Source organism: Aulostomus chinensis, chromosome 6 (assembly GCF_037954235.1).
Source record: "Aulostomus chinensis isolate RoL2024-O1b breed Wild chromosome 6, RoL_Achi_v1.0, whole genome shotgun sequence".
In the NCBI taxonomy this organism is placed as follows: Eukaryota; Metazoa; Chordata; class Actinopteri; order Syngnathiformes; family Aulostomidae; genus Aulostomus; species Aulostomus chinensis.
In genome coordinates this window covers 6,468,059-6,590,000 of record NC_141325.1, presented here as the reverse complement: position 1 = coordinate 6,590,000, position 121,942 = coordinate 6,468,059, and the positions used below count along the sequence as shown (strand labels likewise).

The following is a 121,942-nucleotide window of genomic DNA, read 5'->3' as shown; positions in this document are numbered from 1 at the left end:
TCTATCTATCTATCTGTCTATCTGTCTATCTATCTATCTATCTATCTATCTATCTATCTATCTATCTATCTATCTATCTATCTGTCTGTCTGTCTGTCTGTCTGTCTGTCTGTCTGTCTGTCTATCTATCTATCTATCTATCTATCTATCTATCTGTCTATCTGTCTATCTATCTATCTATCTATCTATCTATCTATCTATCTATCTATCTATCTATCTATCTATCTATCTATCTATCTATCTGTCTGTCTGTTTGTCTATCTGTCTGTCTGTCTGTCTGTCTGTCTGTCTATCTATCTATCTATCTATCTGTCTGTCTGTCTATCTATCTATCTATTTATCTATTTATCTATCTATCTGTCTGTCTGTCTGTCTGTTTGTCTGTCTATCTATCTATCTATCTATCTATCTATCTATCTATCTATCTATCTATCTATCTATCTATCTGTCTGTCTGTCTGTCTATCTATCTATCTATCTATCTATCTATCTATCTATCTGTCTATCTATCTATCTATCTATCTATTTATCTATCTGTCTGTCTGTATGTCTGTCTATCTGTCTATCTATCTATCTGTCTGTCTGTCTGTCTGTCTGCCTGTCTATCTATCTATCTATCTATCTATCTATCTGTCTATCTATCTATCTGTCTGTCTGTCTGTCTGTCTATCTATCTATCTATCTATCTATCTGTCTGTCTGTCTGTCTGTCTATCTATCTATCTATCTATCTATCTGTCTATCTATCTATCTATCTATTTATCTATCTGTCTGTCTGTATGTATGTCTGTCTATCTGTCTATCTATCTATCTATCTGTCTGTCTGTCTGTCTGTCTGTCTGCCTGTCTATCTATCTATCTATCTATCTGTCTGTCTGTCTATCTGTCTATCTATCTATCTGTCTGTCTGTCTGTCTGTCTGCCTGTCTATCTATCTATCTATCTATCTATCTATCTATCTATCTATCTGTCTATCTATCTATCTGTCTGTCTGTCTGTCTGCCTGTCTATCTATCTATCTATCTATCTATCTATCTATCTATCTATCTGTCTGTCTGTCTATCTGTCTATCTATCTATCTGTCTGTCTGTCTGTCTGCCTGTCTATCTATCTATCTATCTATCTATCTATCTATCTATCTATCTATCTATCTATCTGTCTGTCTGTCTATCTCTTGATGATCGTGGTCATTTCCCATCAGTGGTCTTGACGATAAACTTAAAAATCTTTATTTGGCCGTTCTGCAAGACACGACCTGTTTTATTGAAACAGGATGAAACTGTATGTGCCAGATGGATCAACAATAATCAGTCTGAGAGCTGAATGATTGACGGTTACATAAACCCGCCCCCGGGTCTTTCAAACTGTCCGAACTTCTCAGAAACATGTGCCCTCCTTCTACTTTTACAGCTAGTGGCCGAAAAAAAATGAATAGTACCAGTTGAAAAATACCTGCAGTTTGTGTGAACTTGTGAACGAAGGATTATGTATTCTTCATTTTTTGAAAGGCGCACGCTAGACCGTGACCCAGATGAACGCCTCCGTAGGAATGTCTGCAGTCACGTGTGAATCTGCGTAGTTCTTCATCATCGCATCACAGGAAACGTTTACTCATCAGTTCCTTAATAACAGTAAATACGGTTACGTTCAAATCTCTCAATAAGTTTGTTAGAAATAGATTTTTATTCTTATTTCAATTGGGCCCAACTCTGTGCAAGACACAAAGTAAAAATAGTAAAACAATTCCGTGATCAAAACGTGCCTTACACACAAGTATATCCCTTACATATCTACCTTAAGGGGTAGTTTTTGATTTATCTGAATCATGAAAATACCTGGAAGGTGACAACAGGAACCACAGTCATGGTTCCTCCAAAGTGAGATTTGTACCAGAGCTGCAGGACGCCGCTGAGAAGGTGAGAACTTGTAGAGTGTGAGAAGTTGTTGCTGTTGTTTTTGGGTTTTTTTTAAAAATTTAAATAAACTACAGATTTTTCCAATTTTTGTATATTTTTTTGTGTGCCATGATTGTAATTTTAAGGTCAACTCTAACATTAAATGAAGACCAACACATGGCTAAACGAAAGACGCAGTCATCGTTGAAGCGTGCAGTACAGATCCGTTGTGATACACAAATTAGCATTATCAACCAAAGTCGGTGTGCTTGCATGCTACTGTAAGAGAGTCAATAATAAACAGAAGAAAGCTTTGCAAACAACAAACATTTGCAGGATTCCCAGTCAAAAGTCGGCAGAAAAATCACAGAAATCAGAAAACAATCAGCACCCGATTCTTCGCCAGCTTCTGACGACAGGGCGCGTGACGACAGGCCAGACAGTTTGGCTTCTGAGTGACAATTTCATGATGCCACTGGAAGTCTGGGGCCTTATCTCTGTGGCATATCCATTTCCCAAACTAACTTCATTTGATGCACTCTCTCTGCTCACTCAGCTGCGTGACTGCAGCTCTCTCAATATCCAGTTAGCGGCCTTTTCAAACAGCTCGGCGCTAAAAGCGGTGGATTTGATTAGAAAGTTATTTTATAAGGTTTTTTTAATGAGCTGCTGTGATTCTGTTCTGCTGTCTTCACCAAACTGTGTTATCATAGAAGCAGGAAGCCAAGATGCTGCGAGGTGTTATTTATAGCTGTCCATCAAACTTCTGACTGACCGGCAGCTTGCTGGTCTTTGGCCCACCTGCTTGGACTCCACTTTACTCCAGATTCCAACTTCAAATGGGAGCCATTTTGACAGGTGATAACGTCGTAAACTCAGGTGTCATTCATAAAACCGATAACGGCTCAATACCATTTTGTGTTTACTGTTTTTGCAGGCCAACATCACCACAGCTAAAAGCAGAAATATCATATTTGATTTCAATCATTATCCAAATCAATCTCTGCTCTCCGCTGCTTTTCATGTGATCATATCTGGGTTGTAATCTAGCCGCTTCTAGGATACACAAATGCTTCAAAATTCTTCTAGCATTTGATGTCGTAACTTATTTCGTCTTACTTTTTTCCCCCCCAGGCGTTTAACTAAACCTAATTCAAAAATCCTTCGACAAACTCTCCTACCGAGTTTTACCACTCATTTCTTGCAACGACGGATCAAAATGGCCGCAGTGAAAAAAGACCCTTCAGCTCCCAAATACACCTTGTCGAGAGGTTGTTTTCTTAACTTTTATTTTTGGGGTCAAGAATGAACCTGACCCTTGAACACGGAGGTTAGCACGCCTGAGAATAAAATTAAATGAAATACTGAATCTTACTTTAATACCAAACACAAGGGTTTTGTCCTTCTGATACAGTTTGTATCATCAAGCCCTCACAAAGGTTGTTACTAACCTTGGGTATTCTCAAGGGGGTCTCATTAGGAACAGCTGTGTGGTATGAATTGTAACATTATTGTTCTCTTTTTTCATCTGTTTCATTTGTCATAGTTTGATTTTAATTTATTTATTTTTTTGGGGTTTAAAAAGTTTTAATCTGATCATTGTTTTTACATCTGCACGATAAAAAAAAACTAAATTTTTTTTAAAGTACCTTTTTTTAAAAAAATGTAAACACAACCATATCAGTTTATCACATCAGTTTGTGTGTGCGAAATAAACTAATGGAACATTCAATTGCCCCCTTTTTTCTGGTCGTTTTTGTTTAATTTGAGTAAAAGATAAGAGAATGAGTTGCTGAAATGACATCCACCTGACGAAACTACAAATCCACCAAGTCGGTGTCCATGTTACCGACCGTCCGCTAAAGAATTGATTCCAGTCTTTAATTCTCACTTTAATCTGTAACAGAGTTAAAAGCTGCAGGAACCGGAGGAGCTCTCGGGTTTCTTCCTCACTAACAGGTACCCCCCAGTGTCCGCCTGCCAACTCCTCCCCCTCGGCCCTGTCATCATTATAGGAGAAGCATCCTCCCCTCCTGGAGCTGGTCCCTCTGACTGACTTTCCACAGTCCGATGCCCCGACAGGACTCAGCGGTCATGGCCGGCAGTCTGACCCACCACGGCTCTCCTAACCCCGGCTACAGCTCCAACAGCGCGGTGCCTGTCCCGGTCATCACCCAGACGGACTCCAGAGACAAATGGAGCAAAAAGATGGACTTTCTTCTGTCTGTCATTGGCTTTGCTGTGGACCTGGGAAATGTTTGGAGGTTTCCCTACATTTGTTATCAGAACGGTGGCGGTAAGGTTTCTGTCTTCCTGTGGGTTCGTTTAAGGCCCCTGAACATGACAACTCATGCAATTTGACAACTTCCATTCGGGAGCACTCTGCTAAACATTCATTTTAGAAGTCTTCAGAGGAATAATTGAGTTGAATGTGTGTTTTAAGTGAAACGGAAAATAAAGGCAGGCTGCACTCTCTGTCCATGGTGCTGGAGTGCGCGTCGGTCACTAGAACACCTTTAAAAAAACAAAACAAAACGAAACAAAACCTTCACACTTTCTCAATGAAACTAGATAACGTATCGAAATCAGCAATCAAATTTTAAAAAAAAGTGTGTTTCTTTTTTAATATTTTTACGAGCTGTTGATTTTCTGTACACCTGTTGCATGCAAAAGTCGTTTTTAAAAAAAGCACTGCAGCAGGATTTTTTTTTAAAAAAAGAGAAGCAAATAGGATATTTAAAGACATAAAGAAAGAGTTAATTTTGTTTTTAGGACTTTATAAGCAAAATGTAGGCTTTGGGTAAATCTAACGCTGTCAACTGACGCCTGTGATAAGTGGTGTTTTCTCTCATGTTGGCAGAGGGACGCCTTCATGAAAACGCTCCATGTAGCACGTAGCCTCATGCATGTGTGTTTTCAGGGGCTTTTCTAATTCCTTATATCTTGATGGCCATCTTTGGTGGAGTGCCGCTCTTCTACATGGAGCTGGCGCTGGGGCAGTTCCACAGAACCGGGGCCATATCCATATGGAAACACATCTGTCCCATTTTCAAAGGTACAGCACACACACACACACACACACACACACACACACACACACACACACACACACACACACACTGCGTTCCACTTAAATTTAGATTTAACACCTGTTGTGATGAAGTGATTCCCTCCGTGTGACTGACCTGACCTGTTAAGAGAGTGCTGATCTATGTCAGGTATAGGATACGCCATCTGCATCATCGCCCTCTACGTCTCTTTCTACTACAACACCATCATCGCCTGGGCCCTTTTCTACTTCTACTCCTCCTTCTCCACCATCTTACCGTGGACAAACTGTGACAACGTGTGGAATACCCCCGACTGCACCAATTACTTTGGCAAGGACAACGTCACTTGGACCAATTCCTCCAGATCTCCGGCAGAGGAATTTTACACGTAAGTGCATGTAAGTGTGAGTTACAGAGGCCACATATATAAATAGCTTTACAGTCATACACTGTACAAATATAGTCTGCTGGTGAGCTGGAACAAGGACTGTTTTCTTTTATGTCGGACGTGTGACGGCTGATGTGGTCGGTCCTAACAGGAGGAATGTTCTGGAGATCCACAAGTCATCAGGGCTGAGGAACGTCGGGGGTGTTCGCTGGCAGCTGATGCTCTGCCTTTTCCTTATTTTCACCATAGTTTACTTCAGCCTCTGGAAGGGGGTGAAGACTTCAGGGAAGGTAACACGTTGCTGTTGCTTCATCAGAAGAGTTTCCTGAAAAAGAACCAAAAGATGACGTTGAATCATCTTCATTTTTTTTTTTGTAATCATCCAGCGGCTCCTTTCTTTACATCACTTCCTGTTTTATACCGTCCTTCTGCACCAGGTAGTATGGGTGACCGCCACTCTGCCCTACATTGTGCTTTTCATCCTGTTAATCCGTGGAGCCACTCTGCCAGGAGCCTGGAGAGGAGTGGTGTTCTACCTCAACCCTCAGTGGGAGAAGCTGCTGGAGACCAACGTGAGTTGATTTGTCAGCATATTAAAAAAAAAGAAGAAAAAAAAAAGAATCATCTCTTTCAAAAGCACAATGTTTGTTCCTTTTGTTTTGGTGAAAGTTCAATTAAAATAAAGACAGAATTTTCCTCGGCTTGTTAAGACACTAAAAGTGCAAATCTCTCCTACAATATTAAGATAGAAGACATAAGACTGAGGCAAGCTTGGTCCATTTAAAAGTTAGTCAATCCTCCCTTTTTCATTCTAAAACATTTTATTTCCTCGCATCAGGTCCGTGTCATTACCACCAGCTTTGATGTGGACAAGCTTTTATTCTGCTGCCACTTCTCAGTAATGATTCCCCATTTTACAAATCACAAAATTATGGCTTATATGGAAGAATAAAATGTTCCGTTTCTTTGTGTGTAAAGGACTTCAAATTTAAAAAAGGATCCGAAGACTTCGATCAGAGCTTCTCTGCAGCCAACGGTTAGGAGTTGTCATGAAAAAGGCGTCTGGGTGGAGTGTTTTATATAAATCTTTGTATCTGCCCTCAAATGTTTCCTTCCTCATCTGATGTATGCCGTCTCTGGAGAGTCTGCCTGTGGGTTTTATTTATATCTGAAACCTCGTTTTTCCCTTGCTTGTTTACTGAACATGTGTGAGTGCTTTAGTTGGAGGGGAATATGGATGAGATGAAATGAGATGCATAAATAAGCTACAGAGCAGGATAATAAGATGCATAATTGGTTTAGATTTTCTGCCCATTAACAAAGGCCTCCCTTTCTGTCTCACTCACCAATACCCAACGCTGTCCTCTCCTTTTTAAAGCCGAGCACGTGCTCCTCTTCAGATCTCCCTGCGTACAGCTGTGCTGACACTATATGGCTGACACAACATCTCTCAGCCTGACAAACACAAATGAGGACAAGATTTTAGGACGCTGTAACTTTTTCCCACTGGGAGGTGTTTGAAATTACTGAAAAGAAACACTCAGAGAAGTTCTTTACCTGAAGCTGGTAACCGTTGGTTTCCATCTCTGTCTATCTAGGTGTGGGTGGATGCTGCCGCTCAGATCTTCTTCTCTCTGGGTCCTGGTTTTGGGGTCCTCCTGGCTCTCTCCAGCTATAACCCTTTCACTAACAACTGCTATCGGTAAGAACCGAGCCTTGCAAACCTGAGTCAGGGGGGGCCTGCAAGTTGGTGGAGGCGGCATGTTGAGGCTTTTTAATAATAATAATAACAATAATAATAATACTAATAATAATAAATTTTATTTACCAGACACCCAAGGAAACGTTCCAGAACGATTAAACCATTTTACACAAGAAAAAACATTAACGACATGACGTAGACACATATAAACGTACACGTGTGTGTGTGTGTGTGTGTGTGTGTGGGGGGGGGGGGTTAATGATTACCCTGCAGCAGACGAAACAGCGCCATATCAGAGTTGGCAAATACCACACGGTAAGTAAACAACGCGCCTGGATGTAAACAGAAGAAGGAATTAAAATGTCCTCCCTTCCAGTGTGACTAATGATGTATGTGGCTGATGTGTGTGTGTGTGTGTGTGTGTGTGTGTGTGTGTGTGTGTGTGTGTGTTTGAGTAAACTGTAGTAAACAGTTTGCCTGTCACCTCACAGCAAGAAGGTTCCAGGTTCGAGTCCTGGCTCCATCACGGGATCTTTCTGTGTGGAGTCTCCATGTTCTCCCTGTTCCTGTGTGGGTTCTCTCTGGTACTCCAGCTTCCTCCCACAGTCCAAAGACATCAAGAGGGGACGAGGCTGATTGATACTCTAAATTGACCGTAGGTGTGACTGTGAGTGTGAATGGTTGTCTGTCTCTATGTGTTGGTCCTGTGATGGACTGGTGACCCGTCCAGGGTGAACCCCACCTCTCTCCAGAAGGCAGCTGGGATGGGCTCCAGCCCCCCCCCCCCCGACCCTTAACAGGATAAGCAGTAGAAAAGTAGAAAATGGATGGATGATTGTTATCTGTGTTTCCTTGTGGAAATGTTCCTTTTCTCCATGTCAAGCGACGCCATTGTGACCAGTCTGGTGAACTGTCTGACCAGCATCGTGTCAGGGTTCGTCATCTTCACCGTTCTGGGCTACATGGCAGAGATGAGGAAGGTGAAGGTTGAGGATGTAGCCCGAGACAAAGGTCAGCGCTTCTACCTCATGAAAGAGTAAAACTACATAAAAAAACAAATATAATAATATATTCAGTTTTTTCATGCTTCCAGGACCGAGTTTACTCTTCATCACATACCCAGAAGCCATTGCAAACATGATGGGTTCAACCTTCTTCGCCATCATATTCTTTGTGATGATGATCACTCTGGGACTGGACAGCACGGTACAAACAGAAACTGGTCACATGATCAAAAGAAACTCATTAGAGCCACCAGCAGCTATGATCTACTGCTGAAACACATTTTGAAGTGGTACAATTACAGTGGCTTCTGTGTGTGCTTCAGTTTGGGGGGCTGGAAGCCATCATCACCGCCGTCTTGGATGAATACCCAGATCATTTCTCCCACAGACGGGAACTTTTTGTTCTGTGCTTGGTAGTCGTCTGCTTCTTGGGCTCTCTAAGCACCCTCACAAATGTAAGTTGTTGTTGTTGTTTTTTTTATTTGAAATTCCTGACTACGTAAACGAATAGAAGAATTGTTGAAATGAGGATCTCCCAGTTAGAAGGTCTGCAGCTCTCACAGGGTAAACAGAGTGATGATGGGTGATTGACAGGGTGGTGCCTACGTGGTGAAGTTGCTGGAGGAGTTTGGGGTTGGATGCTCCATCATCGCTGTTGGTTTCCTCGAGGCCATCGCTGTTTCCTGGTTCTACGGTAAATGTTTTTTCATCGGCTGGTATCCAGTTAACTGATAGCGTAAATTTGAGACAATGAATATCTGGTTTCTCTTTTTGGGAAAAATACATCGATATGTGTGATTGTGTCTCGTGTTTGTTGTGATGCCTTCAGGTATCAATAGATTTAGCAGTGATGTTCAAGCCATGCTGGGAAAAGCTCCAGGACTATTCTGGAAGGTGTGCTGGGTCGCCATCAGTCCAGCATTTCTGGCGGTAAGAGATAAAAATTCTACAAGTAGATCTAACATTTATGTTTTATTGTACAAAACCCTATTTTTCCCCTATTGATTCAGTGGGAATATATTAACATGTTGTCCATTAAAAAGGTTTAAGATACATTAAAGTCATCTGGAGATCAATGGGCAGCAGAGGCCTGAGACATGAGTGAAAACTGTAAGCGTGAGATCAAACTGCAGCAGAGCTCACTGAGGGCTCCTAAAACCTCCACTGAAGATTAAACCTCCTTCTGCATGAACTCTCTTATCCAAACATTTATATTGCAACACATTCTGCTAAATGTCAGTTTGCCTCCTCGTCTCTCATTTGCATTCATCTCTCTAGTCACCTTCCCGCTGACATTTCTACGCAATACCAGGTTCTTTCATATACTTCTTTGTACTGTATGAAGGTGAGACCGATATATCACCTGTCTATTTATGTTTGATTACGATGTGTACCTCTTCAGTACATCATCGTCAGCTCCCTGCTCAAGGTGCCGCCCCTCACGCTGTTTGACTATAAGTACCCAGACTGGAGCATCACTGTGGGATACATCATCGGCTTCTCCTCCTTCATGTGGATCCCCATCTACATGGTCTACAAGCTGGTGTGGACTCCCGGATCCCTCAAACAGGTCAGGGGATGGAAGAGCTCTGTGTTTTGGGCTGAAAACATCTTTACATTGTTTCCTTTACGCTAACATCCTCCCCTCTTGTCTCCCACAGAGGTTGGCCGTGTGTCTGAGACCAGAGAGGACCCTTCCAGACATCCACGCTGATAATCTCAACATGGCCACTGTCCCATAGCGAGAGAGAGAGAGAGAGAGAGAGAGAGAGAGAGAGAGAGACCTCCACACATGACACACGCGTTTTGTTCTCTGCTTGTAGTTTATCAAAGTTCTTAAATGATTGGTGACATCATGACTGTTACCAGCAGCCACGTTGACTATTCACCCCAAATGTTTGTCTGTAAAGATGGGAAATGTTACTTAATGTTAAGAGGAACAGAAATAGCAATAACCACACCTTAGGTGCAGATCTACCTGCATCACATGCCAACGTTGTGGGAAATACACATACTGGCCATCCTCCTTATAGCTAAACAAGAGAATAGATGCCTTTCTGTCCTCTGTGTGTGCATTAGGCAGCTGAGACCCACCAAGAAATGCAGATGCTAGTTAACTTAGCGCAAAGAATGGCAGTGGATGGGAAGTGTTAGCATATATTTGTCTCGCCTGCTCAGCTTCCAAAAGGAAGCTGTATATTCTGGATCAAACAGGTCAGGTTCCAGGTTTCTGGTGCGTCCAACAGTAATCATCCTCATCCTCTTCAACAAATGTGGGGTTTTGCTGGCTGAGGTTACAATGTGGCTGTTCAGTCGCCAGCGATGTGTCTCATGATATGCACATTATAAGAAAAGATCATTTTAGATAAAAGTGTACTTCCCTATCAATTTTAGGAGGGAAGTATGCTCTCATTTCCCATCCACTACAATTCATTGTGCTAAGCTAGCTAGCGGTCGGTCAGCTCATGTGGGTCTCAGCTCCCTGTCCACCTGTCTGTTTGACTTTGGGTAGTAAATGAGCGTATTTTCCAAAACATTAGCATGTGTCTTTAAACTCAATGTGTCCACCCTTGATCTGCTGTATTTACATCACAAGAATAATATGCCAAGGAATATGATAACATATATCTCTATGTATCATTCAGCACGTTCTTTCCATTGCATGAGGTCATTTTCTCATGTTCATTTTCAGCTCTGTATTTTCAGAACGTTGTGAGCGTTGCATGAAATCAGCTCTGCATGTCCAACTGAGGAAACAACAGCATTTTAATTGCAGCAACAAATCTTTATTTTTGCCACAATAATATTACGGGGGTGTGATAATGTGGATGGAAAAACCCATGGCCAGCACACTGTACAGTACGTCAGCTTACTATTGCCAGCTCTGCTATATTTATTCTTTTTTTTTGTGACAGTTTCAAGATATGTTGTGTATGGTTTGTATTGAGCTTTTTTATTTAACTCTTTGAAGAAAATGATTAGCAATGGTACCAAACCTAAAGCAGCTTAACAGTTACCTCCTCATTTTTGTCGATGCTGTTTTTTTTATTCATAGAAACATCTGTAATTATATCAGATTTTACGCCAGCTGCTATACTTTTAAAATCTTCTCCCCACAAGTGTTTGCAGTGAAGATGAATGAGGCGCGGATTTTGAAAGATTATGTTTTAAAATTCCTGTTGTTTTCTGTATTTCCTTGCTAAGGCGACGAGGCTGTAAACCGACATGAGACGTTACTTTCCAAGGCACTGAAATAGACGTTGTGGAACTAGATTCTTTAAATGCATTTAAAGGAACGTGGATCTTTGTTTGATTCACTTAACTCCAGATAGCCTGTTCTGCCTTAATCTGCCTAAATATTACACTACATGTACACAATGTGTAAAGCTTGTATTGATATTGTGCCTCTCCAATGTTTTCACTCTCTATTTGAAGACTGTTCAAACATTTTTGCAGATATACAGTGTCCTAGATGTACGTGTTAATATATCTTAAAGTGCTTTACATCTTCTTTTTATTCAGAGGTCAAAATGATGAGCAAGGTGATGGTTGCTGTGTGAATACTCCACTTCTACCTGGTGTCTCGACTCGTAGGATGTAAAATGACTAGAGTATCAATAACATATTCCATCTATGTGCTGTTTTTCACTCCATCAGTATAAAACCAGCAAATGAATAAAACATGCCACAGTGTTTTAATTATTGAGATTCCACTAGTCCTTTTAAAAGAGATTTCCTGAATTATAAACGCGCGGAACACGTGAGAGGCTTGTTCTCCACATTGTGATCATCCTGTTTTTATAACAGCTGATGGCTGTTGTTGCTCACCTCTGTTAGATATTCCAATTAACAAGCTAATTTGCAACATCCAGAATCCATCAGCGTACAGGGCAGTAGCATTTACCTTCAGATTCTCCCCTGATATACACACACACACACACACACACACACACACACACACACACACACACTCTCCCATCAACAGTCCCCTTGAAATATTTACTTATTCAACTGGGTTTTATTCCTGAGTGAACCCGGCCCGTCACTTCAAGGACGGCAGGTATGAACGTATACGAGAGTATAAAGTGCTTCGGAACATGAGATTCCCATTAGGCTGCTGGGTGATGGACGTGCAGATCAAAGGCCTTTTTGTGTCAGTGACTGCTATTGAAGTAGACAACACAACAAGCACAGCAGACATAAAAGAGACACTGGTAAATAGACGGTTCCTCCTCTGACACCAACAGCTCAACCAGGAGTGTATCAACCCCAATCTACGTAGACGCCGTGTACCGGGTGCACCCATCAATCCTGACAAACCGGAATTCGTAACAGGAAAATGCAAAGGATAAACAAGTTTTTCACTGATGATATAAGAAAAGGAGACTTCAGTGAGAGAGTTTTGATCAGTCAGACAGATGTGACTGTCTGACATCCATGTGACACCGAACAGTGAGTGTACGGATCAAACTGTTTGTTGTTATCTTATTCACAGTTGAGAGTTCACACGATTTTGCCATGTATAAATTCTATCCTATCTCTATGTATCAGGCAGTTCTGGTTGAGCTGTAAATCAGTGAATCGACTCATTTATAGCAAGACAGGATGTTTGTATAATTTCACAGTTTACATCAAATTATTGATTTATGTGCCGTATAATTTGCTGGACAAATCAGACAAACATATCCAGATAGATAATCCATAAACGGCCTAAGTCAAAGTAATAACTTTTAATCTATGAGATCATGATAGATTTTTATATAGTGATGCAGTAAAAAGTATTTTGTCCACACGCCCGCAGCCGTGGAACACCTGGAATACTCTCGACGATTTATACCTCATGAATTCAGCTTTATCACTTGCAACATTTTGAAAAAAATGCATTGTTTTTAACGGTTTCAAAATGATCATGAAATCATGTTTTGCTACACCAAACATGGACGGCAACTCCAGCACGTCTGACTACCTTTAATCATTTAAATCATCTTTAAACTGACACATCACCCCGAAATGTGATTTGACTTTCAAGTACTTACGAATAGTTGTTTTACCCTCGGGAAAATATTTCCCCTCAAGCATCACTTCTTCGCCCCAGAACGCAGAAAGAGCCAGTCACGCACATTAATGTGCCTGTCAAGCACAGTCACTCGTATTTGTGACAAATAAAAACTACAAAAAATGACCAGAGCTGATATGGCTGGAGTTGTTCTTTTTTTTTCTTTTTTTTTTTTGTTCTGTCCAAATTTAAGTGAATATTTCAGTTGTGTTGTCAATAAAGCGAAGAGAACCAGTCGTCTGAGTGATTTGATGTAAAATGACACATCACAAAGTTGCGGTGTGATTACGTGACGCTCCGGGATCTGCTGTCACGACCGCGTTCAAGCTCACCGGTTTAACAGAACCACCTCATTACTCAAAAGCGAGTGTGTTTTCTTACAAAGCTAATGAGGCTATCAGTGTCCAGTCGTGCTTTCATGTAACATTCAGCTGCAAAGCCTTCAGATATCCAATTAAAACAGGATATTTGACGCTGTGCTGTTATTAAACATGTCTTGTTGTGATTATACATATTTTTCATCCGGGAAGCTTCCAGTTTTAATTTAACCAATGTGAGTGACATTTCGTGTTGCTCATTAAGCTGATTTGGTCAGAAATGAAGCGCTACAAGTGCTGGTGATGGTGTGCACACACAAGTTCTATAGAGGATGAAGGTAAAGGCCATATACATCATTCATGCAGAGTAATTATATAAGGATATAACCCCAAGGAGCTTGACCTTTCTAGCTATTCTTCATTGCTCTTTGACATTTCAGAAACGAGAAATGTGATGGAGGCCTCGCTCTCGTTTGATGGTTACCAGTAAGAAACCAGATTTTATCCCCGTAGTAGAACCACAGCCAACCTACAGTAGGGCCAAGATTAATGCTACTGATCGGGCTTGTGTCAGCCCAGCCATAACTTAGTTGCCGTGAGAAGGAACTGAATAATAAATATATTGCTTGAATAAAAATGTGAACGCATTTTTTTCCAGAACCAAAAAAGCATATATGATATGTACATATATTTTGGGAATTTTACTACAAAATCCAAATCCTTGATCCTCAAAAAAAGACTTGAATAATTATTTGCTTATGAAAAAAATACCTTTTTTGTTGATTCGCTAAGAGTGGTGTTTACCAGGAGTGTATACTTTGAACATACTGAAAGATAATAAAGAAATACATTTTTTTTCCAATAAAATAAAAGTGCTTAAACATTACTTTTTTTAATGGACATTTAAAGTGCCTCCAGTTGCCAACAGGCTTTCACTGAATGAGATGAAGAAAAAAATATTAGATAAGTCAGATTTTGCAGACTTTACTTACAAGACTTTTAAAGTGTTGTTGTTGCTGTTGTCGCCCCCCCCCCCCCTTCTTCTGGTACATTACTGGAGGTATAAAAAAATAGGTAAAATATGCTGATATTGATAATAATGATAAATGACAAATATCTTAGCAGATATCAGCTAATCACTGATACCTACTTCTGACCGTTACTTTTCAGCAATCATTTCATTTGTTTTTTTTTGTGTGTGTGTGAAATAAATCTGCAATTTTTTCAACAAGCTTACTTGTACCCAAAATTCAATTAAAAAATCCGTTGGTTTTAATTCGGGGAACAACGCTAACCTGGACTTCAAAAATACGTCATGAGCGTGGCACTCAAAAACCGTCGGCTATAGGACCCTGATTCGGCAGCGGAAGGACTACCCTCCTCTCATCCTCCTCCTCCTCCTCCTCCTCCTCCTCCTCCTCCTCCGCCGCTACGATGCTTCATCTGTCGCCTCAGACGCTAATAATGGGGTTTATTGTGTCAGTTAGCGGGCAGACCGAGGACTCCCACCTGGGGGAGAGGGCGTACGAGGTCCTGCAGAAGCAGAATCTGGGTGAGTGAGCAAGAGGAGAGTTAAACTCGTCACCACAGTGAATGATTAGTGTGTGTGTGTGTGTGTGTGTGTGTGTGTGTGTGTGTTTGTTGTTGTTGTTGTTGTTGTTGTTTTTATCTGTGCAGTCACTCTGGGGAGTGTCCTGGGCGTCCTGCTGCTGATCATGATCATCATGGCAGTGTGTGTCTACAAACCTCTGCCCCGGCGGTGACGGTGTCCTGGTGGAGACAAAGAACCAGACACAAGCCTCCATCTCCCGCTAGAGAGACTTCTGTGCCCCGGGTCACCGTAACCACCCCCCTCAGCGTGTTTGGGCGGCTCCGGATGTTTGCACACTCACTGTCTAGTTTATCAGTTTCTGCTTGATAAAACGGGTGAATGCAATAATTGCCTGCAATAGCAAGCATTCACTTATTATTTATACATCTGATTGGATTCTGAGCTCTCGTCATATCTGCGTCACTTGCTGTCCATATTTGTCATGTTTTTGTAGACTGCATCAAAAAAGACAATTTTATCTTTGTGTGTGTGTGTGTGTGTGTCAGCACTGCCACTGTTGTGTGACTTTTAGACATGCAGGTTGAAATTAACTCATAGTTATGTGACGCATCATCTCTCGTAAATCCAGCCTCTCTTTTTTTGTACACAGCCCCAGGGACAATAAACACAACTGCTGCATTTTGTAGATAATACTTAAAAATAATGTGTGGCATAATATCGGGAAGCCTGAGTCCAAAGCCTTCAAATGATCATACACACCTGCTCTTGGAAGAGGGAATTCTACTGTCAGGGTGTATCTAGTGAACTGACAGGAGAGTGTTTGAGTGGCGCCACACACTTAAATGTTGCCCAGTCGTTACTTAATTTTACTGTGAATATCATGTAAACTACATGGGATTGCTGTGAATTTTTTTTTTTTTACTTTTGTTCTTCAATATCAATGGGAAATGCTGTCAGTTTATGTGGTGTTTTACTGCTGGATGTCTTGTTTCTGAATCAAGTGGCGAATGTTGAGTTCTGCAGCCACTCAGCTGACGACAGTTGAAACGCCTGCTGCATGTTCCAGTGTCGTGGGACCTTTTAGTTGGTGAAGGATGGGGGGCTCCTGATTGAGAGGATTAATATTTAAATTATTTAGATGTGTATTTGTATTTATATTAACAATACTTCTATGAACTGGATCAGGTATGAAGCTGCTGGGCTTGAGTTTGTTAGGTTTTTACTGTCAGCGTCTAGTTGAGTTGTTTTGATTGGAGAGATTGTCAACTTGGGAAATCTGAATACAAAAAAAATCTGCTCGGACCAAAAGCTGATTGATTTTTTTCCCTCTCCTGATCAAACTGTTGACACATTAGATTTTTTTTTAAATTTGAAGATCACATGACACTAGAAAGAAAGCAAGGATACAAACAGAGCTCAATTTGAGTCACTAACAGGCCTGAGTTTCTCTCACTAGCCAGACTGAGGGGACACATCGATTAATGCTGATTCTCACAAGCATTATATTGAATGAAATTAGATTATAAAAGTCAGGATGCTTAAATTACTACTGGGGAAATGTTGCTATACCCTAAGGAGCAAGGAGACATGCATTGTAAAAGTCTATTTAGACAAGACAATGCAATATCTTAGCCAATTATGGCGTATCCGGTACAATCCAGTAGTCAGGCAGTAAACTTTGATGATCTAATAAACCCAGATAGACTTTATGACCTGATGATCAGCAGCTATTTGACTACACAATCCTTACTTTAACCCAACAATGTAAACTCACTCTGTACAAACCAAATGCCTCATTACATGAAGGCAAGGGCACAAGGTTGCTTTTGTGTGTGCAAGCCGAGGTTTACAAGTCAAGCAAATGAACTAAGCCGTACTTTAGAGTCCTCGTGGAAATAAAGTGCTTTTATTTTATAAACAACATTTGAAACTCTTAAAATTTTAACACATTAAAAAAAAAAAACAACAAAAAAAACCCCAACTTGAATGGTATATTACAAAGCTCTCCATTAAATTAACCAAAGCTAACTTTTTAAAACTCGACTCTTCTGCAGTTTGGCAGCTTAAAGTTTACACGTAGTTCCTCGGAAGCTGCTAGACATCAGTCAGCGCGATGCAGGCAGACCTTTGATGAGTGGTTGGTTATCGGTGAGATAATAACAATAGTGGTTAATTTAGGTCACTCAGCGTCACCCCGGAGCAACCGATGCTTCATCTCGCTTCCCAAATGACAAACATTTTCCAACAATCTGTTGGGAAGTTTAGTGTGAGTGGCACAACGTAAAACCTCTTTCTTACAAGCGATGACACAGCAAAACTGTTGGCACATCCTGCATGTGGTGGGCAGGCGGGATGTTTGTGGCGTGTGTGTGTGTGTGTGTGCGTGTGCGTGTTAGTTCAGACTGCCTTTAGGAATCTAAGTAACACTGGTCATGTGCTTCACGACAGCATCCTGGTCTCTGCTGTTGCATGAACAAACTGAGCTGAGAATGCTTGAAGTGACAGTTGACAAATCAAGACAAAAGCATCTGTACTCATTAGGAAATCAAGGAAAATGTTTGTTGATTTGCAGCAAATATACACATTACAATGCTTAATTTCAGCCGTCTGTGGCAGCAACGCACTTTTGTTACCTCTCTGAAAAGTACAAGAAACCTGCATGTACACTTTGGACTCAACTGAACCCAGCGTTGTGAGATATTTGTATGGCAGAGTGATATGTTTATGAGCGGCACCGTCCTTCACCACAGAAATATTTACCAGGCAACAAATTCCAAATGCATAAAACTGGAACCCTGAGATTTCTGCTAATCAATGATCCAACCATTACTGGACCTCAACAAAGTGACTCTGAGGAGACTTGACTGTGGCGGTACCTAAATTCTGTCCCATCAGGCCCACGGCAGTGAGAGTTTCAATCCTGTTTTATAATCAAGGACTGAGGTGGGATGTGCAAGGAAGAGAAGAAACAGTGCTCTGGACCTGAAGTGTCAAATCTGAGCACCGACACGTCACCGAGTCGCCTCAAGCGGTCAAGTTGTTCCCGGATCCTTGATTACATTCATTGAGCCAACTGAAGAATGCGCTTTTTCTGAATTGGAAGAAAATAATTCATAAAAAAGGAAAAAATCCCTCTGTAAAGATGGAGACACAGTATGAGGAGATATAAATGTATAAAGGAGTTTGCTTGTACCAAAAATACATTTTTAAAATATTGGATAGAGCTTCATATTGCCTGTTGCAGAGAAAACTCTGCAGTTGCATAGTTGACTACAGTAGTTGGGAAGGATACTTGAGGTGTGGTGGTTGCTTCTGGATCTGGAAGTTGCATTATTATTACAATTATTATTATCATTGTCATTATTCCCTCTTGATCCCTTTACTTCTCAGTGAGCGAAAGCTGCAAAATCCTCTCCAGTTCCTCTTCCTCCTGCCTCCTCATCCTCTCCTCTTGCTCTTGAGCTCGTGCTGAGAGCTCCATGGCCAGGTGGAGGTCCGAGTCGGGGCTGGAGGTTGAGAAAGAGCTGGCAGGGCTGGAGGTGTCTCGGTATTCCACTAGCACCCCCTCTGGGATACTCCTAGAATAACAGATGTAACATACACGGAAGTGATGGTGGAATAGACGTCTGCGTCTCGCTGGTGAATCGGTCATTTCACCTCATCTAATCATGTGATAGTTAAGCCTGACGTGACCCACCTGTCACTCTGGCTGCTGGGCATGACATCAGTGAAGTCCCCGTCCGCATCCTCCCAGATCCCTTCCTATGACAAAATTGACACAAAGAATTAAAGCGACAGCTCTCAAAGGAGGGCTGCTCCTCGAGGGTCTTCAGGAAGAAAAATACAAAAAAACTCAATCTGGTCTTCGCCTGAAGTACCTTCTGGCTCAGGCCCGAAGAAACAAAAGGAATCTGATGGCAGTGCACTGACTCTACAGGCATATTAACAGCCTGATGCAACCTTAATATACAACATTTTAATAATTACAAATCTATACTTTTGGCATTTAAAAGAAATACTTTACTACTTTATTCTGTGTTTTGACAATTTCACAATCTGTTTCTTTCTAACGTAATAAAGGCCAGTTTCCTGAGATTGTGAAAGAAATGGAGAGAAGAACAAACAAGAAACCTCAAACATTTACAAAACAACACTCACTAATAACAAAAGCTAAATTATATTTGTAATGATTTGAGTGTCAGATGAATGCTGCCCCTCATAAAGACATCAACCATTAAGTTTGATCTTTCGGTATGAGGATCCTCACAAAGGCAGCGTCACTTCAAAAGAGGCTCTGCAGCCTTTTTAAATCTACTTAGTGTTCTAGAACGCGATGACAATCCACGATACAATGCACCAACACTTGTGTATTCAAGAGCACTGAGAGATATTTGCTGCCTTCCCACCTGGCCTGGGACCCCGCGGGACTCCAGGAGACTCTGATGGATGGCGTACTGCAGAAGCTCCTCATCGTTGTTGGACATGGGTGTGTGGCGGCTTCCTCCTCGACGGTGGTAGTGGGCAGGAACCTCAAACACTGACGGACACACCTGAAATAGCGGCGGTGCTGGATGGGTGAAAGGAAGCAGGGTTAGGAAATGATGAACGCGACATTTATATCGAGCAGCACGGTGGAGCAGTGGTCAGCACTGTCGCCTCACAGCAAGAAGGTTCTGGGTTCGAGCCCCGGCTCCGGCATGGGATCTTTCTGGGTGGAGTCTCCATGTTCTCCCTGTTCCTGTGTGGGTTCTCTCTGGTACTCCAGCTTCCTCCCACAGTCCAAAGACATCAAGAGGGGACGAGGCTGATTGATACTCTAAATTGACTGTAGGTGTGACTGTGAGTGTGAATGGTTGTCTGTCTCTATGTGTTGGCCCTGTGATGGACTGGTGACCTGTCCAGGGTGAACCCCCCCCTCCCCCCCCAAACCCTTAACAAGATAAGCGAAAGAAAATGTAGTGGATGGATGGGAGGATGGACATTTACACCTCAACACACAGATGCATTTGGTTGTGTTTCTACCTGCAGCTTCTTCGTCCTCTCCTGATGAGGTTGGTGTGGCTGCTGGTGTTGTGATCGCCGGCTCCTCAGTACTGCATTTATTAACGTTACCAAAAGTAATCCTGGCATTCAGGACATGAAACAGAGGAATCTCTGCCAGAGAAGGAAACACAACTGACATTAGATTTCATGGAGGGAAAAATAATCACAGTACTTGTATAAAACAACAACGACACCCACCAATTTTAACAGGAAATCCAGGAGGAAATTTCAAAGTGACAAAGTCCCGTAGCCGTGCAAAATGTGAACTGGTCCGAGCCATGAGGTCAATAATGGGCGTCACCTGCTCCACCAGGGACAGGGGATGTTCTTCGCTCATCCACAATGTACCTTTGAACCTGTGTGACATGAGGGGAAAGAAATTGTTGCTTAAACTTAAACACAACTTAATAACGCTGAGGGCTAAAGCACAAAGAGACGACAGACGTACTTCTGTGTTCGAATGCTCAGCTCGATAGGTCGCCCGATGTCTCTGTTCTCCAAGTTGAAGTCAGGATCAAAATATTCCGCTGGAGTTATTGCAGTGGGATTTGTGGCGGTTGCATACTCAAGAGTCAGGTCCTGTAAAAGCAAACACTCATCACGTCAGCTGCTAGGAATGAAAATTAGTAGTTTCATCTTATTATTCATTTCATTCGGTACCCCTTGTGCACTTATGTGCTGTTCCACAGTTCCCAGCAGAGACTCCAAGATGTTCCTCTCACCTACGAGCCGAGAAGTCCACATTCAGTACTCTAAATTAGTTTTACTGAATCAAATGTTGGTCACTTATTTGGAAAAAAATTGTATCATTTACGTCACAAGGTATCCTGAGATAAAAATTACTGTGTTATCTATACATGTGCTGAGGGACAGAAAAGATTTTCGTCCACATACTTTTTATCCTGGCTTTCTCCTCGTCAGTAAGATGCTCCGTCCTCGTCCTGATGACCACATTTACATTGTTGACACTGAAAACCTGGGAAAACATCCAAACCCAACTTTTACATATGAATATGAAAGTTTTCATCGGTTTTGGTGGTTATATAAAGTGGTAATAAATAAATGTAAAACTTATGCGAACCTTAGCTTCAAATCCGTTGACTACTTCAGTTTTGTCAGTCCTCCAGCCCCACATCCCTGACTTGTTCCTGTGAAAACACAGCTGTGTTAGTAAAATTACCAAGAAACAACTGCTTTGGGGTACTCCAGCTTCCTCCCACAGTCCAAAGACATCAAGGGGGGGCGAGGCTGATTGATACTCTAAATTGACCGTTGGTGTGGCTGTGAGTGTGAATGGTTGTCTGTCTCTATGTGTTGGTCCTGTGATGGACTGGTGACCTGTCCAGGGTGAACCCTGCCACTCGCCAAAAGGCTGCTGGGATAGGCTGCAGCCCTGCGACCCTTAACAGGATAAGTGGTAGAAAATGGATGGATGGATGGAAACTGCTTTTATAACTTACAATATACTAATTGCTTTAAAATGCCAATTGTCATTTTAGAGGTTTTACAGTGTAGAATTTCCATTGTTTAAACATATGTGCTTGAATGAACTGGTTCTTAGTAAGATATCCTCACTTCAGCCCCGGAGCCAAAGCAGCACTGCCAGGCTACAGCATGTAGCAACTAAAAGGCATCAACCCTTGTGATCAGTTACATCGGCTTGTGATTGGTGAACGTGCACTGTGAATGGCCTGTTACCTGGGAAAAGCATCTACATAGTTTGTTCAATATATCTGTGTTCCCGGATCTTACGTGAATGAAGATAAGAGTGATATAAGAGATAAGAGTGCTTTCTTATACTATTCTAATTGCCTTCTGAATGGGAAATAGTTTTTTTAAATAACCATTAAAGAACCAAATGGAGTCATTGTTGGGACAGCAGCCTCGCTCGGGGAACACCGGTATCAAAGGAGAGCTGTCACCTCAGATGAAACAACCTCACTGAGGAGTTCCTTCTTGGCATCAGAGGCAGTAGAATCAAAGAGCATGAGAAAGAGGAGACATTTACCTTTCAAAAGCAATATCCTTGGTGTCCAAATAGGTGTTGACGATCGGAGTTGTCAATCTTTTGGCAACTTCCTGTTCAGCTGGCTGCATCGACTCTAGTGTGACGTCCTCCATTTCTTGGGAAATATTGAAGCGCTCAGTGTCCACCACTTGATCATCGTGGTTCACCTCCATCAACTCTGCACAGGAATCTGTCAGAAAGCCTGTCAGCAATGCACCGCACTCAGTTGCTCAGAGATATACAACATTTTCAAGTAGTGAAACCACACACCATCTCCTCTGAAGATGTAGCTTCTACGCCCCCTGATCCAAGTCATGTTCTCGAAGCCCAGGAGAGTAGCGTCCACTCGTAGGCTTGCGCCACTTTTCCAAATGCGACAAACATCACTTGGACAAACCCGGGACAGAAGAGGGACTGTGAAACAACAGCATATGAATGTCCCAAAATAGAAACAAACAGGTTTGCACAAGAAAAACATGGCATAGTTCTAAACCACAACACCTACCAAGAGGCAAGTATGTGGTACTTCCTGTATAACCAGGTAAAACCTCTGAACAGGTCAAGATCGGGCAATTGTAGGATATTCAACACACAACTTTAGAGCTTAGAACTTACTCCAACTGGTGAATTCCCACTTCATTTCCATATAGAAGTCTGGAGACTGAGAATGAAATAAAGAAATTAGATCCTTTGAACAAACCTAGATGTGGATAACAGGAGTACAAAAAAATATGCAATGTAAAAACCTCTCGTATCTTTGAGAGCAGCTCAGGCACTCCTCCCAGAGCAGTGGAGGCTTTGAGGTAGTCTCTCCGTTGAAGCACTAACTGAACCATCTCCGGATCTCCAGTGCTGACGGCCTCCTGCAGAACTACACAGGGACATACCAGTGTAAACAAACCACTAAACCTTTTAAGGCAACAGCATCTCTTCCCCATGGGAAGCAACTATCCATTAAAGAACAGTATCAATGACGGTAATAACCAGTGAGAATAAAGCTGCTGCCAGTGGAGCGGATGTGCATTTTTACCAGAAACCTCACTAACAGCAGATGATGTGTTGATTTTAAGAGATGGACAGTAAAATATCCCGCAAAACCCTCCAAGTGAATCGATGAGACAAGTCCAGGAAACATTCATCAGTGTGTTGCCTGCTAACCTGTCCAATTGTGGGCATTTTCTTTAGTTACTTCAGCTCCGTGTCTCAGTAGGACCCTCACAGACTCCAGATGCCCCAGTGACACGGCCAGGTGCAGAGGTGTCCGACCTCTGGGATCCACAGTCTCGATATCAGTCTGACAAAATGACGGAGGAACACAAACAGAGAGCCCAAGTAAACACCTGGTTAGACTAAAACATGTGACATAAAATACTTGTTATGCTTGTTACCATTATTGTCAAAATTTTCTTCTTTCAACTGAGGCCAGCGTCATTGATAATACCGTGGGTTAAATGACAAAACTCAGCATCGTGTCTGGTCGTGACTCATGCCGTTGAGGTGAAGCTGCCACTTATCAGCATGGTTAGATCATAACACTGTGACTGCTTTCCTGTAACATCACTTTGAACAATGAACATGTTCTAAGCCGCTTTCTTGGAGCTTTTAAGAAAAACATATAAATTAGTTTGGATATTGAGAAATTCTATTCTCAGGAATATTGTGCAGGACAAAATACAGTCCACCAGGACTTGATTATCCACAAAGGCAAAATACTCTCTTGAATGTACTATTTCTTAAATGCAGCACCAAGCTGTGGCCGTCTGCATTGGGTGTATTAATCTTAGCAAATGTAAAGCTAGATGTAAGTGGTGAAAAAATCCTTACTTTATCAAATCCAGTCAGATCCTAACGTCACTGTGTTAGCTAATGAATTAGGTTGCATTCTCGTTATTAAACTGGAAGCACGACACTCATCTTTGTTGCAATATCATTAAAATGATCAACCAAACCTGTAGTTCTGTGAATAGTTTTGTCTTGGTAGAGAATTAAACGCAATCTGCAAGTGAAAACCCGAACATCTGTCAACACCCCTGGCCTACATGAACTGGATGCAGCTTCCAGGCTGCATCAAGCTAGCAAACATAAGGGTACAGACTTGCATCATATGTAATGTTTTACCAACCTGTGATAATGTTATTTGTTCTTCCAGTTTCCGGTAATCATTCTCCCACACCGCGGAATGCAGTGGGAACTCCACTCGGATGTCTTCGCTAACGTTAGCGGCTGTGGACATCTTCTTCTTTATGGAGCCTCTCAGTACAACGTTAGCCAGCTTTTTACAGATACAGCCATGGGAGACGGCGGTGGCTATGCGCTACTTCAGGGAAATTTTACAAGTAACATCAGTCATGACGTTAAGAATCTGACATACAAAAGTCAAAAATGACAAACTTTTCCTCAAGCCTTCCCCAAAATAAAACTTTTAAACAAGGAAGTGCCAGAGGTAGCGCACAATAATAACAGGGGTGTCAGACCACCGACCTAGAACCAGGCTCTTAATACAAAGATTACCTTAAAATTAGAAATAATCTTACCAACTTCCTCTAAAGTGTAAGTTTATTCATGCATTCAGCCGACTACTGATCTTTAGATCGCCGAAAGACTGAGTCTGAGTCGTAAAAATCCGCCCTCAGATAAGAAAATTGTCAGTTCCAATTCGGACGCAACCATTCGGCATTTAAGTAGAGGGGGTTGGGTTTCCACAATATTCTGTAAACTTTTTTTTTCAAATAACATTACGTTCGACATTTTACCCGATTAAATCGGATAAATGTATCGTGTAAATGTTGGCGTAAAATAAACGTGTCCAGGAAAAGAAATCTACTATCTTGCGCGTCCATTGGGACGCTTGCCGGGAGACGTTCAAGGACGGAAGTTAAAAATCACTCATTTCATTGTCGACATACTGGCGCGAGTTTGAGTTTAAAACGATGTTATTGCAGTGTAATACGTCATGACTTTAATGTTTCGATGTTTTTACAGCTGATTGATCGATGGAAACATACACATGAATACGCCCATGCTGTCTCGAGGTCCAGCTCATTTCTTTCTTGCCATATAAAAAGGAGACGGATGGCTCCGGGTGTGTGGTTTCAGAGCGGCGCAAGGTATGAGGTGTTCCGGTGAGAGAACAGGCAGCATGACTTCCCAGGTTTGGTCTTTATTGCAGGATATAAGTGGGAGCAGCTGGTAGGTATCTATGGCAGATAGTCCCAGCAACTAGCTGTGACAGATCGCCGTGGTTCTGGAATATTACAAACAGTAATCATCAGTAATGAACGTATCTTAAGCACAACCACTATTAAAAGCACTTATACTGAAGAAAAGTAACGTAAATAACATAACCGGACGTAAAAAATAATTAGTGACTTGAGGGGCTCATGGCTAAAGCTAATGTCCGTTACATGGGTACTTAACGATAATACGCCTGAAAAATCAACTGGTAACTATAAACAGTGAATAATCACACTCTATACTAAGTGAACACAAACCCACTCACCTTTGGTCATTTACACACAGCAATGAAAAAAATTACAGTTTAAACGGCTTTCGAAGGAAATATAATTAATATAATTATAATCTGCGCTACACAATACTGTAATGTTAAAATAGGTGCGTTCAGGGACTCTTCGGAAAAAACTAACAGTCAATTTACTCTTTAAATGGAAATACACATACTGAATGAACCGAACAACATTCAACTCAAACTATGAGGGCTTTCTAACACCATAGTTGTATGACTTAAATGTATTTGCAAGAATAACACTGATACTTATGTAATTAAACAAAGGGGGTATCATAACATTACTTCTTCATTCTACTAATCTTCTCCCCTTGTGAAACAAGGGGACTTAAATCAAACTTGTTCGACTAGTTAATTTGCCCTCTATTTTGTACACCAGATTCTTTCATTTACAACGTAACAAAAAGCTCCGACCACTTAAATGCATGGATTTACTGCTGAATTAGAGATCTTATATTGGGATCCGTGCTACATGTGATTTTTGTTTTTGTTTTGTTTTTTAGGAATTCTTCTTCATAGCGTGGCTTTCCTGTCAGCTTTGGCTCGGGGTATAATTAGCTCAGTGCATCAGCAGCCGCTGGGAACGCTCAAGCTCCGTATAGTCTTGCTGCTGTCTGTCTACCAGAGCCCGAGGAGAGATACCAAACGGGCGTAGGGACCTGAGCTAATCAGCTGCTAAGTCAGCTAACTTTCAGGCAAGCAACGCCGTACCATAGTCAAGTAGGGTAACGCTATAATGGTTGTAAAGCAACCGCTATATGAAGTAGCAGGTCGTTGTTTGGGATTGGCTTTAATTGGCTAGCTCGAGCTAACGCGGAAGGCATTCCCACAGAGTAACCAATGATTAGCTTAACGGGAATAACACTCTGCTAATTTCCAAAGGCATTTCTTCCTGGGTAAAGAATGTCTAAGCGCATGCGAAACACTGAAGTCTGCGCAGACTGCTGTGTCCCAGGTAAGTAAACACAAACCAACCTGGGGTGATGAAGTAATGCTAGCTGGTAGCCGTTATTTACCCACTGAGTGACGTGTGGTCCCTTCGTGCTCAGTAACCAAAACCTCGCACCCTCACGCTTCGGGGTTAAATCGGATTATAAGAGTTGAGCCAAGCTGCTGCTCTCTTCTTGACGGCAAAATATGCCGTACTGTATTTATGACGGGGCGAGTTGTGAGTGTTGTTAGGAGGCATCTAACTTAAGGGTGAGGATGCAATCAGACCCCAGGCAGCTGTCTATGTAAACTGTTTCCGTCCGCTGTTGCTTGAGACATTTACAGTAAGTGTCAATACACAATCAGACGGTTTATTTTACATGTGACAAACCATTTGTCTGTGTCCACCTTTGAACATCCTCCTGGATGAGATATTTATATATATAAAATACTAATGATATAGATGATAACATATATATCTAATTTCATTCAAGTTCAAGAAAGGTGGGTGGTTTCAGTCCCCCATCATCTAAATCAGAGCTTGCCAGTGTCGGGCATGTTGACTAATATCGGTCCATATGGTTTGATTTCACCTGCCAATACATTTTTTTCTAAACAAAGAAATAAAAACAGGCCCAATAACTTAAAAAAAAGACAACAACAAACAAACTGAGAATCATTGTTTAGGTCGTTTTCTTTGCTAAAAGGGCAAATTCTCTTTAAATATTTAAGATCCCCATTTTGGATGCAGCAATGAATTGGAAGCGCGTTAAAAAAATACCTAAAATTTTTATTTTCACAAAGCTTGAAATTACATTTAAGTAAAGGGACTTGGGACTATTTTGTCCTGCGGTCCATTAAGTTTCAGTTTTGGTCCTTTTTAAAGAATAAAAGGTTTGGAATGTAAGGAAATATTGAATGAATAAAGTGTTGAAGTATGATTGTTCTCCACTTTTTCAATTGGGGCGAACGTCTTCATGTTCTGGTGGTATTGGTATTATCTTAATCTTTCCAAACCCAGTGTTTGAGGACTCAGTAGTAGAAATGGTCTTGTTGTGTGTGAGAAGCTTTCAGAAGTCCCATTTATATAGACGTGACGTGATGTTTTTCAGCAAGCACAGGAAGCAAAACAGGATGCAGAGTGAATTGGCCGCATGCTTTCAATGCAGAATTTTTTTTTTTCTATGTGGTGCCTCAATGTATTGTTAATGTGATATACTGTGAAATATAAAGAAATGTTAACACTTCCTGTTACTTTTGCTCGTCCTTCACACGATCATTGAGCTATAAATGGTGTCCCTCACGTTTCAGCACCACCTTCAGCACTATTCTCTCACTCATCCTGCCATGCTAATTTGTCAAAGCCCCTAGGTCCCCACAGCAGCTGGCCTTTTGCCCCTCCATACTCCCTGTTACCAGTTGTTGGCTGGGAATATTTTTAGAGTTTCAAGATCTAGTATTAAATTTAGCAGCACTTGTTGAGGAAAGGGGTAAATCGGCATGGAAGGTCTCAATGGACAGTAGTTTGGAGAAGACTCTAAAACCAGGGACCAGGTGCCAGGGTCTGAGTAGCAACCCCTGCAGCTGTTCCTGCTGCCTCAGCTGCCATCACTCAATATCCTCAACACTTTATTGGCTATCGGAGGGACGAATGAATCCACTATATTTTTGTCCTATATCTTAGCTACTGGAGGACGTAGACAGCTCAACTATAATGTTGGACCAAGTGTTGAAAATAGGTCAGGGGGAAATAAACATTTAATATGGTGAGAGATAATTTAGCATTTTACAAAATTATTCGTAACAATATGCATTACCTGCGGCCCATTTCTGTACAGCAGCTGTCTCTCATTTTTCCACTGTTTTTAAGAGGAAGCAGCTCTGTTACACAACCATACTGCTACGGTGCTTCACTCAACAACCGCGAGTCTTCATTTCCCTTTTTATCATGGCTGACTTCACATCTATCTGGGGTCAGAAAGACTGTAAATGTTTGTTATTGCTGCCCTGTTTACTGCCATCAGACATATGGCTTTTTACTGTTCTGTCTTTCCCTCTTTCTTCTTGTTAGACTGCATGTAGTCCACTGTAAAAAGCCCATTTAGGCATGTTGTAACAGCACAACTAAAGTAACGTTTTCAGTCCATTCATTCATATGTTCTCTGTTGTGCTCATTGTGCGTGTCATGTCAGTTTAAGGCTCCCAGTTGTCTGAACTTGACACCTCCAACAAAAGCTTTGGGGGATGAAACTGGCACCATTCTGTATTTTCCTCTCTGTCAACCAAAAAAGACAAGAACCAAATACAACTCAGCCTGGAGCCTGTTTTGCCTAAATAGCGGTGGCTCAGTGGTTAGTCTAGCTCACTGCACCTCAACCATCTCAGTTCCTTTCTCTGCAGATTTTGCATCTTCCCAGAATCAGAATCACTTTTATTTGCTAACTGTATCGTGCATGAGTTTCACTTGACATAGTCAGCATTACACAAAATGAAACAAGGATAGGAAATAAAGAAAAAAGACAAGCAAGGCAGAGCGGTCCTGGGTTTGTGCATGCAAAAAGACAATACACTGTAAATAACATTGTTACAGGAAAAAAAGATGCAAAAATTGCAAAGTACATTTGTGACAAAAGCAGAAAGTCCAATAATAGATAGAGCCAATACAGTTAAAAGTCCTGGGACTCGGGTCCATGGAGTACCTCTGCCTGCTAAATTAAAACTCAAATATCAGCAAGCATTGCCAGAAAAGGCCATTGAAGGAAGTGATGTGGCAGGGTGATGTCACAGGTTTATGGCATTGAATCAGGTTTTGGTTACACAAATTTATGAGGTGAATTGCTTATGTTATGTTGATTCTGCTCTTAAGATTTGTTAACAAAAAGTAGATGCGCTTAATCCTTCAAGGGCTTGTTTGTAATACTGGTAGTTTCTTTTTTATACACATTTTGTGAACACCAGTGTGAAACAAGCCTTCAACCTAAGTCTGACTGTACTTAAATCAGTAAATGTGAGCGACAGTAAGGGAACTGAAAGCGCCATGATTCTCGCTGCATTTGTTTCCTTCCTCTCAGAGCCTCGCTGGGCCTCGGTGAACAGGGGTGTGTTGATATGTGACGAGTGCTGCAGTGTTCACCGCAGTCTGGGCAGACACAGCTCGCAAGTCCGACACCTGATGCACACTCCATGGCCTCCTACGCAGCTACAGGTAATAACTCCACACAGGACGACTGATTTAATCCCCCTCCATGTTCATATTCACCCCATTAAAGCTCTCATCACAAATTCTGTCGGGCAGTTTGAGCCACATCGTGGTGCTGTCACACAGTCTGTAATGTTGGGTTCTTGAAATCAGCACATATCAGATCAGACAGGTGTATTGATCTTGTCCAAATATAGAAAGTGCTGGTTTAGGAAGGGTCAGCATCTTTCTTTCTAAATCAGTAGGACACATTTGACAGGTTTTCTCTTTCATTTTACTCAGATGGTGCAGACATTGTACAGCAATGGTGCAAATTCAATCTGGGAGCACTCCCTTCTGGACCCTGCGTCTGTGATGAGTGGGAAACGCAAGGCCAACCCTCAGGACAAACTGCAGTGAGTTGTTATTGTATTAAATTCACTCTTGAGTCCCGTCACTAGATGTTGATTTAATGAACAACTTCCTGTGTTGATATGCACCACTGGCTCATTCACTGCCTTTCTGTTTCTGTGTGAATCCGCTCATGATGTCCTCAAAGCCCGAACAAATCAGAATTCATAAAAGCCAAATATCAAATGCTGGCATTTGTCCATCGCATGCCTTGCCGGGAGGATGACAGCTCAACGGCCAAGGATTTGAGCAAGGTGAGGAGAAATAGCTGCTCACATTAAAAAAAAAAAAAGAGGAAAAAAAAGATGTTTTGTTCTAAATCTTGAACCCTTAATAATAAGAATAATGTTTCTGTTAACAGCAACTTCACTCAAGTGTGCGCACTGGGAATCTGGAGACTTGTTTGAGGTTACTGTCTCTGGGAGCCCAAGCAAATTTTTTCCACCCAGTAAGACTCCCCCCTCTTAATGTAAAACCGTCACTTTCGTCTTTGTCTTGGCTTTTCTCTGGATTCTTGGTCTTATACAGTATGTTGCCTTTCTCCAGGAAAAAGGAAACACTCCCTTGCATGTAGCTGCAAAGGCAGGGCAAGTCTCTCAGGCTGAACTATTAACTGTTTACGGGGCAGATCCTGGAGCCCCTGACAGCAACGGCAAAGCTCCCATTGACTACGCCAGGTGAGCTATGGGATTATGTTAAGTAAAGTTTTTGTATGTTTTAAACTAAATGTTATTGCCCGTCAGTTTCAGATGTTTCAAGTGTTACGTTCTTGTACGTGTGTTGTTGTAGGGAAGCTGGCCATCACGACCTGGCAGACAGGCTGGTGGAGATCCAGTACGAACTCACCGACCGACTGGCCTTCTACCTGTGTGGGAGAAAGCCAGGTGGGTATGGAAGCCAAAACTGACTCAATAAAGCCATCAATATGCACCTAAATTTGATCAATAATAAAGGTAGACACATTCATAATTGAAATCTGATGTAAACAATGTAATAATTCTCTTTTCATTAGCCTTTGTATGCATTTTCCTACATATTTACTTCTCTATTTATCACTTTATTTTACCCTTGCATGAAAAAACTCTATCTATTCACTTCTACATTTAATTTTCCATTTTATTTATATAGTTGTTTTTAAATGTGCGTATTTATGTAAATACCATCTAGATTTTATTTTGTCTTTTCACCTTATTTAGTACTCCAAACATTTATGTTTGTATTTTCTCCTAAATATTTCCCCAAAAAATGAATAAAGTTTAAAAAAAAATGGACGTAAATAAACAAACCAGCAAAAGTCAAACTACATCACCCTTTGACAATAAATTGTTATATGTTAAATCAAATTTGGTGCATTAAATACCGCATTTATGTACTTATATATTGATTCGTTTTAATTATTTTTCATTGAAGCAGTTTTAGGTCCTCCGCAGTGAGAGAGAATTTGATTACATTGTATTAAAATAAAGTCAAAGGTAAAAAACATGCCTGTAAGTCACTGTTCTTTGTGCAAAGTTGCAGTGAAAAATAGTTCTGTTTTGATACTTTGTGAAGTGATCTGACACCTGACGTTTGATCTAGGAGGGAGTCAAAGCAAAGGAAACTCTCAAATTCAATTTGCTTTGCAAAACCTGATTAATCTTCAGTAAAGTTAAGTTCTACTTAATAGAAAGTGTAAAGTATCAGTGATACTGTTGGCAGTCATCCAGAGCATTTTTGTTCTTCCTTTCAGATCATAAAAATGGTCAACATTTCATTGTTCCACAAATGGCTGACAGGTAAGAGACGAAGATGAAGGCCAACAGCGCTTGTGGTTTGTCTTTGTATGAGTCGACATGAGGAATGAGTTTAACTTGATCTGAGCCAGCGAAATGAGGGAGTGTTGCAGTTGTTTATGGTTGTATTTTTGCTCCGAGGCCTGTTGTGACTCGCTGCTGGGCTGCTGCAGCATCTATTATCTGTTAGAGGAAACAGACCCAGTGGATCGTTCGCATACTCAATAGCTCTGTAATTACTGCAAATAATTAAAAATGATTCCTAACAGCTTTTTAACTCAATTCCAAACATCAGATCATTTTATCAGATCAATCTCTGTTTTTGTCTGTTTAAATGATGCGTTTGGTTTCTTTTATTGCTCTCTATTGACGAATAAGGAACATGTAAGTATTTATCCAAATGACGTGAGTTAATATTGACCAAACATCTTGGCACATGTGCATTAACGTGAGTTATTTTCTGTTCATAGCAGTTTAGATTTATCAGAACTGGCCAAGGCAGCAAAGAAAAAGCTCCAGTCTGTAAGTATTGCAGCGGTATGTCTTCAGCTCCGCCATTTGTTCCACAGATTAAGTCTGACTGTCCTGAAATCTGTCCTGCAGCTCAGTAATCATTTATTCGAAGAGCTGGCCATGGATGTGTATGATGAGGTGGACCGACGAGAGACTGACGCAGGTGAAGTTTTTATTTCCTGAAAGCACATTTCAAATTCTCAAATTTAAAAATGACAGCGTTGTGCTCTGACCTCTGACCCGCCATCTTCCTCCTATTATTTGTAGTGTGGTTGGCGACACAGAATCACAGCACCCTGGTGACAGAGACCACTGTGGTACCTTTCCTTCCTGTGAATCCAGAATATTCCTCAACTCGAAACCAGGCAAGTCAACTTGACACATATCCTAACAAACCAGCACTATTTCCCTCAGCAGCTATTTGAAGTTAGAATGAGAAAGTGATCTTTTGCTGTCCAGGGACGTCAGAAACTTGCCAGATTCAACGCACATGAATTTGCAACTCTTGTGATTGACATTCTAAGTGATGCCAAGCGCAGACAGCAAGGGAATTCAGGCGCCAGCCCCAAAGGTAAAGTGCCCAAGTGTTGTTGTTTTTTTTTAAATCTTGACGACATTCAACGTTTTGCACAAATGAAGATGTTTCCCCCTCTGTGTCCATTGATTCCAGACAATGTTGAACTTATTTTGAAAAGCATGGCTGTCAGGCATTGCAGTGATAGTCAGGACAATGATCAGCCTGATTATGACAGCGTGGCGTCGGATGAGGACACAGATCAAGAGCTCCCCTCCAGCAAAGGAGACAGGACCAAGGTAACAGGGTGTCACCTCATCATATATGTGGAGATATTGAGTGATTCTTCGAACCATGCAAGTTTTTCTTCATAAAGGTCCCCATAGACAGTAGACAAATTGATAATTATGACTGAAAATGTCATATTTGAGCAAAATAAATCTCTGGTAAAGATTTTTGTCAATCAATCCATAACTTTTTGCATATTTTTTGCAACAATGAAAATAACAAAACTAGAAATGATCTCTAAGACCCCCGAAAAGGCTATTTGCCTACTCTCCTCACGTGCTTATCTGAAAATGAAATATTACTGTATTTATTTCCAAAAAAATACAAATTTCCAAAGAAATAAAGTTAAAATATGTAGGATTTTTTCTCTGGTCCAAGATGAATCCCTGGTAAAGTTTTCATAAAAACCTTTTGCAATTCTTTGTGTGCAGTGCTGCTAACAGGCAGACAAAAATTAAAACCCTTGATAGATACGGTTTCTCTTGATTGAAATCCAAACAGATGTTTTTGCATGAATGTTAAACGTTAGGCTCAGTTCAGACCAAATCTAGCACTGCAGCAAAAACACAGTTTTTCTCGTTCATTCGAATGGGGTCTGCAGAGCTGGAGGCTGGAAAAGTTGAACGAGTCAAATTTGAAATGCATCTTGATGTCATGTTGCAGCATCCAATCACGTGAGCTGGAGGGCAAAGCAGGCGACGTCTTCTGCTGTTTCCTGAGTAACAGACACACACTGATCGCAGTAGTTGAAAAGGGTCCATGTTGGGGGTTGAGAACCTTCTTCATGTCATGGGTTGTTTATTGGCAGTTTGTGAACAGTTCACATCATAGGTCCCACAAAGTAGCCATGTAGTAAGGCGCCCACACCATCACGGTGCCTGATTTAATATTTTCCTCTTTTGCTCAAGCGGCCTGAGCATTCCCATACACACTTCTCTCCTGCAGAGCCTGGACTCAGATCTGTCTGATAGCCCGATTACTATGCAAGAGTACTTGGAGGTGAAGAATGCGCTCTCTGCCTCTGAAGCCAAGATTCAGCATCTCATGAAAGCCAACAGCAACCTGAGTGATGAGCTGAGGCTGATGCAGAAAAAGGTATCCACCGCGCTCCACCAATAAGATCACTAACACTGGGGCCGGACCGAGGGGGGGCCACAGTGGTCAGCAGTGTGATCCGTCTCTGGTGTGGAGGCCCCGTCAGCCTGTGGCTTGTAATGAGGGTTCAGCTACCTGTTGCAAGACACGGCTGCTGTGACACCCTGCTGGTCCGCCCTCTGTTTTGGCCAGCATGTTCACTTCACAAGCCTAAATATTTGTTTTCTGGATTTTTTTTTACTTTGCTCCAGTTCATATCACAACAGTTTAATCCATCTTTCTGTATAACAAGTCCAGTAGTGTCACATTTTACTAACAAGCATGTTTGAAGAAACTGCACGAGGTAACTGTTTAATCCCCTCGTAGTTGATAATGACTAACATAACTTGTATGTGTGTGCCTTGCTTCATCACATATACCATGTGCTTGTTGCATTGAATAGTTTTAGTACATGTGGATTTACTGTTAAACATGTTTGCCTAGTCACATTTCATCATAATTTTAGTGTAAATCACATAGAAGCCTCCTGTATGTGAATGTTTTCTGCTCAGATGTATGCAATATGCCTCAATTTAACGTATCTCATCAAACCAAAAGTGTTATGAAAAGGATTTTGGCCCCAGATTTCATATATTTGTTCAAACATCTGTCAGTTAGGTTAAATTTTGTTTCATTGCTTATTTTTTTTTCAAAGATAATTTGTTTTTATGTGACACTGTTTGAGATTCTATCCAGATGTATACAGTATGCCTCGATTTATTAATTTATTTCCCTCTGCACCTGCACTATTTTAAATCATTTTTCTTAAATACTTCCTCCCAGTAACTTGTTTCTTTTCTTATGTTAAAATGCTTTGATGTATCTGTTTTCAAGTAGTTTGCAGATCATTTACTTCTGCGAGCTCGGTTTGTGTTCATTGTGACTCGTGCAGTAGACGCGCAGCGCTGTAGCCTTCTTCAGTCGGTAATGATGGGACCGGCCTTGTCCCAGCTCGTGTTGATAGATAAAGATGTGATGTTTATATGTCAGCCACACAAAAATGACCATTTAAAAAAAACGAGCGTACACAATATCATGAATCCACATTTCTTACCGAATCATTCACTCACCACCGTTCCAAAGAAATTTTCAACATCTGTCAGAACTCCAATCAGTGCTTACACTCCGCTGCACCGTCTGATTTCTCTACGTTAGTTGCAGGTACCTCCTTGAAGCCAGCCAAACTTTGACACTCTCAAAAGAAATCATCTTTATTCTAGTTTAATTCTTGAATGCCTCTCATAATTCTTGAGTTCATCTTTCTGTACTGTAGCTACATCTTTGACTGCACCTGTGACGCTTACCTTCGCAACAATCTTTTGCTTGCTTAACACTTGCTTTTGCATTTGAAACCAAAGAATGAGAAGACCTCTCCTATGACGTTCACATGATTGTTAGTGGTTCAGTTGGTCCGTTAATAATCACAAGGGTGGTCCTGAAACACCTAATGTTCAATAAAATATTCCATCTCCTTTGAGGTCATTTAGATTTAAATTGCTCAACAGTTTTTTTGTAAATGAAGCAGCATCAGGTTTCATATATTGGTGCTAGAATTAGCTAGAAGGGCTGTGTGATGTGACCCCAAAACAGCACAACAGTTATTTCATACTTTTAGCTCTGTGACAATGTATGACATTATTACGTTGTTCTCTGACATTCTTTTGTACCGCTAAAGCAGGAAAAATCACAGGTGAACCATTTTTGGCTGTGGATTGAATGTTCGAAATCAAAGCACACAAATGTTGTTTGAAATGAGAGTTAGTTTCAAAAATTCTCATTGTAGTTGTGAACTCAACGTCGTACAAAGTAGTATATTGGATTTTTTGCCCGCAAAAAAAAAAAAATGCCTGCGAGAAGTAGTAAATTAACACACTGGCTAGGGGAAAGTTTTCCCCTTTCTTAGTAGAATTTGAGTGCATAGCTCAGCCCTACTAGCTATCAGGCTGTAATTTTCATGGTTTGGGTGGTGTGAGGGTATTTCAATCAGATCTTTCTATATCATGGAAATAACCGAAACAGGACGCTTTCTCTAATTGTGTTCGACTCCAGAAAGATGATTTTTTTTTTGTTTTGTTTCTCTCTGGCAGAATGAAACGATTGTTAGCATGCTGACAGCTAGCGGTCTGCCATTAACGGTACAGTAAAGATAAAGGAAGTGCTGTGAAGGTGAAAGAGAGCAGGGCAGGGGAAGCTTGCTTTGCTGACAGCGCCTCTTAGTGTTGCTGACTGTCTCTTCCAGCTGCAATCTCTGCAAAGCGAGAACACCTCTCTTAGGCGGCAGGTCACAACCAATATCTATCAGATCCCCAGCGGTTCAGACTACCCCGACCCCTCCAGCCCCTCAGCCCTGAAACGCCGGCAGTCTGCACGGGCCAGTCGGCCCATGTCTATGTATGAGACCGGCTCAGGCCTGAAGCCCTATCACCCTAAAGGGGAAAGTCCCTACCCAGAGGAGGCTCTCCCCACCCTACAACCCTTCCCACCTCATGTAAGTAAGACCTGTTCCCTGCACTCGTTTGCCACTTCCTCTCCACTGCCATTTCCACTCCTTTCCCTTGTGTCTTCACCCTGTCTGCAAGCCTGTCTCTCTACCTTTTCATCTTTTTTCCTTTAGTCCTTCCAAAATCTGGTTGTTTTTTCCTTCTTGAAACAGTGTCATTAAACTGCACATGCATCGAGCCACATCCAGTCACAACTCATCACGTCAACTTCTGATACACAGTCAAGGCCATTATCTGCATACATCTGTTGTTTACTGGTGTGCTGCTTGTTTGTCAGACATAAATTAGTTGTACTTGCTAGGAGATGCTGTTTTTGTGATATCCTTTGAAGGTTGTACTGTTGTTTTTATGTTGATGAAGCATTAAAACTACCATACAAATACTCTGTGTTTTGTACTGCATGAAAAACTCACAACATCTTCTTTTCTTATTGTTTTGGATTCTTTGGTTCCAGTGATGACACTAATACAGGTAGATTATTAGTTTTGATGAATGGATTAACACGCCGGCTCTTGGGTCATTTATCAAGGACACTGAGCTTGAGGATATGTTTCGGAAATGAATGCAGAATCAATAAAAACAACTGATCTTTTCTAAGTTTTCTACAGCCAGTAGCATTGATTGACTGAAAGTTACTCTCCAAAGAGACAGGACTATTGAATTCTCAAACCTTACTTTCACTGCTCAGGTTTGGAGTCATCTCTGCGTTCCACTATACAGCTGAGCTGCTTCTGAATCTCACATATTATTTTGTCAGAAACCTGTCTCCCTAAAATGTGATTTGAACCCTGTCTTTAGAGGGAAAGGGGCGCTTATGTGACCACCTCTTCATCCCTCCCCTCATTTCCATCCACCCTGTCTTGGTCAAAGGATGAAAGTACCCAGAAGGTTAAGTACATCCTCACTCGGTCCACACCTTGTGCCACTCAGCAGGTCTGCCGGGCACCTCCTCCTCTTCCTCCTCCTCCCTCATTCTGCTCTTCTCCAAATGCTATCTGCCTCACTGCATGAGCCACCCCTCCACCAGCTGCCCTCACCATCAGACACCTGCCTTCATCAGCATCATCCTCATTGCAGAGCTAAAATTGGAGCTCTCTTGCCTGACAAGTGAATAATGAAGAGAAAGCTATGCCTGTGATGAGCTACTATCAAAGTGATACTTCATCCAAAAGGTGTATTTTGCCTTTAATGTACTCACAAATGTGAGTCTTTAGCTCAGAAAGACAAATGTACCCATTTTTTAATATCATTTTGCAAACTGTGGAGTCCATCACCCAGTTTAACCCACATCTTTATCCAGCCGTATGCTCAGGGATCCAAAAACACTTCGATTTGAGCTAAAAACAAACCAGCCCCTGTGGTTCGGAACACGTTGACTGCAGAGCCGACTGGGACCAGGTAGCACATTCAGTTGAACCAACCTGCCCGTACTTGCCAAGGATAGTGCGGAACTGAAAGTGTTGTGATTTGTTTTTAGGCTCAAATCACGGCATTTGTGAATTACTGAGCTCACAGCTGGATGAAGAAGTGGACTGCACTGGACGATTCATTGACTTTGGACAGTTTTGCTGTTGTGCTGTCAGCTTCATGCTACTGTAGATATTTATGGTGGTTGGCTCTTCCTTCGTTCTAGCATCACAAAGATGTAAAGCAAGAAAGTTAAAAAAAAAAGCATCTTCATGAGCAAAGATGCCTAATGGTGAGTACTAGAACAGCAAAAAAACACTTTTGGGTGAAATATCACTTTAATGCTTTCTTTCTTTGTCTGCAGGAGATGATGTTTTAGAAAGTTAAATGATTGTTTGATGGTTATTAACAACTGTTTTACCCTTTAAAATATATAGGTGTGTGTGTGTGTGTGTATATGTATATATATATATATGTATGTATATGTATGTATATATGTATGTATGTATATGTGTGTATATATGTGTATATATGTATATATATGTGTATATATGTGTATATATATGTATATATGTGTATATATATGTATATATGTGTATATATATGTGTATATATATGTATATATGTGTATATATATGTATATATATGTGTATATATGTATGTGTATATATATATATGGAGGTAAATAAATATGTGTACATATACCCATTTTTTTAAATAAGAAAAGAATAGCTCCTTTGTTCCCCAGGGCAATATCCCCTTCATGACCTGAAAATGATTTAATGAGACATGTATGATTACACAGTGTGATTGATTACACGTTCAATTTTAAAGCTGATTTTAGTTTAAAATAAAAACTGACTTTGGTCTCCAACAACAGAGGAGACATTTCTGAACTTGGTGAACCTGGGCTGGGAAACTGGCCTGCTCCACTTCCTCCAGTTAAACCCTGGTGATGCAGGAGTTCCTACAGTTTTATTATGTGAAGGCAGAACAAAGACTTATCTAAACATGTACGGGCTCATCGCATTTCCTTCCAGATTCCTGTGTGCTGCATGTTGTGCTGCACGTGAGAAGAATATTCGATTTAGTCAGAGATGAACAGGTACGAGGCCTGTGTTGCTTGAATGTACTTGTTAGTAGCGTTTGGGACTGAACCAAAAACCTCTACCTCATCTTTGTTGTACTCTTGTGCTGTGTGTTATTGATTTATGAGGTCATCTGACTTCCCCTCCTCACACTTTCACCCTCAGGGGTGTATTTCTCTGAAGTGTGCAGGATGAGTCATGCTGGTGTGTCATGGCTCTGATGTCATCCAAACTGCTCATGGATGTTTCTGTCAAAGTGTCCCATCTGAGAAAGCTGCAGAGTTTTATCTTCAGCGATTCTGCCAAGTCTTGTCTTCTGCAGTTAGTTGAGAAGTTCAAAAGCTTCGATATGCATATCAACATACAATACCTTCATAATGACGTGTAGGTAATCTGAATCCTGCAGAAACCGATTTTACTAACCAATAATCTTAATGGCTGTGCTCTTGCTTCACAGCTTTACTGGCTTGAGTCAGCTGCATTGCTTTTACTTGTTTATGTTACACTTTTTATCCTGTCACATACTGTTGACTCCAACATTTTGTCTTTATTTGTTCTCTATGGAGGTGAGTTTGATTCTTAACACGCAGCGTTGAGTCTCTGCTTCCGCCACAGATGTTTCTGGTTTATGTTCTCAATGATGAGACATAATCACAAAAAAATCTCTTCCTTCCAGGCTTCGAAGTTAGAGAAGCAGAGCAGCATGCCTGAAAGTGACTATGACAATACTTTGAATGACTCTGAGGTGGATGATTCAGGGTAAGACCAGACTTTCCTGTCCCTAGAATCCAGTCAAGAGTCAGATTATGAGCTTGAAGAGTTTGGTTTGGCAGTAAAGTCCCCCTGAATCTCTCTGCAGGTTGGGCAGGAGAGGGAGGCTGAGGAGCAGCGGCTGGCTGGGGGAGGGCAGCTCTATCCCTGAGCTTGATGATCTAGAGGTGGAATCAGACCCCACTCTTCCCAGCACTGAGGACGTCATTCGCAAAACCGAGCAGATTACTAAGAATATCCAGGAGCTCCTGCGAGCGGCGCAGGAGAACAAACATGACAGGTAAAGAGTTATGAGACCAGGATTTGTCTTTAGCATTCCCACGCTTTCACTTCCCTCCTTAGCTCCTCTTCCTCATGTTTAGTTTCTGTAAATCTCGCTGTCTGTTCTCTTCACCATTCCCCTTCATTCATTCTACTTCCACTTTTCTCCGGTGTTCCGTTGTTGTCTTCACGGCTGTGAGCAGACCGTGCGAGCGTGAAGGCGTGCGCAGGCTCAGGCACAGTTTGGGATGCTTCAGCACTCTGGTGCCCTGGGCTGAGAAGGCCCCCACTCCCCTTCAGCCCCTCAACCTCCGCTCCCCTGATCCTGCCTCCTGGTACTCTGGCCTCTGTCCCTGCCTCCCAGGCACAGTTTGATTTTTCTGTCCCTCACCCAGTTTCTGACACCCCCCCCCCCCTTCTCTCTCACCCGCAAATAACTCCGTAACCTTTTTTGGTTGATGTTCTACTGACTCATTTTAACTTTTCTCTTCAAGCGCTGACTAATAATCTGCTTCAGTTGATGAAAAATGAAATTACATCAATGCAGTGACATGCTTTTGACACACGGTTTAGCGAATACTATCATACAGGTTCGGAGTGTTAACTGTAAAGGGTTTTTTTTTGTTTTTTTATTATGGAAGTGTGTTCTGGAATAAAAGGCCTTTCGACTTATGGTGCAAAAATGTGTAAACTCATTGTTGGAAATTGTTCCACGTCATGATGTTAAGGTTGATGCATGGTGTGTCGTGAATATTATGTTTTAGCAATGATTAATTCTTAATCTGGAATTCTGAGGCGTCCATTTGTATGACTCACGGATAGTCTTGCCTTGCTCTCACAGCTTCATACCCTGCTCAGAAAGAATACACGTGGCTGTAACAGAAATGGCTGCCCTCTTTCCCAAGGTGAGGTAACCTGTACACACTGCTGTTTTGAAGTTACAGGAATTATCATCTGATTAATTGTAATACTGTTCTGATATTTTCATTTGGTTCTCAACGCAAAGGGAAAAAAGCAGTCTTTTCCTTGAATATAGATGGATAAAATATATGCAAATATACTTGTTTCCCCTGCAGAGGCCACGCTCCGAAACTGTGAGAAGCTCTCTTCGTTTGTTGACCTCCAGTGCGTACAGGCTTCAGAGCGAGTGCAGGAAGGCGGTTCCTCCGGAGGGCTGCCAGGGCCCGGACATGCAGCTGGTCACCCAGCAGGTCATCCAATGTGCTTATGACATTGCCAAGGCAGCCAAGCAGCTCGTCACAATCACTACAAAAGAGAATACCAACTAACAGCACTTACAGGGCTACAAAGCCACTAACATCTCAGTTGTTTGTTTTTTTCTGATATATTTTTTTTAAATTATTTTGTTGTATTTGTGGTATATGCATGCATTCTTTTTTTTTTTTTTAATTTATGAATAAGTACTGACAACTTGTGACAAAATCTGATTGGAAGGGAAAGACTGTGCAGCTTACAGATACCGTGGCGGTCGTAATAGCTCAAGTTCTCTTATTTTACGAGATCATTTCCACAAGCAGCTAGCAGGCCTGGGAAGTTACTGGTTCCTATTTTACTTTAACAATTGGAGCAACTGTCTCTTCACAAGAATCAGCTCATAGTGTATATACTTTCATTGAGAGCAGGATTCAAGCACACTACAGTACATCCATATGACGCTATTGATTAATGTGGTGTAATCAGTGCAAAGCAGATGCTGAAAAGCCATAAATATATCATGAATCCATCAGCACTGAATGACTTAGCAAACACTTGTAGGTAAAGAACCCCCCCCCCCCCCCCCCCCATCGTGAAAACATCATACACTACGCGTAGGCTATTTAGTTCCTCCCATTAAATGTTGGCAAATTCATTTATGCACATTTGTAGCTCTGCAATACAGATGTTTGTTGCATAGAGAAGCTATATAAATGGCTTGTTCCTTGTCCAAGTGTAATCCAGTCTGCAGTGCACTGTTGCAGCTATTTATGTGCCCATTTGTTCAGTCAGTGAACGCATACACACTTTGTTCAGGGGCCAGGTAATATTCTTCACCAGCGGCAAGATGTTGCGTTAAGATTTGCTGTGTTTCTTAAGAGGCTCCACTCTGCACTGTACTCTGCGGTCTCGCGTGCCACTGCAGTGTTGTTCTTGTTACAAGTACTTAGAGCAGATAAACCATACGTACGTCCATGTGTTTTGTGCTCTGTTCTGTTGCTGATCGTTTTGTATTTAATGTGCAACATCATGGGATTTGAACTCTTCGGTGTCTCCTGTAGAATTGTGCAGCACAAGGTTCATCCTCACTGGGTGTTTCAGAGGTCATTTTCAGATCTGATCACGGATGACTGTCCTTGAACAGTGCGGGGATGTTTGTGACGCAGCTGTTAAGTTGCAATTTGGGAAAAGTAATTATTTTCTAAATAAACATAATTTATAACTAAAACCTGTGGAGTTCAATTTTTTAGTTTGACTCATTTTCTGTTGCCTCAACACAAAACACTGAATCTGTTTTATTGGAATAGATTTATTAATAACAGCCCAAAAATTGATAGAAAATATTCTTCTTTAACAACACTAAGATTGCATGAAAACAGAGCAACACTTGGCATTACAACTGGCATTAAGTTATTAAAATAAAGATGGCACACACAGTACATGGCCTCACAACTAGCATGAGCACTCTACAGGGCAATAAAGCTGATTCATGAATGCTGACGATGTCGGTCTTGCTGGCTGCTCACGTCCAGGCTGAGCGGGGTCTGCCACGAATCTGATCCAGAAACAGTTGTAAATGTTGCATGAGTGTTCTGCTACTCTGAACTTCAACACTCAGAGCCTCATGCACGTATTTGATATCTTACCTTCTCCTGGTACCCTCTCTCAGTCATCCTCTGCATCTCTTGATTCAGCTCTTCCTCCTGGATTCTGAGAGCCTCCCTGTCCTCCTCTTCCTCTTGCTCCACCCTGCGCTGCTCCTCCCACCTCTGCTGGAGCTGCTGCTCCATCTGCAGTACACACCCGCATACAGCATTACAACCCAAATAGTGAGATGCTCCATACCTCACAGGCGGTGCAGACTAGGTTTGTTAAAGCCTGGTCAGTGACCAGATCGAACCACTGAAGCGCGTGCAAACCTGAGCATTAATCTCTTGCATCCGATCTGTTCTCCGGCCCTCCTCCTGCTCTCTCTCCAGGTGTCTGAGTGCCCTCTCCTCCTCCAGCTCCTGGATCAACTCTTCTCTCCTCATCAGAGACTCCTCCTGAGCCTCTCGGTTCCTCTGTAGCTTCAGCTCCAGCTGTTGCTGTCTCCCCAAAAGCACCTAATGATGAAAAGTATTCTTATTATTGTTTACTTCAGTCATATTTTTAAATACTCAACAGTGGTTTTGTATTCATTATTGATTAGTTTACCTCCTGCATGAGGCGCTGTCTTGCTTTTCTTTCTTTCTCCCACTGTGCTTCTCGTTTCTCCCACACTTTTTGAGCATCTTCTCTAAAGTGGGTGACACATCGTTATATTTTAGCAGAAGAGGAGCTCTGTTTAGAAAAGCGAGATGCTGTTGAATTCTACTGCTCACCTGTGCAGGAATTCTAGCTCTGCCTCCCTTTCTCTCTCTAACTGAAGCTGCTCTTCTATCACAGCCTTCATCCAGGCAGCATCAGCAATGGCTCTCTCTCTTCTGGCCGTCTCATTCCTCCTGCTTTCATCCTCTCCTGCCATCAAGGCTGCCATGATCTTTCGGTCAGATTCCTGGTGGGCACAGCAGGTGTCAGGTTTACTGTGGCGTGGTCAAAAAAAACAGGAAGCAGACTCACCAGTTCCTCCTGCACTTGCTGGGCTCTCCTCTTCAGCTGAGCGCGATACTGACGGATGAGGAAATGTCTGGTGGAACACAAATCCCATGATCTTACTGTCTGGCCAGCTTCAAGCATCATCTCATGTCTGACCAGTTACCTGCTTTCCTTACCTCATCTCAGAATTCTTTCTTCTTTCCTCTACCTCTCTCCTCTCTTCCTCCACTTTCTCCAGCTCCAACTGCTGGAGCCGAAGACCTTCTTCAGCTTTCTTTAGACGAGTCGCCTTCACATAGAAATTAAAGATTAAAGAGATGAAAAAAACTTAACTGCAACCCCTTTTTTCTCCCTTAACAAAACGTCTTTGTCAAAGATGTGAATACCTCTTGTTCCCTCAGCTTCAGTTCTTCCATCTGTTTGCAAAGATCCTCTGCTCTCTGAAGCTGCTCTGCCTTTTTTCGTTCCTCTGCCTCTCTGATCCTCTCCAGAGCCAGTTTTCGTGTCTTCTCGTACTCATTTTCAAAGCGCTTCTTCTCCTCTTGCTCTGCTGCCTCTTGCTGTGTGTTTGGAGAGATTACATCAGGGGTCTAAAAAACTTTTCAGTTATGAAGCATGTGACTAACTACTGATAATGTGCATTCTGTTAATATCACAGTTTAATTAAAAATGGATTTTGTTGCATGCATAATTTGTCAGGTTAAAGGGTAATGAAAGTTTAATGTCTTGCGAATCCGGCGTCACCCTCCTGTGATCATTTTTATATAATGCTGATTGGATTTTTATAGTTCACCAGCTCACGTTAAGGATTAAAAAAAAACAAGAATGAGGAGAGCAAACAGCTTCCACTGACCTGTTTCTTTTCCGATACCTGCTCCTGCCAGCAGCTGACAACATGATCTTTATGTAACGTAAACTCCAGCTGTGGACAGATTAAAGACAACCAGAGATAGAAAAGCAGAGATAACAGGATATTGTAGGATCAAGTCCATTAACTAAGGTTCGAAGAAAGTTGTGAAATATCTTCATCACAAGCCTGGTGAGTTTCTAGATCAAGAAAAAACCTCAATAGATCTAGAAAATCACTAGATTTATCGATCATTTCGTCAACAGTCACACACTGAAGCGAGAGCATTGGAAATACGTCACTTTGACGTGAATAAGCTCAGCATTACTACCTGTCTCAGCTCTGGGTTGTTTAGCTTCCAGTGCTCCTTCAGCAGGTCTTGTGCCACCTTGGAGAAAAAAACCCCAGCAACTATAAGCATCAAAGACAGACAGGAAATACACAACTAATTCAATGCTACCACCTTTTTTCTCATCTCCTCTCTGGCTGAACGAAGTGCTTCAACTTGCTGGGCCATCTGACTCGCCAAAGTGCTCCTATCAGGGACCAACGCCTTAAGCTCCGCCTCAAAGCGGTTTAACTCCTCTTCTAGCATGATCCTGAGCCGATTCCTGCGCTGCTCGAGATTTGCTGTCTTTTCCTTCTCCTGTCTTTGGTGATGGTATGCAGACATACTGACAAAGCAAAGGGAAATAGATATTTGTTGTTTTTTCTCTCTGGTTCCATTGTCTGACTGACTGGGTGGGAGGAAACTACGAGACAATACAAGACTATTAATACTTTCATGCTGGCTTTATAACAGAGAGACATTCATATCAACACACATTGTATATCACAGCACTTACACAGATTTAAGGTTCAAACTGTTTTATTTATACCTAGACCATAAACATGCATTTGGTGGAAAATGAAGCAGGCATTTGCAGCCTATCATTTTAATATTAATAGTGTAACTATAGTCTTCTTTTATCATGATATAGGTATGAACAGATATGGTATATTACTTAATGAGGTTCTGATAAACACCTCTATTTTCCTGGTCTTACAACTTGCAATTACAGTGAGCCATTGGAGTCATTAGGGAGGTATTATTTTTTTAAAAGGTAATTAAAAAATTGTTAACTTTTAGATTGTAAATTTTTAAAAAATTGTTTTAATTGTATCTTATCTTATTTGTCAGTCTCGCACCACACCTGCTATATTCGTTCACGTTAACACCCTAAATATTATCCACTGATGTATGTTTACATTTTCTTTTCTCCCTTGGGAATCAGTTTGAAAAAAACAAAAAGGACTACTAATTACCGAATTGGTTAAAAAAAAAAAAATTCAAACAGCACAGAGAGCAGTACTTAATTCTTCAGATGGGTTTGCTTTCTGCTCTGAGGTACAGATACTACGTTAAGTACTGTTACCTCCTCTGCAGGGACTGATGGGAGCTCCAGGCGGCCTGCCTCTGGCTGCGCACATTCTGCTCCCTGAAGTAGTGAGCATGCAGCTCCCACTGCTGCCGCAACCGGGCCTCCTGCTCCCGCTGCCGGGCAAATTGTTCCACCAGCATCCGGGGCCGACTGGGCACACTGCTAGAGAGGGTCGGCAGAGCCATGGACCTAAAACCACGTAAAAAAAGGTGAAAAAACTACGAGTAGCATGTTTTTTTTTTAATTATTATTATTCAGAACGTCGCGTTGACACGTAATTGACAAAGAAACGTAAAAACAACCTCTGACCAACTAACATTTGCTCCTCAAAACAAGTGGCACCGACTGAAGGCTATTTCAGCTCACATAGTAGAAACACCCAACCACTTTTTTACAGCGTGTAAGTAAAATCCTCTGTAAATGAACGTTGAATTCAGTCAAAGTTTGGAAATGATAGAAAATCCATCTTCATTTACCCCCGTTATTCCTTGGTTACCGCGGCTTCACTGTTGTCCACTTCCTAGTTACTCCCACGCTACGGGGTGACGTAAGGGACAAACTGCCTTTCAACTCAAGAAGGCGATTCGTTTTGTTGAAAACTGACAGCAGGTTCTTTAACAAAGCACTTAACGCCGCACTGGGTCACCGATGGAGTACATGAATAATGCTGAAATGAAGGCCTATCGTTCTCATGTTTGAACAAATTAAACAAAAAATTAATTGTAAGTCCAAACCATTCTCATCAAGGACACATCTTTCATCAGTAATAGAAAATAAATATATAAATTAATCCTTTTTTTTGGAAAAACAAACAAAACATATATGAAACAAAAATACTGAATACTATGGATGCCCAATTCCACAGTAACAAAGAAAGACAGGAAAAGCAATTTAAAACTGTTGTCTTAATGATAATATAGCATTTTAAGTCGCAAAAAGAGTCATAATTGTGAAATTAAAAAGTCATTATTTCGAGAAAAATGTCCCAATTAGGAAATGAAAGAGTCATGTTGGAATTAGATGAGTTTTTTTGTACGCCTGCACATACACATATTCCTCAAGAAACCATTAGCTGGCAGTAAAGCCACATATTAAATGCAAGGGAAGATTGATGTCAGCTGATTTGAGCTCATCAGGTGTGTGTGTGTGCGTGTGTGTGTGTTTGGGCTGGGGTATATGGCTCACAGCTTCTGTTTGGTGCTGTCACTGTAAGTCTGTGGTTGACAGCCTGTTGCTCCTCTCCTCTCAGAAGTAAGAGTGTGTGTCCGGACTAAAGGCAATGGCTCTGCTGATGGAGCACCAGTTCAGACAGCTGCCTGCTGACAGGCAGGTGGAGACGAGACCGTTTCTGGAGGCGGTGTCATACCTTCCATCATTCTTTGGTAAGTGGAGTTTCTGAGGGGTGACATAATAGAGAGCAGAGGCAATCCTGGATATGAAATCCAGAGAACTCATAACAATGGTAACTTGTCACATGCTTACAGTTCCTGTTGGACTGAATGTGTGATGTGGATCAGTTTAAGAATTTAAGTTTGTATTTTATCATTTAGTGTTCAGAGGTGCCATAAAACTATGAGATAATCTGTCTACCTGTTTACCCACCAGTCTGATATGTTGCACATAGGATTTCTTTACTTTTGATCATCAAACAAAATTATGTATCAAGGGAAATATCGTGCATCAATCCAAATGATCATCTTTTTTGTGCCCTATTGTCTTCAAACTGTCTATAATCCTCCAGCATGCATAATTTAACTCGCTGCCCTGGATTTTTAGTTGTCAAAATTGATTAGCAGGGTGTTGAGTTGCCCTTGCCCATTCACTGGCGCCATGGTGCAGCAGGGCATCTTTGTGCTGCTTCATTCTGTATTAATATGCCAAAGGTCCTTTATGGAAATTGCCATGTGAAACCTTTGAGAGGAAGGCGACATTAACTTTATTCCTCTGTGTCACCATTCTTTTTTTCTGCCCTAGAAACAAACCATTGAACCACACAACCATCACTCAGCCACACAGATGTTTGAACTGACCTTCAGGACTTTGTGTGATTGGCAACTTACCTTTGCTAGTTAGTTTTTGCGTATCTTTCTGCTTTTACAGGTTAGACTCCTGTACAAGACATAACTTGTTCCCTCAATTTGATTAACCTGTGGCCAAGAGATCAAACGTATTTGGACAATTTAATCATTTTGTGGGAAGGAGAAATAACTTGCTCCCTCAATTTGATTATTTTATGGCCACGTGATATAACTGGTCTCCACAGTCTTATTTGTGGCCACAAGATATAACTTGTTCTTACAGACGAATCAAAGCATTGGATCAAGTTGTATCTTCTGGACTCACCCCCCCCCCCCCCCATCTTCTATGGCCTGTCAAGGAGTCTGTTTATGTGCTGTTTTTAATGACCTCCGCAAACTTCCAGCACGACTGTCCAACTTCACCCTGACAATAGGTCCAATGAGCCGTGTAATTAACACCTGTGTGGGTGTGCAGTGTCCTTAACAAGGAAGTAATTGAACCGGTGATGCAGTGAACTAATTGTTCTTGTTAGAAATTCATACACTCACTTTACCATTTAATTATGCAGGCCTAGATTAAACTATTCTGATATAGAATGGATGGACACAATATTGGGAACATCTGTCAGTATAATCCAGTTGGGTTCAATAGGTTCACAAATGACATCTCTCAGATTCATGGGGAAAGAAATCATACTAATGAGATTTCTCTAGATGTGCCAAAGACATTAGAAAGTATTAGTTAAGCAAATTTACTTGACATTTTTAAAATGGCCTTGCCTTCATTTTACAAATATAATCCACATTTGTTTGATATTAAACCTTTATCGTGTGATGAGAGTGGAAAACCTATAGGACATCTGAAGTGAGGCTCTGTCTGAAACCGGATATGTTACCATCAGCGATGTGGCGATGCATCACATCAGTATAAATGAGTTTACTTTGTCATTAGTGTTTCCACTAGCAACTCGGGGGCTGAAAGCTGTCTGGAGCCGTGTGTGGTCTGTACTGTTCACTGTCCTGTCACCAAATACTCTGGTAGCCTAATTAAAGGACACCTCATGATAATACTGTAATCATGTGAAAACAGATACTGATTTGGCTTCTATATGGTAAAGCAATAACGGTGTCGGGTATGCTCTCAGAATTAAAGTTCCTCTTATCGCGGATAGATTTTTGTATTGACACTGCTTCACTGAAGCTATATCCCACATTCTGTTGATTAAATATTCAAGTCCAGGATGGAAACTTCATCTGAAGGCTTGTGTGTGAATGTTCAGACAGGCTCCGAAAGTCCACTCAATTTCCACCACTTGGTATCCTTCCACAGGGTGCATTAATACAGGAGGAACTATTTAAACAGTCCAGCTGCTATTCATTTTGTTCAGTGAGCTAAAACACTACCAGCTCTTCCTCCGTATTGTTGTTTGTTCTTTTTATTTTCCATGACATCATTTTCAGTCAAATACATGTTGTTGTTGTTTTTTTTAATACAAAGCTCCACTAATAACTACCAAGTGTTTCGTAACTTTTTGAGTGTGAGGGCTAATGCACATGTTCAGACGGGTGCAGAGTAGGATGTATCCTGACATGCAAGAGAAGAGAAAATTCTTGCACACTGTCCTGTTGTCTTAAAATAAACTTTTTTTTTTAAAGATGAAGTGTGTTGGAGCTTCGGCACGGTGGTGCAGTGGTCAGCACTGTCGCCTCACAGCAAGAAGGTTCTGGGTTCAAGTCCCGGCTCCAGCATGGATCTTTCTGTGTGGTGTCTCCATGTTCTCTCTGTTCCTGTGTGGGTTCTCTCTGGTACTCCAGCTTCCTCCCACAGTCCAAAGACATCAAGAGGGGACGAGGCTGATTGATACTCTAAATTGACCGTAGGTGTGACTGTGAGTGTGAATGGTTGTCTGTCTCTATGTGTTGGCCCTGTGATGGACTGGTGACCCGTCCAGGGTGAAACCGCCTCTCACCTGAAGGCTGCTAGGTTAGGCTCCACCCCCCCTGCAACCCTTAACAGGATAAGCGGAAGAAAATGGATGGATGGATGGATGAATGTTCCAAACATACTCAGATATGTGGAAGATCAGTTTCTATTACCAAGACAGCAGTCACGATTGGGGCTGGTTTCGGCTTGGTTTGGCACTTCTGGCCCTGATGTTGGCCATGTTTGGTCAAATATTCAATGCTATCAAACTTGAATCTGTGTCAATATCTATGAATTTACACATTATAAGATGATTTAATCAATGACCCTGTTCACAGTTGGTACTAAAATGATTTTTTTGGCGTTCGGATCACAAGCTGACAGCTGGACACATAGCTGTTTACACCTAATATGCATCTCCAAAAGTGTCAAGCTGATTACATGCAAAGTATTCACTGTTGCCAGATGGTCAAAGGCCAGATTTCCTTTCATGGGCTTGCTTGTTAAAAAGAAAATGATTGAAGACCTGACATGTGTTCCTGGGCTTTTTCTGTGACACTTCAGGACACCATCCATCCATCCATCCATCCATCCATCCATCATCTTCAGCTTATTCCTGTTAAGGGTCGTGGGGGGGTGGAGCCTATCCCTGCGGCTACGGGCGAGAGGCGGGGTTCACCCTGGACAGGTCTCCAGTCCATCACAGGGCCATCACATATAGACAGACAACCATTCACACTCACAGTCACACCTACAGTCAATTTAGAGCATCAATCAGCCTCGTCCCCTCTTGATGTCTTTGGACTGTGGGAGGAAGCTGGAGTACCAGAGAGAACCCACACAGGAACAGGGAGAACATGCAGACTCCACACAGAAAGATCCTGTGCCCAAGCCGGGACTCCAACCTGGAACCTTCTTGCTGTGAGGCAACAGTGCTGACCACTGCACCACCGTGGCGCCTACTCCAGGACACATTAATATTTATCCTACAAAAAAGATATTTGGTCAAATGTGCCACCTCAGCAAGTGGTTTGAATGAGCGTGTCATTGTGTGTTTACCTCTAGCTCAAAGGTTTGTATACATACATACTTACAAGCAAGGCCATCTTCAGCTTCACGATATCGTAGTTTAGAATGTTTATCTCTTCACAAGTATTTTATTTATGTGTTTTGCGATTATTTCAGTGTTTTAACTTCTCCGATATGCTTGTTGAAATATTTCTCCTCAGACTGCCTTGGCTCAACTATCTTTGCGCCAATTAAATCGGACATATCGGGGAACATCCTGGTAACTACATTCACTCCCTGTTGCTGTTTAATTCTGCTGTTGTATTTTTCAGTTATGCGATAGTAAATGAAGACATATTCTGTCCCTGCTTAGAAAATCAAGGCAGTTTATGACACCAATCCACTACGTTTCAAGACTCTTCAGCAAATTTTGGAGGCAGAGAAGGAAATGCATCGAGCAGAATGGCCCAGAGTTGGAGCGACGTTGGCGCTCATGTGGCTGAAGAGGTTTGAGAGAGGTTATATTTTTTTTTACTGTTAATCATCTTTCAGGTAAAACCTTCATTCATAATCCCCATTCATGTCCTCCCTTTCATGGACCAAGGGCTCTACGGTTTATCCAGGTCTTTCTTCAAAGCCTGGCGGACGGCGAAAAGGATGAAAACAACCCAAACCTCATTCGAGTCAACATCACCAAAGCATATGAAGTAGCGCTGAAGAGGTACCACGGCTGGTTGCTCCAGCAGCTCTTCAAGGTGAGCCCACGTCTGTCCGTGTCACTCTGTTGGCTCCGTCTGTGTTATGAGTTACCTTCACATTTGGCACTTTTGTTTGCTTTCAGGCAGCTTCGTTTGCTGCTCCTTACAAGTCAGATTTCCTGAGGGCCCTCTCCAAGGGCCGGGACGTCAAGGAGGAGGAGTGCTTGGAGAAAGTGAAAAAGTTCCTGATCAACTTCTCTGCCACCATTGATGTTGTTTATGAGATGTATAATAAGATGAACGCTGATCTTGACTACACAGTGTGACTGCGGGGCAATCCCTTGCCCCCCACTGTTGCACTTTGTTTACACTGAGGCTCTGTCGTATCACGGTCGAGATATTAGTTGGTCCACGTACGATATTCTGTCACGATGAATCCATGTTTGTGCGCTGTTACTCATCTCTGTGCCTCTTCCCCGCACAATCTTATTTTGATGATGCGGGAAGTTTCCCAATGCAATTTGTGCTTGTTTTATCAAATACCTTTGTTCATCACAAGATGACGGGCACTATCACCTATGTGTTACAAAAGTGTTATTCTCACCAGCATTGTTTCAAAGTTAATTTGTTAAGGGAACTTAAAGTGTTGAATTACAACTTTGTGCCTTTGCTAATGTAATGAAAAACTTTAATACTGTACTTACTGTACTTTAATACTTCATTACTGTACTACTGTGCTTCATTACTTTTCCCACCTACATTTATCACAAATATCTGCACTTTCCACTCCTTACATTTCCAAAACAGATGTGTTACAACGTGTTTGAACAGAAATAATGATTTTTTTTGGTATCATCGTGCACCCTCCCGACATCGAGACCGCTGTCAATCAAAATGATGATGAATGACAGTCCTCATCTAAATTTCTTAAGGTTTATTTGACCTATCTTTGCACTAAAAGAGCTGGAAGAAATGTTATGTATTGATTTTTTGACCTTCAACAAGTCACTTTTTACTTTTGAGTACATTTTGAAGCCTGTACTTTTTCAAATTTTACTTGAGTAAGGAGGTTGAATCAGTACCTCTACTTTTACCTGAGGTGGGTTTTTTTGTGTTTTTTTTTACACAAGTACCTGTATTTCTGTGTAGGTAAAGACTGGGGATATTGAGCTTCTGATTTCTAACAATGCTAAGCATGATTACAGATGTGAAGTTTGAGAAACCATTGACTGTAGAGATCAGGTTCGTGGTTGGACAATAGTCTGCAGTGCACTTGTAGCTGAAACTAGGATGCAGTGTGTTCACAGTGCAAAATAACAAGTCATGTCTCTTACGTAAAGTGTACTTTAATGGGAAATAAACATACAGTATGCAACATATTTTGTGTTTTACTTCATTTACTCCTTAGATTACATTCTCAGATATTTGCATGAATATTACCATAATCCACCTCTTTATTTTTTTGTTTTTAGATATTTCATTTGTTACTGTCATAATCAAATTTTATTTTAACCACAATCCACCACAAAAAAAAAAAATAGATGGCATTATAATTGTATTATCCCTCAGTAATCAGCTGGCTGGCTCCCCACACATCATTGTCAATGCCATTGAAAACTCATATTGGTCCACCGCCAGGGTTGTCCTGTGTGAAGACAGTGGAAGGCAGAAAATCTTATGTTCAGCTGAAGGAGATGGGTGGATCAAGGTGACCTCATAGAAAAGTCCCTCATTTCACAAGCTGGAAGGAAACTGACCAAAAGTTGCCAAAGAAGGAGTCGAACCAACCAAATTTTGCAAACTTATCACATAGTCTGTCACTCCCCATTGTCAGAGAACAGCCAAACTTTTTTATTTTTTTTATTATTATTTTTTTTTACACTTTTTAAGCAGCACAAGTAGACTTTGTCATCAAGGCAGCCTTTGCCTTGACTCTGATGTATCCTGCCCCATTCACTGCTGGCCAAAATCATCAAAATTATTATTGTAAAATGTGATCATTGAATTAATCAGTGATTCTTTAATTAGATTTTAAATCTTTGTTACCAAAAAAAATTACAAAAACAGCAACAACAACAAAAACCCATCAAAAAACAGAGAACTGTCACAGTCGAACGCTTTTTACTGTAAATCACAGTAAAAGTTTTGTTCCAGTTTCGGATGTTGAGTGGCACCTGGCGGCCGCTAGTGGTACTGCATGCTTCACTTCCGCGTTGAATGTCGCCTGAGGAGTAACTTCGTCCTCGAAATCACAGTAAAAGCATCCATTGTTCGCTGGACTGACGGCGGTCAGACGAGGCAGCAGAGAGACGCTGAAAGAACTTTTATGTCATCTGGCTGAAGTTTTCTGAAAGCTGAAGCAGCAAAGGAGCGCTCAGCAACTCACACTGAACTTTTTAGCCTGTCAATTTGTGTAGAAGTGATGCGGAGTAAAATTTTAGCTCAAGAAATAAGACCAGCTAATTAGATCAAGGTAAGAACGATCTCTTCTTGGCATGTCTCTTCACATAATCTTAAAAAAAATTATACAAAACTTTTATCGACTTAATTAAGATTTTGTCCAAAACTTAAAGAACTGAAGGTCCTAACCTACTGACAGTGATAGATGAATGATAATCAGTTCTTCAATGTAACAAATAGAAGCTTTGAGTTTTTAGTTTTGCTTTACAAAAAAAAGATCGCCCCCCCCCCCCCCCACTTTGATACTTTTAGTTGAGGAAATAGTTGAAGCTGATGGGACGTTTATAACATTGATGTCACAAAAAAGATGAATGAATGAATTTTACTTACTCCTACTTGTTCTACACATCTATCATATTTTAGGAGATTAAAACGCTTCAGGTTTTTTTTTGTTTTCTTTTCTTTTGGGTTTTTTTTTTTCTCTATTTATTTTTTTTGTATTTTCCCAGCAAATGTTTTGGCTCCTGGCCGACCGCTGTCCCTCTGTCTCTCTCCTCCTGTGTGATGTCACATCATCAGTGACAGGACAGGAAGTCCCGTATCTCTGAGGGATGTGAAGTTGAAGTCATTCAGAGATGTTCACTGGTGTGTTTCCCCTCTGGCCCGGTGATTCATGTGTGGCTCTACTGGATATTTTATCAATCTGACACCCCACTTTTTGCCCTCAGAAACCTTTGTTATCATGAATCTCGTATGGAAGTTTACTGAGGGCATCCTCTCTTTGTCTCTCTGTGGTTTTGTCCGGTGAAGTGTAATGGAATGATAATCCCGAGTGTCAGACATGTGGGTGAGTCATGTCTGTCACTTATATGTACCCCAGCTTTCTGTTTGTCTTGCTCCTTTACACTCCAGCTTTAACAGAACTTCAGTGTGATGAACAAACTCAAAAAGAAGCTTGGAAAGAACTCATGTGAGGACGCCATGTACTCGCAATGAGCGGCGGGGAAGTTTAAGCGTTTATTTAGTCGACACAAGGCAGGTGGTGTGATTCTGCCCACCAGAGAAAAAAAAAAAAGTCCCTGTGACCAATGGAAGGCCAGACTCACAGACATGTTATTGGTTTTGGCATCAGTCATTTTTCCGTATATCCAAACCTCAAAGCTCTTTTCATGTTGTTCAGGAGCTCCAGACTGCCTGTAATTGGTCTCTTTGTTTTTTAGGGTGCCCACATGCTTCAGCAGCATTCCTACTTTCTCCTGAAGAGGAATTTGGCACAGTGCTGTGAGAAAAGGGATGAATGAGGTACAAATGACAAAATGGTATACTTTGAAATATATCTTTCTTCAGACAGCAAGTGGAAATTTTCCAGGTTCTGTTTGCTTACTGTGTTTTTGAAAACGATTCCTCACTCAGTAAATAGTTTTATTGTGTAAAATCCAATGACATTGTGACTTTGTAAGGAGGAAAACCACAAGACCTGAGTAAATACTTCCCTGTAGAGAAACCAGCAGGTGTTTATGAATCAGAATTTCAAGATCCAGACACTAGAGGAAGGATATTTTACTGTTGAGAAGTAAACAGTGGCTGTACGGTGGTGCAGGGGTCAGCACTGTCACCTCACAGCAAGAAGGTTCCGGGTTCCAGTCCCAGCTCCAGCACAGGATCTCTCTATGTGGAGTCTGCATGTTCTCCCTGTGCCTCTGTGGGTTCTCTCTGGTACTCCAGCTTCCTCCCACAGTCCAAAGACATCAAGAGGGGACGAGGCTGATTGATACTGTAAAGTGACTGTAGGTATGATTGTGAGTGTGAATGGTTGTCTGTCTCTATGTGTTGGCACTGCAATGGACTGGCGACCTGTCCAGGGTGAACCCCGCCTTTTGCCCAAAGGCTGCTGGGATAGGCTCCTGCAGACATCAGATGCACCTGTCAGTGTTCACGCTGTGTAAGAAGGTCCGGGGTTGCAATCCTGGATGTCCCATGTCCTTCCTGTGCGGGGTTTGCATGTTCTCCTCATGTCCGTGTGGGTTTCGTCTCTACAGTGACAAGAGTTACTTCTTTTGTGCATATCTCACAGCATCAGTGACATCTGGTTATATTTCAGCAGCTCCTTCAGTTGAATGCCGAAGGTCAGGCTTCTGACTCAGAACATTGTGTGGCTGTATTCATTCCAGGGCCGCTCTGCCACAACTCTCCTGAGAAGGTGCCATCTTGCCCTGTCCAGGGCCGACACCCTCAACTCTGACAGAGCTGCTCTCTCCGTGAATGCAGGCGATGGTGGCGCTGCTCTGCCGGACAACGATGGAGCTCCTGACCCCCTATCTGAGCTCTCAGACCTCTTTGAGAGTGTGGAAGGATCACCATCAGCTCAGGACACGAGTCAGGATACAACCCAGGAGCTGGTCCAGCCCGGCCAGCCTGCGGACAGCAGACAGAATCTGCGGATGAAGTTCCAGGGTGCTTTCAAAAAGGGCATTTCCAACCCGATGGACCTGCTGGAATCTACCATATATGAGTCAAATGTTGTTCCAGGTCCGAAGAAAGCACCCATGGACTCACTCTTTGACTACGGCACCTACAGAAACACCAGTAACCAGAAGCGACGCAGGAAGAAACTCCCGAGAGGGTGAGAAGGGGTCTCGCTATCTCTTCACCTCAAGTATGAGATCATCTCTCATGTTTGCAGGCTCTAATAAGCGCATGTTCCTTTAAGCTGCTTATTTTTCCATCTTACTAGTAGTGAACCTGAACTGGGTTTCCTATTCGGGGACAAAAGGGTTGGTTTGGAAAAATATTGTCATGAAAACCTCTCTGTGGACAGAGGTGTGTCACATGAGGAAGTTTATACATGCACACACACTATGGGCCCCTTACTCAGCCCATTCACTGATCTAACAGAGAGTGTGTTGTTGGGTCCTCGGCAGCCGTTGAGGTAATATTTAGGCTGCCGCCCTGCCTGTTCCATACTCACAGAGATCTATTTATGAGGTGGCTTGCGCATCAAGTAAAGTCAAATATCGCTTATATGGCCCAAATCTCAATTTACCTTTACAATCTGTACAAGGTGTGAAACCTTTTGTCCTTACATCCATAGATTGGATTCAGGTGAGGAAAAACTTCCTAAAAACCCTTTTAACGGGGCTGAAACCTCAGGTAGAACCTCAGAGGAGGGATCCCTCTCCCAGGACAGACAGACAAGTGACAGTATACCATATACATCACGTTTGTTAAAAGAATAAACATGTGATGCGTGTCAGTTATAGGATATATTTAATGGATACCAACACGGAGCAACTTCAGGTGTTGTCAGGCGGCCCCGAGCCACGATGCCTCCTCGCCATCAAGGCGACACCACTTGGAAGCGTGTGGGAAAAGAAACATCAGCCAGTAAATTCCTCACCGGTATCTGGTAACCTCATGTCATCTTTCTGTCTCCTTTTTTTTTTTTTTTTAGTAAAACGGAGACCTCCAGTGAGGACGGTCCAAGCACAGATCCACCCAAAGTTATGAAAGTGTTCAATCGCTCTCTCCTCTTTGAATGTGTGTCCCGGGGGGAACCTGAGGCCCTGGAGGGTCTGTTGGAGTACCTGCAGAGTAACCAGAAGAGGTTGACGGATGAAGAGTTTAGAGGTAGGAATGTGAGACCTAGCATCGGGCAACTGCGACGTCAACCTACAAGGAGATAAAAGACTGTGTGTTTGGATAAGAGAGGGAGAGAGGGGGGGGCGCTGAGGAGTAGATGGTATAAATGATCCCACGCTCTTTCCCTCATATTCTGTCCATTTCTAACCGTTATGTCTCGAGCATAACCCATCCTCATCTTCTGATGCTTTGACCTTTTGTGTTCCCCCTGCTCCTCTGCGTCTTTGTTTATTTTGGCTCAGATGGATGTGAAAGGGAAGAGGTGGGGCGATGTCTTTGTCCTCTAAGGGCAAGTTTCCTGTGTGTGTGGGTGTGTGGGTGTGTGTGGGTGTCTGAGCAGGGTTTTGAGGGCTTATAACAGGCAGCAGAGAGAAATCACAGCAAACTGTTGTCTCTTTGAAAGTTAAGCCAGTTCTGAAAGACTATTTAAAAACTGAGAGACTAAAAATAGAGAATCGACTAAACGTATGAACTTAAGAACCCTAAATCTCTTCCTTTCATCTGTGTTTTCATCTATCCACATTCTCTATAGAATCACAAGAATACAGCAGAAGGTCACTCTCCTCTTGATGCTTTTGTAGTCCCAGGCAATTACTCAGGTTTAATCTAAAAAATCTTATCTTAACCTGAAAACATATTTCTTTGTTTCTTTCTCCTTTTGTTTCTCCGGTCTTTTTCTATCAGAGCCATCCACAGGTAAGACATGTCTCCCTAAAGCCCTCTTGAACCTTTACAGTGGTCAGAATGACACCATCCCACTGCTGGTGGACATCGCGGAGAAGACCGGAAACCTCCGAGAGTTCATCAACACGCCCTTCAGGGATGTCTACTACAGAGGTATACATGAGATCTGTTTGGTTGGCTATAACCCAGGGGTGGGGGCCAGTTGTCCCCACAGGGCCATGCTGACTTCAATACGGTAGTAGCTTGTGTAGAAGCATGGAGCCAGCTGTGGTTGAAGATTTTTACATGGTCCCCCGCTTTGTGAAAAATATTCCACCTAGGAAATGCAGCAATATTTCTCCAGAAAAGTGTCTATTTCTTTCAAGTACCCACAAGAAGTTGCTGGAGCTCACAGAGGTTGTCCCCCCCCCCCCCCCCCCCCCCCTCCAGTCAGTTGTGACTCCAGAGAGCAGAAAGAGCCAGCCACGTACCGCATGTTTAGCTTGAAGCTAATGCAACTGACAGCTAACAGTAAAACTGCCAGTTTACCAACGCTCAAGTGGATCGTTTCGTACTCTTCATCCAGCCAAATGCTAAGTAATCCACAAACACTTAGATCTGAGCTAAAAACAAAGAAAGTAGAACGCCTCCGGTTCAGCGTTGGTGTGAACGAGCTCAGACGGTTGACCAGTCAGTTGGTTCAAGTTTGCTTTTAGCTCCGATTTAAGTGTTTGTGTATTACAGAGCATATGGCTGGATAAAGAAGACGTGGATTTTACCAGACGATGAGCTTGAGAGTTTGCAAGTGGATGTTTCCGGACAGTTAGTCCCCGTGAGCTTCGTGCTAAATAAATGTGGCTGGCTCTTTATGCGTTCTGGAGTCACAAAGAAATGGGGGAAAACATCTCTGTTTACTCAAGACCCTATTTTTGTGAGTACTTGAAAGGCAAAATACATTTTTTTAGGGTTAAGTATCACTTGAATTTGGAGAAATGTTCAGGGAATTTTCTTCTTATCTGTGGCGTAGTCAGCATGATTGGTCAAAAAATGTCTCTCAATGTTGGATTCTGTGACCACTGTCTCTGTGGCTGCATTCTCATGGAGATCCTTTCATATAATGCTGCCCTTTATTGATTTTTAGGGAGACGTTTTGTTTTCCTTCAAGGATGCTGAGATGGTCCTTGGTTGCCATGTTACAGTTTAAATGAGTTTGAAGGATTTACATCAAGAAACAACGTCATTTTTAATGTTCAATTTCGGACCCTTACAACTTGCACCAGATCAGAACTGGAAGTGTTTTGTTGAGCATTCTTGACAGTTGGTGTGGCTCTTTAGTGGGGAAAGGAATGTGTTCACAGGATGTGGGGACACAGTGACTATTTACAGCTCTGAGAGTGACAAGATCCAGATGCTCATTTGTTTGGCTTGACATGTGTGTGCTGATAACAGGGGAGGGCATTGACTCACCTCTGAAAAAAAATGTATTATTATGCAACTTGTAACCCAAAATATGTCACTGCCCTTAATTGTTACTCATTCTCTGCACTAAAAGTAACAAGTTTTATCCCGTGAGGGGTTTTATGACCAAATCCTGGACATTTACAGGCATAGTTTTCATGGAAACTTGCACATCAGCTTTGCAGCTTTCACTATTTTTTTTTCACGACCTCCAGCCTGAAGATTTTAAGCTGACATGCCATAGTTTCTTTACTTCTTCAGGAAGTTGGCTCACATTCTTCTCTTAACACCTTTCAAGTTACGTCCTCATAATTCATTTGTATGACAATTAATTTATCTTTTTGTTTTCTTTGTGTTATCAGGTCAGACGGCCCTGCACATCGCCATCGAGCGGCGCTGTAAGCAGTATGTGGAGCTGCTGGTGGAGATGGGAGCTGATGTTCATGCACAGGCGCGAGGACGCTTCTTCCAGCCCCGGGATGAGGGCGGCTACTTCTACTTTGGTGATAATTTTTGCCTGCGCAGTCATCTTGTTCAACAACAATTATCATAACACTTCTTTAGTTCCCAGACTCTTGGATGTTAGGTGAAAAAAAATACTTCAGGCGAGAAGGCAAAGAGTTCAGGAAATCTGTTACTGTATTTTCTGCTTCATTCAGTGGTAATGATGTGGTGCATCTGTGGCTGCTGTGACGTCACTGCCTCAGAGTTGATCCCAGATGGTTGCTCTGTTTTTTAGTTTTGGGATGCAGGAACTGCCAAGATAAAAAGTTAATTCATGCAACATTTTCCTGGCTACTATAGAGCAATGAAGTGACACTAGACTCCGCCCTGTCTTCTTTTTCACATGCCACATTTTCAGCCAGGACACTGTCGACGCGTCCACCTGAGCCCCGCCTTTATTTTCTTGAAGTATCGTACGAGACACCGTCATTAGAAATGCTCCAAAAACACATGAGACGGGAAGCATTATGTCATGCCTCAAGATGTCAAATGAAAAGTGTCTGTGTTCTGCAGTTAATAGTAAACATCCTGTGCTGGTGGGAAGGATCCCAACTAAGAGCTTATTAATTAACTCAAGGCTGCTCTCTGCTGGTCAGTGTTAAGCCTCTACCTACTTTATGGTCATAGTATTGAACCTTTACTTTTACCGCTCTCGTGACAATCAGAGCCAAAACGATTTTGGTTTTTACTCTCAACACTGGATTGTTGCTAACCCTTATTTTCCTGACCCAAACCGATTTCAAGAATTGTTTATTTGATGCCATTCAAGTGTTATACTCCCCTCTCATCACAGAGGAGATGATTTCTATTTGCACTTAGCATGGTTGTCATTCCCAAATCCCCAGCGTGTCCGGGCACAGTGTGAGTAATTTGCTGCGGAGCTTTGCATCGAGGTGAACAGGAACCTGGCAGGGCTGATGGCTAATGGGATTTAGACTCACGCTAACACTCTGCATGCACCCGTGCAAATCCATGAAGAGGAGCGTTTCTATGTGAGGTGACAAAGTAATCTGTCACCCATAGCAACGGCTCATTTTCAGCAGCTGCTTTTGGCACTGTGGCCCCATTGCGCCCCTCCCTCAAACAACTGCTAATTGTGCTGTTTTCATAGCGAGGATTTAAGTCAAATCTTTGATCCATGTTTAGTCTGCTTTGCAAAAGCATACAGGAGCCAGCCATGGTTCTTAATGAACCTGCCTGTTGATTAGTTTATTTTTGATCTGAAATGCAGTTTTCTTAATCTTCTGTTGATTCAGAGTGATGTGTACGCTGTTCTTGTGTTTCTTCAGGTGAGCTGCCTCTCTCGTTGGCTGCGTGCACCAACCAGCCCAACATAGTGCACTACCTGACTGAGAATCCACATAAGAAGGCCGACCTGCGGCGCCAGGATTCCCGTGGAAACACAGTCCTGCATGCCCTGGTGCACATCGCTGACAACACCAAGGACAACACCCGTTTCCTCACAAAGATGTATGACTTGCTGTTAATCAAGTGTGCCAAACTGTACCCAGACTGCAACCTGGAGACAATCCTCAACAACGATGGCATGTCACCTCTCATGATGGCGGCCAAGCTGGGAAAGATAGGGGTACGGTTGGGAAACAAGACAATTACAATCAAAGAAATATTCACCATCTAATCCCAGCATGTCATCATAATGGTCAGATTCATATTGTTCCAGGTTTTTCAGTACATAATACGACGTGAGATCAAAGATGAGGAAGCCCGTCATCTCTCACGTAAGTTCAAGGACTGGGCGTACGGGCCGGTGTACTCCTCCCTGTATGATCTGTCCTCACTGGACACCTGTGGAGAGGAACCGTCTGTGCTGGAGATCCTGGTCTACAACAGTCGCAATGAGGTGAAAAGAAAATATTCCTGATAGGTTTCAAATCTGAGTATCTTATAGATTACAAAAACCGCTGAAGTGCCACTTTATCTCTGTTAAGAGTACTAAAAAAAGACTGTTATATTTCAGAACCGCCATGAGATGCTGGCAGTGGAGCCCATCAATGAACTGTTGAGGGCAAAATGGCAGAAGTTTGCTGCCGTCACCTTCTATATCAGCGTAATTTCCTACCTCATCACCATGATTATCTTCACTCTGGTGGCCTATTACCATCCCACACAGGGAGCGGTGCGTATCAAACCTCTTCCCTTTGCACATCCAGATAAGGAGGGAACTGCTCGGTGATTTGTGACCTCAAATAGTAGAAAAATGGTCAAGACATCAAATGAAAGTTGTGGTGTTGAAAAGAGAGACTGAGGACAGCCTGTGGATGCGAGAGTTCATTTGCAAGTAATCCGACGTCAGTATGGAAACGTGACATTTAATAGATTAGCGGTCATGAATATCCAACACATTAAGATTACTAAAAAGTTCTTGTGTGCCCATGATGAAGGTACTTTCTGTGTTTGGCACAGTTTGGCCTCCACTTGCCTGAGGCTTGGCTGTGGTTAACAAGCTAAGCTAGCAACATCTAAATTTGGCCCCTACATCTTTTTTTTTTTCTTTTTCCACTTTGCGCTACAACACAGCTGAATGAGAAGTCAGTACAAATAAAGTTGGATTGATTGATCGATTGAAAGAGGAATGTTTGAGAGACCCTTTAACACATCGAGTATTTTAGAATCACCACAACAAATCTGCCCCCCATTTTGCCATCATTGCTCATTTGGCGCGTGGGCATTAGAAGAGACGTTGAGATTTGCCACTCATTGTTTTAAGCAACCAATTGGTCTCATCTACTGAGTTTTGTACATAATGTGTTTAGCGCTAAAACATTTATTTATTATTGCAGCTAGCATTGATTAGTATTAAGCTGATCATTGTTTTCTCAGTTAGTTGATCATTTGGTCAAATAAACATCTCAAAATTATGAAAATTGTAATTCTGTATCTCTGCGTAATTCAGGCGTTTTGTTTTTGTTTTTTTCATTTCCAAATAAACAAAAACAGAAACACCAGATTAAACATTTTTTCTTTCCAAAGCTCAAGGTGCCTTTTTTATACGACCAAAACCCACTAAATGATAGTCAGTTTGCGATGACACGAAACACAGTAAAGCAGAATATCCTTTATATTTGAGAAGTTGGAAACAGCGAACGGTCAGCACTTCTGCTAAACAAATGACTTATACGATTAATCCGGCGTCAGACTAAGCCATTTGAGTAACTGATAATCAACTGATGGGTTCAGCGCTACGTTGAACTGAGCTAAATTGAATTGAAGTGAATGTCACTACGTCTCCTCTTCCTCGTTTGCAGCCTCCGTACCCCTACACAACATCCACGGACTACCTGCGGATGGTGGGCGAGGTCATTACATTAGCATCAGGGATCTTCTTCCTCATCACTAATGTGAGTCAGCAGTGACTGTCTGATCAGTGGTTGCTCAGCCAATCTCTTACATCCAACGCAAGCCTGTCATGAATTTATGGAAACGTTTCTTCTGCTCTTCACAGATTAAGGACCTCTTCCTGAAGAAATGCCCTGGGGTGAAGTCTTTATTTATTGACGGTTCGTTTCAACTGCTGTAGTAAGTCTATAAACTGCCTCCTCGCTCCCCGCCACCCTCACCTCTGCCGCAGCTCTTGCTGACTTTTGCTCGAGGCAAATTTTGCATCCTCTTAATTGAATCATCTAATTAATTCCTCAACCTCCTCCCTGCCGTGTTTTATAGTTTACATGTTTAATTAAAACCACAATCCAAACAAAGAGCAGAGAATGTCGAGCACTTCTCGGGATGTGTTGATTTAAATCATCTGCAACATGACTGTAATGTCTACGTTCTGTTAAAATGCCAGCGATCACCTCCTCCTGCCTTCATGTATTAACTCACTATTACAGAGTGTAGCAGTGGAGCTTTACCCTTGACAAACATCATCTCTCTTCTAGCTTCATTTACTCCATCCTCATCATAGTCACAGCTGCTCTCTACCTGTCTGGCATTGAGGCATACGTGTCTGTGATGGTGTTTGCACTGGTCCTGGGCTGGATGAACACACTGTACTTCACCAGAGGCCTGAAACTCACAGGCACCTACAGCATCATGATACAGAAGGTGCATCCAATCCATCAAAAATCAGTCAACAAGCCTCCAATATATTACTAACTATCTCAATATTGTTTGGTTTCTCAGATTCTTCTCAAAGACCTTTTCAGATTTCTCCTGGTGTATGTGCTCTTCATGATTGGATATGCATCAGGTACGCCTTTGTGAATGAGGCATTAATTAAAAGGCTACACGTAGATTTTGATAAAGATCTGTCTAAATGCTCATGGTGGTTCATGTAGCTGATAGATTAGAAATTTCCCTCATTTCCCGGAGACAAATAAAAACTACAAACATGGTCGCCCCCCTTGAAAGTGTGCTCTTTTTCTGCTGTCAGAATACACAAAAACCCACATAACTTAATTGAAATGGAGCTCAGAAGGTGAATGTGTGAAGTATCTATTTGATCACAATAATGTGTACTAGTCGTTACAACATAATGAGAATGAAGAGATGAATTTAGAGTCAGAGCAAGTACACTGGTCATCTTTCACCGCACTGCCATGTTTTGGGACTTCAGACCTTGTCTCCGCTCTAGTCTGATCCCGATTCTCTCCTCCTCGGCTTGTTTCATGCTGCCCATTCACATTCATGAGGGCCCATACAGAGATTTCTTGCTTTGTTAGTTAGATGATAAGCTAACATAGCAAAGTCAGCCGCTTTATAAATAGAATCAGTTGACTTAAGTCTATTCAAGTAAATAAGCACATGTTTACAAATTCCTTCACGTACTCACTGAGATGTATTCCTTCCATCCTCAGCCCTGGTGTCCCTGCTCACCGTGTGTCCTTCCCCGGGCACAGTGTGTGACGGAGGCTGCCCCACCTACCCCAACTGCAGGGACCCAGACACCTTCAGTACCTTTTTATTGGACCTCTTTAAACTGACAATCGGGATGGGAGAACTGGACATGATCCACAGTGCCAAGTATCCTGGGGTTTTCCTCATTCTCTTAGTGACTTATATCATCCTCACCTTTGTGCTGCTGCTAAACATGTTGATCGCGTTGATGGGGGAGACGGTGGGACAGGTGTCCAAGGAAAGCAAGAAGATCTGGAAACTTCAGGTGAGCTGGGGACATTTGGATTTGTCTTTAAATAGGAGAAAACATATTCCCTCATTCCCTCAAGTCCTATTTAGTCATAAAGATTTAATTTGCCCGCAACTTCACGGCAACATTTGATAGATGCAGCTGTTTATGAGTGTGTGTGGATTTTAGATGTGACATTCAAAATAATTTCAGGTCTCCCCCAAACATATTGTCACAAATTTAGATTTGGAAAAAAATGTTTTTGAGGCCATCCTACTGACTATTCATCTCTGTTTTGTTTTGGTGGATGCAGATGTCTTGAACGATCTCAACCTGGACCAAAAATCTTAAAAATGTGCATGCCCCTGATGTTGGAGAGGAAATAAACATATCTTTGACATTTAGGTGAACCTAAATTACTCGTATTTTGCTCACAGTGTTATGTATAATGTCATTTAACATTAGATGGTGGGGAACCCACTGATCGCTTCAGTCTATAGAAAGCCTCATTACACTGAAACTTTTAAGCACCCTTCAGCTCTTTGCTTTGGCTTTTAACCCCACATTTAAAGTGTTCACATTGAAATAATTTCCAGACCCAACAAGCATCCGTGTTCAACCCCTAATGTCTGCGATTAGCTGGTGGTCATTGAAGCTGAATATAAATGTCTATCCCAGGAGTGGCTGGAGAACGAATCAGAGCTAAAACATTACCAGGTAGTTAGGAAGGGTGAATAAGCAGATTCATTTTCCACGTTACTCATAGATGTATAAATTATCTGTAAATGTTCATTTCTATGTTCCTCTGTTGTGGAGGTTGAACCTTTATGAATGTGTATTTTAAGTGGGCAACAACCATCTTGGACATCGAGCGCTCATTCCCAGTTTGCCTTCGCAAGTCGTTTCGAGCCGGAGAGATGGTGACTGTTGGGAAGAGCTTGGACGGAACACCTGACCGACGCTGGTGCTTCAGGTATTTTACGTGCCTCCTACTCACGGCTCTTTTACAACACCATCAGGAACACACACAGGAGCATTCAAATATGCAGCATTGTGTAGTATATTTCATTTCATATTAGGAAACAAAAAAAAGCCATGTGCAGGATATTCACTATGGACCTATAAACTCATGAGGATCCCAGTGTGATGAACAATAAAAGTATATGATTCCTTCAAAGTGGGAGCCCAATAATTCTTCAAATACATCATAGTTTTGTTTGTTGTTTTATTAACCTACTCACTACTACTGTTGCGTCAGGGTGGATGAGGTCAACTGGTGCCACTGGAATCAGAACCTGGCAATCATCAACGAGGACCCAGGAAAGAACGAGACCTGCATAGCTAACGGCTTGCAGCAGAGCGTCAGAGGCTTGAGGAGAGGTGAGACGGTCACTGTGATGCTATGAATACAGCACATATGGACTAATTCATACTGATTATAGAAAACTTCTTTTTATTCCTGTCCAGACCGATGGTCCACTGTGGTCCCGCGGGTGGTGGAGCTAAATAGGGGTCCACGGCCTCGGGATCTGGTGCTAGAGATGGAACCCCTGACGCCCAGGCACTGATGCCTTGCCTGGAGACAGCAGAGGTCTGTTAGCGTCAGGGAGTTCTCTCTGCTGGATGCTAATCATTTACTAATTTGCACAGATCTCCAGATGAAGTATAGAAATGATCAAATCCGGCAGTCAGAGCACACAGAAAGACGCTGAATGTACAACTCACCTGGAGATGAAGAAAAAAGCAAAAGGAAAATGACATGAGTCTAACTGTTATGTCTTTCTGCATATCACTCAGGAATTTGAAGTCTGAATATTTCAGCTTTGCCAGCATCATTCCAGCAAAGCTGAATCATAGATTGTCCTACAGAATCGTTGTTACTGTATTATGGCATTCGCAGTGCAAAAAAAAAAAAAAAAAAAAAAGCTTTAATGAAAAATTCTATCTACAAATATAATCATGAAAGAATTTATTCAAGAAAACATAGCGGTAAATATTTATAGAGTTAGTTAGAACTTGGCGTATAGTTGTTTGCTTCATATTTATAAGAGATGCCTATATGACATGTCCATAAAGCCTGCAGTATAGTTTCTATATTGTATTAATGAAATAGTTTCAAAACAAGTCTCAGGCTGCCAGCTCAGGCAGCGCAGCTTTCATTTGAACTGAAACAATGCTCCATGCCTATTTCTTATGTGTGTGTTATTGTATAAACACAAAGACATTGTTCAGAAAAAAAATGGGCATGATGAGCAAGGTTGTAGTTGTCAAGCAAATATGCAAATGCCAGACAATAGCCTTCCGTGTTATGGTTTGTCTTTGAATTTCCACAGTTATTGTTCCTTTGCAGCTGGTATATTTGCATAATCAACTCTCAGGCCTCCTATTATGTACTTCCCCCTATTTGCTGCAGTATTTTCATTGCAATTGGCTCTTTGCCCTATACTGTATGTATGCATGGATTTGCATTATTGTACTACATCCCAGAGTTTGATAAATTCTTCACGGTTGAAGGTCACAGGTCATTGTTCATGATGTTTACATGACTATAACAGAGATGCGTCTATGCATTTTATATTGTTTATATTTTGCTGCACAGAACAATAAACACTGAATTTATTTTATAAAGAATGCGGTAGTCAATAATTTTAATAGCTGTGTAGATAAGAGTTTCCCAGTAAATATAAAATGATTTATTGAATTTATTTTATTATACATGAATATTGCATATGCAATGAATCAGAAATGGACGGAATATTTTTTATCACCGCAGCAGAAAACGTATTTAAGGGGAGGTGTTGAAAACGAAACCCGCTGTTATTAAAGGCAAAAAGTGATTCAATGATTTTTATGCCCCCTTTTTTTCCTGTTGCGACTTTTATTATTTTTATTTTTTTTTTACAATGTGTGCTTTCAGTTGAATTTACTAGCATTTGCAGTTCCAGCTGTATCCTGCTGATGGCAGCAGAGGTCTATATTCCTGCAATAAGACAGGCAGTACCTGAGACAACTCCTGGAGTGTGTGTGTAAGGCAGAAATATTTTATAATTACAGCTGCAAATGTGACATTGTCGGTGCAAACTGTTATTAGTCTAATAGGTTATAGTTTGTAGAATGCAACAGACTTTTGAACTATTTTTTCCCCCGTGGATGCCGGCTTGACCTCCCTCTAACACCTGGCCAGTAATTACAGGCTTTTGCCTTCCTAATGAAACCACAAGCTGGAAACCATTTATGAAGTGCTTCATTGCCTTTCACCTTTCATTATTACACCTCACCTTTTCTTTAAACTGCTTCAGAGGTGATTCTCACTCATGATAACTGCTCTCCTCCTCCTCCTCCTCCTCCTCCTCCCCTTCATCTCATCTTTTTCTGAAGCCAGCAGCGATGAAGGACACAGGGAATCTCTCGCCACCTCAGAGAAGAGGCTAATCCTCTTTGCCCCAACTTTAACTGGGCCACTAATCCTCCAGGTTTATCTAAGCAGTGAGCACCTAGCGCTGCTGACAACTTGGCCTGCCCTCCTCTCTGCAGCCTGTTAAGTAGGGCAGGGCTCGGTCCTGCAAGTGTCACTGTCAGCAACTTGCACAGGAAGTGTGAGCTGTTAACAAAATGGCTCACTTGCTTGCAGCATTGTGTGCGCTCTCTGCCACAAATGTGTCTCAACAAATGAAGCAATGCCAAGTGGGATCATGTTGTAACGTCCCTCATTTAGTAACTGCACATAAGGGAAAGTTTGCATTCTCAGCCAAAGGCCTTAAGTAAACTAACAAGCCGAGGTATTGGCAGTACAAATTGTTCAGCTATTGTCCAGCCAGTTAAGCTTTAAGGTGTTTAGGCTGATGAGTCTCAAGCAGATACTGAGCTGGATGTTGGCCAACTCATTCTTTATTCACTAAACAAAGCTTCAGACTGTCTGATTGGCATCCGTTCAAGTACAAGATTCATTGTGAGAGGTCCAGAAACCTGACACAATGAAAGAAATCGCTGCACATATTGATTCCACTCCTAGTCATCATCTCACTGATATTGCAACGGATCTGAATAGAATCATTCCTACCTGCTTCTGTAAAGTAACAGCATTTCTCTCCCACAGGTGCAAGTTAGTGTTAATTTTCTCTTTGTTGAAATAATTGCTTGAAATTCCTCCCATGATCCCCAGTGCAATATTTCACCCAGGTGCAGTATTTCTGAATTGAATGAGCAATCACTCGAAGCTGTGGAAGATGGGGAGACATATTGGTTAAGTAGCATGTGAGACGACCTTTCAGTTCATCTCACATGAAACAAGGTTGCTGAACCCAAAATGATTCAGAGTGTCTAAAGTGACAGGCGAGGGCACGGCGGCGTCAGAGCGTCAGCCTGCTGCCCCGGCCTCCACAGTCATCTCTCATGATTTATTGTGAAATTGCCAGCGACTCAATGTGGCGTGCAGGTGAATGAGTTTTGCTAATAAGAGAAGCATTTCTGCTCCACAGAGCTCTTTTTCTGTTTGAGTGAGCGTGTATGAAATCAGTGTGCAGCCTCCTAGTACCACACGCTCTGGTGGAGGCGGCTGGCTCATCAGTCTATGGCTTATCTGATGTTTTAGGTGGGTGGAGAGGTTGTGAGTGAGGAGAGGAAAGAGGGAGAAAGCATCAATATTGAATTCCTGGAGATACCTCTGTTGTTTAACATTTAGATTGGGGGCTGTTGTCTTCAGGAAGTATGATTATTGATAGATTCGTGCATTAAAATGTACGCTGAACAAAAAATGGTAATGTGATGCAAAACTAGTGTACATACCAGTGTGGTTTGTTTTGTGTCAAATTTGGTGTGTTTTTAGGTCAGTGTGGGATCAATAAAGCATGAGCTGCAGCAAGAGATACAGATGCTATGATTTAGCATCAGTTCCTGCAATGGCAGCTTTCCTCGTGGCCTGAGAGGGAGACACCTCATCTCGCCCACATTACATGCAAAGACACTTACCTTGTCCCTGCTTGGGTGCAGTTTACCCAAATCCTGGTATGAGAAAAAAATCAATTGTGCACCCCACAAACCCTGACCTTCGCAGTCCCAAACACAAAAACAACAAAACCGTCATAATTTGAAGCTTTTGCAACGCCACTGCTTATACACTGCCCAAAAGGTCACAAAGGTCAAGTGAGCAACAGGATTGTGGAAGCCAGCATATGGTGGTGATGTGCAAGGACTAATATGCTTACCTTCATTACAGTACGGTCCATGTCTTCCAAATATGTCTAAGATGAGATTTAGAGGAGGTGAGGATACAGCAAGAGCACAAGCATAGAAGTCATCCGCTTTATTGATGTCAAACAATAATACATAAGAGAGGAGGAGAGGTCAAACAAAAACCATCCATCTACATTAAAATGAAATTTCAGTCCTGAGATTGACAAAAAGCAGGGATCAGACAAAATATCTAGTGTGGGATGGAAGGGAGGGGAGGGGACTGTGGCAGTTTCAGCAAATTGAAGATGATGGCTGTGGGGAGATTAGGAGGAAATTGCAGAAGAGGAGTAGAAGGTAAGCAATCACTGGGATGCTTGGCTGTAGGCACATTCAAAAGTTGAAAACCCCACGACTAAAGGATTTTACAGCTTCATTTTATATTCAGACTTCTTATTTCGAAATCTAAGACTTATATTACCTTTTTTTTTTTTTTTTTAAAAAGCAAGGTATTCTTTACATTTTTTCATCCTGAGGAGACAAAATCATTTCTCAAACATAAATACAACACTGCAGGGAGAACAATAAGAGAGATGCTTTATAGATGTCCCATTTCCATATATATTATTTTCTCAAGGTTGCGGCACCCTCAGACTTGGTCAGCGTCGGTGCATTTGAGATCGTTCAGGAAAAAAAAAACAAAAAAACAGCCCTGTTTGACGACAGAGGCACACAAACAGTAAAGGAAACAGGAGGAAAAAGCAAAATCCCCAGACTTTTGTGTTTAGATTGGATACACCAATATACATACCACATAAAGTAGATGAATATTTGGAGGTCATAAGCTTTGTCAGCTGAACATACATAGCTGAGAGGCTGAAGAAATAAAAGGCTGTAAGCTCCTGCTGGATTGGCTTTTAGAAAAGGACTCGAGGGCTGTGCCTTTGGAAAAACATCCTGATATAATCTGTGCTGATTTTTACCTTGTGTTGCACTTAATAAATCTCAAAAATAAAACATATTGGATGTTAAAATCTTTGTGCAATATAGTTACAACTCTGGCGGGTTAACTGTACAAGCCTCCTCAGGACCATGTGAATTATTGATTAAAGTATTTTCTGGCCAGGTAGGAGCCGAAGACTGGCCGCATGACTTTATCTTCTCCCGCCGGTAGACAACATTAAGAGGGGATGTTGGGAAGGAGTCTGAGATGAGAGCCCTGGGGGCTCAAGGGCAGCCAGGGGACATGACTGAGGTTGACCAAAGTAGTGTGGAGGGGACGTCAACCCCCCCCCCCCCCCCCCACACACACACACACACACACACCCCCACCCCTTGATCATCTGTAGAACAGAGAAGCAGCGCCAAGACTCTACAGAGCGAGCAGCTGCCTTTGTTTTTTCTAACCCTCCCTCCCCTCCCGTCCCCTCTGTTTGGAGAGTGACCCTGCTTTGAACGGGACTGTCCGCCCTCGCTCCCTCTCAGCAGTGTTTAACGTGCATAATATGCAACGAGGCCTTTGCACCGGGTAAAGGTCCTCATGGTCTTATTGGGATTTACTAAGGGATTTTTACAACCGACCTAAGTCACTTCCTCTCTACTTTGCCTTCAGGCTGTCCTCGTGAGTGTCTCATTGCCCTTGAAACCATGTTAATTGCCAATAGTTTTATACATCTAAATGTCCTCATTCTCAGAGTGTTCAAATCTGTCATTTCATACACATCACAGTTCACAGTATTGGTTTCAAGTATTACTACTTCATTAGATTTTAATACATTGAGGCGCAATATGTCTTTGAGTGAGAACATTGATTTCTTCTGAGCTTGAATCTGAATATGAGGCCACAGAGCCAAAGAGGGGAGGCTGATACCAGCACCAGGAACATGGCAATTATCCTGATTACTGATGCTTCGAGGCTTCTCTGACCCCAAAATCCCTCCCTCTATCTCTCTTCCTCTTTCTTTTTGCTGAGATCTGTCGCATTGCACTGGGCCCCTCAGCCAGGCAGGGAGCAACCATGTATAATCCAACAGAAAACAAATCCCCTCGATCAAACACAGCCCAGCTTTTAAAGCAGGCCTCTGAGCCCAGGCGCCATGGTGTGGTGCTGAGGCCCTCTGAGACGCTGTGGAGGCTGTGATTTAGCAACCCCTCTGCTGCCCCCACCCTCCACAAAACCCCGCTGTCCTCCCCTTCAACGCCAGCCAGTCCTAACCTTCAGTTTGTTTAAGTACTGTTGAACCCTGTTGGCCCTGGACAGGGGGAGGGTGGGCTTGGATAATGACATGCCATATGCCACTCTGCCTCTGCAGCTGAGTGAGCCGTGCACGGATCAGCTCAGGCACAAATCTATTTGAAATTTAATTCTATTATCCTAATATGGGCTAAGCGTCCATTGTCCAAATCGGGAATTATAATGGACCAGAGTTACAGGGGTAAGATGCATCCCATCAATAGGGGCTCATTAATGTGTGGAAAGGACCAGGGGGACAGACAGTTTGGAGCCTGCGTAAAAATGGCACAAAGTAAGAAAGTATCTAAACACAACCTCGTATTTAATAAAACTGTAAACTGGTTCAAATATTTCTTACTTTTTCATTTTCCATGTGGAACTTGGCCACTTTCCTCTCAGTGCCTGATAGGAAATCCCTTGCTGTTTGCAAAGGGTTTGATTTCAACCTTTTGCGTGAATGAATACTCTCCGCTGGCATTGTCCAGCAGCCAGGCGTCACCCAATATTCCCATTAGCAGAGAGAACTGGTGCCTCAGACCTCCACTGGTGGGAAAGGCCAGACAGCAGAAACTCCAGTGCCTCAAGTGTCTCCTCTTGACTCCAACGTCATGTGACAGGGTTTAATGCTCGGATGCAGAAGCCAAACGGAGGGGATTTAGGGATGGGATGTATCTGTAAATCTGTCAAAATATTTCTACAAGACAGAAAATATGGTGGAATCAGACCATGGCTGGGGTATTAAGCTGTTGAAACAACATGAAACATTTTTCACTGGAATGTTAAGGAGGCTTACTGTGCAAATTTAAGCCCAGGGGCTTGGTATTCTTTAGAAATCTTTGTCAGTGGCGGGCCTACAAATACCATTTACTCAAAATTTAAGGCTCAACAGTTAAAATTTGGGGATTGGAAAAGGTTATCATACGGGGAAAAACAGGTCTATCTACAGAGGGCAAAAGAAGAAACTTGAGAAAATCCATTACATCTTATTATTCCTTTTCATTATTATTCATCTATCATTTATCTTTGGATGGCTAAGGAGTAAAAGATCACTTAAACATATTGTGTTTTTTTTTTTTCTTCCTCTAAAAATAATCAAGGCTTCAGAGCAACAGTGCAGTGGAGGAGCTACATCACACATCATAGATCTCACAGGGCCCAATTTCCCACTGACTTGGAGAGGACATGCATTAAAAAAATAATGACAGACTTCAAAGCCAAGATATGGCCTTTGAATAAATTCTTAAAGAAATTTATTTTACACCTCAAAACCAAAAAAAAAAAAGAAAGAAAGAAAGAAAAAAGGATAGGGATTAGGGATGTGGTACATTGGGAATGTATTGACAACTGTAGTTTACATTTTTTGGTGTAAGCTCAGAGAAAAAATGTTAATACAGTCATAATAATTGCACTTCATTAATCTAGACTGATGCCAGTATTTCCCCACAACAAAGCTCCAGCTCTCTCTTGAGTTAATAAATTCAATTTACCATTGAAATTTGACTGACAAAAGAAATGCTAATTTAAGACCAGAGGTCTGCTGCACTGATCCAATTTTTTCTCTTTCACTTGAATCCCACAAGGCAATAAAACATTGCAGTAATTTAAGTGCAGTACATTCAAGGGAATCTCACAGTCATAATAAATATTTCACTGCTCTGAATCATCAAGGTAAGACTGGCCCGGGCTAAATGCATCGCAACCAGAGGTTAAAACCAACAAGGACCGGCAGTGACCCTTGTCTCATTTCATCCGATGCCGGAGGAGAGGGCATGATTGTTTTCATTTTGTAATAATGAGTGAATAGTACCCCGAAAATAGGACTTCCATGTATCCCCACCTGTTTCTGTCATTAAGATAATACGTGACAGAAGAGGGGGGATGTGGTACTGTAACATTTCTAAAAAGAGTCATGAGAGAACATGATCTTTACTAAAGCTCCTGGGAACGTCTAAAGCCTCCAATAAGATGGAGCGAGATCTCCTGTACATTACTCAGATATGATGTTTACGGGACTGGTGGATCAGCTCAGTGGTGGTAAATCTTGTAATGACGCCTTAAAAAAAAAAGTCTGAGGATTTTGAAGAACACAAACTAAAATGCACACACTCGCATGCACTCGGTCACATACACGCAAAGACATACATGTGAGGTTATGGAAATAACCTCCCAATCACATTCTTCATTGTAACATTTCTTTTTCTTGTATTTTTTTGCGACCTTTTCTTTTTAAATAAGTATTTCAAGATTTATTGTAGATTCCAGTGTTGGTTAGGAAAAAGAGCTCTCAGACCGGGTTCTTACAGAACCAAAGCAGCGACTATGCCTCACACCAGGACATAAGAAACTGCACATTAGCTTGAGGAGAAACATTGAAATCATAAAACCAAAATGGAAAAAAATTTGAAATAAAGAAGCATTTGAGACACTTTTCCCCATAGCAGCCAATGCATATAATACCTACAAATATACAAAACAACAAAAAATAGGTTCAAGTTTTTCAAGTTTCTTAAATATATCATATCCAAACTACCCAATTCCAAACTTCAAAGTTAACAAGATTCAAGCAGTGCAATTTATGTATCAATTATAACAGCAATAATAATTAATAATGTTCTATCCTTTTAATTCTGATTCTCATACATAACACCCGAGTACTGCCTATAATTCTATCCTTCTCATGTGTCAGCACATCTGTCTGTGTTCATCCATCTGTGTCTGCGTACCGTTACAGAGTTTTGGATCTTGTGAGCAGCCCTAGACGTCGGCCCGTTTAAGACCTTTTCAGTGACACCCTACACAGTAGCTTAATCCTTAGTATTTGTAAGGGGGAGATACAAGTGGCGTATGCACGTCATGTCAAGCTATGATTCTCAAAAAAGTTCAGGCAAAACAACAACAATAATAATAATAATAATAATAATAATAATAATAATAATAATAACAACAACAAAAAAACAAAACAGAAGAACAAATAAATCAATCCAAAAATTCCTATTGGCAAACCACACAATGGAACATCTGGAGAATCTTGAAATCCCTTTTTCTCTCCCACTGGCATCACTACCACCTTTCATATTTGGGATTCACACAGCCTGGCTTGACACCACCAAACCTTGGCTCGCACAGCATCACAACTGCTTTTCTCTAAGATTCCACACTGGTTAAAGCAGTGCCACTCTTGACAATTCCGTACCCCAACAACACCCCCCCCCTCCATCCCCTAACCACCCACCGCCCAACCCCCCAAAAAACATATCTGTTCTTGATTTTCTTCACAAATTCACAACTTGATTCTTTTCCTCCTCGTATTCCCCCTCTATCTGTAAACAGGGAGGCGGATGTGTGCATGCTGGTGGTCTAACAGACGTGGCACAGACACAGTCTCGTAGCCTTTGCCAAGCATCTGCTCCTTGATGCAGGGTGGGTGGATGTCGTTGATCAGGTACTCTAGAGACTGCAAGCTGCTGCTCAGCACAGATGTGTTGCACAAGCTCTTACTGGGCAGGCTGCAGCACAAACGTCCCCCGCTGTCTATAGCAGGGTGGTGATGATGGTGGTGGTAGTGGTGGTGGTGGTGGGGGTAGCCCATTTCTCTGTGCCCCGTGGCCGGCCCTCCTGTGGAGGTGCCCAAAAGCTCCTGGGGGTTGTAGCAGTCACTGTCAGGTGTCACCAGCACACTGTTCCACGGCGGTGCAAAGTATTGACCCACTGAGAAATTCCCGTGCATACCCACGCAGTTCAAAGGGGAAGAGCTGACTTTGTCCAGCCCGCCTCCGCCGCTGGCACTTGCTGTCAGGTGGTAAGGTCGGGAGGAAGAGGAGGAGACTTGTCCAGCCATAATTCCTCCACCTGGAATACACGTTTCAGGGGACTTGCTGATCGCGCCTCCTCCTCCACTGCCTCCGCTGTACATGCGGAGCACAGCCTGTTGTTGTTGTTGTTGTTGTTGCTGCTGCTGCTGTTGTTGTTGTTGCTGTTTCTGCCAGAGAATGTAGTCCATACCATCTGCATACACTCCGCTTTTCATTGCCTCTGCATTCTGAGCCGGCAGTCCAGGACCTGTGTACACCATGTTAGCCTGTGGACCCATTCCCACCACATAGCCTCCACCTGAGGAGCTTGAGGAGACCCCCATGACGGTCGTGCCCTGCTTGGAGGGGCTTGAATTTGATGGTGCAGTTGCTGCCCCCTGACACACCTGCTGCAGAGCCTGGGCCTGGCAATGCTGGTTGATCTGGTAAATGATGCTCTGGATAGATGGGAGGTTGGACTGTGCAGGGAGGGCCAGACCACGGCCTCCAGTTACAGGGATCACTGAGCCAGCTACAGTGACGTTCGGGGGCACCGACAGCCCAGGGCCTTCTGGAGGCTTTGAGGGCCCAGTTTGGTATACCATTTGGCCGTGGCCACTGGCTAAAGTGCTACTACTAGGAGGTGGATATGGGGCAACAGCTATGTGGGCTGGAGAGAGCTTAGTCCGTCTGCCTTCGGAGTTCTTGAGAACGCCTTTCGAAGGGACAAAAGAGGAGGTTGATGATGATGACGATGAGGAAGAGGCCTTGACGATGGCGAGCAGGCCCTGGTAGCCCCCTGTGTGGAGATGTGGGTAGGGACTATAACGCTGCCCTGTGGTGTCATATCCATTCACAGTCCGGTTAAGGTGCTTGTGCTGGGGAACCCTGATGTTAGTGGGGAAGATTTTGATGGACAGAGGGCTGTTGGCCGTCTTCTGAGCATACGCATCGAGCTCCGCTGCAGTGGGGTAGCGGGGGGAATGTGTAGGCACCACCAGCTCACCTGCAAGACAAAAAGAGACAAAAACATGCATGAGATTAAAATCACTGATAGCCACTAATGTATAAAACAAGAGCACCAGACCATGGCTTTAATCGCAAGAGCAGATCACACTGCCAGTCACATGATGTTCCAATAATCACTACAATGGTGGAACAGTAAGACACGGTAGCATTATATCACCAAAGTAAAGGATCAGGTGGATAGAAGCAGGTGTAAACAGTAGACGCTCTGCACAGTAAACCAAGCAGATTGAAAATTCACATTCATGTTCCATCACTCCCCTCCTCTGTCAGAGCTTTCTTTCTCTCCATCTTATTTTCACACCCTCCTGTGGAAGTTCATCCCTAGACAAATGGATCTTTTTAAAAACTCATTCTGTCAAAGCCTGGTACCTTAGGCGGTGTTAAATCAGTGCATTGTGAAATTAATTCGGACTCTCTTTAGCACTGAATTAGGTTAGCCTTGGATACCCGGCAAGGAAGGGCGAAGGGGAGGGGATAAAAGCTTGTTTAATTGCAGTGGCACATTTGAGATTTATAAGTGGCATCACTTACTGGGTCTAGCCACAGAATTTCCACATGTATTCAATCCAAGAGTACGTGGAGAGGCTCTCAATAGAACAATTAAACATGTATGGGGAGCTACTAGCCTGGTTAAGGTGAACTACATCAGAGCAGCAGTCAAGAGTGCCGCTGTGTGCAAACCTTGTCAAGGATAATATCTAAAAATGAACACACGCTGAAAATACAGCAAAGACTAATACTCGTCATTGCCAAGACATAAAAAAAATCTAATTTAGGACATGTCAACTCTCTGCCCTTGTGTGATTAAGAACTATTTATGTAATAATAAATGATTGAACAGGCAAAAGGAGGGACAGGCCTGCATTACAGAGATGGTGGTATAAATGCACATGTAAATGCTCGCTGCAGTTTGCAATATGAAACCACTCCAATCCCAAAATTCAATTCAGCAGCAAAGGCGGTGAGTGAGAATAGCAATAGCCCTCGATCAATGAGCCAAGGCTTGGCCATTGTGAATTGAGGTGGCAAACAGGAAAATGGCAATTTCTAAAAACCCCACCATGTGTCATTGTTTGGGGGTTGGGCACTGAGGTGAGGGGGCACGGTGAGATTGGATTTAAACGACATTATTCAGGCAATTTCATGGCTACTTACCTCAGTGCAACAAAACGTGTGGGGGGTTGGGAGAAGAACTCAATTTACAAGCAATATATCAGCTGCCACAAATGAGTTGCAACCCCCTCAAAAATGACATTTTTATGCAAAAGCTAACAAAAAGCACAAAAAAATTAAGTGCCATAACTGTGCCGTCAGCGAATGTCCTGGCAACCTACGGAGTCTGCAGGTTGCAGACTGTGACTAGGACTCACTCCATTTCCTTTCCGATTACAAAATCATTTTAAAGACTCCACAGCCAAATAGGCGCAATTCTCATTTCTTTGCTCCCCTTACAGATAGCATGGGGAGTTCATTTCAGCAACCCTATGGGTCTCCAACTGTGAAAGTGATTAAATCTACAAGATCCATATCATAAAGGAAATAAATTGGGAATTTAATAGCAGAGGGGAATGTGTGAGTGTGAATATCTCAAGCTAAATTTAGTCACTCATCCAGCAGACAAGAGACTTTCAAAATCAGCGACGCTATGATTTCAATTACAAATACAGTTGTAAAACCAGCCTGGCTTCTGTTTTCTTTTAATCAGAGTGATTAAAATTCTGAGGGTGAGTGCATTCGAAAATCTGGTGCCATCCTAATGGGCTGTGCTGCATGTGCCAGGCCAGCCTATCTAAGATCTACCCAACCTTACCGAGGCACAGCTCTGCCTCCCTGGCGACGGCAGTACCATTCGCTTTGATGTTCTGACTTGCAGTGGAAAACTGACAGAAGACTTATTTCATTTGCTCAGAAGAGAAAAAAAAAACATGCTCATTTCAAAGCACATTGCTGGTCCACATGCAAATGGACCGATGCAATTTTTTCTGATCTTCTTTACATGAGGGCAAAAAAACATCTTTGATCATCACATGGTCTAAATGAGGGAAGATACTTGGCTTTCAGGCATATCAAGGGCCTGTGCCCTGCCGCCCCTACAAGCCCCCAGCTGCAATATGCCCATCATTCCACCTAATTACTGCCACATGAGGGAAAAAAAACTATAAAAACAGCCAGGAAATTCATTAAAGGGTGGTTAATTCTATTCCTTTTCAGTGACTGAGTCCATATTTTCCATGCCTGAGCCTGCACTGCTTCTGAGAGAGGAGAAAGTCCTCTCTCTCTCTCCCTCTCTCTCTCCATCTTTCCCCGGCTTGGCCCTTGTTTGTCAATAGGCAGAGCCTTTGGCACACCAACCTGGCATCAAAGGGTTTCACACTTCACAGGCCACAGGGATTAGAGGCCTTTCAGGCCTACAAAACCCATCTCAGCTCCACAAAGGCTTCCGGTTATTAGAACTCACAGGCATAAAGGAAGAAGAGGAGGAGGAGGAGGCAAATGAGCATCTGGATGCTTCTGATTCCAGCTTCCTCTTATAAAAAAAGTTCCATGGTATACATTTTATAACAAAGTTGATTACAATAAGTATGGCCACAAACCGGGGTGCAATTTCACTCTCATACACACTGTGTGTTTGATGTGCAGGGCCTCCACATCTCTCTCCTCCAGACCAGTAAGTCTATAAGTGAAGACATGGGGGTTAAAGGAGAGAGTCTGTGTTTAGGCTGGCACTCTGTGACTTATTGGTTTAGGCTGCAGTAGATCATAGCTAAGAGCAGCAGCATACAGATGGTGCTTGCTGATAAACACCCTCTGAGGCAGCCAGCACTGCCTCTTTTGTGTGAGCCCTCACCTCCTCATAAGGTGGGGGGGGTTTCCTGCACCTGTGCACACTCACCAGCGTTGCTGTGCATGCAAACAGAATGCATGGAAACAAAAAAAATGAAGTGCAAAACATGCGCATGCACACAAACGTAGCAAAACACACACACACACACACACACACACACACACACACACACACACACAAACCTGCATCTGCAGTTGTGTGTCTCATCAGTGGAGCATGTTGTTATCCTCTGCTCAGCGCTCTCTTCTGAAATGTAGGGCAGGGACAACAACAGGTGCCTGTGCGGGCGACAGCCTGCAATGCCTCCTGGGCTAAATGCTTCACACTCGCTTCATTTCGACATGCGACAGCCTTGTAAGGATTAATTATTTCCCCTGGGGATGGAAGAGTATGCTTTTTCCCTTCTTGAGAGCAGGAAACTATGCATTCTCAAGCACATGAAGCAGCTTATAGTAAACGCACAGGGAAACCTGGGACAGCACAGACAATGAGGGGGAAAAAAAACTTTCACATGAAAGGACTATAAACAAACCAAGTATATGATTGAACTGCATAGGAGATGAGATAAAAACTCAGGCAAACACACGCATTAGTTCTGAGAGATCACGCGCCAGGGAGTGGAGATGGCAGGGAGGCAATTAATGGGCTGACCTTCGTCCTTAATAATCCAGTGCCTGGCACACAATGCCCATGTGTCAGAGCAGCACATCTCTAAATGCCACCCCTCATTAGCACGATGCACGCAGTGAGAGAGGCTATCTGAGCAGTGTTAGACTCTGGAGCGGTCAGACAGAGATAGTAAGGCTGGGATAGGATAACATGGCAGCCCCCAGCCGGACTGAACTATGGGCCATGATATGATCTAGAAATCCCATTCCACTCGGAAGATGGGCACTCTCCTTTCTCTCCATTTTTGATTGGCATGAAACTCCCCAAGCGCAACGTCCTTGGTGTACTCGGTGCTGTCACTGTGATTGCGTTTGTGCTTGTGTGTACGCCCTTGTGTGTGTGTGTGTGTGTGTGTGTGTGTGTGTGTGTGTGGCTGTGTGTGTGTGTGTTTGGTGAAGGGGCTACCCAATTCTGAACACTCAATTAACACTCCTTTAATTAGCCAGCAGTACATTTTGAATTCTGATGAACTAATTTTCTTGGTGTGAGCGCGGAGGAGGAGGTGGAGGCCTGGTAAAGATGAGGTCCACTGGGTACAAAACAGCAATAAAGAGGGAACTGGTTAGATTAGACTGTAAAAAATCCATTAAATTCTGTGCACTTCTTTCAAGTGAGAGGTCAAATTGTGTTGATCACAAGAAAGAGTGTGAGAGCAGGGAGTTAGGTGAGGTGGAGAGGAGGGGGCTGCAGGCGCGAGGAGATAGAGAGTCTGAGGCTGTGTGAAGAGTGCAGCACCAAATCCAGAGGACCATGAGAACGCTTTGCATTTTAATTAGAGTTTTAAATGAATAAGCAGAGGAAAACGTCGGAGACAACTGCCTGGAATGCCCTTGTTCTCATTTATTAGAGTTCCAAGTCTTGTGAAATTATGAGCAGGTTGGAGAAGTTTCTTCTTATTAGCGGAGAAAAACTATCCACCACATCAAAAAGAACAACTGCATTTTCTTACTCTCTGCCGTAAAGCTTGTATCGCTACCTAACACACGCTTTGATCCCGCCTGACCGTGTACACTGGTGAGCAGGGGAGGAATTGCTTGTTTAGATGAAGAGAGAGGAAGTGCAATTAAGATTTCACAGAACAACGAGTGCATAACACATTAACTTTGGTCAAACAAACAGAGCAGTCCGTGATGAGGTTAGGGCAAACAACAGGAGCAGGGATTACCCGAAAGATGAAAGAACACTCGCGGTCAGCTTCAGTCCAACAACACACTAACTGCTGCACTCATTATGTGTCCGTGTAATCTACAGCACATGCTACAGCTAAATAGGCTTCCTGCCTTCTTTCTTTCTTTATTTTTTTGGGAACATCATACAGGAATGATACTCTTGAGCCACATTCCATCTCTGATGAACACTTAACGTCACTGTGATGAAGTCATTTAGATTAATAATTCATGACTAAACCAGATCCCCGATAACATCAGACTCCCTAAACTTGGAAAAAATTTGACCTGCAGCCTGGCACGGTCATTGTTTCATGAGGGAACCCTTGACCTGTAGCTATTGTTTAGCTCTCTGCACATAGGATGAGGGTCCATGACATTCTCGCCCCACCTCCGTTAGTCTTCTGTAAGAGGAGGGGCAGGAGGGGGAAGCCAGAGGCAGCTTCACGTCCTGAACAATACCTGCCTTGTGCTAATGGAGGTGTCATCTGGCACAGGGCTGATTAGTCAGCGATTACAGCCAGGCCTCAATTGCTGTGACAACTGCTGCAAACACAATGGGGCCTGATAGAGCCAGCTGTTTGGTCCTCTGCAATTAACCCTGCATCCCACTCGTCTCCGGCAGTGCGCTGTCTCTAATTGACTATCGGGCACACAAAGAAGGGGCTGTCGGCCAGACCCCCTGGACATAGCCCCCCGCCCCTCTGTCGAGGTAGAGATGATAATAATAGAGGCGTCCCGTGGACTCGGCCGCCAGTCAATCAAAGCCTTAGTGCCCCACAGGAGCTTCCTGAGGAGCGAGAGAGCAGAGGAAGCACATGTATGAGCCAGTGATCAACAGGGTAGAGGCGCCTCGCAGGGGGGCAGACAAGTTGAATATGCCTTCAGTCAAAGTTCTAATCAATTCAAGTACACGTGAGAGAGAGGAACCCTGCTGCTTGCTTGATATCAGAAAAGCCATTTTTAGGAACACTCGTCTCCCTCTGTTCATCTCAAGGTTGATTTTCTGCGCAACAACACAGGGGAAAAAAAATCAAGGCAATTATTTGTCAGGCCTTTGCTATCTATAATTGCAAAGATAAAAATCAAACCGCAATGATTTCTCTGAGGATAGAGCTGTCTGAATACACAGCTGCATGTGTCATCATAATCTTCAAACAAATGCATATGCACGGTCTTCACCTAACTCCTGTCTGCCTTCGCTATCTCGGCTGCACATTTTTATTATTTAAGTTGAATTATCCGAGTCATTTTTCATCCGCGCATTCAGTCAAGTCTGAATGAAAGAAGCAGACACTAAACCATAATAAAATTAATACTTACAAGCAAGTCACGCAGTGAAGTGAAAGAATCGCCATATAAAATCAGTAGCTTGTTTTTCAAACTGCGCTGCCATACTGCAAGCACATATGGAGCTTTTAACCTGCCAACATGTTTCACAAATAGCAAAGAGGATAATGAGAATGTTAAAGCAATCTGCACACTGATCCTTCGCAGGCACGCAGACATGGCACAATGTCAAAAATGGATTTAATCATTAAAAGAGATTTAAAAAGAAAAAAAAAAAACTTGGACAAAACTCCCAAATCTAATCTTTCATTTCATTAAAGCCAATCTCATCTCAGATTTAATCTACCTATTTCCTGCACACGCAGATGGAAGAAATACCAAATTGAGAGTCTAATTTGGGCTTCCGCCTTACACGGACTTCAGCGTGCGGCCATTTAGTTTGCCTGCAGAGAGGCAGCCTGTGTTAATACAGTGCACTGACACAGATATAAAGGTCCAGAGGTTGCAGAAGACTCCAAGATTGAGCAGAAAAATACAAGACCAGTTTCCCCTGGAGGCTCCATTTCTGCACTAACTGTCTTTAACACCTTAATAACGTTGCATACAAAGTGGATGATGGTGGACAACGCATCCTGCTAATTAGGGTTACACAGATTTCCTCCCAAGAAATTTGAAATATTATTCCACTAGGGCACCGCCATGTTCACATTTCCTCAGTAGAATTTATCTCTAAAGCCAGATGTTACTGGATCAGCCAGTGAAAATTAATTAGCTGGTTTGATGTGGCAACCTCATGCTCCTTCCAGACAGACCTGGCTTTTATTGGCTGTGGGGGAAATTACCAAGAATTGATTGATCCTGAAGGACTCTTCTGTACACATGGTCTGGCAGACAGAACACACGCACACACACACACACACACACACACACACACACACACAACCCTCCAGCTGTATCTGACACCCATTCTCTTTCGTTGCCACAATATTGATAACCATTAATCATCAGAAAGACATAATACTTTATACATACTTTACTGCCTGTTTCATTTATCATGCGGTGACAAATTAAAAGGAGAATCAAAGGCAGAACCTGAGTAACCTCCAAAATACAACAGTGTACCACTGTGTTGCAACATCTGAACCATAAAGCAGCAAAATTCCTAATGGAGCAAATTCCCTCTTCATGTTTGGCCAATACATCCTTGTCCACTTAATATCAGCTAACACAACTGTGGATGTATTGACACAAAACTCTGTTGTCTAAAAAGAAGGAAAAAGTCTGTTTTACACTCATCTTTGAAATATCAAGTGATTACTTATTGATTAAGTTACACTTTCACACTCCTCATTAACATTCAGGACCGACACGGGACATGTGACTTTCAGCACGGTAGCAGATAGCGTGATAAGCCTGTGTTGCACACCTATCTCTGCTTTCTTTATACTGCGACGTATCATCAAGCCCCACCTCTTGTCTCTTCACCTCCTTTAGAATCTGGTCATTTGTACCTTTTATCCTTCTGGAGTAGTAAAAAAAAAAATGCTCTGGCTTGTTCATCATCCAGTCTCCTAAAAATTAGTTTTGTGTGTGTGTGTGTGTGTGTGTGTGTGTGTGTGTGTGTGTGTGTGTGTGTGTGCACGCATGTATGTGTGTGGTTGGGGGACAAATTCTTATATTAGTGCTACCCATTTTTATAACTGTGAAAAAGAAGAGGAAGATAAAATTGGGGATTTTGGGAATTCCAAATAAAAAGTTGCCATTTCAAGCATTTAGCTTGCTACTAGCTAGCTACCTCTGAGGCTATTGAGGTTCAACATGGGAAAGGGGTCTTTTAAAATGGCAGCACGGAGAAAACAGAAGGGGCAGAGACTGAAATATTTGACCACTGGCGAGCTCACACCTGCAGCGTTGTTCTGGTGAACTAGACTTCCTCCAGTCTGTGTTTTCTTTGAGCTCCTCTCTCTCTTCACCCCCGTTTCTTCAAGAGCCTCATGATACTGCGCTTCTGAAGCTGATACAGATATTTGAGAGGGAAAAACTGCAATATTGACGTATCACATGTTGTGTAAGTGAAGTACTGACATGAGAAAAGTATCAAAAGCATTTTAATAACGTAGTAGAACCAATTACGACGATGATAACTGAGATATTTACACCTATTCTACAACAACCAATCATATTTATATATACATATGAGGTACGATCTGATGTAGATACCAGTCCATCGGTGAAAGACTAACATGGCCGACCAATATATCAGTCAGGCTCTAGTCTCTTCACCCCCTCTCTGTCTTTTCCGTCTCCCTCTCTGAGTAAGTGAGTTTCATCTGGGGCGCTCGCCGGGCGAAATCACCTCAGGGTGAACACTTTATTATCTGTAGTCAAAGCGTCACCACAAATACCATTCTACACACACAAGTGTCACTTTCCATTTGTCTGCACTCTGGCTGCATTAGCAGAGCCTAGCCTGCCCAGAGCCTTGTCTCAAACGCGGCAGGCAGAAGAAAACTAACAGCGTGGGAAAGCACTCGTCCTGCATTCCTGCCCCATTAACACCACTGGCACCACCGTAGCAGACCTACTGCCTCTCTGGAATTAAAAACAACGTGATCAGCACTTTCCTTGGAATTATTAGTGACGATATCCGTTCAAGTGAGAAAAGGAGAAAGATATTTTGTCAGACACCTTATTAGCTCAGTCATTATGTTACATCCAATGCATGAAATCACAGCATGTGTGAAAGAGAGCCAAACAAAGGATCCCTGTGGATTCATGCTGCATGTGTTAATTACTGATGATCTAGCTGAGTGTCCCGCAAAAACAACAGCAGAGGGTAGTTCGTGTCCTCTCTGGACAGCTAAGGAATGCAGGCCAGCAGCAGCCATGTCAGGCCCTTTGTGGGACACCCGTGCACCAAACAAACAAAGGAAATGGAGCAACATGTTCAACTCGCACTACAAACCATACACAAAATGAGCAAACAAAAAAGAATTGGCTCCATGTTTTGCAGCCAAAAAAAGAGAAGTATTTCAATATTGCAGTGGGAATTTTTCACACTGAATTGAAACCCTCAACCTTGATGGTGTTTTAAATACAAACTGTCTCCATTCACAGGCCTGGTTGAAGAACAGAATAAGTTTAAACACGGAAAAATAACTATATCTAGCACAAAACAGCTCTGTTTAATAATCAAGTCTGGCCAAAGGGCTTGGCGGAGTGTATGGTTCTTTCTAGATACGGGGAGCTAGCCCCCAGTTTGTGGGCTGCCTGTGATGAGCCAGCCCTCGGGCCTGCCTGGGCCACCCTCATTGTGCATACAGCATGGTCTAGAAAGCAGAGCTTTATCAGCAAATACCCCGAGTCAGCACAAGCAGCAGGGTGGTTATGCGTTGCGACTGGCACACCAGCCGATATTGTCATGTGCGATTAGGCCTGTGCTCATGAGCCTGTGAAGTCATTCCTATGGCATCAAAGTCAACCCCACCCCCTACTCGCCTCCATTTATATCTCTGCCTCTCTGCTGCCCTCCACTCCCTCTCCAGCTTTCTTCATTTAACATCCACTCCTGCAATTTCTTGATATAACCTCGCTGAACCATGTGAAAAGCTGTGCTGGGCTCATACAGAACTAGCAACAGGTCAGACTGGTGTGATTTTAAAAAGCAAATCATCAGAGCCTAATTAAATTCATCCCATAGGGTCATCCACAAGTTAGAACTAGCCCCAGCATCAAGAAGAAGCTGCTGCCGTTATTTTGTCCTCTCAAGATGACGCAGCTGATGGAGAAGAGCAAAACTGAGAGGTAGGTTATGAGGATACATCAGCAAGAGGAAACTGAGATTAAACCAGCCTGTAGGGAAGCAGAGAGCAATGCAGAGCAGAGCCAAACGAGCTGAAATCCTCCATGTCAGGCCCCTCCTGTCCTGTGTTTAAGAAAAGATGCAAGACTGTGACACTATTTTCTCAAAGGGCTACATGTACAACCACAAGCCAGCAACATTCTCACACACACACACACACACACACACACACACACACACACACACACACACACACACACACACACACACACACACACACACACACACACACACACACACACACACACACACACACACACACACAGGTTTGGAGCAAAGGACCCCAGAGGTAGCAAATGTAAGCACATACAAAGATAAGAAAGGAAGCTGAGCAGAGAAGAAGGGAGAAAAAAAGGCAGTGGAGGAAGATGAGGAGAGAGGAGGGGAGGCTGGAGGCGCCTGGGCTGGCCTGTCAGACCCCAGGAAGTGCTGGTGCACAGGCCTGCAGGTAAATGGAAGAAGAAAGGCGCCTCCAGGCTGCCTGAGGCAAGCCTGGGCCCTTCTGTTCTATCATTTAAGAGACAAGTCGTTCACTGATTCCCAATTAATATTTAACACTGCACAGACAACAAGGCACTCGACGGCAGTACACATGGCGAGGAGAGAAGAGGAGAGGAGAGGAGAGGATAAAAGATGAATGTCAGTAGACTTTCAGAGGGAGAGGTTGAAGAAGCAATGCATTTTCTTTAAGGGGTTATTTAATTTCTTATTTTATAAACTGTCATTCCATGGATCTGTTAAATCAGTAAATTTACTGTGAAAAGCTCTTGAGGATTCTGTCATTGAGAAACACTGAAAAGATGAAAAAAAACACTTTGATGCTGTTAAACATACAGTTAGTGGATTTTCTACGAGGGTAAAAAGTGTGATTCAGAGTCTGACTCGGAGTCCGAGACGCCCTTCTTCTAAACCTATAGGAGGTGTGATTCATTATTTCTGTAAGCTAAAGTGACAATGCACCCCCATGCACGTGAGGATGGCCTTCATGAGATTAACCGGAAGAGCAAACCACATGAGCTGTAGTTAAAAATCCCACAGGAGCCAAGATTTCAACATTGTGCTGTGGTCAGTTGTGCGCTTGCATGCATGCTCCACCAAACTCCACACTGTTACCGTAGAACGGAGAAAAACCACAGTAAAGGTTGTTTAGCGCCACGTTACCATCGACTCGGCAAACTGTACCGCCGTCTGCTCTTTACCCTTAATGTGCTCGCTCTAACGTATCAGGCATTCTCGCTGCATAATTGAACTCTTTACAGCGAGACCCCTAGCAACAACATATTGATCAGTATTTACCCTCTGTGCATTTCAATCATGGCTGAGACGTTAAAACATGTGGACTTATTAAAGTGGAAATTAACAGATGATAGATATGGCAGGTAATTTCTACACCAATATGTGCCTGCTGCAACCCCCCAGGGTCACAAATAAAACCTTTCTGTGTGTTGTCGAACTAAACAAGGATTTTGTACACTTATAGAAATACCAAAAGAGAAATAAGATATTGATTAATTGCTGCAATGTGATGCTGAAATGAAAATAAACTCGCTAAAAGAAATTGAATAAAAGAAGCCAAAAGAGGCATGGATATCATTCTTCCTTTTCCACAAGTGCTAAAGCTGTTCCTTCTGGTTTTGTAATGAAGAGATCACGCAAAACCACCAAGACCGTTCAGACCTGCCATCAACGTCCATCTAAGGCACGTTAAGATCTGATCCCTCAAGCCACATTCTTAGACGGTCTGGGTAAAATATGGAAACATTCTCTGAGCCATGTCTGCATGACTGTGACTGAGGATAAATTAAAGGACATCTGAAAATTGCAAGAAAAAGCCCATAAAGGCATGAGATCATGACAAATCTTTTGCGAGTTGGTTTGCCTGTAACGCATCAAGATATAGACCCCGTTGTATTGTTATGATTTCTCTCTCTTTTATTTTCCATCAGCCTGGGTACAGGAAATATCTCTGCAAGCAGAAAATATGGGTTCATGCATCTTCTCTCAGAATGTAAATCAGAAACCTTGATATAATCCAGCATCAAGTCTTTCACCAAATGATACAAGGATTTTTGATGCCTCCAAAATGACTGCAATGCAATTTGGTTCATCACAGGAGTGTCAAACAATCTATTACGTTTCTATGAATGCGTCCGTGCGTGTTCTGTAATGAAGTTATCATTTCAAAGGGAAAATACAGCTGCTTGTCCACAACACAAGTAGGTAAAGTAAAATGAAAACCAGCACAAAAAAAAAAAATAGGCTTTAGTCGGCCTGCAACAAGCTAACGCTGTATGCTGCCACCTACAGAGTAAAAATGTTCATAACAGAAGATGCAGATAATGTTGGAACAGCAGTGAAAACATGCATCAATAGTTATGCATCATGTCAACGCATCGATCCATCGTCACATATGAATAGATTTTTATACTTGAAATACACTCGACTCCAGAGAAATGTGTGAATGCATTGTGACACCAGGTGTGAACTGACATGGTTAAAGCTGTCTGACTTGATGGGGTCATCAAGGATGCATGTTAATACAGGTCTGAACAGTACCCAAGTGTCCTCCCGGGAGAGTGTGGCAGCGCCTGAATGCCTCTCTCAGTCAGGCTGTGGGCTCAACTCTGAGATGGCACAAGCAGAGTGTCATTTCCTGTGGGACAGCAAAGGACTGCGGACGCTCTCTGTACCCCCGCTCACATCACCCAACCCACCCCCGCACTCTTTGGCAGGCGAAGACAGAGGGTGTCGATGCCTTGCACCTGGGATGCCCAAATGCCAGCTTGGAAGCTTTGGAGCCAGGAACCTGTTTTTCAACCCAAGTCATGCTGTGACCAAAACTAAAGCAGAGCCCCTCTTCCTCAAGCTCACCTCCCAAGGCAATAAGCTTGCTTCGCCCCCCGTGTTCACACCAGAAGGCAGAGGGCAGAGGGAAGGCATGGCACTGTGGGAAGCCACCAGCCGGAAATGATCCTCCGTGTGCCAGCACTGAGATGCCAACATGACAGGAGAAGCTGTAGAGTGCATGGGGGAAGACTACCAAACCACCTTAAACTCTGTATTTTGAAATATAGCAATATATGAATGACATATTTCATGTGCTTATGCAAAGCCAGTGATCCCCAAAATGAGATTATAAGTAGGTATCCAGAAGGAACAAGGCCACGGATGGCTGTCAATCACCTTTCCCCGTGAAAAATACTTCATGACCTCTGCTTCTCTGCTGCAGACTGTGGAATAATGACAGTCTCCGTGGGCACTCTGCAGAATTCCAAATGGGAGATAGAAGGGAGGTAGTTCAGTCGGTGGGAAAAGGTCAAGCACATGCAGATTCCCTTTCACTTTCTCTGCCTCCATTTCTTTTCCCCCTGTTCTACTCTATGCCCCTCACCTCTAGGGTACTGAGGTAATCGGGGTAAAGGTTGATATTTCAGCTTTTACTCTAAATATCCAGCCCTTCCCTTCCCCTTCCCTCCTCCATACACAAAACAGCAACAATGCTGCAATTTTATCCTGCCAGCTAATTCTACTCTTGTGTCTCTCGTAACTCCACAGACAGTGAGAGGTGACCGCAGGTCATTACGTGCATGAATTCCTTCACGGTGAAGGTGAAGCTTTCGGACGAGAAGCTGCTAAAAGCAAAGCGAACTCGTGGCACTTGCAACCCTGCCTGCAGAGGAACAGGGCTATTAGGAAAACTACAATCCCCAGGTGAATGTCCATGTCATGTCCTGAGGCTGTGTGTGACAAGGCCAGGTTGTCTCTGTCCATCAATCTAGTAGAGGTTTGAACCTTGCCTGACATAGCATGAACGTACGATATCAGGTCTTCTGGGAACTTCTCATCTACACCTGGCTGATTGGCACCTCAGGCCTCCTGGGTGGTGTCACAGAAGGTTACTGCTGCATGTTTACTCCATCTTTCTTTCTGTTCGGTGAATGTCTCCTTCAGAAGCTGAAAAAAAATTTGGATTTTACACTCGTTGTTAAGGTGCATCTACTTTTCCAAATCTGATTTCCCCTGTAGTTGAAAGCCGCACGATGTAAAATAGTGTTTCATCTTAATTAAGTTACATAAGTAACCCCTAAATGATTCTAAATCCTGTGTGTATGTGCGTGTACGAGCTGCAGCCAAGTTCAGCGATGGTTAGAGACACGAGGAAACACCCAGGTTTAGCCCGAAGCCTGATCCAATCACAGGACAAATATGGGAGCGGCAGTGAGCTGTGTGGTTGGCGAGGACAAAATCTGTAGCACGCCAGGATAAAGAACACAAATGAGCACGCCTGGAGTGACGATGACATTCCTGTTGTTGTAAAATGCCAGGCCTTTGCATTAACATTTTGATAATAGTGATAATTGAACAAACCAATGAAAATTTGCAGATGGCTGACTTTTGGAAAAAAATAAAGCCGAGCAGAAACGTCCCCATCAGCCAGTCAACTGAAGGATTCTGAACCTGTTATTCTTCAGCTGACATGTGACAGAGTAATTGCTGTCTGGGGCTGGGAGGAGGCAGGGTGGTGGTGGTGGTGGTGGTGGCGGCTGCTGCTGCCCAGCCATCTCAGTATTACTCATAGCTGGAATAGCGGGCTGTTACGCTTACCCCTGCTCCCTGGACCTTCAGACCCACAGAGGAGGATGACAATCAAGGAGAAGGATAGGTAGCGAGGGAAATCGCCACTGGCCGGGTTTGGCCGGGGTCAGTTGCATCTATTCGCTCGTCTCCCCCTGCAGGGCCTTTCTCTCTCATCTGTCTGGATGGGTGCCCTCTCTCAGGGGCACCGCACGATGAGAGGCCCTGGCTCCATCGCCGTCTCTGCCTTCTATGTCTCCATCTAGGGCAGCGGTAGAGAGACGTGGAGGGGAGGACGAAGGAGGGGGCAGGCTACAAATGTCACCCATAAGGGGGATTTAATTAAAAATGACAGGGGCTGGCGCTGGAGAGTGCAGCCACATATGCGTGGAATTTGGGAGCAGTGAAAGCAAGTGCCTATGATTTATAATTCAAGTAATGCTCTGCACTCCTTTTAATTCTACGGCCAAAGAAAAAAAATATCAAAAGGCCGCCCCTGTGAAGCTAATCCAATATGATATTTTTAAGGGCAGGCGGTCAATGGCTTTTTGAAAAGCCAGCTTCTCTGTCTACCTTTCCGCTGCTCTCTCCTCTCCACTTGTCTGTCTCTCCCCATCTCCCTCTGCTGCTGCTGGCTCCTCTCTCTCCCACCGCTCTACAGTACCTCACCCCACCCCCCTGAGCCCGGGCTGTGATAATGGAAACATCCTGCTCTCCGCCTCCCGTTTCTCCCACTAAGCTCTGTGCGCTTGGGGGAAATTGATTGTCTGGCGAGCCGATCTGAACGCTTCCAGCTGATGGCAGAGCCAGTTAAGTCCTTTTTTATTGAGGGTATGAGGGATTTTTAATGGGAGCCGCATCAATGAACTGTGCAGCCACTCGGCATCTGCATGCAGGGGCTTTTTCTAAACCCCTCCTCACCCTCTCATCCCAACAGTTCTGCCATCCCAGCCCACACACACACACACACACACACACACACCTCTTTTGTATAAAGGACAGCAGATGCAAATGACACAGCTCACCTCTGCCTCACAGCCAGGTAATCCCCCTCCTGTGCTCTCACTCACTCTGTCTCTTTGAGGGGTGTATTCTTCTCTACAACCTCCTGTGGAGAGCCCGTGTCACCTTACACCCACATACCCCTTCTATGCTGGCACAAACTGGTCCGCACACTATCAGTCAAGGGGACCAGCCCCACTGCCACGATCCCAGCGCGCCCACTACTGCAGCTAGACCCACCCTCTGTCCTTCCTCACCTTTTCTGGACCTGTATGAGCAACTGCCATGTGGAGAGCTATGCAGTCGTGGAAATCCGACCCTTGCTCTCCACTCCCCATGACACAGAAAGAGCCTATTATGTTCAAATACGCTCATTATGAACCTCAACTCAGCCACTGAAATAGTCTTTCAATCAAGGGGGTTAACAGGTGAGAAAGAGAAAAAGAGTTTGAGGGTCAGTAAGAAGGAGGGCAAAGGGAAAACTGCTCTTTTTCTCTATTGATTTGAGTCCTGACCTCCACTGGCTGCCCCTCCATAAAGAGCCCGATGAAGAAAAAGGCTAATCCAGCGAAATGGGGAAGGGATCGATCGAGATGACTTTTGAGGGCTCCTCCCCATTTCTCTCCATCTTCATCATCTCTGATTCTATTTTCTGCTGTCCCTCTCGGTCCACCCTTTAATTTCACCTCCCTGAAGCCTCATTAGGGAGTCCAGTTGACTTGACTAAAGAGCTGCCCCTTCAATATGCACTCATCCTTCTATTTCTGTCTTCTTTCATAGTATGAAAAATCTATACAGACCAGGAAAAAGAAAAAAAACAAAAGCAAAAAATGAAAAAAACGCTCAAGATCTGAAGATGGAGGTAGAACCCAGTCTCCTAAAACACAGGCTGAGCTCCGTTCTTCCCTCAGATCCTGCCGAGCCTCTTTACAGGCCTGGTACAATGTTCCACTGATGGAGAAGCACAGAACCTGTTATTCCTCATAAGCCTTTCTAAGCTGAGGTAAAAACTCTTGGGTTAGTGCTCCCCTGCTCCCCATCCGCCAGTCCTTTTAATCTGCTTGAGGTAGCTTGTAGGCCTGCCATGTAAACAAAGACCACTAAAGACGAGGGAGCGCTCAATAAGGAGGCAAGACCTTTCTTTGTCTCATCAGAAAACAGCCTCTCACTGTAAAAGGCTTATCCAACGGCTTCAACTAAACTATGATGCAATTCACCTTCCAGAGATGCCTGAGTGCCACAGCTCACTAATCCTGAACTAGTTAGAACTAGTTTGCCGGTTCTGTAACACTTTTCAAGCCTGGCTCATCTTTGTCCCTTTACACCATTTTGTGAGTGGACAGAGGGAGGTGCTTGGGGAGCAAACAGAGCAGCTGTCATGCTTTACAGGCGGCCGGCACGGCCAGGGCCAGACACTGTAAATGTTTACAGACCCTCAGGGTCACCCAGGGCCAGTGAGGCACGTTAAACACTGTCTGTTCAGCGCTGTTGCCACGACTGCACAATCAGCACAGCTAAACAGCCTCCCTCACAATGAGCAGCCAAACAACATGGCAATCCGGGGTGTAAGTGCAGAGCCAGTGAAACTGTTTAGAATTCCTCCAAGTAGTGAGGGAACACAGTGACAAACAGAAACCGGAAAGTCTATTTTCCTTCACTTATTTACAGTCAGGGTTAATTACCCGTTTCTATCATTAACCGTGACTGATAAATGACAGAGATTAAACACAAATGACAAACACAAGACTCTTTCATTCCTCGGCTTCAAGCGAGCTGAACTCCTGACCTCCATCACTCCCTGCCACTGTGTTAACTCACATTTCCGTCCGAGGGTTTGCGGTGGCTCCAGGGTCTTGCTGGCACACACTGGGTGCTGGGGTGGAGGGTTTTGCCTCCTCTGCAGACAGGCCAGCATGGCGAGGTGGGCACAGTACGACAGCCGGGGGAGTTCTGCGGCCAACCTGGAGCAGAGACAAAGAAAGAGGAATGTTGAGTGATTTAAGCAGGATGATTCGAGGTCAAAGCTCTGCGGCCATGTCCGGTAAGCCGGCAGGAGCTAAAAAGGCTAGCAATTTCACCCAGGATGTAATTGGGAAAGCATGCCTACAATTTCCTGATTCTCAGCTCTGTGTGCTGAATGATAAACACACACCTGCGCTGGGGCAGGCTGGGTGACATGGGTTCAGAGCACAGTCCAGGTCAGTCACTCTGCAGCTTCAAAACAGCACACACACAACCACTCAACCGCATCTCCTGTCTATGAAACCCAGCTCAAAACAAACACAGAGACACACTCGGAAAATAGCAACGCTTCAGCACATTCGGGCACATTCCTTTCAGTGCAGTGTGTATGTGGTGATTGATGGCGTTATCTATGGACAGGAAAAAAAATGGTAATGCTGAGAAAACAGCAGTCTGTCTGCTACAACTTAACATGCAACAGCTCTGGGGGACTGTCAGCAAGGGCCTGGGGGACTCAGTGGTGTCTGGATGCATGTGTAGCTGTGTTCTGTACCTTATGGTTGCATGAGTGTGTGTGTGAACAAATGCAATGGGTAGGGAGGGGGAAACTGCCAACCGTACATCAGGGCTAGTGACGGCACTAATCAATCTCCCTCTAGGCCATAAATCTCCAGCTCTACTCTCCCCCTTTTCCCCACAGCCACCTTCACTCAGGAACAGGGAGGCAGTTGCTGCTTGTTTCCTCTAAAAAAGCCCATCACAGCCCCAGTGGAAACACAGAGGACACGGTTTTATTTATATATTTATATATAAAAAATAGAAAGCTACAGCTCCCTCCGTAAGAACCCTCAACAATCCAGCCGCATGGAGGGTATCATTCATCTGCAGCATACCAGTGTCACAGAGCACAATGATGACTGATACCTTCTACCTGGATAACGTGGCAGATGAGAAGAGCCGAAACAAGCCTTTTAGGTCCTGAAAGTGTTTCGATATGATAAGGGTCAAGTTTCTCTCCTCTTTAGTTCGGACATTGTTTGGTTTCCAGGAAGCGTTCGCTCTCACTGTACAGACACTAGAGAAGTCCACTCACACCTGGACACGGCCTTTATTTTAAACCCAGCAAGCATTTGAGTCTGTCGTCCAGGACGCGTCGATATGAAACACTATCGTTGCCATCTGGGCCGGTCTCCTCTCATATTAAAACAAAGAACAGAGGCGAGTATTTCATCTATGCTGTCAGCGCCAGCGTCTCCTGCTACGATGCGTGGCAGATTATTGAAAAATGATTTCTCATGCGCCTGTCACAGGCTTGTCCCCTGTTATTTATTTTCTCAGCGAATCACTAAATGAACATTTAGCCACCTGCCATCGGTCCATTACTTAGTTTTATAGATTATCATTTTATTATGAAAGAAAGCAATCACAATGATTACGAGATAAATTAATGGCAGTTCATAAAGGACCAGCACGTGTGCTCTCTCTCATCGTGATAGCAAGAATAATGTGAATCACCGGTGAAAAACAACACAATTAAAAAAGTACTAATCGTCAAATTCAATTGCACAAGTTTGTTACAAGCTTTCCATGCAATATTTGATATCAATACAACAATTAAAGCTGCTGTGCACATCCTCTGTGTCTGTTTAACACAACCAAAGAACATTGAATTCAACAAATGTATCACGTGTGGTTTCTGAGGTGTATAGTTAACCAGAGGCTGGTTTTACACAAAACTACTGTTAAGAATTCTGAAAATGAACACACACACACACACACACACACACACTACACAATTTTTCATTAAATTAGATGACAGACAAAACCCCCCCCCCAAAAACCCAAAACTTCTCCCAAACAAATGTAAGTAAATTACACCTTTATACTCTGACTGTCTGGGTAATTTCACAGTTCACCCTTTTCCTCTCTCTCACACTTACGCAGACATATACACACAAACACACACACACACACACACACACACACACACACACACACACACACACACACACACACACACTGCAGATGGAAGAGAGGGGCCACTCTATTTCTCGCCAGGTGCTTGAGCAAAAAAGGTCGCTTGCCGTGCCATTTCCTCTCACACACAGGCAGGCCTGGCCCAAACACACTGGCACTTTCAGCTCATTACTGGCTATTCACATAATCCGTTCTGTGTGTTCTCTCTGTGAGGATACTAATTTCACCATGAGCCCATCCTCACAGCCCATTTGTTAAAGGATAGTGGTTGAGAGAGAGGAAGGGTGCACATGGTGTAGATTGAGACTAAAAGCTAGTCTTAGGGGGGAGATACTTCCACAGTTTTCCCTCTCTGAAATGAAAGACAATCGTGTAACTACCGTCCATTTTTCTCCATTTGCTGCGCACCAAATGTATTCAGAGGCATTATGCTTTGCTGAAAGAGACCCGCTTTTTTTCAATTCAATTTCAAGAACCAATTTTCTCCCATTATTGCCTTTAAGAGCGAGGCAGAAGGAGCAAGTCTTTGGCTTGTTTGTCATGTCCCCTTTTCACCTCATCTCCTCCTATTAGGTCATTGTACTACTTAGCAGATGTCTATCAGTGGTAGGAAATTATGTCCAAACCCAAAACCCTCTGACCCATCAGCCAGCTGCCCTAAAATAGCCTGTCATACTTAGGTCAATGCCTTTGAATGTGCTGAAGAATGCGTGCACGTACACACTCTCAGCCGCTTGAAAACCCACCTGCACTTCACTGGCCCATCAAATCCACTCACGGGTCTCCTATTACACCAGTGTGGGGATATCTCGAAAGCCAGGATGTCTATCGGCTCTTTCCCGTTCTGATAAGGCGGCTGCTGGGTTTGCAATGGGGGTGGAAGATCAGTCCCATGAGATGAGGGAATAAGCCGGAATCAAGAGGCGGTGGGCTTGGCAGAGGGCTATTTCTTAGTTAAAAGGTTCTTAAACTGCAGAGGAGATCAGAGGAGATGGCTCCCCGTGCCCAAAGCTGTCTGTCCAGATAAGCATCCTGCCAAGTGCGGGGTGTAACAGGGTGGTCATGGGTGAATAAACGGAGTGCATGTGTGCGTTTTGAGCAAGACATGCTCAGGTGAAAGGAAGAGCGAGGCTCTGATAATAGAGCTGGGTTTTGTAAAATATATATATAAAAAAAGGCAAAAATTGTGTCAGATTCCTAATCTAGCTTGCTTTTTCTTTGACAAGACCCTGATACAAATCAGCTCATTGCTTATTATTTAGGAGAACTTCTTTCAGGGCTGCTTGTGCTTCATCAAATATAATTCACAACTTGTAAATGACTTTGTTTTCGAGGAACCGCATCCATGTTGGACTGAACGGCATGTCTTTTAGGCAGCAAGGCCACTGGCAGTCACGAGGACGAGTGTTACTGACATGACAACCTCCACCGTCCTGTACATGTCATCACTAATGTTGGCACTGTTGCTACAGTTGTAAAAATATGCTTTCATTTCTCAGACTGGTATTGAAATATTATAGCACCAGCACTAAACCTACGATTTCCCCACAAACCTTCGCTCATAGTGTCCTGCAGTTATTTTATGGTAAACCAATCATCCAGCTTTTATAGAGGTTACGCTGTCTTCATCTCAGTTAAAGCGTCTCCGGTGAACTCCCAGTTCCCTACAGTATGTAGGACCAGTTGCGGTCTGGGAGCCTGGCAGACAGCCTCCACAATGAGCAGGGGGCGGGGCTTCAACCTAATTGAATGGTGACCCTGCCGTCTCACTGTGGGACGCCCCATGCAGTGCTTTTAACAAGCTGCTGTGTCTCCCCTCTTAATAAGCCCAAACAAGTTAATCCAATCGACACACTCAAACCCTTTCCTTTTCTTTAACAAGGCACTGCCTCTACCCCCTTAATCCCTGCACCCCCCCCCCCCCCCCCCCCCGTCACCATACCGTCACATGAATGGAGGGAGAGTGAAAGGCTCCATTAGGAGGGACTGGCAGTAAACCCCTTCAGCTCGGCACTTTCCACACATCCGCACTAAATAATTTGCACTCATACTGTATATTCAAAATGCGCGCGCACACACACACACACTAATGCTCACATGTGCCTGATATAAAATCGTCTATTTGGACGGGGCACACAATGTGAGGGTTATGCTTGCTGACCCTGATCCACACACAAACAACAAGGGCACACAAACAAAAATTCTGAGGGGACATTTGTCGACAGGCACGCACTCTGGGACATAAAAAAAGGCATTGTTAACAAACCCTCCCAGCTCCACAAATACAAGCCACTGATTCTCTAACAATACAAGCCCCTGGATGCACTCACCCACCAGCTCTGCACAACCTCACACCAGCACAATAAATAACCTGCACAACAAAAGGCCATTGTGTGTAAAAGCCTACAGTTTAGGCATTATTGCCATGATATACAGTGTTGGAATAACGTATTGGCAGCTCAGTCTTATATATACGACACAGCATGCAGCAGTTATTGGGGCTTATACAGCCTTGTATTCCTTGCAGCCATATTTATACAAGGTTTCTCTGCAGATGAAGGGCATCTTGGCAAAAACACTGAGCTGTTAGGTTTCCATATTCCAGTCAGCTTCAATAGCTTCATCCATGGGATGAAGGCTGAGGAATGTCTGGCAGTCCAATAGCAGCGAGTCGTCTGTCATCTCTCATCAAAACACGCCTGCCTAGACTAATGTCAAGCCTGTAATAGCAATGAGGACTAATTGACTTCACAGCCAACTGCTGCATCTTTGTGCTGGGCTTGGTTTCATTAACGGTAAATAACAGGCAAAGAAGACAGTGATCCATTGAAGCGATGTGGCAACCGTGTTCAAAGTGTAGAGGAAGCAAATAGAAATTGAAGGTTTTTAAAAGGTGCATTTTGAGCTCTAAATGCTGGGATGACGACAACTGAAGAGACAGAGACTATGACGCTAAATTAAACAGGCTGCGCACCATCAAAATAAAGGTTCATCTTACGGATGCTGTGTAAAATGACCGCCTGCAGATCTGTCAGAGACACTGGAGTAACCCAGAGGTCATTTAAGCGCCGGGATTCATAATTTGCTCTGCACCCGTGTCGAATGTTGAAATTAAAAGAAAAAAAAAAGTCCGATACAACTTGGAAAAGTTTGTTCTCGTAACGCTACTGACACAATCGAGCTCCGGCTTCCAATTTAATAAACAACTTGAGACAATCCTCAGTCACGCAGGTCGCGGTATATCTGAGGGATGCGTGAAGGTAGCTGGAAATATTTGAGTTTCTTCAAACTTTTTTCTTCAAAAAACCCCCCCCCCCCCCAAAAAAGACAAAGAAAAGTAAAAATAACTGAAACAAGTCCAGTTCTTCAAGAAATGAAAACAAGAACAGCAGCGTTCATATGCAGGAGCTCTTAGGAATACCAGAGACACCAACATGCGCAGCTTTTGTTACGAGAGCCTTTGTTCTTCTCATACCTTCAACATAGAGTCTCACTTTAAAATCAGGTATTTGGGAGAGAAATACCAGTACCTGAGTTAATAGAAATTTCAGCTCATTTAGAACATTTTCCCACGACACATTTCGCTACGTATCAGATCGCGGTCAGAGGAACAAAGAACCCCGATTCTAAGGAAGATAGAGGAGCTTCCAGTAAGGCTGTGATAAGGCAGCAATGGAAGCAACCGCGTTCATGTTGTCGTGCGCAAAAACAAGCATAGGATTTTTGTCAACCCTCAATTTAGTCTCACAGACAGGGCGTAAAGGCTAAAGGCTATTTCTAACAACTTGCAATACAAAAAAAGTCTTTTCAAGTCTGTTCCAGTTATAGAGGTGCGTGATAGAACATTTCATGAATGCAGCCAAATGTTTGACTGACATCAGAGAGCGGCACTCCACAAAAAGACAACGATGCGACAAGTATTTGAATACTTCATGCAGTAAAACATGTTCAGGGGCGGGACGATATCTCAGTACTCAAATAGATCAGGACACCTCCTTAAGTGAATCGATACTGATTCACTGCAACACATGTCAAGATTTTTTTGCTGGAAACATAAAAATAATGTATCAATGTAAACAGCCGTTTATGGTGGGCATGTTGAACAGGAAATGTGCAAAAAGCCCAATTATCATACATCTTTTCATCTCAACGGACAGTTTGTGACACTATCATAAGCTGTTCCTGCTTGTTGCCTCTTCGGGGTATTTTCCTTCTTTGTTTAGACAGATACTATGATGTCTCATAGAAGTGAATCATCTCGCGCTGTGCTGAGGTTCGTAGAATTGCTGTATCGTGATATTACCATTATCACTTACTGAATATTGTGATAAGTGTGGTAACGTGAATACCTCTGCAATCCCCGCCTCTAAAAAAAAAAAGGTGTTCATTTACAGCTTTCAAAAAACAAAAACAAAAAAGAATTATTTCAATCAAGTGAAAATATTACGTAAGAGATGTATGTTGGGTTTTAAAAAGGTATGTATGCGGTACTGCAATCACCAGAAACCCAAGAAATGCTTGTGATCCCTGCTGGGTGAATCAGTCCGTTTCCAGCACAGAACAACCTAAGTGCTCTTCCAGCATGACTGAGCCTCTGCGCTCCTGCTGATGCCAGCGAGGGACTTTGAGCAATGAGAGTGAGGCTTAAGATTGTCAGACAAACCACGGGGGAAGCACATAGTCTTCTCCTCTTATTGCCTCAGCCTTTGTTGTATTGTTTTGCCGAGCAGAAGCATCAGTTGTCATCTAATAGCGCCGAATGTTGAACAGATGTGGAGCTGAAGCTAAACTGTTGATCACAGCTATAAACGTGAGCTCTCCTGCTGACACAAGACCTCTGCAAAGGCCAATTTATATCGATTAGACAAAAAAACAAATCCGTCTGCATTAAAAACATTAAGGGGATCCTTTTATACATTTTCCTGCAAATCCAACCTCACGACACAGGATTTTCGAAACATAAATCAAACAACATCAAAATGAGAAAAACGAGCTTCGCTTTCTTGGTTTTCATGCTAGGATTTATATATTCGCAGTAAACCTTATTACACACCATTTGTAAAGCATTGTTGATATTGCAAAATTTCTTATCCCAGTGTGACACAATCTTTTATTGTCCCAGACAGGTCCATTCACAGCTTAACACAACAGCAATAAAACAAGGCTTCTCTCTCTCTTTTTTTTTTTTTTTTCCTGTAGCCATCCTACGGTGGCTCACTTGAATATTCAAACAGTTTTCATTGTCTTTCTGTGTTTTGTTCATTGTTTGTTGTGCTGTCATTCCTCTGCGTGGCTCCTGAACTTCAAAGAAAGGCTTATGTCAGTTTATGATGAAATGGAGTGAGCAAGCAAGGGGAAAAAAAAACAAGCAGAGAGAAAACCCTTCACGCAAAATGGCCCTGCCTCGAAATGTATGCTTATTAATGGGTGTTCAATAAATCAATAGAATATAATTAAATTCAAACAATGTGATTTCTTCTCCCACTTGCCGAAGCCTGGCTCCACTCACTGCTCTCCGCAGTGCCTAAGGTGACCCCAATTCCCTCAGTCCAAAGGACAACTCCGCCGTCTTTCACTGGAGGGTGTCACAGATCCAGTATTCAGTCATGCATAACATTAGTGTGTTGTGAAGCCCACAAGGCAATCAAATAGTGCACCGGCAAAATGTTGACACTGATCCCGTTTGATATATTTGAAGTGTGACAAAGCCATTTTTGCTCTGCTGGATATTAAGGACTATAGAAGAGAGGATGACACAACTGCTCACAGATAAGCTAGCTGGGATGGAAGCAGGCTTTTTACTGCACAAACTCTAGTTTCCATCGCCGAGACTCAGCGGCCTTTATTCCATATTGTGCTCTATCCAGCTGTTGTCTTCCTGAGGCTGGCTGTGACCGTGCACAGAGAATCCAGTTGGACAGAGAGGGAGGTGAGGCTGCGGTTGGTAATCACCTGCTGGCTGAAAGGCACAGATGGCACAAACACCACCAAGATATTCATGCAGCAGCGATCCAAGAAGCCTACCTGACACCCAGTGAAACCTGAGCGAGCTGAGGAATTACCACATGTAGATTTGATGCAGAAATCTGGCAGCGACGTAGGAGTTAAAGCATTGATCTCTTGTTTTCACAGGCAAGGTCTCAGTGTCACTGCTCAATGATTGGGGAGAGTGAAAAAGTAGGCAGGTTGTAATGATTTAAAATAGTAGAGGCTTCCCTTGACAAAAGCAGTCTGATAAGGGCAGCTGTTATCAGCCAGTTTGACCAGCCATGGAGAGAATTGAGAAGCGAGGTCATCGCTGAGATAACAGCACATGTGCAGACTGATTATCTCTTCCTGCTCAAGGATTTTGGATACATTTTGTTGCTTGTGTGATTTACTTAGCAAACCAAAGACTTTGCACTCTGTTTCAGGTTTCACTTCAAGGAGTACACGACTGGTGGACACCTGTTTAGATTTACTCTCATGCTGCCATGACTTTAAATCTTCAGGCATGCTGGAGACAGTCAATTGAAGTTTCCAGCAGGATAAACAGAAGATATATTCTGCTAGAACAGTTTGAGTGAATGAAATCAGCTTCAAAGCCTGTTAGCTTTTCTCTGAGCTCTAGATGAAGGGAGTTGGTCGAAGTCGTTTAGTTTATTGATGTCGCTAGCAAGGATTTTTTATGGTAGTCAAGGCTCCAAACACATCAAACATATCAGAGTAAAAAATGCCCTGGAGACATCCCTCTTCCTGAAGACTCCCCAGCAGATGAGCTCCTTCTGCTCTGTGTGTTACTGCTCGCTGCCTTGGTTTGTCCTTCACAAGAGACAGGTAACACTGCCAAGACCCAGTAATTAGTGCAGATGGAGACTGTAATACTCTCTTCCCCTCCCTGCAGAAATGCCAAGGGAGGCAATCTATAAATTCCTGCATATTAATGCAATTTAAAACCACTCCAGACACCTTGCTGGAGGCAGGTGATAAAAAAAGCGAAGGCAGACTACCTGGCACACAGCTGCTGATATGCCAGTGACATCAGTCCTGTCTCAGCAACTTCCTGACCTAACAGCCCCCCAACACTCACGCACCAAAATAACTCGATAATTTATCTCCTTTCTCTGAAAACGCTCTCAAAATCCTGACCTTAAGGCTTTACAACTGGGTCTCTATCAATAATTAAATGGTAATCTAAAAACCCATTTTAGTTGGGTCATCTTTCTGCGCCATTGTCCCTGCTTCTCTTCTTCTTCCATCTATTTTTTTCTTCTTTCTCTAAGATCTAGTTAGAGATTCCATTAGCATGAGAAAGCAGGCTGGTAATTGTCTTCACCCTACTGAGTGATCCCTGGATAGAGGATTAGGCTGAGAGAAAGCCCTATTTCAACTCAGAGCACAGATGCTGCCCACAGCCACCCACTCCAGATTAGATTAGACTACAGAGGGATGAAACCGAACAGTAACTTCAAGCAACATTACCCATAAAGCGTGGACAGGAGGTTAAAATCAATAAATGTTTGTTCACCTTGCACCACCAGCTATGCCCCCCCCCCCCCCATCGTTCAGGAAGAAAATATATTTTTAAATCTACTAATATGCTTTTCTCCTAAAAAAAAAAAAAGGGGGGGGGGGTTGGGGGAAGGCAGTGTAGAATTTTCTCTCTTTCTCTCTGATACAGGCAGAGTATTTAGAGCTGAATCTCCCTAAATCATCCCCCTGGGCCACCCTGTCCGTCACTAATCTGCCCGCCACCGCCCACTCATAAGGAGGTGTCACATTTCTGGCACTCTTCCATAGTATAAGCGCTTCTAACACCAGAGCTTCTCCTCTTGACCTTTCCACGGAGATGATCGATTAAGCCTATTGGATTTATTCCATAAACAGACAACCATTACATCAAAAAGGCAAGGAATTTACCTCAGAGGCAGAACTTAAATCCACATAAGCTTCATGAGGGTTCCAATTTTTTATTGGCTTTTCAATCCACTTCTTGCAGCACATTAATAAGCACAGAGGCTGCTGGGTATCTGAATCACTGCACTTCTCTACCTGTAATTATTGAAGCAAATCACAGCGACAACAGAGTGAAATTCTATTGCTATCTGCAGTTTATAGAAGCTGTGAAGCAGAAAAATGAACTCCTGCCTGAGTAGGATAAGTCAAAACGATTTAAAAGCAAAACAGCACAAACATGATTGCGCTGTTAAATACAGCACATCTACTGTTGGAAGTCAGACGGGGGCTTCTTTACTCTGTCTTCCACCTGTCCAGGAAGCTCTGTGGGGTGAAACAAGGAGTGCCGAGGCCAGTAAAAGGTCTATCGCTCCGTTGCTGCATGAGCCATTAAGTTACAACACTGCAGGCTTCCTGTTTTCACGCTTGAACACCTTCTACATGCTTTTAGAGAGGACAAAACGAGACCATCAAAAGAACAAAGAAGACAGAGTATTTCCACGGCACTACACTTTAAACCACAACAAATAACACAGACTTGTTTGTGAAAGTTAAGGCAGGAAATTGAAAAAAAAAAAAAACTGTTTCACTTCAGCAGAAAAGGGAGATTTCCTCCCAAGGAGCCCCACGAGTTATTGATCACAGTAGCCATTTAGCTCGGCTTCATCTCCGAGGGACTCCTGCTCTATGCTAATCTCACGCTATTTGAATAATGAGGCAGTAGCAGCGCTCCTGCTGCCCGTTCCCGCTGCATCCTTGACTGGAGACTTTGATAGACACAAATTCTAGCTCCATCTATAAAGCTCCTCTCATGCATTTTTAATAGAATCTATTACTTTAGGATTAAATTATAAAAGACTGTCCTCCTTAAATTTTTAATAGTTTGCATAATTGGTATCAGGGCCTGAATGCGAACCATAAAAACCCAGTTTGTACAGGACTGAGCAGCGGAACGAGCCGGACAAAACTGCACGGCACCGTTGGAATGATGCGATCACAGAGACTCACACACTCCAACGGGCACATGCCAGCGGGGCCGTTACAAGCTTGAGGTTCACTGCCCCAGACAATAAGGTGGTGTGAATGAAGGCGACAATAAGGTCAGGGACCATGAGAGCTGCTGAGCTCCTGAAGGAGTCTGAGGAAGGAGGAGAGTCACCTGATGGAAACTGAAGACATCGACCAGGTGGTCTTTGGACACCTGCTGCCACTGATGTCATCTCCACAGCACTCGCTGAGGCGAGCAGCAACAACCACTTAGCAGCTTTACAGCTTCGCTCCGTCCCCACAGTCACTGATAATTGTGCGCCGTCATCTCCGATGGAAATTTATTTCTCCGCTCTGTTCTCAGTTCTAGGAAGACCAGTTTAATGTCAAGTGTCTGTCTACATCTTTGCAGGAACAGGCGGAACATACAGGCGAGCAAATGTGTCTAAGCCATCTCCTCTAGACCAGAGCCCCCCCTTAGAAATTTATGCACGTCACCATCCCCCAAATTAGCACCACAGGGACACCCCCCTCACCGCCCCTGCCTGCTGGCGGCAGCTCTTTGGCATATCTGTACCGGAGAAAATATTTCACACTGTATGAATTATTAAGTGCGGGGCCAGTGCTAAGCAGTGTGGAGATAGACCAGTTATTCACAGCTCTATTGGGATGGATGCATCGGAAACCCGGCCGCTCGCCTATCAGATCATTTGTCACCAGCGATAGACAATTTACAATGAGAGAATTTTCAATTTATTCATTCTGCTGTCACTGCAGTTTTCTACCTCCACTCATTCCTCTCAGCCCCCCCACCCCCCACTCCTCCTTTAAGTCTGTCTCGTCTTGTGAGGGGGCCTGAACCAACCGCCTGCTTCTCTTTCTATTGCTCACTTTGTCTCTTTTCAGCTGGAGGAAGAAAAGTAGAGTTGAAACATATGTGCCAAAGACACGAGGAGAGAAGACCCACTCAGTTTAATCATCTTAAGTGAAGCAAAGGTGTGTTTGGGACACAAGGTGACAGCTGAGGGATTTGGGGCCCTGTGGTGACGCTGGAGTTGACTGAGGCGCTGCGATAAAGGAGAGGAACAGGAAGCAGGGGGGACAAGGAGGCTCGACTCTGCCTCTTCAGGATGAAGCTCCTGGCAAGTACAGAGACCAAGAGGACCAAACCCTCCTGATTCAAATCAGACAAAGAGCTTAAGTAAATCACAGTTGATGAATTTACACTGAAAAATGTTACAGGTTGAGAGAGAAGATACAAAATACATAAATACAATAATTTGAACTTATTTATTTAAATAATAGAAGCCATTTCCAATAACAAAGGCATCCCAAACACAGGGTTTTTCTTTTAGTTGATGGAAAATAATCCCACAGGGCAGGATCCTGCTTATTTTCACTTAAGAGGAAATGCCAAATAACAACTCCCACACAGAGAGACAGTGGACCTCAGCACAAACGCCTGGCAGAATACAATTTAAACATTAATCAGTGAAGGTGAACCAGCTGTCAAAACAGCCACATATTTTGCTTTTATTCAAATAACACCCCCCTGTTAAAGCGGACGCATCACAGAGCAGACCAGACTCAAACGCCATGAGCCTTCTTCCTCCACTGTTCGGAAAGACAGGAACTTGGAAGACAAAATAAGGATAATGTTTGTCTTTCTAAGCTGAAAGTACAAGAGGAATAGCGAATGAGCAGCTTTGTTGGTCTAAATGCTCACTGAGAGCAGTTTGACCTGTGAAGCAGCCCCGAGTGTTTCTCTGTCTGTGATGTCCTTTCAAAGCCTGACGCAGACGGTTTGCACTGAATAGGCCTTGATGTGAAAGGCAGAGATTTTAGATAAATGTCCTCACAGCCAAGGCCTCTGCCCTCTTCCTGATGATGCATTCTTATACTCAAATACCCACTCCCCCTTCACACACACACACACACACACACACACACACACACACACACACACACACACACACACACACACACACACACACACACACACACTGTGCCAACAAGGGACTGAGGGCAGCCATTTGTTTGGGGACAAGGTGACCCTGTTGCCTAGGGGCCTGTGAACAGGCACAATGAAGGCCTCTCATCCTGCACACACCCAGCCGGCTGTGTTGGACTGATGATGGGTGGGGGTGGGTGGCTGGGGGCATCACAACACCCTGCAACTGCAGTGTTAAAACCCTATTCAGGAAGCCCCCTGAGATAGCTCCTTTCACACCCTGCACAGACGGAGCAAAATCCCTGGTTGTAACCCAGAGTCACGCAGTCAACAGATGGAGCAGCTATTGAGTGAAGGATTGCGCCGGCTCCCCATCTATCCCCGCTGGAAACAATGGGGCAGCAGGTCAAGAGTGCTGTCTCCAGGAGGAGGGGTCAGGGAGGAGGGGCATGCTTCAACACAGTCGAGCTATGCGAGCGCTTTGAAAGCGGAGGAACAGAGAGAATCTTTTTGGGATGACGGGCGGAGGGGAGGAGGCTCGTGGCAGCATGTGAAGCTTTCTGGCTGGTTGCTGGGGATCACAGACAGGTGGAGGGGGCTTGAGTGTGAATCTGGGACAGCAGTCAGGAAAAAGACATCCCTGCATTTGCATGTTCAGAAGAAACACAGACTCCCAGTTTAATGCACCCTGCAACGACCAACTGTTACAGACACGCGTGTCACAAAAAGCTCGGAAAAGCTCATTGTTGATTTTTTTTTTTTTTTTTTTTTTTAAAAGGTACTGCAGAGATGCTGGAAGGTGGGGAAACCTTAACACAGATGCAGCCCCCTGCAGGCCTTTTTTCATAAAAATACACAAGTGGATTGACTTAAAACTGAGGTTAAACATTGCACAACTGGACTGTGATTCTCTGTAACTATTAGCCCATGCTTGGAAACAAACACTTCACTTCAATTATTCCTTTAAACTCTCTGTAGAATCATGGGCGATTAGAGCAAAGTGACAGACTTACGCCCGTATAAATAGGAGTTTTATACTGTACTGAAACCACCATTAATGGATTGATTTCCCGTGTTTTCAGAGTAGAAGATTAAAAGGAGAGCCTCAGAGGACCAACAGCCACCAGCAGCTGCATGACCAAACACACACACACACACACACACGCGCACACACACACACGCGCACACGCGCCACTTCATTATCTATCAATGTGATCTGATGCGGCAGCTCAGCCAAGTGTGTCTTTACAACCATAATAATAATCTAATAATCAGTAAAGGAGGCATTAATATTACTGAGGTTGTACTTTCCAGTGACGATTTCAGTACCATTACTCTCTTCCTAGTATCAAATCTGATACACAATTCTACATATCTGCTGATACGGTGTACTGATCCAATACCAGTGTGTTAAACACTTTTTTTTTTAACAGTCCTACTAACCCTGTATATGATGTCATCATTACTGTACAACCTGACTCAGGTTCAACTCTTGTAAAACATGAACAAATACATCCAAAGAATAAAGCCAAAGAAACTATATCATCAACTTTGACAGCTGCCCTCCAAACTGCAGCCTTGATACTGAACGTATCAATGTTTTATGAGTGGGACTTGAAAGCGTAAAATATTGACACATTGCTGATATTTTGCAGTCTCTGACCAACTGAGCTGCGCAGGCTTCAGTAACTATTTTACAACAGCCAAAGAAGAACTGAATCCCTGTATCAAATATTAGCCTGAGATAACTAAACTAACTGCAAAGGGAACTGTGCTTGGACTTGCATTGATCCTACGTTTCTAGTCGCTGTGTGAGGCATTTCTGATATCAGAATATGAACAACTCTACAGGTGGCCAGTGAGTGTATGTGCACACACACACACACACACACACACACACACGAACACAAAGCAGTCGTATCTCTCTGTAAAGAGGAATGTATATCCTTTTCCATTGACCAGCAGTCTTGCTATCATGTGGCTCTGACCTGAGAGTCAATTCATCAGTGTGCTGCCTCGCTGGGTTCCCATAGCCAGAGAGTATACAAAGACACAAAGAAGGTGCACAGTGATGCTATAATTTCAGTATCTTTATATGGCTAAACTACTGAGAAAGCAAATACTGCTGCCACATGTTCCACACCCTTGAGAAGTTTGGTTTATGGGGCAATTTTGCACAGGAAGACATCAATTACATAGCAGAAGGTGTCACCAGCATTGCAGCAATTCTCCATTAACAACCACTTGACAAGAAAGTACAGAGACCCCCAAAAAAGACTTCCTACACTTGTGAAATGTTCACAAATCACACCTAATTAAACACAAAAGCCTACTCCATGAAATTCGACTTCAGAGAGCCTTTTCAAGATTGAGGCAAGATAGGTTTCTCAAGGTTGTAAAAAAATAAACATACATTTGGGCAGGGACACAGCTGTGTCTCCTTCAGACAAATTGTTGTTTAAGTTCGGAGGGACAAAGGGTTGAGCTGTTTTTCTTCCATCCCTCGGTCACATCACAATACACCACTGGTTTGCCATTTCAGAATATGCTGCTGTTATACAGTTTGAGCTCAGAATGGAAAAGAATAAAGTATATTCCAACCACACTGAAAGGGATCAATAAGTGCATAGAAAACGAAAATGGCAATAAACACAGGGGCTTTTATTCAGAGTGCCACGACGCAGATGAAAGCCCAGAATGCACCTGGAGAGCAGAGGCTGAGAGCGACACAAGACAAGGGAGCCCACAGAGTTATCAGGTGGGGCCAGAGAGCACTGGCTGCATTCAGACCCCAGCACCATCCATCTCCACAGCCACTATTAGATTTCTAATATTGTTCGTTTTGAGGAGGCTCGGCTTTCCTGCCACAATGAGACGGATTTAGCCCCAGTTGCCCCCTTTAGCTTTTCACTGTGGTCTCATGAGGTCCTCTCGGTTTTCTGCAAACAATAGTGCAGGGCTCTGGCCCTTATTTAAAAGATTAATAGGATGCTGCCTTGGCAGAGAGGCAATCAGCGAGGTTTCTGTGACAGCAGAAAAAGTGTGAAAACAAGGCAAAGAGGAGAGACCATTGTCACAGTTACCAACTGGCTGCCACAGTTCAATTGAAATAGCTGTGGCTTTCAAGCCGGGCTGTCAATCACAGCCGCCGGAATCAATAGAGTACATTTGAATGATAAAACGATAAGTCATGAGCAGGCGATTTCCCTGTCATCAGCTGTTTGAGTGTAACTCACGGTGGGTGGAGAGATTTCACTGCAGCCATATGGAATCTGGTTCTGCCTGAAGTTGCTGGCTTCAGCCCTCAATCATGAGAGAATGTCTTCCTCTCCATCCCTGCCACAATTGGCAGCGAAGTGCTGTCACTAGAGATGGGGGGGGGGGGGGGACAAAACGGAGAGCTAACCAAAAGACAAGCTTTAAGTGACACTTAATTTGAGATACTCAGACATTCTCTCAGCTCCAGTAAACAGGATCCATCAAACTTTGCCTGGAGTTGCTATGAGTCTGTGGGGACAGGCACACAAAGCCCGAGAGGCCCTTAGTTATCAGGAGGACTGATGAACAAATGAAGTCCTTTAATAGCTCTAAAAAACATCCAAAAAGAAGCCTTGGACAATTATGAGAGTGCACATTTCATCTCATCCATGTGTACACTAACACTCAAGGCACTTCCTATTCTAAAGGCAAAAAAACAGTGTGACAGAAGCTAATGACAGCCTCAGAGAAGACGACTGAGAGGGTAAAAAAAAAAAGAGGCTGGTGAAGGAGTCAAAGAAAAACTCGGAACAGCTGCTTCCTCCCTCTTTCCCTTTGCTCATCCCAGGAGAGTCCCATCCAAGCTCCCTGATCCTAGTTTGTGGCTGACAGAGGGGACTGGAGCTCTGTTCATCTCCCCACTCACATGGCTACACCCCCCCCCCCCCCCCCACACACACACACACACACTCACCGTCCGCCCGCCCGCCTGCCTCACCATCGCTCCGCTGCCAGGAGGAAAAGATGGTGGGGAGGGGGAGTGGGGGGACTACATCAAGGAGAGACTCTCCCAGTGGGTTCTCGTCAGTTCCAGGCCATTGCACTTTGCTCGCTGGGATTGTGTTCAGACACACACACAGGTGCGCACGCACACACATATCCATGCTCAGGCAAATGACTATTAATGGAGACGATAATGTGGCGTGTTTTCTGGTCACATGTTCTGTTTTTAAGAACAGTTGCGCTAATATGAATCTCTGATGTAACTGCGAAGCCCGATGCCTCGCAGAGTTGATTTCAGTGGCAAAAGAGCAGATAACGTTCAATCAAACCCAGTCACACGCTTGATGTGGCCAGTGGTAATGTTAAGCCAAAAGGCCTGACACATTTTTTACGGTCTTTGGGGCCGTGCAGAGAACGTCGAGCTGCCCTTGTGCGTTCAGACTCTACAGATGTTGCCTCAGAGAGCGGCTGACTGACTGGTTGCGGTGACAGCTGGACAGCTGTTCGTATAGACGCAGCCACGGAAGCATGCCATGGAGATGGGGGCGGGGGACAGTGCTGTACGTGTAGTCTGTATGAAGTTCCCAGGACGTGCAAAGCTGTCACTTTTACCAACAGTGCATGAGCCTGGATAAGAAACGATGGCACTGAACAGGATGAGAGAGCACAGATGGGTAAGTATCAGACACTATTTAAAGAAGCTCCAATAACAAAACAGATTTTTTTGTAAATTGTAATTTGTCTTTCCAAAAATGAACAGTCTAATGCAGCACCAGCTGGCTACACTGGCATAAGTCAAAACATTTAATTTGATCCATGAGGTCTGTTTGAGCAGCCGTGACTTTTTATCATCATAAACAAGTAAAACTTTAATACGACTTCAAAGGAAATTTTTAAATTAATTTTTTACTTCCTCATAAAAGACGAGAGGAAAAAAATCTATTTTCAAAAGCAAAGAGGGTAATTGGCTGAGCATTAAAACCACTGTGGACGACTGAGCCAACATCAGTGACTGCCAGTGATGAAAGGCAGATTAAATTGAGGTCACGTTCAGATATTATACCTTTATCCTGCCACTTAAAAACACAGTTCCCTAAATTGAAATGTTCGAAAACACTCAGCAGTATTAAACGTTGTCACCTGCTGAACAAACACACTGCAAATCATGAGTTAAACAGCTTGGATTTACGCCCGTCCCCTTCTGCCAAAAGTCTCATTTTTCCTAAGCAGGCCGGGCTATTCATTATGCTACAAAAGGTCAGCAATTTGTTCAACTCAATAAAAATGTTAATAAAACTAAGAGCTCACAAGAGGAAGCACTCATAGCCTCTGGTCACCCATCAAAACGTGAATATGTGCTGTGTGCGCCAGTGTGGCTGGATGCAGTGTTGCCACTGCAGCATTGCGTAGGTCAAAGGTTGTAAAGCAGCAGCTATCTAGCGGGAAATATTACTGTAGCCCAGTCGTAATCGGTCAAACTCCGCCAACTGCTCAACACGATGCAGATATAAACACGCAATGAAAAGCAAAGACACATATCTGCAATATGCACCCCCCCCCCCCAAAAAAAAACCTAAGACTCCAGATCTCCTTCTCAACCCACTCAGACTGAATAAATGAAAAGCCCCATTAGGCAGATTTTAAACTACGGCAGCAGGCTGATAATTATATACGAGTTCTTTTAGAGGAAAAAAGTGATTACTCTGGATGCAAGTCTGGAAGTGGGTGGGGGTGGGTTATTGCTAAGCAACCAGTCATTATCCTCCAGAGTGGAGTGAGGTGACCGGCCATCCGTCTAACTCTGGTGGCTCGCCTGGCTCCTGTGCAAACCCCCCCTCCCTCCCACCGCCACTCTCGCTCTCGCTCTCTCTCCCCCTTCCTCACTCTCTCTGCCGTCTCCCCGTCCGAATACAAACAGAGATAAAGAACGCTGCAATCGCTCTTGACACACAAATAGGTTAACACAATAAAGCCGGCTTTGCCTGGCTCACTCGAGGGAGGAAAGCAATTCCAGCAGCAGGCAGGAGGTAATAAAACAGGGCTAGGAGTGTGTGTGTGTGAGAGAGAGAGAGGGAGAGAGAGGGAGTGAGCGCATGTGTGAGTGTGTGTGTCCATACATGTTCTCATGTCAATGTTCCTATGTTTTTCTATGTGAGTGGAAGCAGGCACACAGACGCTCTCTGGCCTCAGGGCCTAATATCCTATGGATTTTCAACCTTTTTCTTTTTATTTATTATTTTCACAAATAATATGACAAGAGAAAATGACGGAAATTCCAGGCGGCTCCTCCGTTTAGATTAAGGAAACGGCGGCTTTATATTAACAAAGCAGCTGACCTCCACCCGCCCTATCCAAATACATAAACGTGTCCCTGTGGCTCATATTCTGTTCTCCAGCTTGGTTAAAATTCAACAAGTAAATTGAATGAGTTTTATCTGTGCAAGCCTCAGCTTACTCTCCCTGATGTGGCTGCCAGGCCTGGCAATAAATGATAAAAATCTCCAGAGTTTTATTAAATCGTGTTGCATTCACGCTGAACTCAGGAAAATGATGAGGTGGCTTCTGCAATTACACTCCAGACCAGACAACATTGTTTTCTCCAGTCAGTGGAAATTTCATTACCTTACAGCCAGCGCCTTACAATTGGGTAATAGCCTCTTTTTGTCACAGACACAAACCACACGGAGGTGTGACACCAAATAAGTGTTCTACATTTATAACAATATGCATCCAGCTAGCCACAGTCCGCATGCAGGCCGGCATAATGTGCTCCGTTATTCAGTGATATGCAGGAACAGAATGGAGAAAATGGAAGTCAATATCTAATTCCTGGATTGACTGTAGTATAATCAAACGCATTGAACCTTGATACATCCATGCAGCTGATGTATACCTCCTCAGGCTATTATAGACAGATGACGTAGGTCTCACATGGCCCCATCTCTTGCATGTCAATAAACACAAAAGCCTAGCACGTTTCCTGTGGAAGGACTGAACTGTAAAGAAATCCCAATTAAAGCTTGTGGAAAAGTTTCACACATTTAGGTCGAACACCATAGCCGCTTGTAAGTGTCAGTCAATTCGCCGCTTTCACCCACAACCAGGTAATCAAACAGCCGAGATGTAAAGTAGTGGCTATTGTCAACGGGGAATAAATTACCAAAGCATGAAGAGAAAACATCTTATCAGTCTGATGTATTTCCTGCTTCTGCAGAAAGCTACAAAGCCTGGGGGAGAGCAGTCAACCAAAATGCAGGGAGATGGAGATTAGGATGATGTGCAGTTCCTTGTTCCATTAAAGTTTGATCTTCCTCAATAGCCGAGGAGAATCAGATATCTCCCATTCAAGATTAAAGTACACCAGCATAGAGGGAGAGATTAATCAGAGGCCTGCATGAGATAAAAACAGCCTTGCTTCTGGCATGGAAAACAGTGGCAATAAAGAGTTCAGCTGATAATGTGAAACATGGTGAGGCACAATGGCAAATCAAACAGCATGTATGGGCCTCCAAAACAAATCAAAGCCCAGACTCAACTGCGATACAGCAGCTGAAGAAGTACAGCAGGGGCTGATCTGATAGTAGCCAAGGCCTTCATTTTATTACTGGTTAAGGTTGTAGAGGGCACACTGAGGATTTTCCCATGTTGCTCACTGTCGCCAGACTCTCAGTCCCTCTCCTCCTCCTCCTCCTCTCCTTGAGATCAATGGCGCTGGGGTGATTTCACAGCAGCCTGCACTGTCACCCAGAACAAATCAATGTGACCATGAGGAAGGCAAGAGCGGCATTGTTTTTAAGGAGAGCAAATTCGCTGTTGGAGAGCTTGTCAGATTTGCTTTATTCTTCACCCAAGAACACTTTGGAAGGAGCACGCCTGCCCTCACTTCTCTGGCTGGGTTATAGAGCAAACTATAAACCCAACAGCGCTCAGGCTGGTGTACTCATTAACCACATATGAAAAGCCTGGTTCCTGCCGACTGTTTCACACGCACATGAGCATTTTTCTAACAAAATAAATGCACTAACTACCTTAACCTTTCCAAATTAAAGGCTACACATTAACCTCCGGGGCCTGGTGGGACGTGACTTCCATTCAGTCTGACAGAGGGAGACGGGGGGTGGGGGGGGGGAGCAGAGGTGGGTGGGAGGATCATCATTGTCCGTCATGTGCTAAGTGGTAGAAGACTGGCTGATGAAGAGCTGCCAACATTTACCATCACAGCGGATCAGATCACATGAGCACAGCAGCGGTCAGGTAAGCCTTATTTAGCCGAAATATCAGGAAGACACCGGCGGAGCGGAGAACCCCGCGGCGTCTGGTGAACGTGTTCGTCCAATCAGAAACACGACAGGTGGATACATGCAATCACATGTGTGTTGAAGCCAAGCCGCTCCAAATCAAAGACAAAACATCTATTATGTAAATGATGCATCGCTTTTTTTTCTACGTCCGCATGATGTCTCGAAAAATGCAATGTCTTGAAAAGAATGATTATAGGGATGCACCAATATATCAGCCGTGTACTGATACTGGCTGATGTTCATGTGCTGAGGTCAAAGACTTTAAAATAGTTCTTATTCATTAGTATCTTATTTCACCAAAGGGGGGCTTAAAATAAACAAAAACAACAACAATCCCCTCCCCTCAAAAAAACCATGTAATTAAATTAAAACCCCATGAGTATCAAGATCCACTGCTGGCCTTTAAACATCGATATCAGGCCGGTATTACACAAACGGTGCCTTCTTAATCCTGTCATTACAAAAAAGGTCTCAGTATTTCTAGACAAACAATCTAGAAGCATCAACAGATCGAGCTCGGCTGATTGCTCGCGTTCAGCTCATAGGACCCTTGTGCTAACATAGATATAAGACTGACTTTGACATATCGCTGCAAACGACTCAGCCAGGCAACAATGTCACGTCAGGCTACCTCGAACCACACAGCTGAGCAGACAAGAGCTTTTATACAACCATCCTGGTGACCCAGCTTGTACATGTAATGTCAGATCCCATCAACGCCACCATCCTCTCTGCTGCTGGGAAACAACACAGCTTCCCCCTCTGTTCATTCACACCGACTGACTGTGGGCTGTGTTGGCTGCACTGATTTGTGCTTTTGTTTTATGTGCCACACAAATCTCACTACAGGGACAATGAAATTTATATGAAACCATGTAGAACGGTAACGTAGAAGAAGGGACATGTCTGTTTTGTTTGCCTGCACATGAGAACTGATCTGAGAACCGTAAAAGACTTTTCGTGAACTGAACCACTTTGATCAGATATCTAATGAGCCGATGTTGGCGTGGCTTTGAGACGAACCGTCCGATGATATTTAGTTCGAAGCTTCAGCTTGTCTTTTCTTTCCTGTGACAGGTGGAGAAAATATTTGTTATGTTTTTTTTTTTTCCACATCTAAAGTATGTTATTCTATAAATGGATTGTATGGACAGTAAATCAGCTCTTAAAATGCTTAATTTGTGTCAATAAAAAGAAGCTTTTATTAATAGACTCCGCACTAAAGTGGACACGCAAAGCTGCTTCAGGGGAAGATCATTAGACACATACCCAATCTCTCTCTCTCTCTCTCTCTCTCTCTCTCACACACACACACACACTCACTTCCATATCTACTATTTTAGTCCTCTTAAGTGCTCAAATGAGTTTTGCTGCCTCTGGGTAGTAGGTGTTGAGACAATCAAACCATGCAGGGATTAAAAAAGATTAATACACAGAGCAGGAAATTAAACTTCAGCAACTTAAACGATATTCATGAGTGCAGCTCACTTCTTCACTTCAGACAGCCACTTTAATAATAGCTTAGAATATAGGGAGGAAATGCTATCAATCATTCAAATTGATAGGCAATTTAAATAGGAATTTGGTAAGATGTCTGGCTCCTTTCAGTGTTAATTTTGTTAATATGTTGTTCCACCTTCCTGGTAGATTAGAAAAATATATAAACATATCTCATGGGTAATGTTTTCGGCAAAAATTCAAGCTTTCGACATAAACATTTCCACCTTTTCTTAGGATTTTAGTTAATAGCAGTGGAGGCCAGGGCATGCTGCAAGACATCCGAAGGTCCAAGATGAGTTCAAATGAAAATAAAAAAAACAAACTAACCAAAAAACAAAAAAAGATTTCTGCAGCAAGCCAGAAAATAAAGAGGCAAAACAAGAACTACAAACACCAAAAGGTAATTCAGTGACCTAGATATTAAAGCCTCTCTGCCATTCTTCCCCCTGCCTTGTCCAACCATCATGTTGAGTTAAGGCAAGCATTATGCTGGGAAGACTATTTGTTTAGGTGAGGAGCAGCCGCAGAGCTAATATGAGCACAATTTGCTCAGCAGGTCATAGGCGCAGAGTGGAGGAAGTAAATGAGGCAGTTCTGCCCCCTCGGGTGCAGCCCCTGCCTAATACATCACTGGATGTTTTATTCAATACAGCCAGGAAGGCTCTACGGCAGGTGCCCTGACTGGGGGGCGCCTGCCCTGCTCCACCAGCCCATATTACATTCAGCAAGCTGCTGTCTGCTGGAGAGAGAAAGACCGGATCCAGCCAGGAAGATAAATTCGGAGGGTACTTGTAGCCTAATGATAAAACATACTGCGCCTTTTCACTGCACACTCAGCATTATGTGCAGGCTCATTTATGTGCAGTGTGATCAATGAAGCTAAATATTGCAGAGCAACCTCAGCAACCCACCAGGCTCAAAGTTCACAAGAGCTGCAACAAACTCAACTTTATCAGAAAACATTCGCAATCTAATGAAAAAACAACAATAACAAACAAACAAACAAAAAAAGCGGTTCACTTTGCATTGGGGCTCATCAGACTCCTCTGTTTGCGTCCGAGCTTTAGACTGCAGAGGACAAATTTGCTGAAGAATTCGCAAGACAATGACAAATCGGCTCCAGACCTCAGTGCGGCACAGAGCATCATCCATGTCGCTGAGCACAAAAGTGAAAAGTTTTACAGCCATCGCCATGAATTTTATGAGTTCTGTGATAAAAAAAAAAAATCCTGTCATAATATGCTAAGACACTATAAAAAGACAGTGTATATCATTAACACTCCGGGGTGAAAAATCTCTAATTGCAGCAGAGATTATATTCACCCTCCCCACACGCAGTGACGCACGGGGGCGTACAGATGAGAAATTCGCACCTTTTGCTCAGAGTCGCAACTCCTCTAGTGCCACATATCCCTGCTCGCGGTGCCTGCGGTGCAATACCCTCGACAATACACTTAATTGCCAGCCATACTTGAAAAGACCAATATTCCACATCAAAGCGGCTCCTAAAGCCATTCGGGAGCGGCTCTCTAACTACGATTTTTTTTTTTTTTTTTTACAACACTTCCTTTTTATTGTGGGTCACGCATGAAACAAAGGCTCGAAAACCTGAGACATCATTATGCACTAGCATCCAGTGAGAAGTGAGCATTTACAAACATCCATTATTTTCTCCTGCTCCTCTATTTACCATCCCAAAAGGCTTTCAGCGAGACTCTTGACAGTTCCTCCGTTAATGGTTACACACAAGAATCCAGACGATTCACGCTCGGAACGACTGGAAGAATTACAACACCCACAACAACAAAAAACAAATAAATGAATAACATATGACAGAAATGTATTTACCATAAATTGCTCCGTAGTGCAGACTAGAACTCCATGCAGATGCACCGATCGACCTGCTTCATATTTCTGTGCTCCAAATCAAAAAGGATTCATTCCAGCGGCCGCTTTAGTCAGATGTTAAAGTTGATCCTCCTCTTCTGATGGTATGCAAATATACCGGTAACCCTGTGAATTAGATTCCACACTCTAGCCTCTGGCATGCAAAGTTAATAAGCTTTGCCTTTTTTCTCGACTCGACTGCCAATTTTTGTCGAGGTCGATAGCGCAGGTCGGCGATCAGGAGTGTCCTCGGAAGAATTGCGCACCAAGTGCGCTTTTGGTTTTCAACGTTTTGCCTCCGGAACAAAGTAAAAGGTCCTGGTTTGTCTTCGCTTCGCTTGCCCGATACCTCCAGAAAGATGAAATATCAATCGAAGGACTGGGTGGTTGAACTGCTACGCAGTACTCCAAAATCCACAGCTGTTACGCGCTGGTTTAAAGTGGTCCGCCTGCTCACTGTCGTCGACCTGATGCGAAATGTATCACGCAAATGTTATGACATTATCTAGGCAATACTGTGTGAAGGTACCCTGAAACAAATCAAGACGGGGCCAGAGCGGCTGCCTGAAATATCCTAAACTGCTGCGATGCGATGTAAAATCCCGGCGATCAGGCTCTGCTCCGTCCGTCACTTTCTCCGTGGTGTCGGCAGCCTCTCGCCTCCCGAATCAGACTCAGATTTCCAGCTGAGGCTGTGCTGTAGCCTCGATAGCGATGCCCCGAGATGCTCTCTTTGGTGTCGGGCCTATTAACCACATAAAAGATGGTTAATTCTGATTAAAGAGCTCGCTGCTTCAGGCAGCGCAGGGATGCGGTCCTGCCCTTGTGCCGAGCTGCCGAGACTGACAATAACCCGGAACGCTGCAGACTGTCAGGCTGCGCAGACCGCCCACCGACCAATCACTGCACTGAGGGAATAGAAACATTCCCACGGGTTGGCCAATCATCGCTAATTGAGGACTGTTACCATAGAGATGCTCGGCGTCCAAGCGTCTGAAACCACGTTGTTTATTCGTGGAAAAAGAAAAAAAAAAGCGTCTGATATAAATTGCCGTGGCAGAACGCAGATTTAGATCTTTAATCAAACATTTATCCGTCACAGCTCTTCATCCGTCTCTCAGCAGCCTAGTTGAAGGTGAAAGTCACCGTCCCTTGCTGGGATCAAACCCGCAGGCATCCAGCCTGCAGAAGTGCCCTGGAGCTACAATCACCTCAAGCTGCAGGACTGCTGCTCTGTTAGCTGCTCTACAGGGGGGAACAAAGTATTATTACGCAACCAGAATAAAAAGAAATGTGATTAGAATGCAAATGAAGCGACTGTTTATGAATTGGTGAAATGATATTTGGGCTAAATTGATTTAAAACCCTAATGGGCAGAATACAGACTTCATTTAAAAGAGTGACTTTACTCTCAAGTGGCTAACGTTCCCGCACATGAGCCTGGAGAGGGTTTGTTTGATTTTTGTGCATCACATCCATCCACCTGGGATGGTAAATGACACGAACATATTCTAATATGATTTGGACAGCATGACATATTTTAATGTCTGCTTAACTTTGCAGAATTCCATCACTGACACTTTCAGCTTACATGAGTCACAGGAAACCTTGCAAAACACCTTTTTTTTCCCTTTTTTTTTTTTTGCGAAATGTCATAACAACGGTGGGGTGGTAGAGATTTATTCTTCTTCGTCGTCCTCTTCTCACCAACTATGTCCAGCGCTCACAAACCACGGGGCACACAAAGGCAGTACAAGCAATCACACATCATGGACTCTCATAATAAGCTGACGCTGGGAAGTGGGTGATGCAGCACTCAGCTTATGCCAGTGCTGATAAGAGCCTGAAAGTATTACCTCGGTCTGGCAGCCCGCTCCAAGAAATCCATCCTGAGCCAGGTCATCAATTCTGCCCTATCTGATTGCTCACCAATCCCTGGCAGTTCCATGTCACTGTCCTGGCGTCTGCCTTTGAAATTCTCTCTATGACTTGCACTTTCATGCTAGTTCTCTCACAGAAACACCCCTCAGGAAAATGGGTACATATTGTATATACATAGAGGGTCTTTTAT

The 121,942-nt window shown here is 43.2% G+C and overlaps 7 protein-coding genes across 19 annotated transcripts; 4 read left to right on the top strand and 3 right to left on the bottom strand.

Moving 5' to 3' along the window:
- The first annotated feature begins 3,963 nt into the window (after positions 1-3,963).
- On the top strand, positions 3,964-10,075 carry slc6a4b (solute carrier family 6 member 4b). Its single transcript, XM_086205297.1, has 13 exons — positions 3,964-4,189; positions 4,814-4,948; positions 5,112-5,331; positions 5,483-5,621; positions 5,769-5,903; positions 6,930-7,033; positions 7,917-8,044; positions 8,127-8,239; positions 8,361-8,492; positions 8,632-8,731; positions 8,867-8,967; positions 9,440-9,607; positions 9,699-10,075. Exons 1-13 carry the CDS (start codon positions 3,964-3,966, stop codon positions 9,777-9,779), a joined length of 1,782 nt encoding a protein of 593 aa, XP_086061423.1. The 3' UTR covers positions 9,780-10,075.
- A 6,757-nt stretch (positions 10,076-16,832) lies between these two features.
- ankrd13a (ankyrin repeat domain 13A) lies at positions 16,833-25,702 on the bottom strand. Of its 2 annotated transcripts, none has more exons than XM_086206099.1 (16): positions 25,513-25,702; positions 24,136-24,330; positions 23,172-23,307; positions 22,760-22,884; positions 22,629-22,674; positions 22,284-22,427; positions 22,014-22,203; positions 21,087-21,153; positions 20,900-20,981; positions 20,666-20,727; positions 20,454-20,584; positions 20,204-20,361; positions 19,985-20,116; positions 19,369-19,529; positions 18,660-18,724; positions 16,833-18,540 (listed from the first exon to the last, which is right to left on the bottom strand). In XM_086206099.1, exons 2-16 carry the CDS (start codon positions 24,244-24,246, stop codon positions 18,342-18,344), a joined length of 1,809 nt encoding a protein of 602 aa, XP_086062225.1. In that variant the 5' UTR covers positions 24,247-24,330; positions 25,513-25,702; the 3' UTR covers positions 16,833-18,341. The 2 variants fall into 2 exon arrangements, with proteins under 2 accessions (XP_086062225.1, XP_086062224.1); XM_086206098.1 differs by lacking the exon at positions 25,513-25,702 and adding an exon at positions 24,548-25,428.
- On the top strand, positions 24,933-42,724 carry git2a (G protein-coupled receptor kinase interacting ArfGAP 2a). Of its 7 annotated transcripts, XM_086206097.1 has the most exons (21): positions 26,108-26,491; positions 29,538-29,671; positions 29,948-30,060; positions 30,204-30,309; positions 30,417-30,503; positions 30,602-30,732; positions 30,845-30,939; positions 31,785-31,830; positions 32,298-32,349; positions 32,431-32,503; positions 32,608-32,705; positions 32,800-32,911; positions 33,011-33,153; positions 34,088-34,237; positions 36,516-36,764; positions 37,576-37,665; positions 39,949-40,031; positions 40,132-40,323; positions 40,505-40,639; positions 41,146-41,209; positions 41,381-42,724. In XM_086206097.1, the coding sequence occupies exons 1-21, from the start codon at positions 26,440-26,442 to the stop codon at positions 41,591-41,593; spliced, it is 2,418 nt and encodes an 805-aa protein (XP_086062223.1). In that variant the 5' UTR covers positions 26,108-26,439; the 3' UTR covers positions 41,594-42,724. The 7 variants fall into 7 exon arrangements, with proteins under 7 accessions (XP_086062220.1, XP_086062223.1, XP_086062218.1 ...); XM_086206094.1 differs by lacking the exons at positions 26,108-26,491; positions 40,505-40,639 and adding an exon at positions 24,933-25,120; XM_086206092.1 differs by lacking the exon at positions 40,505-40,639 and having other exon boundaries at positions 26,110-26,491; positions 32,301-32,349.
- Positions 42,725-42,817: 93 nt separating this feature from the next.
- tchp (trichoplein, keratin filament binding) lies at positions 42,818-46,924 on the bottom strand. Of its 3 annotated transcripts, none has more exons than XM_086205294.1 (13): positions 46,841-46,924; positions 46,359-46,553; positions 45,407-45,617; positions 45,275-45,331; positions 44,950-45,018; positions 44,483-44,656; positions 44,273-44,385; positions 44,121-44,187; positions 43,883-44,055; positions 43,716-43,797; positions 43,439-43,624; positions 43,166-43,309; positions 42,818-43,074 (listed from the first exon to the last, which is right to left on the bottom strand). In XM_086205294.1, the coding sequence occupies exons 2-13, from the start codon at positions 46,547-46,549 to the stop codon at positions 43,042-43,044; spliced, it is 1,500 nt and encodes a 499-aa protein (XP_086061420.1). In that variant the 5' UTR covers positions 46,550-46,553; positions 46,841-46,924; the 3' UTR covers positions 42,818-43,041. The 3 variants fall into 3 exon arrangements, with proteins under 3 accessions (XP_086061420.1, XP_086061421.1, XP_086061419.1); XM_086205295.1 differs by lacking the exon at positions 46,841-46,924 and adding an exon at positions 46,674-46,834; XM_086205293.1 differs by lacking the exon at positions 46,841-46,924 and adding an exon at positions 46,682-46,834.
- Positions 46,385-53,364, top strand: gltpa (glycolipid transfer protein a). Its single transcript, XM_086205296.1, has 6 exons — positions 46,385-46,573; positions 47,614-47,746; positions 51,536-51,594; positions 51,688-51,821; positions 51,919-52,069; positions 52,156-53,364. The coding sequence occupies exons 2-6, from the start codon at positions 47,644-47,646 to the stop codon at positions 52,336-52,338; spliced, it is 630 nt and encodes a 209-aa protein (XP_086061422.1). The 5' UTR covers positions 46,385-46,573; positions 47,614-47,643; the 3' UTR covers positions 52,339-53,364.
- A 904-nt stretch (positions 53,365-54,268) lies between these two features.
- Positions 54,269-67,697, top strand: trpv4 (transient receptor potential cation channel, subfamily V, member 4). 4 transcript variants are annotated; one of them, XM_086206089.1, is made up of 17 exons: positions 54,269-54,485; positions 55,633-55,714; positions 56,584-57,035; positions 57,864-58,039; positions 58,736-58,888; positions 60,535-60,675; positions 61,966-62,264; positions 62,358-62,537; positions 62,655-62,744; positions 63,943-64,035; positions 64,140-64,213; positions 64,573-64,738; positions 64,817-64,883; positions 65,491-65,795; positions 66,605-66,732; positions 67,018-67,139; positions 67,227-67,697. In XM_086206089.1, exons 2-17 carry the CDS (start codon positions 55,706-55,708, stop codon positions 67,325-67,327), a joined length of 2,556 nt encoding a protein of 851 aa, XP_086062215.1. In that variant the 5' UTR covers positions 54,269-54,485; positions 55,633-55,705; the 3' UTR covers positions 67,328-67,697. The 4 variants fall into 4 exon arrangements, with proteins under 4 accessions (XP_086062215.1, XP_086062213.1, XP_086062216.1 ...); XM_086206087.1 differs by having other exon boundaries at positions 62,655-62,813; XM_086206088.1 differs by lacking the exon at positions 54,269-54,485 and adding an exon at positions 55,043-55,057 and having other exon boundaries at positions 62,655-62,813.
- Positions 67,698-76,383: 8,686 nt separating this feature from the next.
- fam222aa (family with sequence similarity 222 member Aa) lies at positions 76,384-120,699 on the bottom strand. The gene is made up of 3 exons (XM_086206086.1): positions 119,833-120,699; positions 95,209-95,351; positions 76,384-77,958 (listed from the first exon to the last, which is right to left on the bottom strand). The coding sequence occupies exons 2-3, from the start codon at positions 95,303-95,305 to the stop codon at positions 76,478-76,480; spliced, it is 1,578 nt and encodes a 525-aa protein (XP_086062212.1). The 5' UTR covers positions 95,306-95,351; positions 119,833-120,699; the 3' UTR covers positions 76,384-76,477.
- Between the last annotated feature and the right edge of the window lie 1,243 nt (positions 120,700-121,942).

Bases quoted from the DNA above. Each gene is read 5' to 3' on its own strand.
- fam222aa (XM_086206086.1), bottom strand. From the start codon at position 95,305: ATGCTGGCCTGTCTGCAGAGGAGGCAAAACCCTCCACCCCAGCACCCA. The intron at 77,959-95,208 runs GTGAGTTAACAC...TTTGTCTTGCAG, and splicing joins GCAAACCCTCGGACGGAAAT to GTGAGCTGGTGGTGCCTACA.
- gltpa (XM_086205296.1), top strand. From the start codon at position 47,644: ATGGCTCTGCTGATGGAGCACCAGTTCAGACAGCTGCCTGCTGACAGG. The intron at 51,822-51,918 runs GTTTGAGAGAGG...TCATGGACCAAG, and splicing joins GCGCTCATGTGGCTGAAGAG to GGCTCTACGGTTTATCCAGG. The intron at 52,070-52,155 runs GTGAGCCCACGT...GTTTGCTTTCAG, and splicing joins TGCTCCAGCAGCTCTTCAAG to GCAGCTTCGTTTGCTGCTCC.
- ankrd13a (XM_086206099.1), bottom strand. From the start codon at position 24,246: ATGTCCACAGCCGCTAACGTTAGCGAAGACATCCGAGTGGAGTTCCCA. The intron at 19,530-19,984 runs GTAGAAACACAA...TCACCCATCCAG, and splicing joins AGAGGACGAAGAAGCTGCAG to CACCGCCGCTATTTCAGGTG. The intron at 18,541-18,659 runs GTGGGTCACGTC...CTGTTATTCTAG, and splicing joins CCCAGCAGCCAGAGTGACAG to GAGTATCCCAGAGGGGGTGC.
- git2a (XM_086206097.1), top strand. From the start codon at position 26,440: ATGTCTAAGCGCATGCGAAACACTGAAGTCTGCGCAGACTGCTGTGTC. The intron at 32,504-32,607 runs GTGAAGTTTTTA...TATTATTTGTAG, and splicing joins CCGACGAGAGACTGACGCAG to TGTGGTTGGCGACACAGAAT. The intron at 40,032-40,131 runs GTAAGACCAGAC...ATCTCTCTGCAG, and splicing joins TCTGAGGTGGATGATTCAGG to GTTGGGCAGGAGAGGGAGGC.
- tchp (XM_086205293.1), bottom strand. The intron at 43,798-43,882 runs GTGAGCAGTAGA...CACCCACTTTAG, and splicing joins GAGCTAGAATTCCTGCACAG to AGAAGATGCTCAAAAAGTGT. The intron at 43,625-43,715 runs GTAAACTAATCA...TTTCATCATTAG, and splicing joins GACAGCGCCTCATGCAGGAG to GTGCTTTTGGGGAGACAGCA.
- trpv4 (XM_086206087.1), top strand. The intron at 64,036-64,139 runs GTGAGTCAGCAG...TGCTCTTCACAG, and splicing joins TCTTCTTCCTCATCACTAAT to ATTAAGGACCTCTTCCTGAA. The intron at 67,140-67,226 runs GTGAGACGGTCA...ATTCCTGTCCAG, and splicing joins CGTCAGAGGCTTGAGGAGAG to ACCGATGGTCCACTGTGGTC.
- slc6a4b (XM_086205297.1), top strand. From the start codon at position 3,964: ATGCCCCGACAGGACTCAGCGGTCATGGCCGGCAGTCTGACCCACCAC. The intron at 4,949-5,111 runs GTACAGCACACA...GATCTATGTCAG, and splicing joins CATCTGTCCCATTTTCAAAG to GTATAGGATACGCCATCTGC. The intron at 5,904-6,929 runs GTGAGTTGATTT...CTGTCTATCTAG, and splicing joins AGAAGCTGCTGGAGACCAAC to GTGTGGGTGGATGCTGCCGC.